At 38.9% G+C, this 108,246-nt stretch overlaps 11 protein-coding genes, 1 pseudogene and 1 gene segment (V, D, J or C); all 13 read left to right on the top strand.

Annotated features, from left to right (window-relative positions):
• Positions 1-3,466: 3,466 nt before the first annotated feature.
• LOC121890050 lies at positions 3,467-5,149 on the top strand (annotated as a pseudogene).
• Positions 5,150-9,240: 4,091 nt separating this feature from the next.
• LOC121890045 lies at positions 9,241-11,065 on the top strand. Its single transcript, XM_042402300.1, has 5 exons — positions 9,241-9,404; positions 9,515-10,207; positions 10,338-10,454; positions 10,534-10,577; positions 10,711-11,065. The coding sequence occupies exons 1-5, from the start codon at positions 9,347-9,349 to the stop codon at positions 10,822-10,824; spliced, it is 1,026 nt and encodes a 341-aa protein (XP_042258234.1). The 5' UTR covers positions 9,241-9,346; the 3' UTR covers positions 10,825-11,065.
• Positions 11,066-15,530: 4,465 nt separating this feature from the next.
• On the top strand, positions 15,531-17,498 carry LOC121890043. The gene is made up of 5 exons (XM_042402299.1): positions 15,531-15,589; positions 15,717-16,424; positions 16,534-16,656; positions 16,744-16,787; positions 16,913-17,498. The coding sequence occupies exons 1-5, from the start codon at positions 15,535-15,537 to the stop codon at positions 17,030-17,032; spliced, it is 1,050 nt and encodes a 349-aa protein (XP_042258233.1). The 5' UTR covers positions 15,531-15,534; the 3' UTR covers positions 17,033-17,498.
• A 3,295-nt stretch (positions 17,499-20,793) lies between these two features.
• LOC121890036 lies at positions 20,794-22,753 on the top strand. The gene is made up of 5 exons (XM_042402292.1): positions 20,794-20,853; positions 20,978-21,679; positions 21,813-21,929; positions 22,009-22,052; positions 22,185-22,753. Exons 1-5 carry the CDS (start codon positions 20,799-20,801, stop codon positions 22,296-22,298), a joined length of 1,032 nt encoding a protein of 343 aa, XP_042258226.1. The 5' UTR covers positions 20,794-20,798; the 3' UTR covers positions 22,299-22,753.
• Positions 22,754-26,543: 3,790 nt separating this feature from the next.
• Positions 26,544-28,608, top strand: LOC121890038. Its single transcript, XM_042402294.1, has 5 exons — positions 26,544-26,907; positions 27,035-27,742; positions 27,852-27,974; positions 28,062-28,105; positions 28,231-28,608. Exons 1-5 carry the CDS (start codon positions 26,853-26,855, stop codon positions 28,348-28,350), a joined length of 1,050 nt encoding a protein of 349 aa, XP_042258228.1. The 5' UTR covers positions 26,544-26,852; the 3' UTR covers positions 28,351-28,608.
• A 3,206-nt stretch (positions 28,609-31,814) lies between these two features.
• Positions 31,815-34,170, top strand: LOC121890039. The gene is made up of 5 exons (XM_042402295.1): positions 31,815-32,027; positions 32,149-32,853; positions 32,977-33,102; positions 33,186-33,229; positions 33,353-34,170. The coding sequence occupies exons 1-5, from the start codon at positions 31,973-31,975 to the stop codon at positions 33,470-33,472; spliced, it is 1,050 nt and encodes a 349-aa protein (XP_042258229.1). The 5' UTR covers positions 31,815-31,972; the 3' UTR covers positions 33,473-34,170.
• Positions 34,171-37,331: 3,161 nt separating this feature from the next.
• On the top strand, positions 37,332-39,279 carry LOC121890032 (immunoglobulin kappa light chain-like). The gene is made up of 5 exons (XM_042402287.1): positions 37,332-37,599; positions 37,725-38,432; positions 38,551-38,670; positions 38,750-38,793; positions 38,926-39,279. Exons 1-5 carry the CDS (start codon positions 37,545-37,547, stop codon positions 39,037-39,039), a joined length of 1,041 nt encoding a protein of 346 aa, XP_042258221.1. The 5' UTR covers positions 37,332-37,544; the 3' UTR covers positions 39,040-39,279.
• A 6,674-nt stretch (positions 39,280-45,953) lies between these two features.
• LOC121890023 lies at positions 45,954-47,897 on the top strand. The segment is given in 5 exon segments: positions 45,954-46,006; positions 46,123-46,468; positions 46,585-46,710; positions 46,797-46,840; positions 46,967-47,897. Coding segments are annotated over 5 exon segments (681 nt in total).
• Positions 47,898-51,389: 3,492 nt separating this feature from the next.
• Positions 51,390-55,460, top strand: LOC121890048. Its single transcript, XM_042402304.1, has 5 exons — positions 51,390-51,444; positions 51,570-52,277; positions 52,396-52,518; positions 54,973-54,977; positions 55,341-55,460. Exons 1-5 carry the CDS (start codon positions 51,390-51,392, stop codon positions 55,458-55,460), a joined length of 1,011 nt encoding a protein of 336 aa, XP_042258238.1.
• A 4,610-nt stretch (positions 55,461-60,070) lies between these two features.
• On the top strand, positions 60,071-62,521 carry LOC121890041 (immunoglobulin kappa light chain-like). Its single transcript, XM_042402297.1, has 5 exons — positions 60,071-60,291; positions 60,434-61,120; positions 61,895-62,014; positions 62,095-62,132; positions 62,402-62,521. The coding sequence occupies exons 1-5, from the start codon at positions 60,237-60,239 to the stop codon at positions 62,519-62,521; spliced, it is 1,020 nt and encodes a 339-aa protein (XP_042258231.1). The 5' UTR covers positions 60,071-60,236.
• Positions 62,522-72,110: 9,589 nt separating this feature from the next.
• LOC121890055 lies at positions 72,111-74,126 on the top strand. The gene is made up of 7 exons (XM_042402314.1): positions 72,111-72,135; positions 72,392-72,563; positions 72,717-73,058; positions 73,241-73,285; positions 73,380-73,490; positions 73,639-73,673; positions 73,792-74,126. Exons 2-7 carry the CDS (start codon positions 72,518-72,520, stop codon positions 73,942-73,944), a joined length of 732 nt encoding a protein of 243 aa, XP_042258248.1. The 5' UTR covers positions 72,111-72,135; positions 72,392-72,517; the 3' UTR covers positions 73,945-74,126.
• A 5,771-nt stretch (positions 74,127-79,897) lies between these two features.
• On the top strand, positions 79,898-100,851 carry LOC121890060. Of its 2 annotated transcripts, none has more exons than XR_006093675.1 (6): positions 79,898-80,429; positions 80,570-80,911; positions 81,046-81,319; positions 81,490-81,521; positions 81,673-82,347; positions 100,614-100,851. XR_006093675.1 is itself a non-coding variant. In XM_042402320.1 (6 exons), exons 1-6 carry the CDS (start codon positions 80,384-80,386, stop codon positions 81,772-81,774), a joined length of 684 nt encoding a protein of 227 aa, XP_042258254.1. In that variant the 5' UTR covers positions 79,898-80,383; the 3' UTR covers positions 81,775-82,306. The 2 variants fall into 2 exon arrangements, 1 of the variants encoding a protein (XP_042258254.1); XM_042402320.1 differs by lacking the exon at positions 100,614-100,851 and having other exon boundaries at positions 81,046-81,090; positions 81,203-81,319; positions 81,673-82,306.
• LOC121890059 lies at positions 86,908-89,206 on the top strand. The gene is made up of 6 exons (XM_042402319.1): positions 86,908-87,378; positions 87,532-87,873; positions 88,066-88,110; positions 88,240-88,359; positions 88,544-88,575; positions 88,989-89,206. The coding sequence occupies exons 1-6, from the start codon at positions 87,333-87,335 to the stop codon at positions 89,088-89,090; spliced, it is 687 nt and encodes a 228-aa protein (XP_042258253.1). The 5' UTR covers positions 86,908-87,332; the 3' UTR covers positions 89,091-89,206.
• Positions 100,852-108,246: the final 7,395 nt, after the last annotated feature.

Genomic DNA, 108,246 nt, shown 5'->3' with positions numbered 1-108,246 from the left:
AAAAAAGTTTGACTTCCGCATATAAAATGACCTGAATCTTCCGGGATCATTGGGCCCATAGAGCAAGTGCACTAGTGGCTTTTGCTGGCCGAGCCGGCTACTTCCGGTTTAGCCCTCCGGCTAACTTGAATGGGGATAAAACAATTCAATCGTGCGGCTCTTTTGGGCTTTCGAAATATAATCAGACCGAATGAATCAAATTCTGATAGTGAGATGAGTCATTTCGCGGGGGTTGCGATGCTCAAAAAAATGTATCCGCTGATTTACAGACGTCTCTTTCATAATGTAAGTCTATGGAAAAAAGTCTTTTTGGGCCCAATAGCGCCAGGTGACATTGTAATTACATGGTTTGGCCGCTATGTCAAATTGGCCTCACAGCCCTGCGCTGTTCCTGGGGGCTTGGTTTCTCAGTGACATATTAATAAAGAAGACAAAGAATGTAACGGCATTTAAACGAGTTAGAAGTCAGAGCTGGCAGCCACAAAAGCAAAAGAAATCTTTCTCACATCTAACCCTGCAGCTCTTTAACTATCTAGCTGTCTGTTCCTGCAGATATCAGCTGGTAAAATCTTGTTTTAAAACATTAAACCACAGTGTAACCGGAGCCATTACTGAACCTGTCTGACCGCAGCTCTGCTGTACAGTGGACAGGTTCAGTTTCGGCAGAGCTGCTCTGTGGAAAAGGTTCAGCTGACAGACAGGGCAGACAGTTTTGTCGGAGCTCTGTTTACACCTCGATTTAACATTTTAAAGCAAGATTTTACCAGTTGATAACCGCAGGAACAGACAGCAGGAGAGCTGAAGAGCTGCAGGACAAGATACAAAGAGAATTTCTGTTGTTTTTGTGGCTGCCAGCAGCTCTTCCTCCTGCAGACAGTCGCAAATGGAGAGACCCCCTCCAGCCGGACAGCACTACTGTAGCTGTTGTTAGCTTCTGAAGCTAAAACTGTTTCTCTCAATTAGCATATGTTTGAAAATAAGCCGGGGGCTGGGGGAGGTGGGTGTTATCATTCTACCATTTATATAAATTTCATGACGTAAAGAACTCCAAAATGGTCAAGCCATTGGTTTGTGGACTCCCATTTTGAAGCCTCAAGTTTGCATTTTGACGATCATCATCTTTGACCTTTGGAGTCAGAAGTGACCATATTTGGATGAGAGGGTGGAGCTGACCCTAACGCTAGGTGTTAGGTGCTAGCTGCTAGCTGCTAGCTTGGTTAGCCAGCAGCTCTTCCTCCTGCAGACAGTCGCAAATGGAGAGACCCCCTCCAGCCGGACAGCACTACTGTAGCTGTTGTTAGCTTCTGAAGCTAAAACTGTTTCTCTCAATCAGCATATGTTTGAAAATAAGCCGGGGGCTGGGGGAGGTGGGTGGTATCATTCTACCATTTATATAAATTTCATGACGTAAAGAACTCCAAAATGGTCAAGCATGTCAGCATTGGCCATGCCTTTTCAGGGCTGATTTTAAACAGCAGATGACAGGTTGAGCCATTTTCAACCCATGAAATGCCAATTTTTATAAATTTGGTGTCAATGTCAATATGAACACCAGCATTGATGTGTTTCATTACAGTTCACTTATATAATTTAGTTCACAGCTCAAAAAACACGTTTTAGTGTGCAGGACCTCTTTAAGAGTACTAGTCAGAATACCATAGACTGTAAAAAATGATGGACATAGCCACCGTGACATCACCCATTGGTTTGTGGACTCCCATTTTGAAGCCTCAAGTTTGCATTTTGACGATCACCATCTTTGACCTTTGGAGTCAGAAGTGACCATATTTGGATGAGAGGGTGGAGCTGACCCTAACGCTAGGTGTTAGGTGCTAGCTGCTAGCTTGGTTAGCACAATGTATTTAAGTCTATGGTTAACTGTTATAATGCTAATGCAATACTAAACATCCGACTCCTTAGGGGGTCTTTTAGTACAACCAAACGCTGAACAGGAGTTTTTTTTTTTTGGCAACCAAAATGTTAGTTAACTTTGATGAACAGACAACACACTGAAATAGCGATGGCTATAGCTAAGCCTAGGCTATACTCTGTTTATCTGGGGTTACGCTTTGGTTTCGTTACCTAAACAACGTTGTCACCATGGTAGCTACTTGCCTGTGACGGCACCCACCTTTCACACAACGTGGCCACACCCTTAATTATGCATAATTTAAAGCCTCGATCAAATTTAAACAGGTGAATTATATAAAAAATTCACCTCCCTTACAGTTGTCATGAACAGGGAAACAGAGACCAAAACAGTGTTTTTTACCAGGCTGTAAACATGTTTATTTTTGCTGCAAAGTTGGGCATTTTAACATGGAGGTCTATGGGGATTGACTCTCTTTTGGATCCAGCCTCAAGTGGCCATTCAAAGGTGCTGCAGTTTTCGGTACTTCCACCTTGGCTTCATTTTTCAATCTTGGAGGTTGCCGCTGCAGAATACATTTTATTAGGAATATAACTTAGAATAGTATTGACAACAGAAGTGATTGAATCCCTTTTTTTTTCAAAGGCATTTTGCAACATCAGATTGAATTGCTGTACCAGACATATAGTAGCATATGAGAACATAAAAACATTTTTAAAAAAAAATATTTACCTGAAATACAACAATACAATAGAATACAACAATGCCTTGAAACAGATAGAGAAAACTGTGAAAGAAAATGTTAAAAATTGTAATACACAGCCTAACTTTTGCTCCAAAACACAGAAGCCTAGTCCATTTTTATGCAAACCATTTTTCCTCCTCCAAACTCCAGCAGGTAATGGTCAGCATCAGATCTGTATGATCCTCCAGGAAACCACAGTCTGTAGATTCAGACAGTTCATGGTAAAGACATTGCTAATAAAAACAAACTGTCAGTCTCACATTTTGTTCCATAGTTCAGCTTGATCATAAACGGCTGTTTTCGCATTTCTTCCTCAAGTAGTGTAAAGTTATGGCAGGTAGCACAGCATGAAGGACAGTAGTAGAAAGGCATTGAGTAGTAATTTTTTTGCAAATATTTTATTTTTTTTGTAGTGTTGACCAGAATCATATCTTTAGCTCACATTAGGTAATAAGTCAGAGCCTCTGTAGTCTTTTTAAGGCTCCAGCTATGATTGTTTAAGCGGTTGTTTAAAAAGAATTTTCAGCTGAAGTTTTCCTGGATGTTTTGTGACATTTCCAGTGGTTGTAACGTAGGTGCTTTTGACCGTCATCATCATCTGTGAATCCAGTTCCACATAACAGACTGTAAAAAACCTTTTACACTACAATCACATTATTTTTGTCACAACTAGGGGGAACACATTTATTTGTCCTTCCTCACCATTTCTGGGTTTCAGTGACTCTCTCATGATGTACTGGATCTCCACACTAATGCAGACACAGCCGAATCATTGTCTCATAAAAATGAGATTGCATAGAGCCTGAATCAACATTGTGATCTTATTTTCATTAATCATGCAGCCAATCATATCTTGTATGTATATTGTAGAAAAATGTCTCTAAAATACAGCACAGAGTGCGTGTTGATTCTCCAGATTACAGCTTTAAAAAAGTATCAAGTATGGATGAATTGCTCAAATTAATTTTTGTTACCTGTTTATTATCAAATATTGAGCATAAATGGACTCCACTGTGTTTTATTACTGCTGTGTTTATATTGGATATTTATTGGTAATTTATTTTTCAGTGATTTCAAATCAAATCAAAGATGAGGAGCCTTTATCTTCCTCATATATCTCTCACCATCACAATCATAGGTGGCAGTGAACATGTGACCCTGTTTCCTATACAGTGTCACTTCAGATTGGCCAATCAAAAGCAGTCTTGTCTATGAGGAGTGGAGAAAAGTAAATGATCTTTTCATTTCACACGGCAAGTTGAACACGATGACATCTCCAGTGTTTGCTTTCTATCTCACATGTCTGTTCTTGGGGAAAATGGGTGAGTTGTGGTTTTGTGATTCCAGCTTTTATCTGTTAGAGAGGTTGGTTTTCAAATATTTACTGATTACGTTGAATTCTCATCACATGTAATACTTTTTTTGTCTCTTATTTCACTTCAGCTCAGATAACTCATCTGAAATTCTCCTCATCTGTTCGTCAAGACAGTGGTTTTATATCAGCTAATGTTGGTGATGAGAAGACTTTGCAATGTTTCTATGAAGGTGATGTTGCAGCAAGGCTTTATTGGTATAAGCAAACTCTGGGACAGAAACCAAGAATCATCTCTACCTTCTATAAATATGAGGTAATCAGCACGTTTCATGATGAATTCAACAACAATCCTCGCTTCACACTGGATACTGAAAAGTGTAAAAATCTTGAAGATCACAAATTTGCACATTTCAGACTCAGCTACTTACTACTGCGTTAGTAGCTATTTAAACACGTTAGAATTTTTGGAGGGCACTACTCTCAGTGTAAAGGGTTCAGGTTTAAACATCCAAGCTTCGGTCCATCAGTCGGCATCTGAGAGCATCCGGCCAGGAGGCTCTGTGACTCTGAACTGTACAGTACACACTGGGACCTGTGATGATGGAGAACACAGTGTTTACTGGTTCAAAGACTCTGAAGAATCTCAACCAGGAATCATTTACACACATGGAGGCAGGAATGATCAGTGTGAGAGGAACAGCAACACACAAACACACACCTGTGTCTACAACTTGCCAATGAAGAGTCTGAATCTTTCTCATGCTGGGACCTACTACTGTGCTGTCGCCTCATGTGGACAGATACTGTTTGGAGACAGGACCAAGCTGGACTTTGAGCGTAAGTAACTTTTTAGGAGACGTTGTCCCATTTGATACAGTCTTACTTCCTTATTAAGCTTAGGATAAAAACTGAAAACATGCTGAAAGCTCTGTTTCTGGTGTCTGACTCTCTGTAGATGAGGTGGACTCTCTTGTCTTGGTGTATTTCTTGAGTGGAGCTTTGGCGTTCACCACCATCCTCAGTGTTTTATGGCTTTCTCGGTGTACAAGATGAAGAAGAGAAACAGCTGCCAGTCAGGTACAAGCAAATGATTCTGCTTGTTAACAGCTCGTATTCACTGAATTTGGCTTTTGAATAAAAGAGCATTTTCTGTTTCACTATCAGAGCCTCAACATGGATTTGCAGCCCCGTCCACAGCAGATGCAGAGGTGAATGCAGTTTCAATTAACTGTTGAATTGCCATTTAACCACCTTTTATTAGCACAACAATGAATTGTGTTGTTACATTGTTTTAATTTACTTTTATATATTTTGGTAACAGGGTTACCAAGACGCAGACAACCTCCATTATGCTGCTTTAAATGCTAACGTGGCAAACAGATCAAGAACAGCGAGGAACAACACCAAGAATGAATGTGTGTACTCCAGTGTAAAGATGTAGAACTTATGAAAAATGATAAAGTTTCTTAGAATCTTGTTTATCATGTATTGTTGTCTTAGATAAAGGTCTTGTGATAAATATGTGCCTTGTGATCTGCAGTCAAAAGATGAGATTCTCTGTGTTTTGGTAGGGTTTAGTAATTGAGAAATTCAGGACTCTCTACTCTCTTTGTTGCTTGTCCGTGTGCTTTAAGTTTATCTACAGGATGTCTCTGCTGTTTCCTTAAAAAACATGTATCTTAAATCATATTCATATGTTATATATATTGTTAAAAATCATATTCTTTCTGTGATTATACAAGTACATTTAGAGGGCCAGATTCATTTATGCTGTACAACAAGCTACTGTTTGGTTATGAGGAACATGACGGGAAAAAATGGTATTATTTGTCTTTTATGAGTTTTAACCTGATTAACTGCATTGTGCTTTTCCATGAATGTTTTGTGTCAGTAATGATGAAATAAATCTAACCATGGAACACTTGAGACAATGTTTGTGTTATGTTTAAGCTCTGGTAGTGGTACCTCTGGCTCGTGGTGCTTTGTGTACTGGATAAAGCATGTGGCTGATCTCACTCGTCTCTGGCCAGGTGCAGATACCAACACACATTCTCTCCACTGTGCTGGATGGACAAAGTAGTCTTAATAATTGATGACAGCTCTCTTCTAATACAACTGCTGTTGTGGTTGCTGAAAATTGTTTAGGATAAACTGAATGAATGTTCATTAAACATAAAAGCTAAGTGGCTCAATGATGGAGGAATCTAGTGTAATGTTACCCAGTGTAAGTATTTATTGAATGTTAACTAATGTCAGAACCCAAGTACAACTGAAACCATACATGAAACATTCAGTGAGACATGTAACACATAATACAAGTTCAACTAAAGTGAATAAAGCATTAAAATTAAAGCATGAAAAGATTTTACTACTCCTGGTTCCCAAAGAAGCAGAAAAAGGCTCTTACCACACAGTGACAAAGGTCAAAATCTCAACAAATTAGTAAAAATGTAATTTAAAATTCTCATGCTGTTGTTTTTTAATAGCCAATGTATTGTAACGTTTGGCCCCATTGACTGCAGTACAATATATTAGTCATCTGGCAGACACTTTTTTCAAGCACACTTTAGATTTTCCCATACATGTACATTGCAAGCAACTTGGATTTCAGTGTCTTAAGGAGCACCTGTCACCAGCTTCTACCAATTGAGCTACAGGCGACACTAATATAATGTTTTTGTCAAATACAACTTTAGTTGGTCACTTTGTCTTTCTGTTTTTGATCATATTTATTGCCAGCTGTTTGCACTCAACATTTTGGTTTCAAAGTAAAACAGTACAGGAAGATTTTCAACTGACTTTATGTCCAAGTTTGATGATCTGACTGATGAGCTGAGACAGCACCTGGGAAAGGCCAAGATATCCCAACAATTGGCGTCCTTTCTTAAAACACGAGGCCCTACAACTTCATTCTACTAATAATGTGGTTACAGTAAAGTCTGTCTGAATTCCAGTCACTCTGAGACCTGTTGACCCTTATCTCTAAATCAATCATTGTTCACCAGATTATAACTTGGGAAGAGAGTCAGTTGTTTCGTTGCATATGGAAAAACTGCTCAAAATTATAAAAAATAGGATGAATTTTATGTATTTCACAGGCTGCTAGCAGATTGTCACACCTACATGTTTTCTGCTTTCTATCTGACATGTCTGTTCATGGGGGAAATGGGTGAGTTTTCTGTGACTCTAAATTGTATCTTTTGGAGTGTATGCCTCTCATCATTTTATATCATTTGCTTGTTCATTCTCTTCACCAGCTTGCCCAGTTTGTTGGCACCACAAATTCCTATGTGACCTTCCCAGCACACCACAGCAAAGAAGATAACACTGGCCACTACAGACCGGTAGAACATCCATAGCAGCCTAGTGAGCTTCCTCAGAAAGAACAGCCTACTGTGTCCTTTTCTGTAGAGGGCCTCCGTGTTGTCAGACCTTCCAATTTGTTGTTGAGTTGTACCCCTAGGAACTTATAGGTGTAGAGGGTGAAAAAAACAGTGACAGTACAGTTCCATGGGGTATGCCAGTGTTGCTCATCACCACACGTGACAAGCAGCCTTGTAGCCTGACATACTGCACCCTGTTGGTGAGGTTGTCTGTAATCCAGGCCATGAGGTCCTGTTCCACCTGCATCACAAAAAACTTTCTCAGCCAGCCGAAGATGCTGAATGCTGTTGAAAGCATTGGAGAAGTCAAAGAACGTGATCCTCCCAGTGATTTGTGGCTTTTCCACGTATTTATAAACTCTGTGCAGCAGGTAAATGACGGCATTGTCTACATTGATGTCAGCCTGGTACGCAAACTGCAGCGGATCCAGGCAGTCATGCACCAGGGGCCTGAGGTGCTGTAGAACCAGCCTCTGAAAGGTCTTCATGAGTAAAAGGTTGTGGTAAAGTAGGCATATTAATCATTACTATGTAAGAAAATTAAACAGAATATATAACACATGAGGCTGTAGTAAATAAATTACAGATTCAAGCAATTGTTCTCATACATACAGTACATAGAAGTGAACGGGTTGCAAAGGGTCAAAACACTCACTGCGAAGACACATCTGAGTTCTTCCTACTTCATAAACCAGATAGGTAGTGGACAAACAGGTTGTTGGCTGTGTGTGGTTGAAATAACCATGTCGTAGAACAGGGTGGAGTAAGCAAGTGTTGCTCCCTGAACCTAAAGAAAAAACACAGAAACACAAAGAAAAGAAATGAAGCAGTCATCACTCTGAGAGCTGTTGACCTCTACACTCTACACTACAAATATTCTTTTTGCTTTTATATCCTTCACTTCAAGGACCACAGAAATGGTCATAGCTGTCGCAAGGACTGTGCAAGTGGTGCGACTGTACGGGGTCTTGTGCCTTTTTAGGGCCTCGCAATACAGTTATTTTTTTAACCTAACATACTTCAAAGAAAATTTTCTGTCTGTTCAGTGAAAATAAATGTCACATGAAAAATAATCTATGCGATTAGGCTTTTCCCAGACAGGCGAGACCTGCATCCAGAGCAAGTCTATATAACGGACTAGCTAATCAGGCTCATACTGCTCTCTGAACATATTTTACACAAATGCAGGAGTTGGATGACATGTTTGGATTCCTTTTTAATCTGATGAAATGTGTGAAATGGAAGATACTGATCTCAAAAGGCACTGACTCAGTAACTCACTGAGCACATCTGAATCTCCATACATAAACCCACAGGACGTGTCATGTCCAAGAATAATTAGGGGGGAAATGTATTCAATTATTTTCTATGTACGTTTGACCTTTAATTTATTGTCCAAATCTGTCTTTTTGCAGCAGTACAGGTGACAGGTGTAGTCATGTGTTCCCTGGTCTCAGCACGGGAAGAATATTGTCAAGTATGAAGAAACTGCACAAAATATTAGTGATAGGGTTTATTAATTACTTGTTTATTGATATCTACATCTGGCATCTTATGGTAGTTATTTATAATCACGTCTTCCTAATAAAGTTCAGTTCACTGCCAGAGGCTGAGCGTGACTGAACTCCACTATATGTTTTTATTAATGTTACATTATCTTGAAACCAAACAATGGTTAATTAATCAATATATTATCTCCTTATGACTGAAACCAAGTAGACCATGGATAATAAACTAATTTTATTAAACAAAGTCCTGTCAGTTAGATCAGTATGAATACATGTGTAGTATGTGGTCATAAATTTCAGTGATTTTAAAGCTAATGTAGAGATGAGGAATCTGTACTGTATGTAGTTCATGTAGCTCTCACCGTGTCTCAAACTTGAAACTAAAGGTGACAGTCAACATGTGATCATGTTTCCTAAACAGGACACACAGTGTCACTTCTGGTTGACCAATCAAACGCAGTCTTGTCTCTTAAGAGTGAAGAAAAGACCAAGATTCTTTTCATTTAGCCTGACAGTTTGAACACGATGAGATCTGCAGAGTTTGTTTTCTTTCTGACATGTCTGTTATTGGGACAGAAAATGGGTGAGTGGTGTTTTTATGAATCCAGTTTGTGTCTTTTAAAATGTGCAGTCATTCCTCCTTTAATTATGTGTTTATAATGTGAATTTTCTTTGTCTTTCATTTTACTTCAGCTCAGATGACTGATGTGAAATTCTCCTCATCGGTTCGTCAAGAGAGAAGTTTTGTATCTGTTAATACTGGGGACAACTTGACTTTGCAATGTTTCTATGACGGTGTTGTTGCAAGGCTTTACTGGTATAAGCAAACTCTGGGACAGAAACCAAGAATCATCTCTACCTACTACAAGTATGAAAGTAATGGCACTTTTCATGATGAATTGAAGAACAATCCACGTTTTGCATTGGATACTGAAACTGGTAAAAATCACTTGAAGATCACAAATTTGCGCATCTCAGACTCAGCTACTTACTACTGCGCAAGCAGCTACTCATCCAAGTTTGAATTTGCAGAAGGAACTATTGTCAATGTAAAGGCTTCAGGTTTGAACATCCAAGCTTTGGTCCATCAGTCGGCATCTGAGAGCTCTGTGACTCTGAACTGTACAGTACACACTGGGTCCTGTAATGATGGAAATCACAGTGTTTACTGGTTCAAAAACTCTGAAGAATCTCAACCAGGAATCATTTACACACATGGAGGCAGGAATGATCAGTGTGAGAGGAACAGCAACACACAAACACACACCTGTGTCTACAACTTGCCAATGAAGAGTCTGAATCTTTCTCATGCTGGGACCTACTACTGTGCTGTCGCCTCATGTGGACAGATACTGTTTGGAAACGGGACCAAGCTGGACGTTGAGCGTAAGTAACTTTCTAGCAGACATTGTTTCATCTGATCAATACATGATTACTCCATAATCAAAATTAACATCATAATAGAGATAAATCTGAGAGCTGTGTAATATCTCTTTATGTCTCTCTGCAAATGAAGTAGACTCTCCTGTCGTGGTGTATTTCTTGAGCGGAGCTTTGGTGTTCATCACCATCCTCAGTGTTTTACTGGCTTTCTCAGTGTACAAGATGAAGAGAAACAGCTTCCAATCTACAGGTAACTGTTTATATCTGGCAGCTTGTATTCATTGAACATGACTTTTTAATGAAAAACTTTTTCTGCGTTTCACAACCAGAGTCTCAAGCAAGAATTTCAGCTCCCTCTACAGTCAATGCAAAGGTGAATAATAACTGTATTCATTAATTCTTGAATAGCAGCCATTATCCTTTTTTTAACATTCAGTGCAACAACAACTTTGTTTTTTGGACATTGTTTTAGAATAATATCATAATAATTAATACTTTGTTACCAGGGTTACAAAGCTGCAGAAAACCTGTATTACGCTGCTTTAAGTGTGAATCTGACCAACAGACGAAGAAGACAGAACCAAACCTGGAGTGAATGTGTGTACTACAGCGTAAAGTAGTAGAACTGGACATGTTTCATTTGTACTTTGTGCATAAGACATTATGTTGTAGAATCTCTTTGAAGGTGTAACATGGATTTAGTTGTAAGTTTGAAAGAAATATGTTTTATAGTTTCTTAATTCTCTTGCTATGCTGTAGTATTTTTAGAATATTCTGTTTTTTGTGTGGTCTGAATCAGAATATCTGCACAATGTTACTTTGTTTTGTGCAAATAAACTGTGTATCTAAGTTCATATTTAGTACATACTGTATGAATATAATGATTTTTGTGTCTTAACCAGAGAATGTAAAAGGTTGGTATGATCAATGCTGTAGAAATTACTTGTGGGCTTTTAGGATCAAGATTGTGTTGAACTTTTGTGTTTTATCCTCATTGTTTTTTAACCAACTCATGTATGTGTTTCTGAATTGTGTGTACATTTTATATTAATAATCAAATAAACATCATCTAACTTTAACCATGAGACAATATGTGTGTGCATCTGTTCAATCCTTGATAAGAGTAACTTGTGTTTCTTCATGCAAGAGTGAAGGTGTTGTTGCAGCAGCGGCACCATGTTTATCATAAAAAGCATGTGTTTGATCTCAACCACCCCACTGAGTGGGTGAGTGATGAAACTTAATTGTTCTGGTACCAAAAATAAAATGGCACAGGAAGACTCTATTAGTTTACAATATTACTGTTTATGTGAAAATGAGAGTTGCAGTTGTGCCTTTATTAAAGACTTTCTAATTCATAGTAACAAATAGACATGACACCTTTGATATTTTACATCTATCTGAAGTATTTGATAACCGATATTATTCCAGAAGGAAATTAGTTGGCAGTGTGGGCACAAAATTAATTATGCATGATAACGACATACATGACAGACAGCCGACACCAGTAACAACATGCTGTGTATGTGACAGGTTTTCTGACACAACTAAGTCCTGTACTACGAAGCAGTCCACTGGAAATAAAGTGTCATCATTCCTACAGGATCCCGACACGGACAAAAGTCCTGAGTTACAATAAAGTGACAAGTAGAAAAAACTAATATATATTTTTATAGATCAGTGGAAACATTTTATTGTTCTAGACTTTCAACATTTGGGTCAGATAGATCTCATCAGTCATTAACTACTTTTACACTCTTTGCTTCATTAGCAGAAACAGTTTGACCTTACTTTAAAGTTTTTTTTTTATGACATATTCAGAATGGTTTCTGCATCATCCAACTAAAAAGCAAAAAATACTCACTCTATACTTAAGCCATTTATATTAATTCCTACATGTATTTTAAGCCTTAGCCTACTTTTAATATTTGGAAATTTCTAGTGTTTCTACATCTTCTTATTCTGTTGTATGTTTACAGGCTTGTTTACGTTTCAAAAATATGACTTTTTTCTGTTCCTAAAACAGAAGTTTTCCTCCGTGTGTACTTGATATCATTGTTTCATCTCACACTGTATGAAGTACTTCATTCATAGTTCTGATGATGTCACTTGTAATTAACAACCCCCCCTCTTTCACATGAATGTGCTTGTAGCTGGATAGGAAAACCCAGAGTTGACTGAGCAGGTTGATAACCAGCTTCATAGTACTGGTTATCTGGACGGCCAATGTTAGGCTCAGTGAAGCCAGCTAATGAAAAGATAACCTGGGTATGTTGAACTTGCTTTGTAGTACAGGCCCCAGAAATGGACCCAAATGCAAAACTCACAGACAGTCCAGGGTTTCCAAAAATCAGAGTCTTTGCTGAGTAGGCAGGTTTGGTACACAGGCAGACAGTCAGTGGAGGCAAACAAAACACAAAGGGCAAGGCAGAGACTTGATCAGATCAAAAGTCAAAAAACATAAAGAGGCTATCACTAGGAATACAAAGACTGGAACGCTTGCAACAAACGGCTAAGACGAACTGGCACAGGGAGCAGGGAGCACACAGACTAAATACACAAGGAGAGGGAGGGTAATTAGACACATTTGGATGACATTAGGGGATAATGATGATGACAGGAGCAGAAAACACACAAGGGCAGGAAGTGGATCAGAAACGAGAGGAGAGTTAGACACCAAAGTAAAACAGGAAATGCAGAACTGAATGATGGGGAAAAACAGAAACATGACCTTAAGACAGGATGAGACATGACAGTATGGTGTCGTAGCAATACAGCAATAAGCAGAATCATACTACACAGTATCAACCTGCAGTGCTTCTACTGTAGAAGTGCAGCAATCTAATATTAGAAACTTTTGTTAGCATAAGTGCAATAATGCAATACAGCACGAAAAAATACACAATTAAATACATATCAGCCTATCTATGTTGCTGACATGAGTACTGAGATTTTATGTGCAAAACTAATATGGGCAAGAGTGAGTGTGAGCACCTGCCACCCAGTGCTGTAACTCATGTTACACAACACTGCATGTGTGATATATGAGTTCAATGCTCTGATCAAATTTACACTCATTCCATTATCAGACAACAGAAACAGAAAATGTGTGATGACAGAGAGCAGGAGGGAGTCTTTTCCTCTCTGTCTAGTTTTGCTATACATGTGTGTAGACACAAGTTAGAAACAAATAAAACACATCAATAAAAATTTAATTTTAATTCAACAGCCAATAAATACAGGCATTTGTATAGATTCACAAGTGAATGTCACCCTTCAGAGAGCTGCTCCAGCAAAAGTAAAACTGCTGCGTTAAGATGGCGGAGCAGGAAAGGAGTGGTGTGTAAGCCGGCAACCAAGACGCAGTCTTATGTTATACAGCTTGATCCTGTGTAAACTGGATGTTAATCCAAAAACCACTTAAACTTCCCAACACAGTAGAGACTTTATCAGGTCACATTTAAGGACTACCAATAGTATTTAAGCAGTGTTTCCCTTACAATTGTACAGGCCTGGCGGGCTGCAAGGCCATCAAGAACCCCCGCCAGGCCAAAGAAAAATATTTTTTTGATGCCAAAAATAACACCAAATATCAATTCATTCAGAAATCAGTAGCATTTGGGAGCCTCTGTGCACCACTGTTCCGAATCATGAGTCAACCTCTGTGTCACTGCCTGGGAAAGTCTTGGTAGCGTAGCTCCTTTTAAGGAATAGGGCAGTGCGTAATGTGTCCCCGTAGCGAGGGTGTGGTTGTGCGAGTTGAGCGAGCAGCAGAAAAGTGATGGTGAATGCCAGCAGACCAGAGGAAAAGGTTATCAGTAAGTTGTCAGTCTGGCAGTAAATGTACAGTACAGCAATGGGTTAGCCTAACCTGAAGACACTAAACAGAGAAATAGAGAACAGCAAAATTTGTAGTGCTGAGTCTCCTGAGTTTTGCTTAGCGCATCTGTAGACATTTCAAATAAATAACTTAAAAACATTTAAAGGTTCTATATGTAGAACTGTGAAGCAATTTACATGTATGAGTGCTTTTTTATTGCCAATGAGTGAACGGGTAGTAATGTTACAATGTAAAATGAGACCTTCCCCGACTTTCTTGGTTGTCTGCAGCATCCTCTGGACTGATTTTTATGTGAAGGACATGGGCCGGAAAGGAAGTGACATTTTTGCACGCTCCCAAGTGCCTTGCCTCTCTCCCGCTATCGTTAACAAACAACCAGCATAACGACAAAACACAACAAAAATGGTGCTATCCCACTAGAAACACCCTGCAGATATTAGTGCTCCAGCTACTACACCCCCGCAGTGACAAGTCGTCCACTCCTGAGCACACACAGCTAAAACATTATTTCCTCAACACAGTAGGAGAAAACAAGCTCCAGAGCGACAGCAGAACATAGCTTACCCCCTTTTATTTTTCCTGCTGGTAGTCGAAAGGTCCGCAACCTATTGCTGCCTGGTCACAGCTTACTGAGCCCACTGGTGTTGGTTAAAAAAAATTGGTGGTTTGTGGGTTGAGTCAGGTTCAGGTGATACAGGTGTTAACACATATTTCGTATTTTAGCTGAAGTTTTTCCTGGCTGTTTTCTGACATTTCCAGTGGTGGTAATGTAGGTGCTTTTGACCAACATCTTCATCTGTGAATCCAGTTCCACACAACAGACTAAAACCTTTGACACTACAAGCAAAGCATTTTTTGTCACAACTAGGGGGACACATCTATTTGTCCTTTCTCACCATTTCTGGGTTTCAGTGACTCTAACACATTTTTGTCGCTCTGTGCCTCTCTCATGATGTACTGGATCTCCACGAAATGCAGACACAGCCGAATCATTGTCTCATAAAAATGAGATTGCATAGAGCCTGAATCAACATTGTGATCTTATTTTGATTAATCGTGCAGCCCATCATATCTTGTATGCATATTGAAGAAAATTGTCTCTTAAATACAGCACAGAGTGCAGTGTTGTTTCTCCAGATTACAGCTTTAAAAAAGTATCAAGTATGGATGAATTGCTCAAAATTAGTTTTTGTTAGCTGTTTAATAAAAAATATTGAGCATAAATGGACTCCACTATGTCTTATTACAGCTGTGTTTATATTGGATATTTCTTGGTTGTTTATTTTTTAGTGATTTCAAATCAAATCAAAGATGAGGAGCCTTTATCTTCCTCATATATCTCTCACCATTACAATCATAGGTGGCAGTGAACATGTGATCCTGTTTCCTATACAGTGTCACTTCAGATTGGCCAATCAAAAGCAGTCTTGACTATGAGGAGTGGAGAAAAGTAAATGATCTTTTCATTTCACACGGCAAGTTGAACACAATGACATCTCCAGTGTTTGCTTTCTATCTCACATGTCTGTTCTTGGGGAAAATGGGTGAGTTGCGTGTTTGTGATTCCAACTTTTATCTGTTAGTGGTTGGTTTTCAAATATTAACTGATTACGTTGAATTCTATCACATTCAATTAACTATACATTTACTTTGTCTCTTATTTCACTTCAGCTCAGATGACTCATCTGAAATTCTCCTCATCTGTTCGTCAAGACAGTGGTTTTATATCAGCTAATGTTGGTGATGAGACGACTTTGCAATGTTTCTATGGAGGTGAAGTTGCAAGGCTTTACTGGTATAAACAAACTCTGGGACAGAAAATTAAGCTAATCTCAACCTTCTATAAATATGAGGTAATCAGCACGTTTCATGATGAATTCAAGAACAATCCTCGCTTCGCACTGGATACTGAAAACAATAAAAATCACTTGAAGATCACAGATTTGCACATTTCAGACTCAGCTACTTACTACTGCGTTAGTAGCTATTTTAACACGTTAGAATTTTTGGAGGGCACTACTCTCAATGTAAAGGGTTCAGGTTTGAACATCCAAGCTTCGGTCCATCAGTCGGCATCTGAGAGCATCCAGCCAGGAGGCTCTGTGACTCTGAACTGTATAGTACACACTGGGACCTGTGATGATGGAGAACACAGTGTTTACTGGTTCAAAAACTCTGAAGCATCTCATCCAGGAATCATTTACACACATGGAGGCAGGAATGATCAGTGTGAGAGGAACAGCAACACACAAACACACACCTGTGTCTATAACTTGCCAATGAAGAGTTTGGATCTTTCTCATACTGGGACCTACTACTGTGCTGTCGTCTCATGTGGACAGATAGTGTTTGGAGACGGGACCAAGCTGGACATTGAATGTAAGTAACTTTTTAGGAGACGTTGTCCTATTTGATACAGTCTTAGTTCCTCATCAAGCTTAGGATAAAAACATGCTCTAAGCTCTGTTTCTGGTGTGATTCTCTGTAGATGAGGTGGACTCTCTTGTCTTGGTGTATTTCTTGAGTGGAGCTTTGGCGTTCACCACCATCCTCAGTGTTTTATTGGCTTTCTCAGTGTACAAGATGAACAAGAGAAACAGCTGCCAGTCAGGTACAGGAAAATGATTCTGCTTGTTAACAGCTTGTATTCACTGAATTTGGCTTTTGAATAAAAGAGCATTTTCTGTTTCACAATTAGAGCCTAAACATGGATTTGCAGCTCCGTCCACGGCAGATACAGAGGTGAATACAGTTTCAATTAACAGTTGAATTGCCATTTAACCACCTTTTATTAGCAGAACAATTAATTGTGTTGTGGACATTGTTTTAATCACAGTGTGATTTACTTTTATATATTTTGTTAGCAGGGTAACCAAGACGCAGACAACCTCCATTATGCTGCATTAAATGCTAATGTGGCAAACAGATCAAGAAGAGCGAGGAACAACACCAAGAATGAATGTGTGTACTCCAGTGTAAGGATGTAGAACTTGTGAGGTTTCTTAGAATCTCCTTCATTATGTATTGTAGTCTTAGATAAAGGTCTTGAGATAAATATGTGCCTCATGATCTGCAGTCAAAAGATGAGATTCTCTGTGTTTTAGTACGGTTTAGTAATTTGCACATTCAGGACTGTACTCTCTGTGTTGCTTGTCAGTGTGCTTTAAAGGACGTCTACAGGATGTCTCTGCTTTTAATTTGTTTTCTTTAAATAAAATATATATCTTTAATTCTAAAATCATATACTTTCTGTGATTATACAAGAACATTTAGAAGACCAGATTCATTTATGCTGTATAACGTAATAAGTTACTGTTTGGATATGAGGAACATGAAGGGAAAAAATGCTATTATTTGTTTGAATGGGTTTTAACCTGATCATGTGCATTGTGCATTTCCATGAATATTTTGTGTCAGTAATGATGAAATAAATGTAATTATGGAACACTTTGACCTTGAGACAATGTTTGTGTTCACGTTCAGAGCATCTGACCACTTATGGTGGTTGTATGATAGCAGAGTTGGGTGTGTCAGGTTTTAAAACTATATGTTGATGGTCAATAGATCACAACAGCCTTTAAATCTGTGTTGAAATTAGTTATATTTTAAATGTGAACTATTGCTGATATGAAGCATCCATATTTGTTTACTTTATATTATACTGGAGGTTTCAGAGAAATCCAAGTGGATGGAATCATTTTTAAATACGAGGACACTTCACTCTGTGTAATGATCTCATGATCTCTCTTTCATCCAGCTGCTCTGTGCTGTGTAAAGTCTCGTGCTCGACTGAAAACGGCCCTTTTAAGTCTTGAGCAAAGGTCGCCTTCTGAGTTGTGCATTAAAATAGTCCTTGATTTGAGATAATGTAGGTTAAAATGATCTGCTTTAGAAGTTATAATTATTCATTCCTGCTACATCAGCTAGTGGTGCTCATAGCTACCACTTGAACCTGTGTGTAAAATAAACAGGTGGGATTGGAATTAGATTGTGAGGCCATTTCATTCATCCAAACTGTTAGTACTTTGTTGCAGCTGTTCGACTTTGAAGATTGCCTTGTGAGTATTGAGAATAGCAACCCTCAGGTTTAACATTGTTTAACCAGGTTTGATTATCCAAATCAGATTGTGATGTGTTGTAAATCTATTTCATTTATATAAATTGTTTGTCCTTGTTTGACCTTGAAGGTGGCCTTCTAATAATCATTTCCTGTCCTCATCCACCCGATTATATACTGTTCTGTTCTTGATGCATTCCTGGTTTTCATAGCATCCTCCTATTCTAGACTAGTGCAGGTGGCTGTTTCTTGATTTAGATTAGGTGGTGTAGAAATGTAGGATATTTGTTTTCAATAACATTTTTTTCTGGGGGAAGACCCCCAGACCCCCTTGCCAATTATGTATCTTTCCAAGTTTGCTCCCCTATTTTTAAACATAACCAGGCACCCATGGTCATTACTGCATATATTATTCTTCGTCATGGTGATCTCTGTTTCTCTGTTTAAAGTCTCATATTCTAATTCTCTATTTTCTCCCTTTTCATTGCTGCATTGTCACAGAGACATCAGCCCAGAACAACAGGGCCTCTGGGCCAAAGTCTCTAAACTGTGAATCTCAACTTTGTTTATTATTTTTCAGCTGACAAAACCCACCATGGAGCCAGTCAGGATTCACCTTAAATTGTCCCGATTGTTTTTTCGACTAGCCATGGCATGCTAACATTTGTCATGCCTCGGCCATGTAGACAGCAGTATATTATATTACAGTCATTTGTATGACAGATCTGTCCAACTTGCCTTAAATTTTGGCACACACATACATTGGCTAGACTGGCTTCCCAAGAAAAACGATAAAATACATCATAATGTCAGTCGCTCAAAAACAACATATAGTTATGGTTGCGTGACAGATCCCATCTAGTGGCCGTAGTAATTATGACCTGGAGCAGTGGTGCAGGCCAGATGACATATTTAAAAGCTGATAGATTTCTGGATTCAGAGGAGGAGGGGTGGATGGAGGCATTAACCCAACACTGGACTTTTCCACAGGAGACCGTTTTTCATTTCCCATTTCCAACCAAGAGTCAGGACAGTTTTTTAAAAACCTTAACTACAATTATTGCCTAACCTTAACCCCATAGTTATTATTGTAGTCATGACAATGAAGGTCACCTAACATTAAGGAAGTAGTAGTAACTTTAACCTACACCAAATATTTGTCTAACCTTAATAAAATGATCATTTTAACCCAAACCATGATGATTACCTAAATCTAACCAAGTGGTTTAAATACCTAAATGTAACCAGACCTTAACCACAGTGTTGTCTCATCATAAAACATTATTATTCTTTAACAGTGATTTGTAAAGGTTTTGAAAAGCACAGACAAATGATGTTCTGCTGATTACTGCTGATTTGGGTGTGAGATTAGAAAATGCTCCTATGTGGCGTGCATGGTCAGATGAGGTATTTAGTTGTTTCATTTGAAGGACTTGTTGACATTGGCTGAAGCAACCTTGTGATTAAAGGCAAACCCGCTTTACCAAGTGAGCTACAGCCAACCCCAATAGAAAGTTTCTGTCGACTGCAACTGTAGTTGGTCATGTGATCTTTCCATTTTGGATAATAATTCTGCCAGCTGTATGCGCTTTTCATTTTTGTACCAAAGTCAAATGGAAGACGAAGGTTTTCTTTTGACTATCAGCACTCTATGTGCTCTCTCTTCCATGTTTGACCTGACCAATTGAACTAAGACAGCATCAATGAAAAGCCAAGCTGTCCCTACAGTTGGCATCCTTTCAAGAAATCTGGTGCTCTACTAATTCACTGTGTTAGGTTTACAGTCAGATCTATCTGCCTTACAGTCATTACTCTGAGACCTGCTGAACTTTACTCCCATGCTTTACAACAGGCTATGTGGTTTTCAGCAAGATGTAAAGGTGTTTGCACTCTCCGTACAATAAATGCGTCTTTATGGTGCTCAAAGCACTGAATACATTAATTTAAAAGGAAGTATTCAATTGTTTCTGTGTAAATTTGACCTTTAATGTATTGTCAAAATGAGTCTCTTTACAGCAGCCCGAATTATAGTCTTCATTCTCTGGGATACAGCTTTGAAAGAGAGTCAATTATATCGTCGCCATGGATGAATTTTTATCACCTGTCTTTTGTGTTAGTTGTGTTTTCTTTTACCTTCTATTTGTCAATTGTTATACAACAAGGCAAATTCATTGTATGTGCAAACCTACTTGAAAAAAAACCTGTTTCTGATTCTGAATCACACTGAGTCATAAAAATAGGTTGCATTTTTCTTGTTAAATGATAAAGTTGATCATCTGGGAAATGATCTTTTCCATGTTATATATCTGTATTTGACAGATACTGTAGTTAGCAAAGTATCATGCCTGCCTGTTAATCTGCTCAACATGAGCACGTTCATTTTGAGCAGAAATGGGCTCCATTATATCTTTATATACTATTATGTTACTAGTGTACATACTGTATAGAAACATCATTGATTTTTTGTCATTCAAAATCTAACGCCAACATTAGGAACCATTATGTTCTTGATACACCTCTCACCACGTGATTCTATTTAAAGAACAAAATAACAGTGTAGGTGTCAGTGAACATGTGATCATGTTTCCTAAAAAGGACATTCAATGTGACTTGTTTGGCCAATCAAATGCAGTCTTGTCTCTAAAGAGAGGAGAAGTATCAAGATTCTTTTCATTCAACACAGCAATTTGAACACGATGACATCTCTAAACTTTGTTTTGTATCTGGCATGTCTTATCTTGGGAAAAATGAGTGAGTAGTGTTTTGTGACAAGAACTTGTACAAATGTTTCAAATATTTCTTTATGTACTGATTATGCTGAATTGTATCTTTTGAAATTAATTCTTCATTTGCTTTTTCTTTTATTTCACATTAGCTCAAGCAATTGATCAGAAATCTTCCTCATCTCATCAAGAAAGTAGTTTTGTATCAGCAAATGTTGGTGAAAGTTTGATTTTACAATGTTTCTATGATCCTGATGCTACAACAAGACTTTACTGGTACAAGCAAACTCTCGGACAGAAACCAAGGCTCATGTCTACCTTATTTGTGTTTAATAAAAATGGCACATTTCTTCATGAATTCAAGGACAATCCTCGCTTCACACTGGATACTAAAAGTGGTAAAAATCACTTGATGATCTCAGATCTACGCATTTCAGACTCAGCTACTTACTACTGCGCAAGAAGGTCTTCATTAATGATTGAATTTGAGGAGGGTACTGTTGTCAGTGTAAAGGGTTCAGGTTTGAACATCCAAGCTTTGGTCCATCAGTCGGCATCTGAGAGCATCCAGCCAGGAGACTCTGTGACTCTGAACTGTACAGTACACACTGGGACCTGTGATGATGGAGAACACAGTGTTTACTGGTTCAAAAACTCTCAAGAATCTCATCCAGGAATCATTTACACACATGGAGGCAGGAATGATCAGTGTGAGAGGAACAACACACAAACACACACCTGTGTCTACAACTTGCCAATGAAGAGTCTGAATCCTTCTTATGCAGGGACTGAATGTGCTGTCGCCTCATGTGGATGGATACTGTTTGGAAACGAGACTAAGCTGGACGTTGAGCGTAAGTAACTTTCTAGCAGACATTGTTTCATCTGATCAATACATGATTACTCCATAATCAAACTAAACGTCATAATAGAGATAAATCTGAGAGCTGTGTAATATCTCTTTATGTCTCTCTGCAAATGAGGTAGACTCTCCTGTCTTGGTGCATTTCTTGAGTGGAGCTTTGGCGTTCACCACCATCCTCAGTGTTTTATCGGCTTTCTCAGTGTGCATGATGAACATGATCAACAGCTTCAAATCTGCAGGTAACTGTTTATATCTGACAGCTTGTATTCACTGAACATGGCTTTTGAATAAAAAACTTTTTCTGCGTTTCACAACCAGAGTCTCAAGCAAGAATTTCAGCTCCCTCTACAGTCAATGCAAAGGTGAATAATAACTGTATTCATTAATTCTTGAATAGCAGCCATTATCCTTTTTTAACATTCAGTGCAACAACAACTTTTTTTTTTGGACATTGTTTTAGAATAATATCATAATAATTAATACTTCGTTACCAGGGTTACAAAGCTGCAGAAAACCTGTATTATGCTGCTTTAAGTGTGAATCTGACCAACAGACGAAGAAGACAGAACCAAACCTGGAGTGAATGTGTGTACTACAGCGTAAAGTAGTAGAACTGGACATGTTTCATTTGTACTTTGTGCATAAGACATTATATTTTAGAATCTCTTTGAAGGTGTAACATGGATTTAGTTCTAAGTTTGAAAGAAATATGTTTTATAGCTTCTTAAATCTCTTGCTCTGCTTTGGTATTTTTAGAATACTCTATTTTTTGTCAGTGTGGTCTGAATCAGAATATCTGCACAACTTTGTTTCTGGCAAATAAACCATGTATCCATGTTCATATTTAGTACATACTGTATGAATATAATGATTTTTGTGTCTTAACCAGTGAATGTAAAAGGTTGGTATGATCAATGCTGTAGAAGTTACTTGTGGGCTTTTAGGATCAAGATTGTGTTGAACTTTTGTGTTTTATCCTCATTGTTTTTTAACCAAATCATGTATGTGTTCTTGGACTGTGTGTACATTTTATATTAATAATCAAATAAACATCATCTAACTTTAACCATGAGACAATATGTGTGTGCGTCTGTTCAATCCTTGATAACGGTTACTTGTGTTTCTTCATGCAAGAGTGAAGGTGTTGTTGCAGCAGCGGCACCATGTTTATCATAAAAAGCATGTGTTTGATCTCAACCACCCCACTGAGTGGGTGAGTGATGAAACTTAATTGTTCTGGTACCAAAAATAAAATGGCACAGGAAGACTCTATTAGTTTACAATATTACTGTTTATGTGAAAATGAGAGTTGCAGTTGTGCCTTTATTAAAGACTTTCTAATTCATAGTAACAAATAGACATGACACCTTTGATATTTTACATCTATCTGAAGTATTTGATAACCGATATTATTCCAGAAGGAAATTAGTTGGCAGTGTGGGCACAAAATTAATTATACATGATAACGACATACACGACAGACAGCCGACACCAGTAACAACATGCTGTGTATATGACAGGTTTTCTGACACAACTAAGTCCTGTACTACGAAGCAGTCCACTGGAAATAAAGAGTCATCATTCCTACAGGATCCGGACATGGACAAAAGTCCTGAGTTACAATAAAGTGACAAGTAGAAAAAACTAATATATATTTTTATAGATCAGTGGAAACATTTTATTGTTCTAGACTTTCAACACTTGGGTCTGATAGACCTCATCAGTCATTAACTACTTTTACACTCTTTGCTTCATTAGCAGAAACAGTTTGACATTACTTTGAAGTTTTTTTTTATGACATTCAGAATGGTTTCTTCATCATCCAACTAAAAAGCAAAACATACTCACTCTATACTTAAGCCATTTATATTAATATATGTATTTTAAGCCTTAGCCTACTTTTAATATTTGGAAATTTCTAGTGTTTCTACATCTTCTTATTCTGTTGTATGTTTACAGGCTTGTTTACATTTCACTTCGTCGAATATGACTTTTTTCTGTTCCTAAAACAGAAGTTTTCCTCCGTGTGTACTTGATATCACTGTTTCATCTCACACTGTATGAAGTACTTCATTCATAGTTCTGATGATGTCACTTGTAATTAACAACCCCCCCTCTTTCACATGAATGTGCTTGTAGCTGGATAGGAAAACCCAGAGTTGACTGAGCAGGTTGATAACCAGCTTCATAGTACTGGTTATCTGGACGGCCAATGTTAGGCTCAGTGAAGCCAGCTAATGAAAAGATAACCTGGGTATGTTGAACTTGCTTCGTAGTACAGGCCCAAGGAATGGACCCAAATGCAAAACTCACAGACAGTCCAGGGTTTCCAAAAATCAGAGTCTTTGCTGAGTAGGCAGGTTTGGTACACAGGCAGACAGTCAGTGGAGGCAAACAAAACACAAAGGGCAAGGCAGAGACTTGATCAGATCAAAAGTCAAAAAACATAAAGAGGCTATCACTAGGAATACAAAGGCTGGAACGCTTGCAACAAACGGCTAAGACGAACTGGCACAGGGAGCAGGGAACACACAGACTAAATACACAAGGAGAGGGAGGGTAATTAGACACAGGTGGATGACATTAAGGGATAATGATGATGACAGGAGCGGGAAACACACAAGGGCAGGAAGTGGATCAGAAACGAGAGGAGAGTTAGACACCAAAGTAAAACAGGAAATGCAGAACTGAATGATGGGAAAAACAGAAACATGACCTTAAGACAGGATGAGACATGACAGTATGGTGTCGTAGCAATACAGCAATAAGCAGAATCATACTACACAGTATCAACCTGCAGTGGGCAAGAGTGAGTGTGAGCACCTGCCACCCAGTGCTGTAACTCATGTTACACAACACTGCATGTGTGTTATATGAGTTCAATGCTCTGATCAAATTCACACTCATTCCATTATCAGACAACAGAAACAGAAAATGTGTGATGACAGAGAGCAGGAGGGAGTCTTTTCCTCTCTGTCTAGTTTTGCTGTACATGTGTGTAGACACAAGTTAGAAACAAATAAAACACATCAATAAAAATTGAAATTTAATTCAACAGCCAATAAATACAGGAATTTGTATAGATTCACAAGTGAATGTCACCCTTCAGAGAGCTGCTCCAGCAAAAGTAAACCTGCTGCGTTAAGATGGCGGAGCAGGAAAGGAGCGGCGTGTAAGCGGCAACCAAGACGCAGTCTTATGTTATACAGCCTCATCCTGTGTAAACTGGATGTTAATCCAAAAACCACTTAAACTTCCCAACACAGTAGAGACTTTATCAGGTCACATTTAATGACAATGCAAATACTACCAATAGTACTTCAGCAGTGTTTCCCCTACAATTGTACAGGCCTGGCAGGCTGCAAGGCCATCAAGAACCCCCGCCAGGCCAAAGAAAAATATTTTTTTGATGCCAAAAATAACACCAAATATCAATTCATTCAGAAATCAGTAGCATTTGGGAGCCTCTGTGCACCACTGTTCCGAATCATGAGTCAACCTCTGTGTCACTGCCAGGGAAAGTCTTGGTAGCATAGCTCCTTTTAAAGAATAGGGCAGTGCGTAATGTGTGTCTGTAGCGAGGGTGTGGTTGTGCTAGTTGAGCGAGCAGCAGAAAAGTGACAGTGAATGCCAGTAGACCAGAGGAAAAGGTTATCAGTAAGTTGTCAGTCTGGCAGTAAATGTACAGTACAGCAATGGGTTAGCCTAACCTGAAGACACTAAACAGAGAAATAGAGAACGGCAAAATTTGTAGTGCTGAGTCTCCTGAGTTTTGCTTAGCGCATCTGTAGACATTTCAAATAAATAATTTAAAAACATTTAAAGGTTCTATATGTAGAATTGTGAAGCAATTTACATGTATGAGTGCTTTTTTATTGCCAATGAGTGAACGGGTAGTAATGTTACAATGTAAAATGAGACCTTCCCCGACTTTCTTGGTTGTCTGCAGCATCCTCTGGACTGATTTTTATGTGACGGACATGGGCCGGAAAGGAAGTGACATTTTTGCACGCTCCCAAGTGCCTTGCCTCTCTCCCACTATCGTTAACAAACGACCAGCATAACGATAAAACACAACAAAAATGGTGCTATCCCACTAGAAACACCCTGCAGATATTAGCGCTCCAGCTACTACACCCCCGCAGTGACAAGTCGTCCACTCCTGAGCACACACAGCTAAAACATTATTTCCTCAACACAGTAGGAGAAAACAAGCTCCAGAGCGACAGCAGAACATAGCTTACCCCCTTTTATTTTTCCTGCTGGTAGTCGAAAGGTCCGCAGCCTATTGCTGCCTGGTCACAGCTTACTGAGCCCACTGGTGTTAGTTAAAAAAAATTGGTGGTTTGTGGGTTGAGTCAGGTTCAGGTGATTAATTAACACATATTTCGTATTTTAGCTGAAGTTTTTCCTGGCTGTTTTCTGACATTTCCAGTGGTGGTAACGTAACTTTTGACCAACATCTTCATCTGTGAATCCAGTTCCACACAACAGACTAAAACCTTTGACACTACAAGCAAAGCATTTTTTGTCACAACTAGGGGGACACATCTATTTGTCCTTTCTCACCATTTCTGGGTTTCAGTGACTCTAACACATTTTTGTCGCTCTGTGCCTCTCTCATGATGTACTAGATCTCCACGAAATGCAGACACAGCCGAATCATTGTCTCATAAAAATGAGATTGCATAGAGCCTGAATCAACATTGTGATCTTATTTTGATTAATCGTGCAGCCAATCATATCTTGTATGCATATTGAAGAAAATTGTCTCTTAAATACAGCACAGAGTGCAGTGTTGTTTCTCCAGATTACAGCTTCAAAAAAGTATCAAGTATGGATGAATTGCTCAAAATTAGTTTTTGTTAGCTGTTTAATAAAAAATATTGAGCATAAATGGACTCCACTGTGTCTTATTACTGCTGTGTTTATATTGGATATTTCTTGGTTGTTTATTTTTTAGTGATTTCAAATCAAATCAAAGATGAGGAGCCTTTATCTTCCTCATATATCTCTCACCATTACAATCATAGGTGGCAGTGAACATGTGATCATGTTTCCTATACAGTGTCACTTCAGATTGGCCAATCAAAAGCAGTCTTGTCTATGAGGAGTGGAGAAAAGTAAATGATCTTTTCATTTCACACGGCAAGTTGAACACAATGACATCTCCAGTATTTGCTTTCTATCTCACATGTCTGTTCTTGGGGAAAATGGGTGAGTTGCGTGTTTGTGATTCCAACTTTTATCTGTTAGTGGTTGGTTTTCAAATATTAACTGATTACGTTGAATTCTATCACATTCAATTAACTATACATTTACTTTGTCTCTTATTTAACTTCAGCTCAGATGACTCATCTGAAATTCTCCTCATCTGTTCGTCAAGACAGTGGTTTTATATCAGCTAATGTTGGTGATGAGACGACTTTGCAATGTTTCTATGGAGGTGAAGTTGCAAGGCTTTACTGGTATAAACAAACTCTGGGACAGAAAATTAAGCTAATCTCAACCTTCTATAAATATGAGGTAATCAGCACGTTTCATGATGAATTCAAGAACAATCCTCGCTTCGCACTGGATACTGAAAACAATAAAAATCACTTGAAGATCACAGATTTGCACATTTCAGACTCAGCTACTTACTACTGTGTTAGTAGCTATTTTAACACGTTAGAATTTTTGGAGGGCACTACTCTCAATGTAAAGGGTTCAGGTTTGAACATCCAAGCTTTGGTCCATCAGTCGGCATCTGAGAGCATCCAGCCAGGAGGCTCTGTGACTCTGAACTGTATAGTACACACTGGGACCTGTGATGATGGAGAACACAGTGTTTACTGGTTTAAAAACTCTGAAGAATCTCATCCAGGAATCATTTACACACATGGAGGCAGGAATGATCAGTGTGAGAGGAACAGCAACACACAAACACACACCTGTGTCTATAACTTGCCAATGACGAGTCTGAATCTTTCTCATGCTGGGACCTACTACTGTGCTGTCGCCTCATGTGGACAGATACTGTTTGGGAACGGGACCAAGCTGGACATTGGGTGTAAGTAACTTTTTAGGAGACGTTGTCCTATTTGATACAGTCTTAGTTCCTCATCAAGCTTAGGATAAAAACATGCTCTAAGCTCTGTTTCTGGTGTGACTCTCTGTAGATGAGGTGGACTCTCTTGTCTTGGTGTATTTCTTGAGTGGAGCTTTGGCGTTCACCACCATCCTCAGTGTTTTATTGGCTTTCTCAGTGTACAAGATGAACAAGAGAAACAGCTGCCAGTCAGGTACAGGCAAATGATTCTGCTTGTTAACAGCTTGTATTCACTGAATTTGGCTTTTGAATAAAAGAGCATTTTCTGTTTCACAATTAGAGCCTCAACATGGATTTGCAGCTCCGTCCACGGCAGATGCAGAGGTGAATACAGTTTCAATTAACAGTTGAATTGCCATTTAACCACCTCTTATTAGCAGAACAATTAATCGTGTTGTGGACATTGTTTTAATCACAGTGTGATTTACTTTTATATATTTTGTTAGCAGGGTAACCAAGATGCAGACAACCTCCATTATGCTGCATTAAATGCTAATGTGGCAAACAGATCAAGAAGAGCGAGGAACAACACCAAGAATGAATGTGTGTACTCCAGTGTAAAGATGTAGAACTTGTGAGGTTTCTTAGAATCTCCTTTATTATGTATTGTAGTCTTAGATAAAGGTCTTGAGATAAATATGTGCCTCATGATCTGCAGTCAAAAGATGAGATTCTCTGTGTTTTAGTACGGTTTAGTAATTTGCACATTCAGGACTGTACTCTCTGTGTTGCTTGTCAGTGTGCTTTAAAGGACGTCTACAGGATGTCTCTGCTTTTAATTTGTTTTCTTTAAATAAAATATATATCTTTAATTCTAAAATCATATACTTTCTGTGATTATACAAGAACATTTAGAAGACCAGATTCATTTATGGTGTATAACAAGTTACTGTTTGGATATGAGGAACATGAAGGGAAAAAATGCTATTATTTGTTTGAATGGGTTTTAACCTGATTATGTGCATTGTGCATTTCCATGAATATTTTGTGTCAGTAATGATGAAATAAATGTAATTATGGTACACTTTGACCTTGAGACAATGTTTGTGTTCACGTTCAGAGCATCTGACCACTTATGGTGGTTGTATGATAGCAGAGTTGGGTGTGTCAGGTTTTAAAAATATATGTTGATGGTCAATAGATCACAACAGCCTTTAAATCTGTGTTGAAATCAGTTATATCTTAAATGTGAACTATTGCTGATATGAGGCATCCATATTTGTTTACTTTATATTATAGTGGATGGAATCATTTTTAAATACGAGGACACTTCACTCTGTGTAATGAGCTCATGATCTCTCTTTCATCCAGCTGCTCTGTGCTGTGTAAAGTCTCGTGCTCGACTGAAAACGGCCCTTTTAAGTCTTGAGCAAAGGTCACCTTCTGAGTTGTGCATTAAAATAGTCCTTGATTTGAGATAATGTAGGTTAAAATGATCTGCTTTAGAAGTTATAATTATTCATTCCTGCTACATCAGCTGTTAGACTTTGAAGATTGCCTTGTGAGTATTGAGAATAGCAACCCTCAGGTTTAACATTGTTTAACCAGGTTTGATTATCCAAATCATATTGTGATGTGTTGTAAATCTATTTCATTTATATAAATTGTTTGTCCTTGTTTGACCTTGAAGGTGGCCTTCTAATAATCATTTCCTGTCCTCATCCACCCAATTATATACTGTTCTGTTCTTGATGCATTCCTGGTTTTCATAGCATCCTCCTATTCTAGACTAGTGCAGGTGGCTGTTTCTTGATTTAGATTAGGTGGTGTAGAAATGTAGGATATTTGTTTTCAATAACAAATTTTTCTGGGGGAGGACCCCCAGACCCCCTTGCTAATTATGTATCTTTCCAAGTTTGCTCCCCTATTTTTAAACATAACCATGCACCCATGGTCATTACTGCATATATTATTCTTCGTCATGGTGATCTCTGTTTCTCTGTTTAAAGTCTCATATTCTAATTCTCTATTTTCTCCCTTTTCATTGCTGCATTGTCACAGAGACATCAGCCCAGAACAACAGGGCCTCTGGGCCAAAGTCTCTAAACTGTGAATCTCAACTTTGTTTATAATTTTTCAGCTGACCAAACCCACCATGGAGCCAGTTAGGATTCACCTTAAATTGTCCCGATTGTTTTTTCGACTAGCCATGGCATGCTAACATTTGTCATGCCTCGGCCATGTAGACAGCAGTATATTATATTACAGTCATTTGTATGACAGATCTGTCCAACTTGCCTTAGATTTTGGCACACACATACATTGGCTAGACTGGCTTCCCAAGAAAAACGATAAAATACATCATAATGTCAGTCGCTCAAAAACAACATATAGTTATGGTTGCATGACAGATCCCATCTAGTGGCCGTAGTAATTATGACCTGGAGCAGTGGTGCAGGCCAGATGACATATTTAAAAGCTGATAGATTTCTGGATTCAGAGGAGGAGGGGTGGATGGAGGCATTAACCCAACACTGGACTTTTCCACAGGAGACCGTTGTTCATTTCCCATTTCCAACCAAGAGTCAGGACAGTTTTTTAAAAACCTTAACTACGATTATCCCCTAACCTTAACCCATAGTTATTATTGTAGTCATGACAATGAAGGTCACCTAACATTAAGGAAGTAGTAGTAACTTTAACCTACACCAAATATTTGTCTAACCTTAATAAAATGATCATTTTAACCCAAACCATGATGATTACCTAAATCTAACCAAGTGGTTTAAATACCTAAATGTAACCAGACCTTAACCACAGTGTTGTCTCATCATAAAACATTATTATTCTTTAACAGTGATTTGTAAAGGTTTTGAAAAGCACAGACAAATGATGTTCTGCTGATTACTGCTGATTTGGGTGTGAGATTAGAAAATGCTCCTATGTGGCGTGCATGGTCAGATGAGGTATTTAGTTGTTTCATTTGAAGGACTTGTTGACATTGGCTGAAGCAACCTTGTGATTAAAGGCAAACCCGCTTTACCAAGTGAGCTACAGCCAACCCCAATAGAAAGTTTCTGTCGACTGCAACTGTAGTTGGTCATGTGATCTTTCCATTTTGGATAATAATTCTGCCAGCTGTATGTGCTTTTCATTTTTGTACCAAAGTCAAATGGAAGACGAAGGTTTTCTTTTGACTATCAGCACTCTATGTGCTCTCTCTTCCATGTTTGACCTGATCAATTGAACTAAGACAGCATCAATGAAAAGCCAAGTTGTCCCTACAGTTGGCATCCTTTCAAGAAATCTGGTGCTCTACTAATTCACTGTGTTAAGTTTACAGTCAGATCTATCTGCCTTACAGTCATTACTCTGAGACCTGCTGAACTTTACTCCCATGCTTTACAACAAGCTATGTGGTTTTCAGCAAGATGTAAAGGTGTTTGCACTCTCCGTACAATAAATGTGTCTTTATGGTGCTCAAAGCACTGAATACATTAATTTAAAAGGAAGTATTCAATTGTTTCTGTGTAAATTTGACCTTTAATGTACTGTCAAAATGAGTCTATTTACCGCAGCCCGAATTATAGTCTTCATTCTCTGGGATACAGCTTTGAAAGAGAGTCAATTATATCGTCACCATGGATGAATTTTTATTTATATATTTTTATCACCTGTCTTTTGTGTTAGTTGTGTTTTCTTTTACCTTCTATTTGTCAATTGTTATACAACAAGACAAATTCATTGTATGTGTATCTGTTTCTGATTCTGAATCACACCAAGTCATAAAAATAGGTTGCATTTTTCTTGTTAAATGATAAAGTTGATCATCTGGGAAATGATCTTTTCCATGTTATATATCTGTATTTGACAGATACTGTAGTTAGCAAAGTATCATGCCTGCCTGTTAATCTGCTCAACATGACCACGTTCATTTTGAGCAGAAATGGGCTCCATTATATCTTTATATACTATTATGTTACTAGTGTGCATACTGTATAGAAACATCATTGATTTTTTGTCATTCAAAATCTAACGCCAACATTAGGAACCATTATGTTCTTGATACACCTCTCACCACTTGATTCTATTTAAAGAACAAAATAACAGTGTAGGTGTCAGTGAACATGTGATCGTGTTTCCTAAAAAGGACATTCAATGTGACTTGTTTGGCCAATCAAATGCAGCCTTGTCTCTAAAGAGAGGAGAAGTATCAAGATTCTTTTCATTCAACACGGCAATTTGAACACGATGACATCTCTAAACTTTGTTTTGTATCTGGCATGTCTTATCTTGGGAAAAATGGGTGAGTAGTGTTTGACAAGAACTTGTACAAATGTTTCAAATATTTCTTTATGTACTGATTATGCTGAATTGTATCTTTTGAAATTAATTCTTCATTTGCTTTGTCTTTTATTTCACATCAGCTCAAGCAACTGATCAGAAATCTTCCTCATCTCATCAAGAAAGTAGTTTTGTATCAGCAAATGTTGGTGAAAGTTTGACTTTACAATGTTTCTATGATCCTGATGCTACAACAAGACTTTACTGGTACAAGCAAACTCTCGGGCAGAAACCAAGGCTCATGTCTACCTTATTTGTGTTTAATAAAAATGGCACATTTCTTCATGAATTCAAGGACAATCCACACTTCACACTGGATACTAAACGTGGTAAAAATCACTTGATGATCTCAGATTTACGCATTTCAGACTCAGCCACTTACTACTGCGCAAGAAGGTCTTCATTAATGATTGAATTTGAGGAGGGTACTGTTGTCAGTGTAAAGGGTTCAGGTTTGAACATCCAAGCTTTGGTCCATCAGTCGGCATCTGAGAGCATCCAGCCAGGAGGCTCTGTGACTCTGAACTGTACAGTACACACTGGGACCTGTGATGATGGAGAACACAGTGTTTACTGGTTCAAAAACTCTGAAGAATCTCATCCAGGAATCATTTACACACATGGAGGCAGGAATGATCAGTGTGAGAGGAACAACAACACACAAACACACACCTGTGTCTACAACTTGCCAATGAAGAATCTGAATCCTTCTTATGTTGGGACCGAATGTGCTGTCGCCTCATGTGGATGGATACTGTTTGGAAACGGGACCAAGCTGGACGCTGGCAGTAAGTAACTTTTTCTAACAAAGGTTGTCCTTTTTTTTTTTATAAGTGCATAGCTCCATATTTAAACTCAGAATAACACAGCTAAAAGCTTTCTACTGTCTTCTGGTGTCTGGCTCTCTGCAGATGAGGTGGATTCTCTTGTCTTGGTGTATTTCTTGAGTGGAGTTTTGACATTCACCACCATCCTGGTTATTTTACTGGCTTTCTCAGTGTACAAGATGAAGAAGAGAAACGGCTGCCAGTGTAAAGGTATGATAACTGCTATTCTTTGTTGACAGTGTGTATTAACTGAACATGGCATTATAGTAAGCTCACTGTTTAATCTTTCTCAGAGTCTCAGGCGAGATTTTCAGCTCCCTCCACATCAGATGCAGAGGTATGTTCTTTTTGTCTTTTTAGATAAACTATTGTATTATTATTAAAACATTTTTAAGCACATTTGTATCTATACTTATTTTTCTCAAATATTGTGATTTACTGATTTATATTTTATGATCAGGGTCACCATAATGAAGAAAACATCCATTACGCAGCTTTAAAGGAGCACAAGATCAACAGATCTAGAAGACAGAGGAACAACACCGAGGCTGAATGCGTGTACTCAAGAGTAAAGCAGTAGAACTGTACATGTTTTATATTTGTTGCAGTGTAATAAGATATGCCTTTATTAGTGTTTCTAGCAAACTCATAAGACACTGAGATCATGTTATCAGTATATTTTTCTTGTGACCATAGAATGGAGCAGCCATAATTCCCAGAGATGAGTTGATTCAACCAGTTATTTGAGAAAGTATGTTGGTGATGGATTGAAGTAATAATATATTTATGTCAAATTAAAACGTTTTTAATGTTCTATCCACAACTCAAGTCAAATTTTAGCAAATCAGCATTTTCACAAGATGGGCTTCAGAACAAGTGTATGTGAGACAGAACTGCATGAATGTACATTGGCTGATCTCAAGCAAAATTATGTGACAGGCTGGATTTACTGTTGTTAATGTTAAATTATGCTATTTTTAACTTTTTTCACTGGGGCAGAAAAAGGTTGAAGTTGAAACAAATCAACACAGAATGGAAAAGACAGTAAAAGTTTTGCTTATTTCACTTGAGAGATATCTGTTTGAGCTGTTTTGTCTTCGCTCCTCTCAGTAGTTTACTGTGGGCGGGGCTTGGTGGAAATAAGGTGATGTCACGTATTTCTGTCCCAATCAGACTTTTGCTAAATTTGAATCAGAATCTGACGTCAGTTGTTGGGTTGTTGGGTTATTTTGCCAAGCCACTGTCAATCACATCTGTGCAAACCAAACCCACACAGTCCTGATGAAGCAGATTAGCTGAGTTTTGAGTGTTAATTTTTTTTGAAAGAAGTGTAATAACTTGCACAAATTCTGTGAAGTAGTAATAAATGTGGATGATATATAAGCAAAACATTCTGCCTTTGAGCCATATATCATACTCACTATGTTTAATAGAGATATTCCTCTGGTGTTTCTTGAGGTGGTGTCATGAGCTGAGAAGAGACGAGGCTCACCCTCCCATATACAGTACCAGTCAAAAATTTGGACACACCTTCCCATTCCCTTGAATGAGATAATGTGTCCAAACATTTCACTGGTACTGTATGCTTTGGTAATTTTAAAGCTAATGCCATTGCTGACAAAGTTGAAGAGTCATTAAGTTGCTCATATACTCCTGACCTTGTAAATCCTCTCTGAATACCATAAGTAGCTCTGAACATGTGATCATGTTTCCAAAGTAAGACATTAGGTGTCACTTCTGATTGGCCAATCAAACACAGTGCTGTCTGTGAAGAAGAAAAAATTCAGTGATGCTATATGACAAGTTTCTGTGACACTTTGAACATCAGCATGTGCACGTACACGTACATGTGTGTAAACCCACAAACCACAAATGTTATCTGCCAATGTGATGAGAAAATGTAAAGTGACAAGGATGGGTCATTCTTGTATGTTATGATAAAAAAAAAAAAAAACATAAACCAATGATGTAGGCTTAGTTTCAAACAATGGGCCTCATTCATAAACAGTGCATATGCACAAATCTGTGCTTGAACTGTGCGTACAAACGTTTTAAACACAAATTTGGGATTCATAAATATGTTCTTACCTGAATTTATTCTTGCTCTGCAAACAAATTTAGAACTGCCTTAGACCATGCATACACACAAATCATAAATGTCCCACAGTTTTAATAACGATCAAGTCTATATGTATTCAATGTAAACAATATATTAGAACCACAATTATTTAAAAAATGTTTGGACCTAAATATACAACATTTAAAAGTGTGAAATTACCAATAATACACAACTTATTTACTAATTATAAAAGTAATAGCTAAGACATTGTAATCTATAAATCATCATCACAAATGTTATGAAATTATTAATAGATTAAAACTGTCCTGATCCCACTTTCGGATGACTTCGCTTTAGCTGATATATCAGAATTTCCATATTGAATGTGACAGCAATTAATTTCCTCCATCAGATTTGGCCGTGATATATGCAGCTTGTTAACCAGCAGCCTTTTCAGTGTCCTCACAGCCTGACAGTTCAGTAGTGGCACATGGAGGGATGCTCTGCATTGTCACTGCATCACGGCCTATTGCGGTGAGAGACGAAATGCAATGCACACCTGGTGCAGCAGTAGAGATTTATTTAGATTAATTCCACAGATCTACACAGTTACCAACTTTTTATTTTGTTACAGACGTACTGAGTGGTAGTGGTGCAACAGGTATGCAGGCTGTATACAGGATTCACAATCAGGCTCCAAACGGCTTATTACACAGCTACTTAATAAGGAAATCAATAATCTGATACAAAATATTGATTTAAAAATTATTTTAGTGCTTCTGCTAAAAAAATTGTCCATTAGATTCTACGGTTGGAACTGCGTGCATAGTAACATTAATATCTATGAAAGCTCTGTAGCCTTCTGAAGATCATGACGTTTCTGTCATTCATCTCTACATTTTCTTCTCTCTGGGGTTTTGCAGTTTACACACCTGGAAACACAACTGTTACTAATGTTACAACTGGTAACAATATTACTCTTATCACTACTGCTTATCATTTAAGTTAGTGTGTAGTGATGCACAACTAAGAGAGGCGCTCACCAGATCTGCTGCCATTGCCTGGACTGGACGACAGGATCTCGCTAAACTTTTCCCTTTCTGTAATGGTTGGAGCCCCGTAGCTCTTCAGGCTGCCGTCACATCTGTGCCCAGTCACAGACATTATCGCTAACGTTTTTTTGCCACAAGGTGTCGCGAATGAGCTGTAGTTGGTAAATTTTACCAGACTTCTTTCTGTGGATTGATATGATTGGACATTGTCCTCCAGAGTCTATGAACAGAACTGCGTCCTTAGCAACAGTCTGTATTTCATAGCAGCGGTTTGCTATTCAGAAATGACAGACCGTAAAATGCCGTAATTGACCAATCAGAATCAGGGGTATTTAACAAAGCCGTGTAATAATTACTGATAGTGGGCACATGCCTGTCAATTTAGAATGATTCTGATTCACTAACATGCACACGCTGGTAAGAACAAAATTGGCCAGTGCACACGTGTCATGAACCCAACGATAATTTTGTGTGCAAACTTGTTTTGTGCACAAAGTAAGAATATTTCTACGCACATATTAGTGAATGAGGCCCAATGTGTTGTATGAAAGAAGTAAAATTACAACAACAGTTTTACGTTGATCTGTGGTTTCCAAGTAAGGGAGCCTCAGATCGTTTTCAGAGAGGTCTAGCAGGACGACTTGACATTTGCTCCAGATAAGAGAAAACAAAGGTGCTCAGAAAGACATTGCAGAGGCCAGGAGGTCTGCTACAACATATTTGCCTTGAGATTGATACATTTTTTTAAGTAAATCAGGTTTTGATTACTCAGAACTTTAAAGTTATAATCCTTAAGATTTTAATTCTGGTTGATTTAGCAAAACCCATGCTTACTGGTAGAAAGAGCAAGTTCAGTTTAATACTGCAGGATTGTGGGCCAGCAAACACTCCTTCAGCTGCTACGTGGTCAGAAGTACAAAATAGGAGCAACTGGTGCATCTGTTAACAGAGCAGCCAAACAAACCATCGTTTTAATAAAGCAAGTGAAAAATTTGAATTTTCCATCAAACCATGAGCAGCCGTGATGTGATTTCATACTGTACACAGCGCAAGTACTTTTCTACATGACAGCAGGGCACAGTGAGAAGAAAGTTACCTTGCTAAGGAGGTGTGCAGCCTGTCACCTGCAACTCTTCATCTAACTCACTGTGGTTGCTCCTTCTTGTTCCACCACAACCTACAATATTGCTACCAAAAAAGTCTTGTGTTTTAGATGCATTTTTGATGAACAAACGATGTCAGGTTAACCTCAGGATAGGAAATAGAATAGAGAAACAAAATAATAAAAAAATAAATAAAAAATAAAATGCCATTATGGGTAAGTACACTTAATGCCACGTTAATGAGCCATTATGTTCTTCATATACCTCTCACCAAGTGAGTCTTCTCAAGAATGAAATTTGACAGTACAGATGACAGTGAACATGTGATCATGTTTCCTATACAGTGTCACTTCAGGTTGGCCAATCAAACGCAGTCTTGTCTATGAGGAGTGGAGAAAAGTAAATGATCTTTTCATTTCACACGGCAAGTTGAACACGATGACATCTCCAGTGTTTGCTTTCTATCTCACATGTCTGTTCTTGGTGGAAATGGGTGAGTTGCGTGTTTGTGATTCCAACTTTTATCTGTTAGTGGTTGGTTTTCAAATATTTACTGATTATGTTGAATTCTATCACATTTAATTAACTATACTTTTTTTATCTGTTTTTTCACTTCAGCTCAGATGACTGATCTGAAATTCTCCTCATCTGTTCATCAAGACAGTGGTTTTATATCAGCTAATGTTGGTGATGAGGTGACTTTGCAATGTTCCTATGAAGGTGCTGTTTCAAGGCTTTACTGGTATAAGCAAATTCTAGGGCAGAAACCAAGGCTCATCTCCACCTTCTACAACTACGAAAGTAATGGCACTTTTCATAATGAATTACAGAACAATCCACGTTTCACATTGGATAATGAAAACAAGAAAAATCACTTGAAGATCACAGATTTGCACATCTCAGACTCAGCTACTTACTACTGCATAAGTAGCTATTCATACTCGTATGAATTTTTAGAGAGCATTATTGTCAATGTAAAGGGTTCAGGTTTGAACATTGAAGCTTCGGTCCATCAGTCGGCATCTGAGAGCATCCAGCCAGGAGTCTCTGTGACTCTGAACTGTATAGTACACACTGGGACCTGTGATGATGGAAAACACAGTGTTTACTGGTTCAAAAACTCTCAAGAATCTCATCCAGGAATCATTTACACACATGGAGGCAGGAATGATCAGTGTGAGAGGAACAGCAACACACAAACACACACCTGTGTCTACAACTTGCCAATGAAGAGTCTGGATCTTTCACATAATGGGACGTACTACTGTGCTGTCGCCTCATGTGGACAGATACTATTTGGAAACGGGACAACGTTGGACATTGAGAGTAAGTAATTTTTTAGGAGACATTGTCCCATTTGATACAGTCTTACTTCCTCATTAAGCTTAGGATAAAAACTGAAAACATGCTGAAAGCTCTGTTTCTGGTGTCTGACTCTCTGCAGATGAGGTGGACTCTCTTGTCTTGGTGTATTTCTTGAGTGGAGCTTTGGTGTTCACCACCATCCTCAGTGTTTTATTGGCTTTCTACAAGATGAGCAAGAGCAATAGCTGCCAATCTGCAGGTAACTGTTTATATCTGAAAGCTTGTATTCACTGAACATGACTTTTGAATAAAAAACTTTTTCTGTGTTTCACAACCAGAGTCTCAGGCAAGAATTTCAGCTCCCTCTACAGTCAATGCGAAGGTGAATAATAACTGTATTCATTAATTCTTGAATTACAGCTAATATCCTTTTTTAACATTCAGGACAACAATGCATTTCTTTTTAGGACATTGTTTTAGAATAATATCATACTGATATATACTTTGTTACCAGGGTTACAAAGATGCAGACAACCTGTATTATGCTGCTTTAAGTGTGAACCTGACCAACAGACGAAGAAGACAGAACCAAACCTGGAGTGAATGTGTGTACTACAGCGTAAAGTAGTAGAACTGGACATGTTTCATTTGTACTTTGTGCATAAGACATTATATTGTAGAATCTCTTTGAAGGTGTAACATGGATTTAGTTTTTAAATTTGAAAGAAAGTGTTTTATAGCTTCTTAAATCTCTTGCTCTGCTTTGGTATTTTTAGGATATTCTATTTTTTGTGTGGTCTGAATCAGAATATCTGCACAATGTTACTTTGTTTTTTGCAAATAAACTGTGTATCTAAGTTCATATTTAGTACATACTGTATGAATATTATGATTTTTTGTGTCTTAACCAGTGAATGTAAAAGGTTGGTTTGATCAATGCTGTAGAAGTTACTTGTGGGCTTTTAGGATCAAGATTGTGTTGAACTTTTGTGTTTTATCCTCATTGTTTTTTAACCAACTCATGTATGTGTTTCTGAATTGTGTGTACATTTTATATTAATAATCAAATAAACATCATCTAACTTTAACCATGAGACAATATGTGTGTGTGTGTGTTCAATCCTTGATAAGAGTAACTTGTGTTTCTTCATGCAAGAGTCAAGGTGTTGTTGCAGCAATGGCACCATGTTTATCATAAAAAGCATGTGTTTGATCTCAACCACCCCACTGAGTGGGTGAGTGATGAAACTTAATTGTTCTGGTACCAAAAATAAAATGGCACAGGAAGACTCTATTAGTTTACAATATTACTGTTTATGTGAAAATGAGAGTTGCAGTTGTGCCTTTATTAAAGACTTTCTAATTCATAGTAACAAATAGACATGATACCTTTGATATTTTACATCTATCTGAAGTATTTGATTAATGATATTATCACAGAAGGAAATTAGTTGGCAGTGTGGGCACAAAATTGAATATACATGATAACGACATACACATGACAGACAGCTGACACCAGTAACAACAGCTCCGTCCACAGCAGATGCAGAGGTGAATGCAGTTTCAATTAACTGTTGAACTGCCATTTAATCACTTTTTTATATACTGCTGTGAGCAGGCCACACGAGAGAGCTTCCGCAGCAGCCATGAGGGGAAAGACGGCAGAAAAGGGGAATTTCTAGTTTTGTTAACCTGGGTCCATGGGTGGAGTTCACACTTGGGTGTAAACAACCACAGACTCTGGGGAAATTGACTTTCTTGAGGACTCCCTTTGTTTCTTAGAGTCTTGAAACGTGTGGTCGGCTGGTGAGACCCAACAAATATGTCGTAATGTTAGTCACTCAAAAACAACATATAGTTATGTTTGAGTGACAGATGCCATCTAGTGGCCGTAGTAATTATAACCCGGAGTAGTGGCACAGGTCAGATGATGTATTTAAAAGCTGACAGATTCCCACATTCAGAGGAGGAGGGGTCAATGAGGGCATTAACCCATCATTGGACTTTGCCACAGGAGACCATTGTTCATTTCCCGTTTCCAACCGTGAGTCAGGACAGTTTTTTAAAAACCTTAACTACGATTATCCCCTAACCTTAACCCCATAGTTATTATTGTAGTCATTACAATGAAGGTCACCTAACATTAAGGAAGTAGTAGTAACTCGAATCCACACCACATATTTGTCTAACCTTAACAAAATGAATACTTTAACCCAAACCATGATGTTTCCCTAAACCTAACCAAGTGGTTTTAGTACCTAAATGTAACCAGACCTTAACCACAGTGTAACCTCATCATAATTCATCATAATTTTTTAACAAATCATTTGCAATGGTTTTAAAAAGCACAGACTAATGATGATGTCCTCCCGATTACTGCTGATAGGGGTGTGAGATTAGAAAATGCTCCTATGTGGCTTGCATGGTCAAACAACGTATTTAGTTGTTTAATTTGGAGGACTTGTTGACATTGGCTGAAGCAACCTTGTGATTAAAGGCAAACCCGCTTTACCAAGTGAGCTACAGCCACCACAAATAGAAAGTTTCTGTCGACTGCAACTGTAGTTGGTCATGTGTTCTTTCCACTTTGGATAATATTTCTTCCAGCTGTATGTGCTTTTCATTTTTGTACCAAAGTCAAATGGAAGACGAAGGTTTTCTTTTGACTATCAGCACTCTATGTGCTCTCTCTTCCATGTTTGACCTGACCGATTGAGCTAAGACAGCATCAATGAAAAGCCAAGCTGTCCCACCAGTTGGCATCCTTTCAAGAATCCTGGTGCTCTAGTAGTTCACTATTACTGTTCAGGTTTAGAGTCAGATCTATCGGCCTTACAGTCATTACAACGAGACCTGCTGAACTTTACCCCCATGCTTTACAGCAGGCTATGTGATTTTCAGGAAGATGTAGAGGTATTTGCACTCTTACATACAATAGATGCTTTTTTGTGGTGCTCAAAGCACTGAATAGATTAATTTAAAAGGAAGTATTCAATTGTTTCTGTGTAAGTTTGACCTTTAATTTATTGTCAAAATGCGTCTCTTTACAGCAGCCCCATTTACAGTCTCTCTTCTATTTATATATTTATATCACCTGTCTTTTGTGGTGGTTGTGTTCTGTCTCACACAGGCTCTGCCCTCTACTGGACTCTATGGGTAATACTCCTCTCCAATCACACGCATGCAACCGCTCACTGAAATTTGCATGTACAGAGGCGGCCAATCAGGATGCACCTACTGATTACATGCATCCTGCGCCCTATATAAGCAGCGTCTCGCTACTGTTCACCACCCTCTTCAGTGACAGGGAATCAGCTCACTGATCTCTCTTCTCCAGGGAGAGGGAGACATCTGGCAGTGCGTTGAAACATCCGGAAGGAGCCACTCCGCTGGCTGGGCAGTGAGCAGAAAGCTGCAGCCTCTGCAGGACAGGACAGAGACACGCTTAATTATTTTGAGAAAATAGTCCAGCAGGGCACACAGCTGGCTGCAATATCACGGTGAAAAGGAGGGCATGCAGGCAGGGCAGAGCACCGTCAGCCCCCCCTGCTTCAACCACCTTGATGGAGACTCCGCAGCAATGGCCCTCCTGCGACCGCGGAGTGGGCCATGGGATATTGCGGCAGAGTTCACGGCCCCCTCCTACCTCTGTTCAAGCTCATGTCCAGCGTGTGTCTGTGCGCATAATGCTAAAAACAGTGATTGTGCCAAAATTGTTGAAAATGTTCTGATAAAAACAAATTACATTTTCCAAAGAGCACTATCCTCCACCCTGCCCTCTCCATCCTCTCCAGCCTTCTGTGATGCTGGGATGATAAAAGCTCAGCCTGCTTCATCCAACCGATCACAGAGTCTATGTAATACAGAAAGCATTTGCTCTGCCCGTGCCCCTGCTTCTCTTCTCTGTATCAGAGAAGCAGATGTTGGAGGCTTTGTTCAGCTGCATATGGTGTGAGCCAAAAAAAAAAAAAAGCCCAGTGCTGAGCGCATTCAAGTGCTATATTTGGCGCGATGTGATGCGCAAAACACACATCCTGCCTCCCGTTTGTGTCTGTTGTACTGGCCGGTCCAAAAAAAACCAGCACCGCCTCCCTGGGAAACGGTGACGCGGTGAGTGGAGTCATATCCACACACACAGGAACAATGCCCCGCACACTGACCATGAGTTCACGCCATCCTGCTCAGGAACGGCGTACACAGCGCTCCACTCAGGGTTACATTAGTGTGGCCGATGGCATTACTTCCTCATTAGACAATAACGCCACGGGCCCACTCATGCACAGTGGAGAGGAGACTCCTCCCTCGTTTCTTCTGTGAGAAATGCAGAGAGTGATGGATGCACAGGAAGTTCCTCTGTTTCGCCTTCCAGGGGATAACCTACGAGTACAACAAGTTTGGCTACTCGCTGGCTCCCTGCACGTTCAGCAAATGTGTGGATGTGGCCAGTAGGAGGACCTGCACTACTGAGGGGCCCCACAGCATTTGTTGGCAGGGACACCCCTAGGCCGAGTGACCTCCTACATCGTGGTGTTCACAGTTGCGTCCCTGATGGGCACCTGATGGACACATCGACCTCCTTGAACTTCAGGTGGTGCTCCTGGTTCGCCAACACTTCCTGACTCTGGTTCAGACATGCGTTGGTGAGAACAGACAACCACACCACAGCTGCCTACATCAACAGGCAGGGTAGAGGCTGGTCCGCAACCCTGTTGAAGATAGCAGAGTACCTATTGGGGTGGGCCTCAGAACACCTTCTGTCTCTGAGAGCCTACCACATTCCAGGGCAGGTGACCTCATGTTGAGGGGCAGCCCTCTGCCAGATGAGTGGGTGCTGCACCCCGAGGTGGTGCAGCAGATTTGGAACCGGTTTGGGAAAGCAGAAGTGGACCTGTTCACCAGTTGAAACAACACCCACTGCCCACTGTGGTTCTTTCTGACATTGCACGACGATCCACCCTTGGGGGTGAATGCGTTTGCACACGTGCCATGGCCAAGAAGGCTGCTTTACACCCTTCCCCCTCTCTGTCTCATTCCCCCCTTGCTGGAGAGAATGAGACAAGAGCAGTTATCGGTCAACCTGATAGCCCCAGACTGCCATTCGGTGCCGTGGTATGCAGAGATGACTCAGATATTGGCGGCCCAGCCCTTGTCCATTCCCCACGTGTGGGGGGCTTTGTCCCAGGAGGTGGGCTCGATTGGCGCGCTGCCCACATAAGGCCAACCTCTCTGGGCTTGGCTTCTGAGAGGGATAGGTTGATGAGGGCTGGACTGTCTGCACAGGTCATGCAGACTATCCAAGTGGCAAGAGCAGGACACTCCATTTATGCCACAAGGCAAAATTGTTGGGATTCCAATGCTGGTGCGAGGAGAGGAGGTTGGACCCCCTGACATGTGCAGTGGGAGAGGTCCTCTCCTTTCTACAATATCTGGTGGATAAGGGGCTGTCTCATGCCACTGTTAAAGTGTATGCAGCAGCCATTTCCTCCTGTTCTGGAGGGATTGGCGACAGACCTGTCTTCACCCACCCCCTCGTGAAGCGTTTCCTGCAAGGGGTCAGGATACAACGGCAGGTGGGAACTGCTGGTGGTCCTTGAGGCTCTAGTGAGTCCTCTTTAAAAGGTGTTGTCATTCAAGACAGCTTTGCGCTGACTTCAGCTAAGAGAGTGAGCGAGTTGGTCACCCTGTGGGTTCACCCCGGCTGTTTGCTGCTTCGTGGTGACCACAGTGGTGTTACTCTCAGACTGAACCCCACTTTGTTCCTCCCCCTTTGTTCCTAAGAACATAGGAACTATTCATATAGAGGCGTTTTGTCCTCTGCCCATGGGGATGCTAGGGAGGCATAACTGCACCTCTTGTGCCCAGTACGTGCATTGGCATGTTATGTTGAAAGCATGGCCGCCTTTCTGTGCACTGACCAGCGGTTTGTGTACTATAGAGAGGGAGTGGCTTGTAAAGCGCTATCCAAGAAGTGCCTGGCTAGTTGGCTAGTTGCCCCCCATGGGAAATTATACACCAGCATTCTCCCGTGATCCAAGATGACTGGTGAAATAGGGTATGCAGGGTGTTTGGTATATGACCTATGACCCCTGCAAGATTAGGCCATTTTTTTCACCCAGCTCTGGTCCATGTTAGCTGGACTGGGTTGGACCCCCTATTGCTCCACTAAGTGGCTGGGATTATAAAGTAGTAGGTTGGCCACGGCAACTAGCCTGTGGCTGGCCAGACTCAGTGAGGCAGTCTGAGGATATGACATAGCAGGGTGTACATTCATCAAGCGCCTACTGTACCCATAGAGTCCAGTAGAGGGCGGAGCCTGTGTGAGATAGAACAAAGGTTATGATATTGTTCTATAAGCACAGGTGGAGCCCTCCACCGATGGATCCTGCTGATCGGATGGTGAGTGGCAGTGAGACGTATAGGGTGCGGGATGCACATAATAGGTAGGTGCATCCTGATTGGCTGGTTACGTACATGCAAATTTCAGTAAGTGATTGTGTGTGTGTGATTAGAGAGGAGTCTTACCCATACAATCCAGTAGAGGAGTAGAGGGCTCTGCCTGTGCTTACAGGACTAAGGTTACAATATCGTAACCTTTGTTTCCTTTTACTTTCTATTTTTTGATTGTTATGCATCAGAACAGCAAATTCGTTGTATGTGTAAACCTACTTGAAAATAAACCTGTTTCTGATTCTGAATCACACCAAGTCATAAAAATAGGTTGCATTTTTCTTGTTAAATGATGACTACATTTGGTAAATGATCTTTTCCATGTTATATATCTGTATTTGACTGATACTGTAGTTAGCAAAGTATCATGTCTGCCTGTTAATCTGCTCAACATGATGAGTATGTTCATTTTGAGCAGAAATGGGCTACATTATATCTTTATATAATATTACGTTACTAGTGTGCATACTGTATATAAACATCATTGATTTTTTGTAATTCAAAATCTGAAGCTAACATTAGGAACCATTATGTTCTTGATACACCTCTCACCATGTGAGTTTAAAAAAAACAAAATAACAGTGTAGGTGTCAGTGAACATGTGATCATGTTTCCTAAAAAGGACATTCAATGTGACTTGTTTGGCCAATCAAATGCAGCCTTGTCTCTAAAGAGAGGAGAAGTATCAAGATTCTTTTCATTCAACACGGCAATTTGAACACAATGACATCTCTAAACTTTGTTTTGTATCTGGCATGTCTTATCTTGGGAAAATTGGGTGAGTAGTGTTTTGTGAAACAAACTTGTACAAATGTTTCAAATATTTCTTTATGTACTGCTTATGCTGAATTGTATCTTTTGAAATTAATTCTTCATTTGCTTTGTCTTTTATTTCACATCAGCTCAAGCAATTGATCAGAAATCTTCCTCATCTCATCAAGAAAGTAGTTTTGTATCAGCAAATGTTGGTGAAAGTTTGACTTTACAATGTTTCTATAAACCTGATGCTACAACAAGACTTTACTGGTACAAGCAAACTCTCGGACAGAAACCAAGGCTCATGTCTACCTTATTTGTGTTTAATAGAAATAGCACTTTTCATAATGAATTCAAGAACAATCCACGCTTCACACTGGATACTAAAAGTGGTAAAAATCACTTGATGATCTCAGATTTACGCATTTCAGACTCAGCTACTTACTACTGCGCAAGAAGGTTTTCATTAATGATTGAATTTGTAGATGGTACTGTTGTCAATGTAAAGGGTTCAGGTTTGAACATCCAAGCTTTGGTCCATCAGTCGGCATCTGAGAGCATCCAGCCAGGAGGCTCTGTGACTCTGAACTGTACAGTACACACTGGGACCTGTGATGACGGAGAACACAGTGTTTACTGGTTCAAAAACTCTCAAGAATCTCATCCAGGAATCATTTACACACATGGAGGCAGGAATGATCAGTGTGAGAGGAACAGCAACACACAAACACACACCTGTGTCTACAACTTGCCAATGACGAGTCTGAATCTTTCTCATGCTGGGACCTACTACTGTGCTGTCGCCTCATGTGGACAGATACTGTTTGGAAACGGGACCAAGCTGGACGTTGAGCGTAAGTAACTTTTTCTAACAAAGTTTGTCCTTTTTTTAATAAGTGCATAACTCCGTATTTAAACTAAAAAGCAGCTAAAAGCTTTCTACTGTCTCCTTTTGTCTGGCTCTCTGCAGATGAGGTGGATTCTCTTGTCTTGGTGTATTTCTTGAGTGGAGCTTTGACATTCACCGCCATCCTGGTTGTTTTACTGGCTTTCTCAGTGTGTGTGATCAACAAAAAAAACAGCTGCCAGTGTAAAGGTATGATAACTGCTATTTTTTGTAGTTGACAGTCTGTATTCACTGAACATGGCATTATAGTAAGCTCACTGTTTAATCTTTCTCAGAGTCTCAGGCGAGATTTTCAGCTCCCTCCACATCAGATGCAGAGGTATGTTCTTTTTGTCTTTTAGATAAACCATTATATTACCATTCAAACATTTTTAAGCACAACTATTTGCATTTATTTTTATTCTTATCAAATATTGTGATTTACTGTTTTATATTTTATGATCAGGGTCACCAAAATGAAGAAAACATCCATTACGCAGCATTAAGGAAGCACAAGGTCAACAGATCTAGAAGACAGAGGAACAACACCGAGACTGAATGCGTGTACTCAAGAGTAAAGCAGTAGAACTGTACATGTTTTATATTTGTTGCAGTGTAATAAGATATGCCTTTATTAGTGTTATCAGTATATTTTTCTTGTGACTATAGAAAGGAGCAGCCATAATTCCCAGAGATGAGTTGATTCAACCAGTTATTTGAGAATGTATGTTGGTGATGGATTGAAGTAATAATATATTTATGTCAAAATAAAAAGTTTTTAATGTTCTATCCGCAACCCAAGTCAAATTGTAGCAAATCAGCAAGCTAAGGACATTTTTACAAGATGGGCTTCAGAACAAGTGTATGTGAGACAGAACTGCATGAATGTACATTGGCTGATCTCAAGCAAAATTATGTGACAGGCTGGATTTACTGTTGTTAATGTTAAATTATGCTATTTATAATTTTTTTCACTGGGGCAGAAAAAGGTTGAAGTTGAAACAAATCAACACAGAATGGAAAAGACAGTAAAAGTTTTGCTTATTTCTCTTGAGAGATATCTGTTTGAGCTGTTTTGTCTGCGCTCCTCTTAGTAGTTTACTGTGGGCGGGGCTTGGTGGGAATAAGGTGATGTCACATATTTCTGTCCCAATCAGACTTTTGCTAAATTTGAATCAGAATCTGACGTCAGTTGTTGGGTTGTTGGGTTATTTTGCCAAGCCACTGTCAATCACATCTGTGCAAACCACACCCACACAGTCCTGATGAAGCAGATTAGCTGTGTTTTGAATGTTTAACTCTTAATAAAGAAAAAGCAAGAACGTTATCTTTTTAACTTTAACTTGAATGATTTTTTTAAAGAAGTGTAATAACTTGCACAAATTCTGTGAAGTAGTAATAAATGTGGATGATATATAAGCAAAACATTCTGCCTTTGAGCCATATATCATACTCACTATGTTTAATAGAGATATTCCTCTGTTTCTTGAGGTGGTGTCATGAGCTGAGAAGAGATGAGGCTCACCTCCCAGTTTCTGTAGCTTATCAGAAAGACAAAATGAACCAAAAGAATGAGATGAGAATAGTGTTACACTAATGAGGATGTTTGTGGTCATATACAGTAAAATTTGGACACACCTTCCCATTCCCTTGAATGAGATAATTTGTCCAAACGTTTGACTGGTACTGTATGCTTTGGTCATTTTAAAGCTAATGCCATTGCTGACAAAACTGAAGAGCCATTAAGTTGCTCATATACTCCTGACCTTGTAAATCCTCTCTTAATACCATAACTGGCTCTGAACATATGATCATGATTCCAAAGTAAGACATTAGGTGTCACTTCTGATTGGCCAATCAAACACAATGTTGTTTGTGAAGAGGAAGAAATTCAATGATGCTATATGACAAACTTCTTGGACACTTTGAACATCAGCATGTGCATGTACACTGAGTGGTAGTAGTGCAACAGGTGTGCAGGCTGTATACAGGATTCACAATCAGGCTCCAAACGGTTGTGCCAATGACATCTTAATCAGCCAAATCTGCCTTTTCTGGCTTCTACTTCTGAAACTATTGTTTGCATTTCACAAGCAGTAAAGTCTCTACATTTTTACTCACTGCACTGCTGCACCGCTTCAACAGAGCTTTCCAGGTACTATGCTAAGTAAGGGATAATGTACAGCGAGCAGGTCATTATTGTGAAGTAAACCCTGACAGGGTTCGTGTCGGGGTCTTGAATCACCCTGAAGGCTTGTTACACAACTATTTACTAAAGAAATCAATAATCTAACACAAAATATTGGTTTAAAAATAATTATTAATTTAAAAATGATTTTATTGCTTCCACTAAAAAAAATAGTCCATTATATTCTACGGTTGGAACTGCGTGCATAGTAACATTACTATCTATGAAAACTCTGTAGCCTTCTTAAGATCATGACGTTTCTGTCATTCATCTCTACATTTCCTTCTTTCCGGGGCTTTGTAGTTGACGTACCTGGAAACACACGTGTTACTAATGTTACAACTGGTAACAATATTACTCTTATCACTACTGCAGGACAGGATCTTGCTAAACTTTTCCCTTTCTGTAATGGTTGGAGCCCCGTAGCTCTTCAGGCTGCCGTCACATCTGTGCCCAGTCACAGACATTATCGCTAACGTTTTTTTGCCACAAGGTGTCGCGAATGAGCTGTAGTTGGTAAATTTTACCAGACTTCTTTCTGCGGATTGATATGATTGGACATGGTCCTCCAGAGTCTATGAACAGAACTGCATCCTTAGCAACAGTCTGTATTTCATAGCAGCGGTTTGCTATTCAGAAATAACAGACCGTAAAATGCTGTAATTGACCAATCAGAATCAGGAGTATTTAACAAAGCTGTGTAATAATTACCGATAGTGGGCACATGCCTGTCAATTCAGAATGATTCTGATTCACTAACATGCGCACAGTGGTAAGAATAAAATTGGCCAGTGCACACATGTCATGAACCCAGATGGTAATTTTGTGTGCAAACTTGTTTTGTGCACAAAGTAAGAATATTTCTACGCACATATTAGTGAATGAGGCCCAACGTGTTGTATGAAAGAAGTAAAATTACAACAACAGTTTTACGTTGATCTGTGGTTTCCAAGTAAGGGAGCCTCAGATCGTTTTCAGAGAGGTCTAGCAGGACGACTTGACATTTGCTCCAGATAAGAGAAAACAAAGGTGCTCAGAAAGACATTGCAGAGGCCAGGAGGTCTGCTACAACATCTTTGCCTTGAGATTGATTCATTTTTTAAGTAAATCGGGTGTTGATTACTCAGAACTTAAAGGTAATAATCCTTAAGATTTTAATTCTGGTTGATTTTGAAAAACCCATACTTACTGGTAGAAAGAGCAAGTTCAGTTTAATACTGCAGGATTGTGGGCCAGCAAACGCTCCTTCAGCTACTACGTGGTCAGAAGTACAAAATAAGAGCAACTGGTGCATCTGTTAACAGAGCAGCCAAACAAACCATCGTTTTAATAAAGCAAGTGAAAAATTTGAATTTTCCATCAAACCATGAGCAGCCATGATGTGATTTCATGCTGTACACAGCGCAAGTACTTTTCTACATGACAGCAGGGCACAGTGAAAAGAAAGTTACCTTGCTAAGGAGGTGTGCAGCCTGTCACCTGCAACTCTTTATCTAACTCACTGTGGTTGCTCCTTCTTGTTCCACCACAACCTACAATATTTAGAACTTATCTGCTAACAAAAATATCCAAGTCTTGTATTGTAGACACATTTTTGATGAACAACTGATGTCAGGTTAAAGTTGATGACAAATACATTACGTGTCCTGGGACTGCAGAATATTAAAAACCACACAGCGTTTGGCCAGCTTAATACTTCTATTATGAACTAGCAGCCACAAGAGATGTCAGATTTGCATCAGCGGTAACTTCACACAGCTCAGATATAACATTAGCACGATGAACAGTAAAGAGTTAGGCTAATCTCTATGAGATCAAATTACAAACAGTTACTCTGGATTACACATTGTGTAATTTTCTTTGAATCCCTCATAATATGTAGGAGGTCATCTGATAGAGATAAACTTTATTGATCTCCAGGGGGAAACTCAGATGTGCAGCGGGCACCTCAGAATAGGAAATAGAATAGAGAAACAAAATAATACACAATGAAATAAAAAAATAGAATGCCATTATGGGTAAGTAGATGAGCAGAGCAGAAAATACAACTATATGACCTGAAATTCAGTGGTATTGAACTAATGGAACAATATTGAACACAGGGAATGTCAGTAGCAATGAAACTACTATATAGTGAGGTAATTATGAAGAATGCAAATACATCACATGACTATTGCAGCAAGAATGTTGACCATAATCAAAATGGGGTTTGTTTCATGAAAACATTAAGGATTATAACTTTAAAGGATTAAAGAGGAGATTAATAAGTAGCCACTAGTAGCCCACTGCATCACTGAGCCACCTATTGGATGACGAGCATTTCCAAGCACCAAAAGCCTTTTATTCTTATCTTCATGCTTTTGTAAGCCTTTTCTGTATTTTTAAAGAAACATGAACAAAATATGTTGAGTGAATATGGTCTATTAGTGAGATCAGTATTATATGAGTGAGGATGTCTGTGGTAATTTATATTTTAGTGATTTTATACTTAATGCCATGTTAATGAGCCATTATGTTCTTCATATACCTCTCACCAAGTGAGTCTTCTCAAGAATGAAATTTGACAGTACAGATGACAGTGAACATGTGATCATGTTTCCTATACAGTGTCACTTCAGGTTGGCCAATCAAACGCAGTCTTGTCTATGAGGAGTGGAGAAAAGTAAATGATCTTTTCATTTCACACGGCAAGTTGAACACGATGACATCTCAAGTGTTTGCTTTCTATCTCACATGTCTGTTCTTGGTGGAAATGGGTGAGTTGCGTGTTTGTGATTCCAACTTTTATCTGTTAGTGGTTCGTTTTCAAATATTTACTGATTATGCTGAATTCTATCACATTTAATTAACTATACGTTTTTTATCTGTTTTTTCACTTCAGCTCAGATGACTGATGTGAAATTCTCCTCATCTGTTCGTCAAGACAGTGGTTTTATATCAGCTAATGTTGGTGATGAGGTGACTTTGCAATGTTTCTATGAAGGTGTTGTTTCAAGGCTTTACTGGTATAAGCAAATTCTGGGGCAGAAACCAAGGCTCATCTCCACCTTCTACAACTACGAAAGTAATGGCACTTTTCATAATGAATTGAAGAACAATCCACGTTTCACACTGGATAATGAAAACAAGAAAAATCACTTGAAGATCACAGATTTGCACATCTCAGACTCAGCTACTTACTACTGCATAAGTAGCTATTCATACTCGTATGAATTTTTAGAGAGCATTATTGTCAATGTAAAGGGTTCAGGTTTGAACATTGAAGCTTCGGTCCATCAGTCGGCATCTGAGAGCATCCAGCCAGGAGTCTCTGTGACTCTGAACTGTACAGTACACACTGGGACCTGTGATGACGGAGAACACAGTGTTTACTGGTTCAAAAACTCTGAAGAATCTCATCCAGGAATCATTTACACACATGGAGGCAGGAATGATCAGTGTAAGAGGAACAGCAACACACAAACACACACCTGTGTCTACAACTTGCCAATGAAGAGTCTGGATCTTTCACATAATGGGACGTACTACTGTGCTGTCGCCTCATGTGGACAGATACTATTTGGAAATGGGACAACGTTGGACATTGAGTGTAAGTAACTTTTTAGGAGACATTGTCCCATTTGATACAGTCTTACTCCCTCATTAAGCTTGGGATGAAAACTGAAAACATGTTGAAAGCTCTGTTCCTGGTGTCTGACTTTCTGTAGATGAGGTGGACTCTCTTGTCTTGGTATATTTCTTGAGTGGAGCTTTGGCGTTCACCACCATCCTCAGTGTTTTATTGGCTTTCTCAGTGTACAAGATGAACAAGAGAAACAGCTGCCAGTCAGGTACAGGCAAATGATACCACTTGTTTATGACAACTTGTATTAATTGAATTTGGCTTTTGAATAAAAGAGTATTTTTTGTTTCATGATCAGAGCCTCAACATGGATTTGCAGCTCCGTCCACAGCAGGTGCAGAGGTGAATGCAGTTTTGAAGTATTATACTGCCATTTAACCACCTTTTTATATCACAGCAATTAATTGTGTTGTGGACATTGTTTTAATCACAGTGTGATTTACTTTTATATATTTTGTTAGCAGGGTAACCAAGACGCAGACAACCTCCATTATGCTGCTTTAAATGCTAATGTGGCAAACAGATCAAGAAGAGTGAGGAACAACACCAAGAATGAATGTGTGTACTCCAGTGTAAAGATGTAGAACTTGTGAGGAAAGTTTCTTAGAATCTTGATAATCATGTATTGTAGTCTTAGATAAAGGTCTTGAGATAAATATTTGCTTTCATGATCTGTAGTCAAAAGATAAGATTTTCTGCATTTTGGTAGAGTTCAGTAATAATTAGCCCATTCAGGACTCTCTACTCTTTTTGTTGCTTGTCAGTGTGGTTTAAAGAACATCTACAGGATGTCTCTGCTGTTACATTGCTTTCTTTTAATAAAACATATATCTTTGATTCTAAAATCATATTCTTTCTGTGATTATACAAGAACATTTAGAAGGCCAGATTCATTTATGCTGTATAACAAGTTACTGTTTGGATATGAAGAACATGAGGGGAAAAAGTGGTATTTGTTTATCCTGAATGGGTTTTAACATGATTATGTGCACTGTGCATTTCGATGAACATTTTGTCAGCAATGATGAAATAAATGTAATTATGGAACAATTTGACCTTGAGACAATGTTTATGTTTGTGTTCAGAGCATCTGACCACTTACGGTGGTTATATGATGGCAGATTTGCGTGTGTAAGTGTTAAAAATATATGTGGATGGTCAATAGAGCACTATAAATTTTAAATCTGTGTTGAAATGAATTATATCTTGAATGTGAACTATGAGTGATATGAGGCATCCATATGTGTTATGTGTACTTTATATTTTATTGGAGGTTTCAGAGAAATTTGATTCTCCTAGCAGTAGTTACGACTCGCATGTTGATGTGAACTGTATTTATTAGTCTAAATATAAAGTTAGTTAGCATTAAAGTTTAAAGCATAAATGTCTTCCCAGGCCATCATCTTCTGCACTTCATACTCCTCTCCTTCTTCTGGCCTCCATCTTGGAGTCGTCATTACCATCCGTGCTTGTGAAATGGAGCAAGTGGAGCGAATTCATCCCCATTATTCAATTAGGGGAAGCAAAGTAATGCTTTTGCGACCCCACTTTTTGTCTTTTTAAAAATAAACTTATCATCATACAGTCCTTGCAATCAGGTGATTATATTTAAGCAGCTTATATCAATGATCATTTTACTATTTTCAGCAACTGATAAAAACAAGTTACAAAAAAAATGTTGATTGATTAGAGACAGACAGACAGAGTGGTGTGTTTCCTCACAGTATGAAAGTGTCTGAATTAATAAACAGCCAAATGTTCAGTGGTGGAAAGTGACTTATTTAGACTTCTACAGACTACTTTTCTTTAGTTTAAGCTTTAGTCAGACTTGGATGGAATTATTTTATTTTATTTATACAGTTATGCATAAAAATAGTCCTCGCTTTGAGATAGTGTAGGTTCAAATGATCTGCTTTTGAGGTTATGATTAATCATTTCCTGTATAACATTACAGCTACATCAGCTAGTGGTGCTATTGAGAATCACTGTGAGGCCATTTCATTCATCTAAACTGTTTGTACTTTGTTGTAATTGTTAGACTTGAAAGATTACCTTGTGAGTATTGAGAATAGCAAAAATGGGAAAAATGGGTGAGTGGTGTTTTGTAACAAGAGCTTGTACAAATGTTTCAAATATTTCTTTATGTGCTGATTATGCTGAATTCTATCACTTAAAATGAATTATTTATTTTTCTCTGTCTTTTATTTCACATCAGCTCAAGCAACTGATGAGACATCTTCCTCATCTCATCAAGAAAGTAGTTTTGTATCAGCAAATGTTGGTGAAAGTTTGACTTTACAATGTTTCTATTAACCTGATGCTACAACAAGACTTTACTGGTATAAGCAGTGGATGCTGAAAGTGTTAAAAATCACTTAATGATCTCAGATTTACGCATTTCAGACTCAGCTAATTACTACCACGCAAGAAGGTTTGCATTACTCATTCTACACCTTCCAATGAAGAGTGTGAATCTTTCTTATGCTGGGACCTACTACTGTGCTGTCGCCTCATGTGGACAGATACTGTTTGGAGACGGGACCACGTTGGAATTTGGCTGTAAGTAACTTTCTAACCAGAGATTTGTGATGGTTATCTTCTAATCAAACTTAAGAAAAAAAGCTCAAAGCTGTAATGTATCTTGACGTCTGGCTCCCTACAGATGAGGTGGACTGTCTTGTCTCGGTGAATTTCAGGCGTGGGGTTGCAGCGTTCACCACCATCCTGAATGTTTTTACTGGCACTCTTAATGTGTGTGATGAACAAGAGAAACCGCTCTCCTTGTGCAGGTAACTGGTGCTGTTTTTATCTTTAATGTGTATTCACTGAACATGACACAATATTAAGAAGGTTTAAATTCTGTTTTTTTAGATTTTCATACAGGAATTTCAGCAGCCTCAAAAAGAAATGTAAAGGTATTCTCTTTTAGACTATTGAATTACTATTCAAATATACAGCTGTTGCACAACACTTTTTTGTGTGCATAAATGGTTGTGTACCACATTGTGATATACTGTTTCTCATGTCCAGGGTTACCAAGATGGAGATAACCTCCATTACATTGCTTTGATGGAGATCAAGATCAACAGATCAAGAAGCCAGACGAATGACACCTGGAGTGAATGTGTGTTCTTTAGTGTAAAGCAGTAGAGCTGGACATGTTTTATCTGTGTCTATGTTTAGACTTTAAAAGGGTCATTTTGCTTTCCCTAAAACAGCAGTTTTGTAAATATGATTTTACTTCATTTGTGTTCAATGTAAAGTTTTATCTTACCAATAAACTCTTTAAACAAGAGACAAAACATGAAGTGCAATGATTTACATTATCTCTGTGCCAACAGACTGCAATAAACTTACATCTTTGTTTCTGGTGCTGAAAATAAATTCACAGTGTAATTCACAGTGGAGATGACATACTGCCTGATGACAATGATGACATTGTTTATTAAAACTAAACTTTTATCATTGTCATTACAGAAACAACAGATTTATCAGTACTTGTAGCAAACATGGTGATTTACACCTCTTCTAATTTAAGCTGCTCAGTTGTTTCCTGTTAAAGGGGCCTCACATTGTTCACAGAAAGGGTCTGTGAGGAAGTGACATTTGATTCAGACTAGAGAAAAACTGGTCTGTTCTGGGTCAGAAAGAGACTACAAACTGAAAAACTCTTGTTGGCTTATGACGTCAAAGCTTGCTGTCTCAGCTGCCAATCACGCTCTGCAAGGTGAGGATGAGGAGCCAATCAGACCTGACAGATGTGGCGGAATGTAGGACAAGTGTTGATAAATCTGGTAAGTCTGCTGTTCCTTCAGTAGGCTGAAGCTGACAAGATGATGATGTACTCTTTAAATGTTTTCCTGCTCTGCTCTTTGTGTAAGTAACAAAAATCCACTTGTGGAATCTTTTCATGAGAGTCTTCACACACAGAGCTGATGATATTCTGTTTATTTCAGGTGTGGTGCAGTTAAGTGAAATCTCTCAGCCTGTTTCTTTCCAGACAGTGAAGCTCGGAGACTCAGCTACTATTGAATGTCACATAAAGAGTGAAATGAAAAAAAGAGTGTGGTACAAACTGACTACAGAGAAGAGACTGCAGCTTGTGACAGCATTTGATTCTCACTACTATTGTAATGTCTTTGCTGATGAATTTCGTCACCATTATTCATTTAAATTTAACAGCATCAGCAGTAATCTGAGCATATCTGCAACAAAGTGGGAAGATGTTGGCACATACTACTGTGGAGTGATGAATTTAAATGATGTTCAGTTTGGACCAGGAACCTTTTTGATGCTGAAATGTCGGAGGAAAGATCCCACAGGTATTTCAGACGAGATTGTACTGATCAGCTGTATATCTGCAGCGGAATCAGATCCACATTGTGTTACATTCGGCTGTAACTGGAATTGACAGTAGTTATCTTTGTTTCTTTAGAGGCTAATGATGGATCTTCTGAAGGCAATCAGGTAAGAGCACTAACAGAGAAATATGTTAGCTTCATATAACTTTTCTGTTTGATTTGCACGACATCTTTCTGAGTCTTCATTTTTGGAAATTTTGTTTCTAACAGGCTAGTCAAGCAGTTATATATGCATCTGTGTGTTCGGCACCCAGAAGCCTCTCCTCCAGGCAAGCTAGAGTGAAATACAGTGGAGACTCTGTAGTTTATTCTGACATCAGGTACTGACAACAGAATCAAGAAGTTTCATCTGGAGAAGGCGGACAAATCAGAGAGAATGAAGACTAAAGAGAGCCTGAAATAATGAAATAACTGTTAATTGCAGGCCTGGTTCGGTTATCAGCACTTGGGTCTTGCATGAATCCAGTGCCTGCTGCATTAAGGCCACAAACATTCTCCACACAGGTATATAAACAAATTGCCAGGCCCAGCCGCCACAAACATGCAACCCTGGTGAACATACTCTAGATGCAGGAGGTGATCCATCTCAGTTGTCAAGGAGGCCATATAGGCTGGTTAAAGCTAATCAGAGCATTTCCATGACCACAGTAGTAAACAAACAAACACTGAAGAAAGAAAAAGCACAGAAAATGTGATGTGCTAAGTTTGAATAGCTCACAGATTGTTTTGAGTGGGAGAGGTCTGCTTTCTCTTGTTGTTTCATGCTATAGCGACTCTAGCTGCAACACTCAAACTGCAGCTTATGCAAGCATTTTGTTACTCCAGAACGCAACAACAAGAAGCAAGCATGAAATCAATCTTGTGTAGTTCAAAACTTTGCATTCATGTACTTGCATGGAGCATGTTTCAAGTCCAAGGCTGCTAATACGACTCAGTGACTGTCACTACAAAAGTCAAAAGTCAGTGGAAGACAGAATGAAACTAAATTACCTTTGAACAATGAATTTTGAAAACCTCAACATCAAAAACAGTGTTGTTGTCACTCAGAATAATCCATGGACCTCACTGTGAGCACTTTTCATAGGGACTATTTCTTTGGTATAAAGTTGTTCCAATAAAAAGGTCAGCGAGTTATATGGATTATCAGAAGTCATTCTGGCCCTTTAATATGCAGCAGTAGGCAAAACAAAATAAAAGCTAATGATTATGACAGCAGGAAAAAAGTTTGTGGTGATGCATGATTAACATTAGTTAGTTACAACGTCACAATGCTCATCCACAAATAACTAAAAGAATAATATTCAGCATTTTGCATTGCAGAGGGAAAAAAGAGAGCACGGCTTCTCTCTGTCATTTCCGCTAGAAGCTGTAAGCCTCACAAAATACATGAAACAGAAAAGGCAAAATGTACAACACAAACTAGTCTATGGCAAACTACCCCCTGTTAAAGGAAGCTGTGATGTGCAGTATTAGATACAGACACAGTACACAAAGCATGCTAAAAAATCCCCTCTGACCTATTAATAGATTCTTCTGACCAGAAACATAAGTGCAGGTAGCATCAAACTAGCCAGCTCTCTGCATTTCACTCTTGTTTTGACTCTTGTGACTAAGGCGTGAACTACTGTGAAGACGTTTCCACTGGTGGAAACATAACCCCTCGCTTGAACACAGGAAGACTGGCCTGTGGTCTCTAAACCACAGCGTATACAAGCTGAGACAAATGGCAAGAGTAAAAAGCCATTTTGAAAGGCAACTGGCTGAAATGAGGGTCATGTTTCAAATGCAGATAACATGCTGCAACACAAAAGGACCGAATGATTAACATTTTAAAAGTGAGAGTAGAGTATCATCTTATGTTAACTAAAGTTCTCCTCAGAGTGAAGCTTTCTCTAATTGACCATGACAACACCTAACACTTATTGTTTTAGTTCCTAGTATGTATTATAAAGTGTGGAACAACTCAGCTATTATATTGTCTCCAGGTTCAGTAAGTGGTAGGATATAGAGCAGCACCTTCAGAGAGTTCACACAGAAAAAACACTCAAGTGTTACATCAACAGTCATCTGTCAACAAATCAGCATGGTCTCTTTGCAGGGTTTTCTAATCATTAGGTCAAAACAGTTTGGGTTGAACATCATGTGGCTTTATGTACTGTTGACAGTTCTGTTATTGATCACAAATTGGACAAATTTATTTTTGTGTATTTTTTTAATCTTAGTAGTTGTTTTTCATTTGACTGAGTCATGTGTACATATACAGTTAACCCTGGTGTGTAACATAGCTTGAAGATGGAGTTCTTATAGTGGTCAGCAGAGTTAAGATGTTGAATGTGACCTTGAAGTCTTTTATTTGTTACCGAAATGTATGACACTTAAGTTTACTTTCTTGGTATCTTGGACTATTTTGAACAGTGATGTCAGCGATTAATTGGTTATTGGTTAATTTCCATTAATAAATTAATAGAAATTAAGAATATATTCACCAACAATGCAGAAGACTACAGACGTGCAGTGTAACTGTCAGAAAAGATACTGAAGATTTGTTGCAGTACCCAGTTGCACCACTCCGTGGTGCCTCTTACTGTTGAATAAGATGGAGTTACAGGTGTGTTTTCTGACCGCCTGTAAGGACCCCACACAGTATAAAAATCCCCAAATTATTATATATAAAACCATTAAGACTGAAGTCAGTTGTGGATAAGCTGTTTTATATTCATTCAATATTTTTACAGACTGTTTACTGTTGAAGGCCCTTTTGATAAAGGAAAAATGGGTTATATTTGTTTTTGTTTGATGTGTCCAACAGATCTGGTCTTATTTAATCTATGTCCTCTAATGAAGCCTGGAAGTCCTGCGACATACTTATAGTGACAGACAGATGGGCACTTCGCATTTTAAATGAAAACATTGTTTATTTCATTTATAATTCAAGAAACTTGGTGTTTACCGACCCTGTTCTTCAAATTCCTAATTCACTACTGATTTTGCAGTGATTATAGGCCACAACAGTGGTTTAAAATGATTTTATTGCGGAAAAATGTACACTGTATTTCATAAATTGTTAATGATTAACCAACTATTGATTTTTAATGTGGCTGAATAACCATTAAGGAAATTGCTCAAAATTCTCATCCGACTTTGGAAGAAAACCATTAATATTATCTTGAAAATTATCCCCGATATGCTTGTCAGGTAGTCATTTAACATCAATGCTAAGCAGTTACAACTAGCTTGTGTTGCCCACCAGCCGGTCAGTCAGTCAACATATTTCTGCAAGCTGTAAATCCTGATTCGCCTTGTTCACTGACTTCACTGTATGATGTTATGTATAAACTACACAAGTCATTTCTTTATCAGTGATTCTTTGTAAATCTAATTAGAGGCTGAAGAGTCATGTTGTTGCTGATAAAGCTCTTCTCAAGGACCAAAATTATCAGGGCAAGGGGCACTGAGCACTCTTTCCAAATTAGGACCTCTGATTGGCCAATCAAACACAGTCATCTCTCTGAAGAGCAGAGAACGTACAGAGATTCAATTCATTCATCACAGCATTTGAAGCACGATGACGCCTCCATACTTTGCTTTGTTTTTCACATGTCTGTTTGTGGTGAATTCAGGTAAGTTGTGATTTGCCTTTTTGCTTTAATGTGTAACCATATGATTGTAACATGTTTTTATGCATTTTGCAATACAGTTCACTACAACATACTGGCATTAAATGACTTGTGCATTTCCTTTGTCTCTTCACTTTCTCCTCAGCTCATATGACATCTTTAAAACAACCATCTATACGTTTTGAATCAGCTAATGTTGGGGAACGTGTGACTTTGCAATGCTTTTGTCGAGATAATGTTGCAATGATGCTTTACTGGTACAAGCAAACTCCGGCACAGAAACCAAAGCTGGTGACTACGTTCTACAGGCATAACAAAGTTAACACTTTTCATGATGAATTCAAGGACAATCCACGTTTCTCATTGGATACTGAAAACAATACCCATCACTTGATGATCTCAGGTTTGCGCATTTCAGACTCAGCTACTTACTACTGCGTCAGTAGCAATTTATATGACTTTGAATTTGTAGAGGGCACTGCTCTCAATGTAAAGGGTTCAGGTTTGAACATCCAAGCTTTGGTCCATCAGTCGGCATCTGAGAGCATCCAGCCAGTGACTCTGAACTGTACAGTACACACTGGGACCTGTGATGATGGAGAACACAGTGTTTACTGGTTCAAAAACTCTGAAGAATCTCATCCAGGAATCATTTACACACATGGAGGCAGGAATGATCAGTGTGAGAGGAACAACAACACACAAACACACACCTGTGTCTACAACTTGCCAATGAAGAGTCTGAATCTTTCTCATGCTGGGACCTACTACTGTGCTGTCGCCTCATGTGGACAGATACTATTTGGAAATAAGACCAAGCTGGACTTTGAGTGTAAGTAACAATCAAGCAGAGGTCGTCTCATTTGTTAAATAGAGAGAACTCCTTAAAGAATAGGTCCAGATTTTCTATCTTAATACAATACTCACATGCCAGTAAGAATGAATGGTTGCTATAATCATTCCTTCTGTCTTTACCAACCATGAAGCAACTGCTTCCTAAAGCAACACCACTGTAAGAGATGGAGAATAATTCAACAGTTTTTGTTGTGAAAAATATGCTTTCCAAAATTCAGCTGCAGTTAATATGAGGCTTTAACATTTAAAATTTAAACCAAATCAAGTTGGTATCTTCATCTTGGCAGTTCAATACAGGTTTATCACTGGCAACAAATATACATTTGACTGCCAAGAAGTATCCCTTCACCACAGCTAAGCAAGGAATGCTTTTTGTGGTGATACAATCACAAAAAAAGACTAACGCTGGAAGATAAACGGGTTGAGGAGCAACAACTCTTTACACTGACATGTGAGTATTGCATATGGAAGTTAAACACTTGTTTTGACGAACTCAGACTGCTGAGCGCCTCATATTAGCTTCACCTGAACTTAAGAATGAATTTTTACACAGGTCAAAGAACTGTGGATTTGGCCCCCATAACTTACACTGAAATCTTTTTGTGGCCTGTATGGAGAGGTGGACTATTTACAACCCTTTTATTGTGCATACTATATGGGCATGTCAGTTCTGTTTTAAGGTAGACTTGAAAAGCTCAAGACCATTATGATATACATGAGAAAAAAGCTAAAAGCTCTGTAATGTCTACAGATGAGGTGGACCTTCTTCCCTTGGTGCATTTCTTGAGCGGAGCTTTGGCATTCACCACAGTCCTGGTTGTTTTACTGGCTCTCACAGTGTGCATAATGAAGAGAAACTGCCAATGTACAGGTACTTGTAATATTAATGAAGTACTGAGGACACATTTCATTTGAATAAAACTGACTTTTTATTTTGTTTGTCACAACCAGACTCAACATTTTCAGCGACGTCTACTCCTAATGCAGAGGTAAGCACCATGTTCTATTGAACAATTAAGAATTTTTAACAGCACAGCAACATCTTTATTTTTATTTTCCTGTTGGCCTTTGTTGCAGCTGTTGGTCAGTTTTGGTTGTTAGTAGTTTTAATTGATTGTTTAATGTTATGTTCTGTTAATTAGTGCACACAAATTATTTATTTGAGCGCATGAATTAGTTTGTTTCACCATGACAGGTCCTTACACATGCATGTGCTATATGTTATATTATAGTAATTAACCATATATTTTGTTAACAGTTAGGTCAAGATGCAGAAAACCTTCATTATGCTGCTATAAGGGATCACAAGGCCAAAAGATCAAGAAGACAGCAGGACAACACCTGGAGTGAATGTGTGTACTCCACTGTAAAGCAGTAGAGCGAACATGTTTCATCTGTACTTTGATTCTGTGTACAAAGACAACTGTTTATCAGGGTAATGTGAGTTCTCCTGAAACACAAACACTTCTGTCAAAATGATTTCATTTACATTTGATCAAATACTTTGAAAGCTTGCCTTGCAATGACTTCTGTCAGAAGGTTTCTTTGAAGTGATGAGTGGCGAAACTTACATCTTGCCTTACAACTTGCTAATTTCCACTATCACTGTACTCTTCTTTGCCAAATTTAAAAGAAGTGCACTCACACCTCTCTATAGGACCTTTCACTCTCTTTGTTTTCATGTGTAGTACTGTCGTTTCAAGCAGGATGTCCTCATTTTGGTGCCAAAAACCTATGTAGCTCCACCTCCACCCCAAGACTTTCAGTAGATCATAGGAAACTATTTTTGCCAACCTCTCAGCCATCAACCTCTATCTTAAGAAGCCTAAATTCATTGATGTTCTACAACACAGTGTGCTTTTGTGCATCTCTGAGTCACCGCACACACCTTGGTATGTAGCACTGTGGTTAGCAAGATCTGAACTCAAGTTTATAGGTTGATTGAACAAAGTGAGCATGTTCCTGAGGTACTCTCACTGCTTTACTCATCTAGTTTTTGACAGGAAGAAAGAGGTGAGAGCATCTAAAACAAAAAAGAAACTAACTAAACTAAACTAACTAAGAAGGAGATAAAAAAAAAAAAAAGCACATCACCACCACCATCAGCCTCCCTTATTTTTTATTAATGTTTTCAATATCAAATTAATGTTATTGGTAGAATGAAATCATCTTAACACAATCTCAAGTAATTTCAGTGTTGAAATTATGTGTTTTTTGTTGACTGAAGGCGTTCTCAAATTTACTGGTTTTGACCTGGATATCATTACAAAAAAGAAGTTATATGGAGAATTAAATAAATTGACTAATGAATAATAATATTCAGTGCAACTGGGTTGAAAAGTTGTTTTCAATATTTTTGACCGTAAATTTCAAGTGTTTTATATAATTGTTTAAAATGTTGTTTTGTTTGTGTAGTTGCTTTTCTTTTGTAGAGATTAAATTCATTGTAAATTCAAGTGACACTGACAAAAATAATGACATTGTATGAAGAGACAAATGATGAAAGAGCTTTGTCAAAGTTACTTTTATTCAAAATTGTAACAGCCAAATAAAAAATGTGTGCATCTACTTTTGGTCTGTATTCTCTACATTAAGGACTTCACCAACTCTTACTGATATAAGCCAAGAGACACAAAGTTAGAAAGAGCAGGAGGATCCCAGTTCTAATGATGGACAGCCAGACTAAGATTCTAATCTGTGCCACTGGGTCTTCAACATCGTCTTTGATGAGCAGCTCGCTTCCACTTCCAAACAGTATCTCCCCACAGGAGGCCACAGCACAGTAGTAAGTTCCAGCATCAGAGGAGCTCAGGTTCGTTTTCTGAAAATGATAGACACAGCTCTGTGATGGAGACTGTGCTGTGGAGATGTGTTTAGACTGATCCATGTGGGTGCGAAGGATTCCTTGGCGAGATCCGTGTCTGAACCAGTAAACTCTGCGCTCTCCATCACAGGTTCCAGTTTGTACTGTGCAGTTGAAGGTCACAGAGCTGCCTGGCTGGACGGTCTCAGATGATGGTCCCCGGACAATTTCCTTGAGATTGGCTTCTAAATCCACAGAGAATTAACTGTCAGAGAATTACTTGGAAAAAAAAGGTACTTTCCTGTATCTGGGTTTTGGAGATATACAGTATATTCACGGCCCTTAATGTTTTTTCTTTTTTTTGAAAATCTGGGAATTTGTACACTGTTATTTTGGGCATTGAAAAGTAGGTTTCTGGGTTTTTTTTTAAATCCAGTTATTTTTCTGTGAAAATTTTGTAAAAATAGCCTCCCAGCTAGCCCCGGCTCTCCATTTGGATCCAACCGGGGCACCGAGCCCCGGTTTGTTATTAAGGTTAAAGTGGGAAGAAGCAGCGGGTCTGACGGGCAGCTGAGTGAAGTGGAGCCTGCGGAGGAAGCACCGGGACCGCGGGGATGTAATTGTCCGTGGAGGTGCTGCCATGTTCGGCTGCATAGGAAACCCCTCGGCTGACAGGATGTACCACTCTGAAAAAACTTTTTCTTCTTCTTTTTGGTTTATATCAGCGGTTGGCAACCAGCATATGAGGTGCATTACCGCCCCCTTCTGCTTCAGACTGTGGACCAAAGATTAAATCCTACACATTAATCCTGTCTAATAAACTCAAAGAAAACTACTGCTCCACCCACTTGGCAGGTTTTAATTTTTTTAATGCTGAGCTCCTGAATCCAGTCTTCCCAATTTCTTCCCTCATATACTGTCTTTCTTGATCATTAGTACAATCTATGATTGCATGTGTAATAGTCTACTCAGCCAGGTGGAAAAAAATATGTTCATATATTGGCACTGGCAATCGGCAAAATGAGAGTCAAAAAGTAATTGTGTTAAATATTCGTGATCTCAATATTGACCAAATTAATTGTGATTATGATTTTTGCCATAATATCTTATTTTGTGGCCTTATTTATTTTGTGTAGTTTTGATATTTATTTTAGTGTACTGGCAGTTGTCATGGTCCTCCTCTTAATAATGTGCTCTGAAGTGCACTTTGTGCATGTAAATATATGTTTAAAAAAAAAGATGACATACATGTGTTTTTTCGAAGGATATTTTTGAAAAAATAAATTTGCTCAGTTTGAATTCTATAAAAGTGGGTCACGACTTAATGACCATGGGAAAATATGGGTCCCAGAGTGAGACCAGTTGAGAACCTCTGGGCTAAATAATAGGGGACCTAACACTGTCCCTTGTGGAACACCCATTGTGCACTTCATGTTACGGGACAGTGCTCTAGATGAGAAGTTAAATTTAGAGAGTTTCTATATTAAAACATCATGATTGACTGTGTTGAATGCTTTACGCAGATCTAAAAATACAGCACCAACTACTCCTACTTTATCAAGTCTTGATTTAATTTGCGCTATTAAGTGCAAGGTAGCAGTTTTGGTGGAATGACTTGTTCTAAAGCCAAATTGCATACAATGTAGACCAAAGCTGCTTGTATTAAGAAATGTTGTCAGTTGTTCAATGACAACTTTATCAGCAACCTTTGAGAGTACTGGCAGTATACTTATTGGTCTGTAGTTACTGGCTTCAAGGTGGACTCCAGATTTAAAAATAGGTGTGACACATTTCCAGTCATCAGGGAAGGAGCTGTGTTTAAAAGACAAGTTAATTAAATGAGCAATAGGGGTAGTTAAAATATCTTTGTGTGATTTAACAAACATGGTGTCAAATTGGACAGCAACTCTACTTTTGGAGCTTTTTAAGGAGCTGATTTTGTTTACTTGTAACTCACTAGTCTCCACCAGCTCGAAAACCTGGCCTGTAGCATCTATAAGGACAATATCTAGTTTCATTTTCATAATTTTGTTTCCTAACTCATATACAGACGCAAGAAAAAAATGATTAAAGATAGAAGCAACAGTAAGATGATCTTCAATTAACTCTCCCTGTGCTCCTAAAAATTTTGGGTCCCTCCTTGTGAGATTATCAGTGTTTTTCCAGATCAATTTACTGTTGCCTTTTGCCTCATTCAATATATTGAGATAAAAACAAGATTTAGCTTCTCTTAGCTCTTGGATAATTTTGTTCCTTAAACCTTAATAAATCAGCATGTCAGTGTCTCTTCTAGTTTTAATTACCTTCCTTAGCGCAGCATCTCTAGATTTCATTAGTTTTCACAAATTTTTCATTAGACCACAGTAAATTGTTTTTATTTTTAGATTTTATCTGTATCCTCACATTAAATCTTTCCCTCACAGAGTTGATTCTGTGAATAAAAGTATCACAGTCATAGTCTAGATCATCAGAGGACAGTACATCATCCCAGTTCAAGCTGTTAATTTCACTGACAAATTCTTCTTGCTTAGCTCTGGGTATACACTGAAAGATCACTGTCTTAGGCCCTGTTTATACCTGGTATTAACATCCGTCTCAGGTGATCCGATCACAAGTGGACAGCTTTAAGTACAGGTGTAAACGCACCCAAGACGCATTGAGGATGGACTGAGATCCGATCACTCAGACCACATTCGGAGGTGGTCTGGGCCGCATGTAGCCACATTCTTTTAGTAGCATACGCAAATGCATCCTGGGCCACATTGAAGGACCGCCTACTCAACTGACGTCCTCTATTTTCCGGCAGACTAGACACAGGACCCTCCGTCCAAAGCTGTTCAACTTGTTTGATAACAGGATAAACAAATTATTTTGTTTTTCGATATGGATTAAAAACGTAATAAACCTCCCTTTTTTCTTGTTTTTCTCATTCCCCTAACCGGTTTCCCTCTTCAAATCGACAGTTAGAATAGAAATTAAACCATTAATTTTTCGCTTGACTGTCTAACTAAATATTTCAGAAGCTAAACGTAGCTGGATAGTTTCCTCTGTCCTGTCAAATTGATAACTACAGTTTTTAGTTTTGCTGCGCTGCTCGACATAATGAACTCAGGATGGCTGCTTTACTCCAAACAGTTTCACTGTATGAACCTGGACTGTGTGTGCAACAGCTGACCTATTGGATGTGCAGATAAACACAGAACAGTAATTAATGTTAGATCCTGACTGACCCTGTCGGCGTGTCGGAGATTTAAATAATCTATGAAGTTATGCTGCTGTATCTTATGCTTAAATATGCACAGTGTCTCTGAATGGAGAGATGCAGCTGCGGGGAGATCGCTGCATCTCTCTCTCTCCCGACGCGGAATTTTTATTTATATCCTGAATATTTATCCTGTTATCAAAGAAGTTGAACACAGCTTTGGATGAATAACGAACAAATTTGGTCTTTGAAAACAGAAATGATGTCCATGTTTATTTGCATATAGAGCGGGGAAGTGAGATCGGATCACACGTGGTCACTCAGGACGCATGTGGAGACGCATGTTAATGCCAGGTGTAAACAGGGCCTTAGTTGCCGTGGTCCTAAATCTATTTTTAGTCAGTTTTCTCGCACATAGGGTTAGGTTATGATCTGATAAGCCGGTGATTAATCCTAGGCAGAAGGCAGAGGATTACATTATCTCTGCCTGACAAGCCCGGGCTGCTCTCCTGCTCCTGTCACTGTCTCAGACTCAGCCTGATTGACCTGCTGCTGGGTGTGCAGCACTATCTTCTTTTTTATATTTTATGGTGGGTGGCAACCAGCGTTAAGGTGCATCACTGCCACCTACTAAGCTGGAGTGTGAACCAGTTATCTACCCCCACAAACAAACACAGCAAACCAGCAGCTTTCTCTGGCATGTGTAGGAAATTCCTATTTTCCACTCGCCAGAGTGACGAGTGGATAATTTAGAAATACAGTCAGAGAAATCACATGGCGTGCTCTAAAAAGAGGACAGTAGACAGCAAAAACAGAGCTTTTAATCAAGAATGGACAGACTCTTACATGTTCCTTCTTCCCACGGGCAGATCGTATGGATGAGTGAAATAAATGATAAATTATATGACGGAGCATATGTATTTTATACAGAGCAGCTTTTCTATCCTTCATGGTACACACACATACACACAAGGGGAGAGAAGAAATCACGTGGCGTGCTCAAAAAAAGAGAAGATTAGACAGTGAAAACTGCAAACAGCTTTTCATCAAGAATGGACAGACTCTTACATGTTGATTCTTCCCACAGTCCAAAACCACAATGGTGCAGTTGCTCAAAACATGAATGAGCACCAATGAATGAGCGGGAATCATTGTCTCGTACAAGATCATCAGCGAGTGACTCAAGTCGAGACAGCCTGGCAGCTACTCACTGAACGAGATCAAATGAACTGTTCTCTCGAACTAGGACGTATGAGTGAACGAGAAGCGATTTAATTGGACTTAAGTCGAGACAGACGGCAGGTTAAATTGAACGAGACAGAATGAACTGCTGTTCTCTCAAACTAGGAGGTCTGCTACCTGCCCCTAAAAAGACCGACAGATCGTTGGTCAGTGTCACATCACATTTCTGTAACATCATATTGAGCTTATATAGCCTACTTACATACAAGTGGGATTGTGAATCAATGCATTTAAATTAATATTTTATCTTTATTAATGTAAATTTATACATGATGACTGGTAATGCACTGAAGAGAAATTTTGTGAGGCAGGCAGCACTAGCTTTTGAATGTGCTTGAACTATAACTGAGTATTTTGCAAAAACTATCAAAACTCGAAAGGTTTGATACATTTATATGTATCAACTCAAATGAACCGATACTGTGAAAAGAATCGGTCCACCCATTACTATCTGCAGCTCGTGCAAAGTTCTTGCGAGGTTTTTGAGTAAGTTTGAGATTTAGATTTTGTTTTAGACGTAGGGATGTATGAATAGGTAATGTAAACACAGACCACAACAGTAAATTACTCAAGTGAAATTAAACTAACAACTATGTATTTCGTTCCCAATGGATTTCAGTGCCATTACATTCAAGATTACTGTTCTGTGTTAACATTATAATGTCAGCTTTTGCATAAACTTGTGTAACTTGCTGTTATTCAGTGAAAGAGTGTCAACTGACTCTTAGCATTACATTTCCTGACAACTCTCAATCTGAAGAGGGCTTTTTTATAACGAAGGTTACAATATTGTAACCCTAGTTCTATGAGCACAAGCGGAGGGTTAGGGTCTACTGGACTCTATGGGTAATACTCCTGTCCGATCACACGCATGAAATCACTCACTGAAATTTGCATGCACATAGCTGGCCAATCAGGACGCGCCTACCGATTACGTGTGTCCCACACACTATATAAGCAGTGTCTCGCTGACGCTTTACCATCCAACACCACTTCAGAGGATGGCGTGGGAGTGGCAGGGTCCATTGGTAGGGTGCTGCCTGTGCTTATAGAAATAGGATTATAATATTGTAATGTTTGTTCTATCTCACACAGGCTCCACCCTCTACTGGACTCTATGGACACAGTAGGAGGAGCCTGATGAATGTGCGCCATATCATCAGACTGCCGCAACTGTATAATCCCAGCTGCTTAGTGGAGCAGTAGTGGGCCCAACCCAGTACAGTTAACATGGAGCAGAGCTGGGTGAAAAAAATGGTCTAACCTCACATGGGTCTTAGGTCATATGCAAAACACCCTGCACACCCCATTTCCTGAGTTACCTTAGATCACGGAGAATGCAGGTGTATAATTGCCCAGGAGGGGGTCAGGTGAACCACAGCTGACACACACCACCCTTTTCATAAGTCCTGAGTCACACCTGCAAGCATGGACCTTGAAAAGGAGCCTGTCATGTCCATAGAACTTCATGAATGGACAAGGCGTAGACCAGGACGCCGCCATGCATATGTCCTCGACACTCACCTCACCGAACAAGGCCATAGAGGCTGCCATGCTATGTGTTGAATTTGCTTGGACCTTACCTTACCCACCTGCCTGTAGGCTTGGGAGATGCACTCATAAAGCCAACTAGCTAGGCAATTCTTGGGTAGGGCTTTACCAGCCACTCCCTCTCCATAGCCAAAAGGGAGCTGTGCGTTCAACATAACATGCCAAGCCCCCCACACCTGGGGAATGGAGCAGGGCTGAGCCGCCAACATCTGACTCCAACCTCTGTTTTGAGAATCAAGTCAAAAATGTTGTGAAGTTGTGTTCTACCAGTTGAAGTTCATCTTCAAAATTAGGTCATTTTTATCTTTTGCCGATCTTCAAAAAACTATACTTTCGACTCGACTACTGCAACACACTTTATTCAGGTATCAGACAGGGCTCCCTTCACCGTCTCCAGCTGGTCCAAAATGCTGCTGCTCGTCTCATTACTGGGACAAAAAGGTATGAGCACATCACCCCTGTGCTTGCCTCCCTACAATGGCTCCCAGTTAGCCTTCTATTCGTATTGATTTTAAAATTTTATTACTTAACTTTAAGGCATTAAACAGCCTTGCTCCCAGTTACATATCTGCACTACTGAACTGATATGTGCCCCCTCGGCCCTTAAGATCCGCAGATGGAGCCCTGTTGGTCATTCCCAGGTCAGAGCTTGTGACAAAGGATGATCGGGCTTTTGCTGTCAGAGCCCCCACTCTCTAGAACTCTTTGCCCACTGAACTCAGACACACTAGGTCTCTAGCTTCTTTTTAAAACTCATCTTAAAACTTTTTTCTTTGTGAAAGCTTTTGGAAATGTTTGATATGTTTTAATTACTGTTTTTACACCTATTAATTGATGTTATTTTATCTTATTTTTAATCATTATTTTACTCCTGTGCATTCCATTGTCCTATTATTACTATCATTGTGCATTCTCTATTGTTACTATGTACTTCTGCCTTTACCTATGTGTTCCTCTTTTCTTATTTTATCTGCCTTGTTGGTTTCATTCTCTTTTGTAAAGCACTCTGTAACATTGTTTAGAAAAGTGCTATATAAATAAAATTTATTATTATTACTATTATTATTATTATTATTATTGTTATCCTAGTCATCTCTGCATACTACAGTGCCAAACGGCGGTCCAGGGGCTTTCAGGATGACCAACAACCACTCTTGTCTCACTCTCTCCAGCAGCAGGGGAATGAGACAAAGAGGAGGAAAGGCGTAATGCAGCTTCTTGGCCATGGCGCGTGTGCATAGGCATCCACCCCCAAAGGTCAATCGTTGTGCGGCAGGCAGTGGGTGTTATTTTGACTGGCGAACAGGTCCACTTCTACTCTACCAAACCAGTTCCAAATCTGCTGCGCACTCTCCTTCGTGCACCTCGTCTCCTCTCTGATTTAAAGAAGGGGCGAGTGGCAAATGTCAGCTCAGCTGCGTCTTCTCTTCTTCAAGCCTCTTGAAGTGCTGAGTGACAGAGGAGAGGGATCCGAAGAGACCGTCCGGCACTATGGGAAATCTACCATGAAGGAGGCGTGCAGCTGTGTATTTGTGTGCCCAGCCCGAATATTTTTTTAAATATTCCAGCGTGTCTCTGTCCTGCGCCAGTGGAGGCTGCAGCTTTCTCACTGCTGCCCAACCAGCCAAGTGTAGGTAAGTAGGAGGGTTGCAATGGTCTCTTCCAGGGGGGGCACACCAGGACAGCCTGTCTCCATGTGACCCTGCACTGTCAAGAAGGATACCAGTCCCGCCACCGGTGACTTCGTTCTCAGCAGCTCCTTCCAGGACGCTTTGGCGAAATGCCAGATGTCTGGTAGAGGAGGCGAAACGAAGGCAGGCTGATCAGGATGAGCCAGGCCATAAAATCCTTCACAGTTGACCAGCTTGGGTGGAATGGGGGGTGGGCAAAGGAAGCACCACACGCTCCACCGCCATAGCCATAACTTTCAGGAAATCCTGGGGAACAGACATGGGCGGCGGATTTCAGAAGGTCAGTGAAGTCGCTGAGACAGATGAGAGGCTGTCGTCATCATCCATTGGAGAAGCCGCTTGGAGTGTCTCAGCTGAGGCATCTGACAGCGGTGGCCGTGGCGGCAGAGAGCCAGATGGAGCGGTGATTTCATCTTCACTGTAGAGATCTATCTCAAGCTCCAGCTCAGTCTAGTTGCAGCGGAGTGAGACATCATATTGTCGATGTGCTGCCACTGCTTCTGGTGAGTGTGAGCGATTGTGTGCATGTGATATGAGAGGAGGATTACCCATAGAGTTCAGCAGACAGTGGAGCCTGTGTGAGATTATGTGTTAATCTTCTGATGAAATTTGATTTTCTTATTCAATATATCTTTGTTCACTATATTGTATGTAATTTGGGTTGAATATTATTCATTATTAAATAACATTGTCTGAAAAATAACTTTGTCTTGTTCTCACTGAGGCCAAACATCTGCGTTTATATTCTTTTCCTGAAAGCATTAATGTAGTCAGTTTGCGCAACAGGATAAGAAACAAAAAAACATCCTTCCTCTTTGTGTTGAGAGCAACCTTCCTGGGTCACACATCTAGAACAGACATTGCAGAGCTTCAGTCATACGCACCATGAAGACCTTTACCTTGATAACTGCTTTAAGTCTCTGCAGCATTAGTGAGTATTGGCTTTGAATTAGTCTCAACTTCATTACAAATGTTGTTATTCTATGTTTAGCCGACACGACTGAAACTTATATACTCACTGTTAAATTCATTAAGAGGTATCGTTTATCTTCCTGTAACAACTTGTCTCTGCTGTGTGTTTCAGGCTGGATCTCTGTCTCAGTGTCTGAGTCTCAGGTTGTGGAGGTTCAGTCTGGTGAAGAAGTCACACTGCAGTGCATCAATAGATTAATATATGGCTCTGTGGCTTTCTGGTTCAGACTTGTTAACAGAACCAAGATCAACTGTATCTCTGTTATGATCAGGTCTGGCAGCGAAGCTGAACTCTGCGATGGCTTTCAGAAGGGAAAATTTGAAATGAGCTCCAACATCTCTACTGTCTCTCTGAACATCAAACAAGTGGATTCATCAGACTCTGGACTGTATTTCTGTGGATTCTACACAAGTGGACGTCCAGTTTTCACTGTGATATATTTAAATGTTGCAGGTAAGATCAATGTCTTGTATTTTGTTTGGTCATTTATGTTTATATTGTTAATATATTTCATAATTATTATCTAATATCTACATATGCAACAAAGTGACAGTTTAAACATTACCAAACAATGACTGTGATGCAAATCTCTCAAAACAAAATCAAGACTAAATGTATCTTCATTTCATTAAAAGGCAGTGATGATGGATCACATGATAACATGGACCACTCATCTAAAAGTAAGATTTGCAGATGTAGAAATGCAGACTTTTTTCTTCCATTTCAAGTCACTTCTGGTAGTAATTTAGTCTGACTTAATGATCTTTCTTGTAGAAGAGTGTGATGGAATAACAAAGTTGACGAGTGTGATCCTGGCTGGTCTGACTGTTTTCCTTGTAATGGTCATCATTGGTCAGATGGTTAAAGTCAGGAAACTTAAGACAGGTACTTTATGAGAATTACTCAAACTAAACACTTATGGAAATGTTCAATAGTGTCAGTATGATGAAAAAATAGAACATTTCTTGTAGCCAAGATGTGATGACAGCAAACTTTCTATTAACTGATCAGATGTATTGTCTCTGTCACTCAGCTGCGACTGAAGGGCAGAATTCACTTGTGAACAAGGTAAATCCACTTTTGTGTTTGATCATTTCAAAGGTTGTAGAATCATCACAAGTCAATAGTGTTTTTCTCACAAACTCAGCTATTTGACATGTAGAACTGCATGTACTTTTATTTACAGAATCTGGACTCTGATCAGCTGAAGGACACAGCACTGACTTTGTATTCAACAACAATAAGAAGCAGGAGGCCTGCATCACAGAGAGAAGTGGACACTCATGTTATTTATGCTGCCTGCAGACAGACAAGAAGAAACAACAACAGCTCAGAGTGAAACTAATGCTTCATTAATCTGCTGGTGGAGTATTGTGAGGGTAGCGATACACACCATCAACTTATCCAAAAATGATGTCAAATCATCTAAACAAGTTTGATTCATACAAAATTGTGTTGTGTGTTGTTGAGTTAAGCACCTGATGAAAATCATTTTTAATTCTTTAATGTATTGTTTGTGTGTGTTTTGTTATTTGTGCAAATAAATAAAGTGAGCTAAATGTTTTCATTCTCATCTCTCTCAAAGTCTCTTTCTTGATTATTTTATCTGCCTCAGATAGAGATCTGACAGCAAAACAATATGATTGGTGTTTGATGGAGGAGGAGCCAGTAAGGACATTGATGACTGTCCACATTCTCTTATAGAGAGAGTTAGATGCAACAGTGGAGGAGTACACATAATATCACAGTGTAGTCAGAGCACAACTGACCTGAAAGTCAAGAGACCTGTTCAGTCAAAACTGTGTATTTAACTGTGTATTTAACTGTGTAGTTAACTGTGTAGTTAACTGTGTGACTTTCTGCTGTCAAGTAGACTAAATGATCAGCTTCTACAGAACATTTATAAAAACCTTTTTGCAAAACTTACAACCATCAAAGTGAAAACTGGATATTTAAACTGATGTTGATGTACTAAATGTCTGAATTCAAATATGCATTTTGAAAGGTCGTATTTCTAAATATAATTATATGTGGCTCCCACCTGCCCCTTGTTGCACTTTACACTGTGGTGACAAACAGCCCTGTCTGTATTAGTGACATATCTGTATATGTATCTTAACACTTCTGACAAACTTGCACCACTGTTTTATCTTCACATGATCTATAAGCAACTTGTGACACAGTTTGACACTGACAGCCTCATGTGAAAACATTCACTCTGCTCCAGACTGTACATCAGTGTTTCTCTCTACTTGGGCAGCCTGTCCAGATAGATTAAGACCTGCCAAGGTACAGAAAATACAAATTCCATTTTTTTTTTAAATTTTCAATCAATCAATGCACACAGGTCCCCTCAAGATCCCGACCATGTGACCCCCCCCCCCCTCAAGTTTTCTGGATGACATCCTTTGCAGCAGCAACACTGTGTCAGCTTTACCATCCTCCAGGAATACCATGTGGAGGACCTGGTTAAACACTCGTCCCTCTTTTTCCAGGTATCCGAAATCAAGTTCTGCTTATTGGCATCTGATTTTTTTAATTCACCTTGCAACAGTTCCCACATTCATACCTGAAATGCATGTCAAGCTGTCGGCTTATGGAGACATCATTTTTAAAACTTTGAAGTATCCACAAAAAAGTAGCTTGTTTTGAGTGTGTGTGAAGATCAGTGATTCCATTACATACTCATACATACGTATTGACAGCAGTACATCACTTAGCTGAGCCTCACTGTTGAGGTTCTAGAGGAGGACAGCTGATCATCTGGACATAGAGATGTAGATGTTTCCAGTATAGCTGCCTACATGACATCCAGTGGTGTTCAGTCTGCCTCTGGTCTATACACATTATTGACATATTGTGAGGTTTTACTAGTATTGAGTCAGACAAAGATCAGTTGACAGCTGACACAGAACAAATCCAACAACATTCTTGATGAATGTTTTAACCAGAGCACATTACACTGATGTGGTACATTTTTCATTAATGAGTAGTTTCAAATCTCTTACAAGTAATGTAAAGGATTCATTTTTTAAATTCAGCATTGACGACAGTTACTAATCCCAGTGATGCTCTTTTTACTCCTACATAGGAAGGTGGGATTGCTGTCTTACAAAGAATTGGATGGAGGATCAACATAATGTCTGTGTGCATTCAGTTGAGAGTGCTCTAGGTGTATATTGTGTCTCCTTAGCTGGCTAGCTCTTGCTATATTTGGGTATCACCAGGGTTTTGTTCAGATTTGGTAGTGTGTGTGTGTGTGTGTGTGTGTGTGTGAGCGCGCTGGGGCTCACTGTTGTGAATCTCTACAATGTGTGTGCTAGCTGCTTGTCAAAAGGCAACATTATGCTTTTTTCTCTCATTTTTATAATGTTAAGATGTCAGATGTTTGTTAAACATGGTCAAAGGTCCAAAACTTGAGGTGAATGTGTGAAAAAATGCTCCCTGAAAGTCAACATCCAGGGCTTCAGCCTGCTCTGAATGCCATCAGACTTGACATCAGATTGTTCACACATGCCCACAAACAACCATCCATTTTGTAGCCTTTGTTGCTAAGGTTGTCCCATGTGTTGTCTGCATTCTTCACTTGCATATTTCAGATCAGAATCAGTCTCTGACATGTACAGATGTATTTGAGAAGTTTCCATCTCAAGTGAAGAGGAAAAAGAAGCAGATCCTACTACTACGGTTTTTTTTACGTAGCCTCCAGAGCTGCCGGAAGTCGGCTGAGACACAGCTTCCGAGAGTTGGCCAATCAGAACAGAGTAGGCTAACTGGGAGGGGGACTTTAAAGAGACAGGACCTAAAATGACCTGTTTCAGACAGAGGCTGAACTGAGGAGCTGCATAAAGAGCCAGTATGAGATAAAGAGTTTGTTGAACTGTAGATCATGCACAGATATTCCAGTAGAGCCCCAGAACATAAATATAGACCTGGAAATGTGCACAATATGTCCCCTATGAACCAAAATGTCTCATTTCCTTCTTTTTCTTGTTAAACACAAAAAGATGTGACATGTAGAGTTGTTGGAAAGCACCTTTGACAGAGCTGGGTTGACTCACAGAAATTAATGTAACAGTTCATATAAGTCATTTCTTTCTACTGTTGAGTAGGTACAAAAGTAATGTGATTATTATTTCAATGACTAATAAGTAATGAGTCATTGATATTTTTCAAGAAACATGTTGGCAGCTGCATTGAGGAAGACTGAGTACAGATCACAGCTGTCACGAAGTGAGTGAAGCAGGTTGACCCAAATACAGAAGAAGGCAGGATCAGATACAGAAATTTATAGAATAACTCAAAACACACAGGAGACACTGAGACACAGGAAGAAGGAACACTGACCAGAAACACAGACAACTTGACAAAGACTGAACTGAAAACTGGACTTTAAATACACAGGGTCTGATTACAAACTGAACACAGGTGAGTGAAACAAGACACAGGTGAAACACATGAGGCAATCAACAAAGTGGGAAAACATAGGAGGTAAAGGTAATAAAACACAAGGAGAAAACATTTCAAAATAAAAACAGGAACTAAAGCAATCAGACAACAATGAACAGGTGACACAACACAAGGACAGACTGCGAGCTGATAGACTGAGTAAGACACTAGGAGCAGGGCAGGGCTAACGAGGGTAATGCAGGGCAGGTGAGAGGAGGATGAACATGAACACAGGAGGAGTGAAGGAACACACAAGGGAAACACAGAGAAAACCAAATTCCAGAACACATGACACAATCCGACCGAAAGTCAAATAATAAACAAGCTCAATCAAATGACTACAGGGGTGTGTAGCCTGGCTTATTTCCATAATTAATTTCAATTATTTAAGTGAGAGTTCCGTTCCACCACTGCGGCTTATATCAGTCCCAGCTCAGTAACCATGGTAACTTGGTCAGAAGAACTAGCCTGCTCCGTGGCAGGCTAGCAGTCAAGCTTAATTCAGCTGCATGTCAAAGAATGTCCGACAGACGGAAACAGACTCTCAAAAGACGGTCCCATCAAGTGTCTTTTCGCACTCACATCACTTGTCCGTGCTCGTAAACATAAAATAGAAGAACTCTGAGGGACTTTTACAAAAAATACTAAAGTAAATCCCCATTTTATTCATGGCCACTTCTGTGTTGGAGTGAACCCTTTTATTTAAAAGCTTAGCATTTATAATTTAAGAAATAAAAGTGTGCCAGCGTTTATTTTTAAGTTAGTTATTTATTCATTCACTCATTTTGTTCAAGCTGTGAAGAGAAAAAGAAAATTAAATAAAGTCCAAACCATGTCCTCCTGCTGTGTTTAAATGTATACAGTGGTAACCGCTTATAGTGATCACAGTTACAGTGATCAGCTGTTTATATGGATCAAAAAGCTCTGAGACAGAATCATTCCTATACAAAACTTTACTCCCATGATAAGCAGCTGCTGCTGCGTGCACACTGAAATCATTACAGAGACAGAAAGTCATTTTCTCTCAATGACAAACATAGTATCCTCGAAGCTTATGACAATTAAAGGGAAATTTAAGCAAAATTCACAGCTATCTTCGCCTGTTCTGCCGCCGGGGAAAAGAAGGAACTTATTACCTGCAAAAGTCAGAACCTGCTGCTTCAAAAATGTGCACACTGTGTTTGAAACAGCTGTACTGGTAACTTTATATTCATGTAGGCTAATAAATATACAAATGTCAATTAGATGGTATTGTTTATGACAAATAAAGAAAAAGAAATGGTTATAATAATCATCTGCTTATAGTGATAAATGTCCTAGACAGTAAGGCTGTAGTCTGCTGGTTGATTAGTTGGTTGATATGCTCTCGTCCGACTAAATTCTCATTGGTCGAATAATCTCTGTGTTATTTTCATGAGGAGAAAAGTGCTACATCAACAGCTTTCCAGGAGTAATCCATTATTTCCTGTGGCGGGAGGGACAGACTAACAAATTACCTGTGAAAACAGGGGTGTATTCAAAACACCCCCATTGTTTTCACAACTTTGAACTTGCTCAACCTAATAGAGAAGACTGGGTCTAACTGTACTCAACGTTTACTGAACGTGCTGAACGTTTACTGAATCTGTGTTTCACCATAATGACACAACGAGAACCCCCGCCAAAAAAAAATTAATATTTGATATCTGACAGCGTTTGGGAGTCTCTGAGCAGCGCTGTTCCGGTACGTGAGTCAACCTCTGTGTTGTTGCCTGGGAAACGATTGGTAGCATGGCTCCATTAAGGAGTATGTTTGCGTAGCGAGTGGGAGAGAGCGAGGGGCAGAGAAGTGACGGTGGATGCGAGCGGAGCAGAGGAAAAGGTTAGTAGTAAGTTGTCAGTCTGGCAGTAAATGTAAAGTACAGACTACAGTGTGTCGTTTAATAAATGCTAAAAAGTCACATCTGTTGTTTCCCCAAATGCTGGAAAAGTGAAGGGGGTTAGCTCCAAAGTTAACAACAATGGGCTAGCTAACCTGAGGACACAAAACAGAGAAATACAGAACAGAGCAATGCGTGGCTGCCAAGTTTACTGTGCACTCTGTCCCGTTACTAGACTTAGCATTGACTAGACATGGCTAAGCTGCATTAGTGGAATGACTTGAGCCTCAAGTGAAAGTTGACGTTAATTCTAGCCAGGCTTTTTCAAGTAAGCGTAGTTTTCTTTAACTGCGTTGATGGAACACCCCTCTGGCAACATAAGTGTAACACAGGAAAACCCAAAAGAACAAAAACACAGAGTCCAAACACAACAGAAAGTCCTGGCAGGATGTGACAGCAGTGAAGATGGTCAGGAGCTGCACCTGCTGTATCTCTGCTGTGTCTTCAACATGTACAGTGTTTCCCACAGGCCTGTGTTTTACCTGTGGTGGTGGGTGGCGTGCTGTGTGACGGTGCAGCATGTGACGGCGCAGTGTGCGATGGGCAGGTTCAGAAATAAACTAGTCAAACAAAGGTTTATGAATTATTATTGAGGCTCAGCTTCGTGATCTACTGCTGTGAATATGTATGAGTATGTAATGGAAACACAGATCTTCACACCCACTCACTAAAGCATGTTGTGGGAAAACAAGCTATTTTTTGTAGATAGATAAAATTTTTAAGTAAATGACAACACATGACCAGCGTCTGTATTGTAAACCATTCAAGTCAACTGTCTGCAGCTGTAAACATAAAGAAAACTGGAAGTTCCTCACTTACAAAAAGTAAGAATGTTAATTAAAGCTTCTGATGCAGACACAACAAAACAAAAGTGGTTGATGAAACCTGCATCTTTCATTCATCAGATGATTTTAAATTCCACTTGTCTTTATGTTGTTTCTATCTGGGCCTGTTTGTTTCCTCAATGTATCTGATGAACAACTAGACATAAAGCACTTTGTTCTACACATGAAGACTATTATCTCATATTCTGCAGCTTGCACGCTGGTGTTCAGAGTGACCAGGAACTCTTTAAAATGTTACATCTGCTGACACTTCTCGTGGCCATTTTTATGGCAGAGATTAATCCAGGCCATGTGAGTATTTAGTATAAGAAAATAACATGTGACTGTCTATCTCTATTCTTTAACTTTGGTTTGAACACTATGCAGCTAAAATAATCTTTAGGATAACCATCTTGTATCCGTTCAGACGATCATTTGGCATCAACACTCGTTTTACAGAAAGCATTCATGTGGACAGTTTACGCAACTGTATGAGCAAGAAAAAATGGCCCCACCTCTTAAGTTGAAAGCACCCTTCCTGGAGCAGTTTGATTACACACATTGCTGAGCTACAATCATACGCACCATGATGAACCTTACCTTGATAACAGCTTTCATTCTCTGCAGCATCAGTAAGTACTGCCACTACATTTCTCTCAACTTCATTGCTGCCAGAATTTAATGGTTTTTGCTCATTATTCAATTTATTAATAGGTTTTGTTTTTCTTCCTATAACAACTAAATCTCTTGTTGTCTCTGCTGTGTGTTTCAGGCTGGATCTCTGTCTCAGTTTCTGAGTCTCACACTGTGGACGTCCAGCCTGGTGAAAACGTCACACTGCAGTGCACCAACATTTACAAAGTTCAAGCAATAACATCCTGGTTCAGACTGGTCAACAGAGCCAAAGCCAGCTGTATCTCAACTATGATCAACTCTAAAACTGTTAAATACTGTGATGGATTTAAAAATGGAAAATTTCAAATGAGCTCCAACATTTCCACAACCTCTCTCAACATTAAGGAAGTGGATTTATCTGACTCAGGGGTTTATTTCTGTGGATTTTTACTCAGAAGTGGACAGACAGTTTTAAGTGTCATACATTTAAATGTCGAAGGTAAGATGTTATGAAATTTATATTCTTCTCTTATGTCTTTCTATATGTGGCTATTTAATTATTGTCAGAACAAGATATTGATGCACATTTTTAAAACAAAATAAAAATAAAATGTATCTTCATTTCATTAAAAGGCAGTGATGATGAATCATATGATGACATTGACAGAAAGTCTAAACGTAAGAGTCTCTTATAGATTTCATTGTGCAAAATTCATTTGTCCATTTTAATGTTCGTCATTTTTAGCTAGAAAAGGAGAAACAGTCTGATTAAAGATCTTTCTTGTGGCAGAGTCGGATGCAACAACAAAGCTGATGGGTGTGATCTTGGTGATCTTGGGCAGTCTGTTTGTTCTCCACACTACGGTCATCATTGGTCTGGTTGTTAAAAACAGAAAACTTCAGAGAGGTAATCTCTTGTATTTGGTTTATAGTTTTTTTTCACAAATTCTTTAAAGTTGTGTGAATATTTTGGAAGAATACTAAATTTCATGTTTGCCAAAAACGGAATAACAGTAAAGTTTTAGAATAATGACGGTCAATTAACTGATTAGATACATTGTCTCTTTCATTTGGCAGCTAATGAAGAAAAGAATCGACAACAGAGTGAGGTGAATCATGTTTTATCATTTACTTTACAAGTAAAGTTTGATCATTTACCTGTATTTGTTTTATAATTTAAGATCATGTCCAGCCATAGTTTTGTTTTTCTCTTCATTTCCACTTGTTAAGGTGACTGACTGTAAATACTTTTATTTACAGAATCTGGGCTCTGATGACCTGAACTATGCAGCAGTAACTTTCTGTCCAAAAGCAAAAAGAAGAGCAGTGGAGCCAAATGTTGTGTATGCTGCCACCAGATAGACTCAAGAAACAAGAAAAGCTATTCAGATGGGAACTGATGCTTTTTCATGTGAATCTGCACTTGTGTTTTTATGTGTTTTTGTGTGTTTGGTGGACAGGAGACCATCACTTTGGCAGAAAAAAAGATGCATAACAGTTGCATCTTCTTTCTAGTGCTGAGTTTTATTCCATATCACTCTTGTAAAGATGTTATTACAGTACATCAATACAGAAACTTAAGCTTTAAATGTTGACTTAATATAGACTGTATGCACAGTACATACAGTATGTCAGTGTGTCTATAGTGGTACGTGGAAGAAAATAGTCTACAGCTAACATCCAGGTGTGTTTTTTAGCATGTAACATGTATTTATGCTCTCAGTCGTCCATCCTGCCACTTTCAAGTGTAACAAACAGAACTGTCTGTGTCAGCCTAAAAGAGACATCTCAACCACAGCAAGAATGGCCTTCAGCTCTGTACTATTTTCTCCAGTGTGTTACTTTCACAATGTAGCAACAACCACAAAACACACCAAATAAAACTGCTACTACATTTTGTTTTTTCTGACTTCTGAAGAACTGTGTTGGTAAAAGGTGCATTGTGACATTGTGACATTGTGCTGCAGCACAAATGAAAAAACAGAGATTGCAGTGTGAGATACAGTATGTGACTCCCACTCTCTGATTTACAGTATTTGGGCTCAGATGAGCTGAACTCTTCAGTGCTGAGGTTCCTTCCAAAAACAATAAGAAGCAGGAGGCCAGCAGCAGAGAGAGAGGAGGAAACTCATGTTGTTTATGCTGCCACTAGATAGACTCAGGAAGCAACTGGAACTGCAGCTCCGATGCTTTATCATATTATTCTGTGGTTGTTCTCAGATGAAGGTGGTGAATACAAGCAACCACAAAAATAGAAACTAGTTTGTATTTTCATGCTTGTGTTTTTCTTTTTCTTTTCTAAGCCAAAGTCTTTGTCTTTCTTATTTCATCTGTCTACAATCTTAATGTGACAATTAAAAGAGCAGAAAGGACACTGATGACTGTCAAACTTAGTTACAGAGAGAGTACGATAGGGAGGGTTTGGGTGACACATCACTTGTTTGACAGGAAGTACAGCACAGTGTGGTCTCAAGTGAACATCATGGGTCATGAAACTAAATTTGTTTAACCTCTTGATCTCTACTGATGTAGAAACAATCTTAACAAGACTATATTTTCCTCTATTTGGCTCAATATATTATTATTTCTACACTTTAGAAATTTCTCCATTATATACTGACACGGTGAATAAGTATAGTAGCTGTGTTTGCATTCATATGCAGACATGCAACAAGTCTTGTGCACCCTCCCCCTGTCATTTTCCATTGTGGTAAAAGTGTGAACCAGCCAAAACAAAGCCAACAAATGACCAACTTTCAATTCCTTTTTCTCATCTTTCTGTTGGTATTTGAGCAATAATGCACCTTCTGATACACAACAACAGTAGAACCTGCAGGAATGAAGCATAACTACTATACTGAGAGATCATTACTGAATAGAAATACATTGAATGGTTATTGGAGAAAACAATAGTATTATAACTTTAATGTGACTGAATTACAAGATTTATCCTACTTGTTTGGAAGAAAGACATTTTAAAAAAAACTTTAATTATGCACAGATTTAAGGATGATACCTGACAAACTCAGCTACAGCATCTAAGATACAACACATGACTGTGTGAACTCTTATGTACAAAATATGAGCTCAGATGACCTGAACTATGTAGCCCATCCAAAAACAAAAGAAAGAAAATTGCAGGTCTGCATCAGAGAGAGAGCTGGAGCTGAATGTTGTGTTTGCTGCTGCCACCAGATTCAGGAAGCTACTGGATGGTTGAGATCGCTTTGTTTAGAATCAAATTTTAATTATGTTCTGGTTGAGTTTTGATTCTCTCGTGCTTCTTTCTCTCTTGCTCTCAGTCTCAGTGTCTTTTTATCTTGTTTGTCTTCATCTTATTCTTCAGACAGAAAAAAGAAAAAAGGTGAGAACTAGTGCTGCCAGCAAATAAACTCAGAGAGGAACTGATGCTTTATCACAGTAACCTGATGTGTGTTTGTGTGTGGGCAGTGGGTGGAAGGACTCACTGTGAAAAAATGATCAATAAATTAAAAGTTTGCATTTTATTTCTTGTGTTTCTTTCAATCCTTCTCTGTTGAAGTCTTTCTTATTCTGTCTGCCTCTGATCCTAATCTGAGAGAAACGAGAGCATATTAGATGTTTGATGGAGGTGGAGCCAGAAAAGGACACTGATGACTGTCAAATCTCCTTATAGGGAGAGTCAGATGGTCTGCAAGAAGGGAGGAGTGAGTGAGGTAAACGTCACTTGTTTGACAGGAAGTACAGCACAGTGTGGTCTCAAGTGAACATCATGGGTCATGAAACTAAATTCATTTAACCTCTTGATCTCTACTAATGTACAAACAATCTCAACAAGACTATATTTTCCTCTATTTGGCTCAATATATTATTATTTCTACATTTTAGAAATGTCTCCATTATGTACTGACACAGTGAATAAGTATAGTAACTGTGCAGACATGCAACAAGTCTTGTGCACCCTGCCCCTGTCATTTTCCATTGTGGTAAAAGTGTGAACCAGTCAAAACAAAACCACAGCAAGACTGGCCTTTAGCTCTCTGCTGTAAAACCACATGCAATTAAAACTGTTCGTCTTTCACACAACTTGTTTTCTTCTTAACGTGAAGATATTTTGGTGATGTATCTGTTGAGATGTAATCAGTTAAAATACCATCAAGTGTAAATCCATCTCATCTCAAACCATCTTTACAGACCACAGTAACTGAACTATTAAGTACAACATTGAGAGAGCTATTTACTGTCACATGTTGCTGGAAAGTGCTGAATTTACTGACAGTACCTGAAGACAATGAAGTAGAATCAACTAGAATTAATTAGTGAGTGAAAACAGTATTGTTGTTATAGAGAAAATCTCACAGGAACAGAACTGATTTGACCAAGACAACAGGTAAACAAGGAGGACATTTTGAGTATGCATTACAACACCAGCTGCAAAATTAAACCACAGTAGATCAGCAAACAAGACATTTTACTAAAATGTGATACAATTATAAAGGCAAACAGAGGAAATTAGGAATAGATTCATGTCTTTATAAGTTTGTGTCAAATAAAGGCCTGGTTGTCTCTGAAGTTGAGAATTTAGAGTCTTAATATTGCAACAATTACTGAGTTTCTTACCCCTTCATGTATTTGGATAATATGCTTGTTGGCTGTCTTACCAAAAGTGAATAAAAAGATCAGTTTTAAATGAACCTGTGTTCAGTGTAGATTTTGGTACAAAGCAGGGGGATACAGGTCAAAACAAGATGTGTTACCTCAGAAAAACACTGTTCTCAGCACCACAACTTCAACCCAAAATATCAACTATGTGGTCAGTGGCTGACAAGATAAACAGACATAATCAAACCTCCTTCCTGGAGCTCAGTGATTTTAAGATCCATTGTTGTGTAGATGATCAAATGCACAATGATGAGCTTTACTATGATCACAGCTTTACTTCTCTGCAGCCTCAGTAAGTACTGACATTGAATTACCCTCAAAATGTTCTCCATGGCTAACTTATGTTTCCTTTAATAACCAGCAGGAAAAATGAATTGACTTAATACAGTTGATTAGAGGAACTGTTGTCTGTCTGTTGCTTAACAGCCGGGATTTAAATCTCATTTTGTTTCTGCTGTGTGTTTCAGGCTGGATCTCGGTCTCAGCCTCTGAGTTTCAGACTGTGGAGGTCCAGCTTGGTGAAGAAGACTCTCTGCTGTGCTCCAACTTTTCCACTTCTTCCTCTCTGGTTTATTCTGGTTTAGACTGATCAACAGAACCAAGCCCCATTGTATTTCCTCTCTGTACAATTATATTGAGCCTGCTTCTTTCTGTAATGGGGTTCAAAATGGAACATTTGAAATGACCAACATGATCCAACATCTCTACTTTGTTTCTCAAAATCAAGCTCATGAATTTATCTTTTCCTAAAACAAACAATGTATAAACTCATACAAATGTAATCATCACTTATGACCCACTAGAAGTGCGTGTTGGTGTATGTATCTGCTGAGACCCTGCCCTCTGCCTGTATTTACTTATATTGCAGTCGGGACACTGTTGGGCATCAGCCTTTGGGCAGTGGCTGTGATAACAGCATGCAGAGTTTGAGGTCAGGACTCTATAAAAACGTAGTGACCAGGTTACATAACTGTGTTTCTTTATGTGCTTCATTTTCTCCTGCTTCTCTGTGTCTCTCCTCTGCTGTCTGTTTGAGTGGCACACACATGCAGAGCAGAGAGGCCACAACAGAAAGGATGAAGCTGCACTTCGGCTTGTTAATGATGAGTTTTGTTGCCTCTTTGTCCTTTCACTTGTCAAAAAAGACTGGTTTTCAGCCATAACCACAAACATCCAAGTCTAGTTAAAAGTTACCAGTATATATCAACTCCTGACAATATTTCACTACTCCACTCATTACTTTATACAAACTGACTAATTGACCTTCACAGTTTCTTTCAGACTTGTTGAAATATACAAACTCATATTTACACAACCAGATATGAAGCATGTACTTTGTGAAATTTAGATGAAAGCACTCGACAATAACGGGTCCTGAAAAATGTTCTCAGGATTTTCTTGCTCCCAATCTTTTTTATTGTTTATTGTTAAATTAATAAACAATTAATGTTGAATGAGAATATTTAAAAAAAAAAAAGAACAATGATAAGTGCACTCAAGGTTTGTATTCAGCTCTGAGAAGAAATCAGAGATAACAACAACATGGAGAGCATGTCAGCACTCACTGTTTAGTCTTGGAGCAGCTATAATGTGTAATGATATAATAGAAAAAACACAAACAGCAAGAAACTGGATATTGAGGTAAATATCTCAGTGTTTCCCCAATATTCATTCAGCAGTGGCACACTGCCGTAGTGTAGCTCTGTTTAGGAATAGGGCAGTGTGTAATGTGTGTGTGTGTGTGTGTGGTGAGTGTGTAAATGAGCGTGTGTACTTGAGCGAGTGCAGAGAGAGAGAGGCAGAAAAGTGACGGTGAATGCGAGCGGAGCAGATGAAAAGGTTAGCAGTAACTTGTCAGTCTGGCAGTAAATAAATAAATGCTGCAGCTTCTCAAGACAAAGAAAAGACTCGTCTTCCAAATCGTTGTCGTGGAAATGTGTCTTCTGAGTTTTTCATCAGCCATCACAACCCTTCACCCCCCACCGCCCCAAAGCAATCAACCTAGGGGAAACACTCTTATTCAATATATCTTTGTTCACTATATTGTATGTAATTTGGCTTGAAGATTATTTATTATTAAATCACATTGTCTGAAAAATAACTTTGTCTCGTTCTCATTGAGGCAAACATCTGCATCAAGATGCTTTTCCTGAAAGCATTAATGTCAGTTTGAGGAACAGGACAAGCAACAAGAAAACAGCCCGCCTCTTTATGTTGAGATCAACCTTCCTGGGTCACACATCAAGTACGGACATTGCAGAGCTTCAGTCATACACACCATGAGGACCTTTACCTTGATAACTGCTTTAAGTCTCTGCAGCATTAGTGAGTATTGGCTTTGAATTAGTCTCAACTTCATTACAAATGTTGTTATTCTATGTTTAGCCGACACGATTGAAACTTATATACTCACTGTTAAATTCATTAAGAGGTATCGTTTATCTTCCTGTAACAACTTGTCTCTGCTGTGTGTTTCAGGCTGGATCTCTGTCTCAGTGTCTGAGTCTCGGGTTGTGGAGGTCCAGTCTGGCCAAGAAGTCACACTGCAGTGTCCCGATAGATTAAAAAATAGCATTGTGGCTTTCTGGTTGAGACTTGTCAACAGAACCAAGATCAACTGTATCTCTGTTATGATCAAATCTGGCAGCGAAGCTGAACTCTGCGATGGCTTTCAGAAGGGAAAATTTGAAATGAGCTCCAACATCTCTACTGTCTCTCTGAACATCAAACAAGTGGATTCATCAGACTCTGGAATGTATTTCTGTGGATTCTACACAAGTGGACGTCCAGTTTTCACTGTGATATATTTAAATGTTGCAGGTAAGATTAATGTCTTGTATTTTGTTTGGTACCAACTATTTGGTCATTTATGTTTATATTGTCAATATGTTTCATAATTATTATCTAATATCTACATATGCAACAAAGTGACAGTTTAAACATTACCAAACAATGATTGTGAAATCTGTCAAAACAAAATCAAGACTAAATGTATCTTCATTTCATTAAAAGGCAGTGATGATGGATCACATGATGACGTGGATGACACATCTAAAAGTAAGATTTGCAGATGTAGAAATGCAGATTATCAAACATTTGAAAATGAAACAGTTCTGCTTGATTTGTTTTTTCATCTCAAGTCACTTCTGGTAGTAATTTAGTCTGATTTAATGATCTTTCTTGTAGAATGTGAGTGTGAGTCTGATGGAATAACAAAATTGACGAGTGTGATCCTGGCTGGTCTGACTGTTTTCCTTGCAATGGTCATCATTGGTCTGCTGGTTAAAATCAGGAAACTTAAGACAGGTACTTTTTCAAAGTTACTGTTTCTGTCTTATAATTGGTTTTGTTGCTACTGGACATTCTCTTCAAGTGTTGACAATATGGAGGAAATATATGAAACGTCTTGCTTGAAAAATGTAATAACAGCAATATTTTAGAACAATGACTGTCAAATAACTGATCAGATGTAATTGTCTCTGTCACTTAGCTGAAGAAGAGCAGAATCCACAACCAAGTGAGGTGAATCCTACTTTTACATTTACTTTGATATATTGTATGACAGCCAGACCTATTAGCTGAAATGATCTTGTTGCAGTATCACAGTTTATGTTGGCTGATGAGTAAGAAATAAGCAAAATCGGCAAGAAATAAAAGTGCCGAAGATATGTGTCATTTAGAAACAGTGTCTTCTTTACATAATATGTCCATCAGAGAGCATGAACAAGTTTATTTTTCAACTGTAAAATGTTTTCCTTCATTCACATCTTCACTAAATGTCACAATCCTTTAAAAAAAATCAAGGCATCATTGTGTTCATGACAATTGGCCAAATATCAATATTGGTATCGGCCTCAAAGAACCAGTATCTAAATTGTATTTTATTTCAATCTTATCATTTCACCACATTAAGACTGTAAATACTCTTTTTACAGAATCAGGTCTCTGATGAGCTGAACTACGCTGCAGTCACATTTCAACCAAAAGCAAAAAGAAAGGTGGTGGAGCCAAATGTAGTGTATGCTGCCACCAGATAGACTCAGGAAACAACTGGAAATGATGCTTCATCATATTAATCCGCTTTGGGGCTTTTGTGTGTTGTTGTTGCTGAGAGGAATAACATCTCTTGCCAACAAAAAAATCTCATTTTGCAATAAAGATCATTTTCAATCACTATCCTATTGCAGAGCTTTAATTCTCAGCATTTTCTTTCTCACAGTCAAAGTTTATTTTGTAAAAACATATGATTTGTGTTTGATGGAGGAGGAGCCAGTGAGGACACTGATTATTGTCCAGATTCTCTTATAGTGTTATATTGAGGTCGGATGAGTGAGTGAGGTGCACATGACTTCTTTGACAGGAAGAGACAGCTCAGTGTGGTCTGAGCACCACTGAGGTGAGAACCATGTGGCCTGTTAGATCAAAGCTTTCTAAAAACAAATTTAGAGAAAAGTCAGAGTCTCTAAAGTTGTATAGAGGTTTTGGAAACACATACAGTTCAACAATGTCAAAACTGAATATTTTGCTGTGATATTTTACCATGTGAGTGATAAGTGGAGATGTAATAAAATAGCATCATGTGAGCTGTAAATCAGCCTTCAACTGTGTCACTGCTCCCCTTGTCATGAGTCACATTTCACACTTGAAACACAGATCTTCATCTGAAAGCATATGAATAGCGTTTAACGGAGAAGGAGCCACGTTTCTAACCCTGTAACATGCTCTATGGGTTTAACTTCTCACGCTAGCATATACATCCACTGACATTCAGTTTTAAGAGGAAAATTCTTCTCAGAACTACTGTAAAAACTCATTGTGAAGTAGTTATGGATGACTTCATGTCTTGGGTCACACTTTGGCCAGAGTCCAAGATATCTGCCAGCATGCCAGCACTACAAGGTCCTGTTTTTCCGAACCATTCAATACAGGTTAATGGGAAAGATATCTGTGATGCTTATAGAATACAGTGGTAATGTCTTACTCCACAATCATGGCTTAACTTTAGCACTCTTGGATCGGTAGATTCAATTGATGAGATCTCCAACCCTCTTGAGAATCTGGATCTTTACCTGTCGAATGCTTCTACAACCTGCGAGCCATTTGCAGATTTGTTTTAAAGGGTTGATTGAAGCTAGTTGTGCCAGGCAACTTGTTCGACTCTATTGTGAAAGATACTTTTATGTGTCAGTAGCATTCAAACAAGGGACATTTAATCATTTTACATTCCAGGGCTTCGGTTTCTTTTTCAAACTGGGTCCACAGGACACTGGAACTATTGAGACAACAGGAAATGAGAAAGTTCTTCAATCTGTTCTTCTCATCATCAGGGTCTGGTCCAGGAAATAAGACATGCATAACAGCTACTGTCCGGCATGGACACGATGTACCCTGGCTCAAAGAGCTGCTTTTAGTTTTAACACTCTAAGTTCAGAGGATCAGACACAGGAATCTGCAGGTCATCCTGATATCCCCCAGTTGCAACTGTGTTGTGGTTCAGTTAAATGCCTTACTACTAGTAGCCTCACCCCTGGTCAGTCCATATAAATAGGATACAAAAGTACAGGAACTAGCACTATCAAAGCATGGTCCAGCTTGAGCCAGCTACTCATGGCATAGGACCTAAAAGGGTCAAAATACTGAGTCTAGGTCTAGACCCTGGCATAGTACAGGCAATTCAGGGTGCAAAGAAGTCCTCCACCACCACAGTCTATAAGGCTAATTAGCTCATTTTCAGAGCGGTGGGCCCACAATGGTAGCATGAACTTCCAGCACATGGAGAAGAACAGCCTACCTGTGGTTGAAAGGACTGGCAAACTTTCAACCTGGTAGGAAACAGACCTTAAACCATCAGTCTCAGTTCAGGGATGCCCTGCTGTGAATACTGTATGTATGAATATGTTGGTAACAGATCTTTTACTGTCACTTATGTAAGCATGCCATACTGCACTAGTGGAAAACAGTTACTATTTTTGCATAGAAGTAAAAATCTGAAAAACAATCAAAGGAGTTAAGCGTTAGTTAAGGCAGGCATGGAAGTAAGTTATAGTCACATGTCTCATTTCTGTCCAATCATACATGTCCATGATCTATTCCATCCACTTACGCTGTCCTTATAAATTCGGAGGTGCTCATTCATTCAGCTTGCCATAATGCTCACTATGCTCCTCACTCCTGCATTACCACCTGACTGTAATTCATCTCACTCTACCTCTCCAGCCTCCTCCTGTATTAGCATCCAGCTGTTGTGAACATGAATGTTCAATCATACATGTTCTTCAATCATTGTGTATGTAAAGCTCTGCCGGGGGCTTGTGAGCTCAGGGTCAGTCTGTGTCAACTTGCTCAGATTATTCCAGAGCATCACATAGGCAGAGCTTCGCTGTCAATTGAAAATGCATGTCTTGTTGAAATAAATGGTTAAAGTTGCAATTCACGACAGTTAGCCACTAGATGTCGCACTATAGAATCAACATCCCAGACCAAAACAAACGTGTTTTGTTTACTCAATAAAATTGGGGGAAAAAAGAAAGCCAACAACTCACAAAACTCAGATCTGAACTGAAACTGTCAAACTAGGCGGTGCTGATCAAATATGGATCAAGATTCTGTTACTGCATTGCCTATTTCTCACCTCAAATGTTTTCAGAAACATGTTTTAGTGTACTGTTTACCTGTAATTTGAGAAAGTTTGTGATGTGTCCGCCATCTTAGAAACGGACACAGAGGGATTCACATGCACTAACATGCATCAACATGCACATGGGGCTGGTGTGGCTACCAAAATAAAGAACAGAGAAGCTCAGCCAACAACACACACAGAGGGAGTGTAACTTCAATCACTGCTCAGGTAGCCATTACTCCACTATATCCTTACATAGAAAATAGTTGTTTGCTGACATCCAGTGAGGCTAAATGTCATTTATTGCACCTTTAAATCTGACCTGAGTGTCCTAACTGAACTGAGTGTACAATGATGGAAATCAACAGGAGACCACAAGCGTTTGAGACCACCTCTGTACTGAGACAAAAACATCCTTTGTTGTGCAGGTAAAGCTCCATTTAGTTCTAATATATGGGGGTATATAATCACTGCTTCTACACAAATGTCTGCAACTGCAACGTCTGATATGACCAACATATTGTATAACATAGTCTGAAGAATAACTTGAGGGTAACATTCTGCATCAACACTTTTCCTGAAAGCATTTATGATGTCAGTTTGAGCAATAAGACAAGTAACTAAAAAAAGAAAAAACACCCCGCCTCTTTATGTTGAGAGCAGCCTTACTGGAGCACAGTTCAGTTGCGGACAGTTCAGTGTAACAGTCATACGCAAGATGCACTATCCACTAATTACAAAATATACCCAAATTAATTACTTATGTTCCTTTTCTTTTATAGAAAAAAATATTTTGTTTTCTCTGCTTTTTGTTTAAGATTTATTATCCGTCAAACTTTCTCTAATTAAAAATCTCTTCTTGTCTCTATGTGTTTCAAGGTGGATCTCTGTCTCAGTGTCTAAGTGTCAAATTCCTTTTTTTTTTTCCCCCCAATCAGTGCACACAGCCCCCCTCAAGGTCCTGACGATGTGACCCCCCCTCAAGTTTTCTGGATGACATCCTTTGCAGCAGCAACAACTGTGTCAGCTTTACCATCCTCCAGGGATACCATGTGGAGGAACTGGTTAAACACTCATCGCTCTTTTTCCAGGTATCTGAAATAAAGTTCTGCTTATTGGCATATGATTTTTTTAAAATTCACCTTTCAACAGTTCCCACGTTCATACCTGATATATATGTCAAACTGTCGGCTTATGGAGACTTTTTTTTTTTTTAATTAAAAAAAACCCCCAAAGAATAGCTTGTTTTGACATGACATGCTTTAGTGAGTGTGTGTGAAGATCAGTGATTCCATTACATACTCATACATATTCACAGCAGTACATCACTTAGCTGAGCCTCACTGTTGAGGTTCTAGAGGAGGATGACTGATCATCTGGACATTGTGGATGTTTCCAGTGTAGCTGCATACATGACATCCAGAGGTGTTCAGTCTGCCTCTGGCCTATACTCATTATTTTATTCTGAAAGTCAACATTCAGGGCTTCAGCCTGCTCTGAATGCTTCATTTGCAATGTTACCTTTACTTCCTCCTCGTGATGACAGTGATTGTTCGCACATGCCCACAAACAACCATCCATTTTGTAGCCTTTGTTCCCAAGGTTGTTGCTAAGGTTGCTCAAATTGTGTTGTTTGTGTTGTCCACCAACATATTTCGGATTAGAATCAGGCTTAAACATGTACAGATGTATCTGAAAAGTTTCCATTTCAAGTGAAGAAGAAAAAGAAGCAGATCCTACTCCTACTCCTACTCCTACTACTACTACTTCTTGTTTACGTAGCCTCCAGAGTCCCCAGATGTCAGCTTAGACGCAGCTTCCAAGAGTTGGCCAATCAGAACAGAGTGGGCTAATCAGGAGGGGAGCCTTAAAGAGACAGGGGCTAAAATGACCTGTTTCAAACAGAGGCTGAACTGAGGGGCTGCATAAAGAGCCAGTATAAGATAAAAAGTTCAAACTGTAGATCATGCACAGATATTCCAGTAGAGCCCCAGAATATAAATATAGACCTGGAAATGTGCACAAAATGTCCCCTTCAAACCAAAATGTCTCATTTCTGCTTTTGCTCATTCAATACAAAAAGATGTGGCATGTAGAGTTGTTGGAAAGCACCTTTGACAGAGCTGGGTTGACTCACAGAAATTAATGTAACAGTTCATATAAGTCATTTCTTTTTACTGTTGAGTAGGTACAAAAGTAATGTGATTATTATTTCAATGACAAATAAGTAATGAGTCATTGATATTTTTCAAGAAACATGTTGGCAGCTGCATTGAGGAAGACTGAGTACAGATCACAGCTGTCACGAAGTGAGTGGAGCAGGTTGACCCAAATACAGAAGAAGGCAGGATCAGATACAGAAATTTATAGAATAACTCAAAACACACAGGAGACACTGAGACACAGGAAGAAGGAACACTGACCAGAAACACAGACAACTTGACAAAGACTGAACTGAAAACTGGACTTTAAATACACAGGGTCTGATTACAAACTGAACACAGGTGAGTGAAACAACACACAGGTGAAACACATGAGGCAATCAACAAAGGTGAGAAAACACAGGAAATAAAGGTAACAAAACAAAAACAAGGAGAAAATATTTCAAAATAAAACAGGAACTAAAGTAATCAGACAACAAGGAACAGGTGACACAACACAAGGGCAGATTGCGAGCTGATAGGGTGCATCCCAAGTCTCTTAAATTGCATCCACGTTTCCCTCACTTGCGTCTTTTCCTTGTGTCTTAGTCCCTCCCATTGTGGATGCAAGAAGAGACACAAGGAAACCAAGCGAGGAGACAGGAAACGAGGAAATTTGTTTTAAGAGACATGAGACGTCCTCTCCTCTGAAGCGTCATGTGAAGTGACATCCATTTCTGATGACAGCAACAGCTGATCACAGATGGATCAGCTGTCAGTCGGCTTTAACAGCTGTAGAAACTTCTGATGGAGTTTGTGTCTGTACACATGTGCACTGTGCTAATACTAATAAAGGTTCACAGTTATCACCGCTAGAGCAGCTGTTTCCTCTTTGCAGCCTGTTACCTGTTTAACAATCACCTAAATAAAAACCTGCATTCTGCATTTATACTGTGTCCTGCCCACGTTTCTTCATAAGTGGCATGTTCTTATATTCAGTTGGAGATGCTGAAAACCTGAATAAAGGCACTATTTGCCACTCTATCAGAAATGTGTATTTGGCATTAAAATCATTGGCACATATCTTCATCGCCTTCCCTGGCCACAGAAGAATTTGCTACATTAAAGAGGAATTCTACAAGATTACCGGTAACATCAATTACAGAACAAAAAAGCGTTAACATTAGAACAGTCACTGTAAGATACTCATTATTTTGTGTTACAGCTTTCCCTAATGTCATTGGTGCACTGGACTGCACTCAGATCCACATTAAACATCCCTCAGGGGCACATGAAGGAGATTTTGTAAACAGAAAATCCTTTCACATTATCAATGTTCAGGTAAGAATGACTTATGGTTACTGTCAACTACATATATTAATTATGTGTATTTAATTACCTTAATAGGCTACATCTTATTGTTTCAGATGATCTGTGATGCTGACTGCGTAATCAGTAATTTAGAGGCAAAGTGGCCTGGCTCAGTTCATGACTCCCAAGTCTTTCAGGCCAGTACGGTTTACCAGCGACTATGACAAGGTGAGCCACACACATTTTATTGATAAGCACCTTGAACCTTGAACATAATAAATGTGTCAAAAGTTTTACTCCATTTATGTTCTTGTAACGATTATATTTTGTATTCTATTGCATGTTGCTGGGAGACAGGGGTTATGCTTGTCAGCCATTCCTGCTCACTCCCCTTGCAGACCCTCAAACAGTGGCACAGCAAGCAAATAATCTTGCCCATGTGAGAACAAGGACCCAAATTGAGATGGCATTTGGCCTTCTAATGTCACGTTTTCAGTGTCTTCACCACCTGAGGGTCACCCCAGACCCAGAGTGGCATTACAGATTGACTAGGACAATGCTGCAATATTTCCAGACCATGTTAATGGCAGACTGGTCAGAGACCAATACATTGTTAATTATTTCAGTTGACTGATTCTCTTTTTGATGAAGCCTATCCCTTACTACTTACAGGATAGTGTATGTCACTCTTCCCTGTGTACATATATTTTATTTGGCATTGGTAACACACAGTTTCTGGTTGTTAGGTTTCATAATTTTACAATCTTCCCAAATTAGTCTCACTTCACTGGACCAATAACTATATAGTATACTGTACATTCACGAAACAGGGAGGACACCACAATGTGTTTTGACCTTTTTATTTTGCAGTCATCACTTGTCTGTTTGGAGCTTGGGAGAGAGAACAACAATTATTAATACATTGTGTTCCAGTCATGCTTAAAGTGTGCATTGAAATCACTTACTTCTCTTTCTAGTTTCAGGATATCCAGGTCCAGTTTCCTTCGTTCAATTTCCATGTCAAGGTCCATATCCTGCAGTTTTTTCTTGTGGACTTAAATCTTCACATCTGCCAGCTCTATTAGTCTCTCTAGGTGTTTGGTGTATAGACATCTGACAGTTTGTGAATTCTGTAAAAGGCTTATCAATTAGCACAGCAGGAATTGTGCATAATGTGGATTTCCTTTAGGCGATACTCACTATGTTGCCAGGCTGACTATCAGGCTGTACAGTATCTGGGTCCTGTTACAAATGTGATATTTTCTAACAGCACCACATCACTGACTTCTTATCCATTATGGACCAAGTATTTCCACAAGACTGACATGATACCTCAAGAGTCCAGTGACACGGTGTCCTTGTCATATGCGGCAGAAGTGCCTTCCCCCTGTCAATAGAACTTGTATTGACCTAGTGTTGACAAGATGTGCCAAGCCTATGCCTTTAATGAATAATACTCACCAGATTATCATCTGGTAGCTCCAGAAGAGTGACAGTGTTGCCAGATGCTGCAAGACAAGCCAAAGTCAGACAGTCCACATAACACCATATAAATGGTTGATTGTGTTCCATGTGCAGTACTGGAATAATGTACTTTGTATAAAGAGGGCAAGTGCCAGACACTTGAGCCTTTTTCTTAACTGCTAAAATCAGTGCAGTCAATAAAATATGTGAGCAGGCACCTTCTAAGTAATTTATACACCTGATTTGTACATGCTGATCATTTCTGTACATCAGCAATCAAGGCACTTACCAGCCTGCAAAATGTTCTTTTTATTCTTTTAATGTTGACGTGTTGCCAAGTCCTCTTTTGTCCAGTCATAATTGTTCTGTATGAACATTTAGAGATTTTATATATATATAGAAATAGATAGATAGAGAGAGTTGCACATATGGTTGTAGTACATATCCTTGCATTATGGTTTGTAATTAGTCTTCATTAACTTCCACTGCTCACTTTTAAGGCAAAGTGTACAACTGTTAATTTGTGAAAATGACAATCCCTTGAATTGTAATTATGACCGTTTCAGTGGAGCAGCGGTTAATAAGTGTATTTTTGGACTACTTACGCATTCAGTCGGTCCACTATTGTCTGCCAGGCTTTTTCTCTCTGTTTAATTACAGCGGCCGTATTGCCTTTTTTTTACATATATGTTTCACCTCCTCATAAGTTTCCATTATAAGCTGTTGCTCACTTGGTGAGAAGTATGCAGCACGCATCTTCTCCATTTCTGCATCAGTAACTCTATGATCGACCTTGTGGTCTGTTTAAGGAAGCCGTGAACATGCACTTATCTGAATTACTTAACATAGTCGCACCTCCTCATCCTGGCTTTGCAAATGTGCAACAGATTAAGCCTGAATGCACTGATTAGACTAGGTCAAGCCTCACTTTTTCAATTAGGGCAACATAAGTGTAACACAGAAAACCCAAAAGAACAAAAACACAGAGTCCAAACACAACAGAAAGTCCTGGCAGGATGTGACAACAGTGAAGATGGACAGGAGCTGCACCTGCTGTATCTCTGCTGTGATCTGTCATGTCTTCAACATGTACAGTGTTTCCCACAGGTTGAGAATTTACTTGTGGTGGTGGGTGGCGTGGTGTGTGACGGTGCAGCATATGACGGCGCAGTGTACGATGGGCGGGTTCAGAAATAAACTAGTCAAACAAAGGTTTATGAATTATTATTGAGGCTCAGCTTCGTGATCTACTGCTGTAAATATGTATGAGTATGTAATGGAATCACAGATCTTCACACCCACTCACTAAAGCATGTTGTGGGAAAACACAACATGCTAGATAGATAAAATTTTTAAGTAAGTAAATGACAACACATGACCAGCATCTATATTGTAAACCATTCAAGTCAACTGTCTGCAGCTGTAAACATAAAGAAAACTGGAAGTACCTCATTTACAAAAAGTAAGAATGTTAATTAAAGCTTCTGATGCAGACACAACAAAACAAAAGTGGTTGATAAAACCTGCATCTTTCATTCATCAGATGATTTTAAATTCCACTTGTCTTTATGTTGTTTCTATTTGGGCCTGTTTGTTTCCTCAATGTATCTGATGAGCAACTAGACATAAAGCACTTTGTTCTACACATGAAGACTATTATCTCATATTCTGCAGCTTGCACTCTGGTGTTCAGAATGACCAGGAAATATTACATTTCCTGACACTTCTCAGATGTCTGACGTGGCCATTTTTATGGCAGAGATTAATCCAGGCCATGTGAGTATTTAATATAAGAGAATAACATGTGACTGTCTATCATTCTTTAACTTTGGTTTGAACACTATGCAGCTAAAATAACCTTCAGGATAACCATCTCGTATCCGTTCAGACGATCATTTGGCATCAACACTCGTTTTACAGAAAGCATTCATGTGGACAGTTTACGCAACAGTATGAGCAAGAAAAAATAGCCCCACCTCTTAAGTTGAGAACACCCTTCCTGGAGCACAGTTTGATTACACACATTGCTGAGCTACAATCATACGCACCATGATGAACCTTACCTTGATAACAGCTTTCATTCTCTGCAGCATCAGTAAGTACTGCCACTACATTTCTCTCAACTTCATTGCTGCCAGAATTGAAACTTTTTTGCTCATTATTCAATTTATTAAGAGGTTTTGTTTTTCTTCCTATAACAACTAAATCTCTTGTTTTCTCTGCTGTGTGTTTCAGGCTGGATCTCTGTCTCACTTTCTGAGTCTCACACTGTGGAGGTCCAGCCTGGTGAAGAAGTCACACTGCAGTGCACCAACATTTCCAACATTCCATCAAAGACAACCTGGTTCAGACTGGTCAACAAAACCAAAGCCAGCTGTATCTCAACTATGATCAGCTCTAAAAAGGTTAAATACTGTGATGGATTTAAAAATGGAAAATTTCAAATGAGCTCCAACATTTCCACAGTCTCCCTCAACATTAAGGAAGTGGATTTATCTGACTCAGGGGTTTATTTCTGTGGATTTTCTTCAGCAACAGACAGATGCTTTTAAGTGTCATACATTTAAATGTTGAAGGTAAGATGTTATGAAATTTATATTCTTCTCTTATGTCTTTCTATATGTGGCTATTTAATTATTGTCAAAACAAGATATTGATGCACATTTTTAAAGCAAAATAAAAATAAAATGTATCTTCATTTCATTAAAAGGCAGTGATGATGAATCATATGATGACATTGGCAGAAAGTCTAAACGTAAGAGTCTCTTATAGATTTCATTGTGCAAAATTCATTTGTCCATTTTAATGTTCGTCATTTTTAGCTAGAAAAGGAGAAACAGTCTGATTAAAGATCTTTCTTGTGGCAGAGTCTGATGCAACAACAAAGCTGATGGGTGTGATCTTGGTGATCTTGGGCAGTCTGTTTGTTCTCCACACTACGGTCATCATTGGTCTGGTTGTTAAAAACAGAAAACTTCAGAGAGGTAATGTTTCTATCTTGTATTTGGTTCATAGTTTTTTTCACAAATTCTTTAAAGTTGTGTGAATATTTTGGAAGACTACTAAATTTTATGTTTGCCAAAAACGGAATAACAGTAAAGTTTTAGAATAATGACGGTCAATTAACTGATTAGATACATTGTCTCTTTCATTTGGCAGCTAATGAAGAAAAGAATCGACAACAGAGTGAGGTGAATCATGTTTTATCATTTACTTTACAAGTAAAGTTTGATCATTTACTTGTATTTGTTTTATAATTTAAGATCATGTCCAGCCATTGTTTTGTTTTTCTCTTCATTTCCACTTGTTAAGGTGACTGACTGTAAATACTTTTATTTACAGAATCTGGGCTCTGATGACCTGAACTATGCAGCAGTGACTTTCTGTCCAAAAGCAAAAAGAAGAGCGGTGGAGCCAAATGTTGTGTATGCTGCCACCAGATAGACTCAAGAAACAAGAAAAGCTGTTCAGAGGGGAACTGATGCTTTTTCATGTGAATCTGCACTTGTGTTTTTATGTGTTTTTGTGTGTTTGGTGGACAGGAGACCATTACTTTGGCAGAAAAAAAGATGCATAACAGTTGCATCTTCTTTCTAGTGCTGAGTTTTATTTCATATCGCTCTTGTAAAGATGTTATTACAGTACATCAATACAGAAACTTAAGCTTTAAATGTTGACTTAATATAGACTGTATGCACAGTACATACAGTATGTCGGTGTGTCTATAGTGGTACGTGGAAGAAAATACAAAGATAGTCTACAGCTAACATCCAGGTGTGTTTTTTAGCATGTAACATGTATTTATGCTCTCAGTCGTCCATCCTGCCACTTTCAAGTGTAACAAACAGTACTGTCTGTGTCAGCCTAAAAGAGACATCTCAACCACAGCAAGAATGGCCTTCAGCTCTGTACTATTTTCTCCAGTATGTTACTTTCACAATGTAGCAACAACCACAAAACACACCAAATAAAACTGCTACTACATTTTGTTTTTTCTAACTTCTGAAGAACTGTGTTGGTAAAAGGTGCAGCACTTGAAGACATTGAAAAAACAGAGATTGCAGTGTGAGATACAGTATGTGACTCCAATTCTCTGATTTACAGTATTTGGGCTCAGATGAGCTGAACTCTTCAGTGCTGAGGTTCCTTCCAAAAACAATAAGAAGCAGGAGGCCAGCAGCAGAGAGAGAGGAGGAAACTCATGTTGTTTATGCTGCCACTAGATAGACTCAGGAAGCAACTGGAACTGCAGCTCTGATGCTTTATCATATTATTCTCTGGTTGTTCTCAGATGTAGGTGGTGAATACAAGCAACCACAAAATCATCTGTCTACAATCTTAATGTGACAATTAAAAGAGCAGAAAGGACACTGATGACTGTCAAACTTAGTTACAGAGAGAGTACGATAGGGAGGGTGGGTGACACATCACTTGTTTGACAGGAAGAGACAGCACAGTGTGGTCTCAAGTGAACATCATGGGTCATGAAACTAAATTCGTTTAACCTCTTGATCTCTACTAATGTAGAAACAATCTCAACAAGACTATATTTTACTCTATTTGGCTCAATATATTATTATTTCTACACTTTAGAAATTTCTCCATTATATATTGACACAGTGAATAAGTATAGTAGCTGTGTTTGCATTCATATGCAGACATGCAACAAGTCTTGTGCACCCTCCCCCTGTCATTTTCCATTATGGTAAAAGTGTGAACCAGCCAAAACAAAGCCAACAAATGACCAACTGTCAATTCCTTTTTCTTATCTTTCTGTTGGCATTTGAGCAATAATGCACCTTCTGATACACAACAACAGTAGAAGCTGCAGGAATGAAGCATAACTACTATACTGAGAGATCATTACTGAATAGAAATACATTGAATGGTTATTGGAGAAAACAATAGTATTATAACTTTAATGTGACTGAATTACAAGATTTATCCTACTTGTTTGGAAGAAAGACATTTTAAAAAAACTTTAATTATGCACATATTTAAGGATGATACCTGACAAACTCAGCTACAGCATCTAAGATACAACACATGACTGTGTGAACTCTTATGTACAAAATATGAGCTCAGCTGACCTGAACTATGTAGCCCATCCAAAAACAAAAGAAAGAAAATTGCAGGTCTGCATCAGAGAGAGAGCTGGAGCTGAATGTTGTGTTTGCTGCTGCCACCAGATTCAGGAAGCTACTGGATGGTTGAGATCGCTTTGTTTAGAATCAAATTTTAATTATGTTCTGGTTGAGTTTTGATTCTCTCGTGCTTCTTTCTCTCTTGCTCTCAGTCTCAGTGTCTTTTTATCTTGTTTGTCTTCATCTTATTCTTCAGACAGAAAAAGAAAAAAGGTGAGAGCTAGTGCTGCCAGCAAATAAACTCAGAGAGGAACTGATGCTTTATCACAGTAACCTGATGTGTGTTTGTGTGTGGGCAGTGGGTGGAAGGACTCACTGTGAAAAAATGATCAATAAATTAAAAGTTTGCATTTTATTTCTTGTGTTTCTTTCAATCCTTCTCTGTTGAAGTCTTTCTTATTCTGTCTGCCTCTGATCCTAATCTGAGAGAAACGAGAGCATATTAGATGTTTGATGGAGGTGGAGCCAGAAAAGGACACTGATGACTGTCAAATCTCCTTATAGGGAGAGTCAGATGGTCTGCAAGAAGGGAGGAGTGAGTGAGGTAAACGTCACTTGTTTGACAGGAAGTACAGCACAGTGTGGTCTCAAGTGAACATCATGGGTCATGAAACTAAATTCATTTAACCTCTTGATCTCTACTAATGTAGAAACAATCTCAACAAGACTATATTTTACTCTATTTGGCTCAATATATTATTATTTCTACATTTTAGAAATGTCTCCATTATGTACTGACACAGTGAATAAGTATAGTAACTGTGCAGACATGTAACAAGTCTTGTGCACCCTGCCCCTGTCATTTTCCATTGTGGTAAAAGTGTGAACCAGTCAAAACAAAACCACAGCAAGACTGGCCTTTAGCTCTCTGCTGTAAAACCACATGCAATTAAAACTGTTCCTCTTTCACACAACTTGTTTTCTTCTTAACATGAAGATATTTTGGTGATGTATCTGTTGAGATGTAATCAGTTAAAATACCATCAAGTGTAAATCCATCTCATCTCAAACCGTCACGTTCTTTACAGACCACAGTAACTGAACTATTAAATACAACATTGAGAGAGCTATTTACTGTCACATGTTGCTGGAAAGTGCTGAATTTACTGACAGTACCTGAAGACAATGAAGTAGAATCAACTAGAATTAATCAGTGAGTGAAAACAGTATTGTTGTTATAGAGAAAATCTCACAGGAACAGAATTGATTTGACCAAGACAACAGGTAAACAAGGAGGACATTTTGAGTATGCATTACAACACCAGCTGCAAAATTAAACCACAGTAGATCAGCAAACAAGACATTTTACTAAAATGTGATACAATTATAAAGGCAAACAGAGGAAATTAGGAATAGATTCATGTCCTTATAAGTTTGTGTAAAATAAAGGCCTGGTTGTCTCTGAAGTTGAGAATTTAGAGTCTTAATATTGCAACAATTACTGAGTTTCTTACTCCTTCATGTATTTGGATAATATGCTTGTTGGCTGTCTTACCAAAAGTTAATAAAAAGATCAGAAATGAACCTGTGCTCAGTGTAGAGTTTGGTACAAAGCAGGGGGATACAGGTCAAAACAAGATGCGTTACCTCAGAAAAACACTGTTCTCAGCACCACAACTTCAACCCAAAATATCAACATCTCTCCTTGCTCTCTATCATGTGAATGAAACTGTTACCTGCCACCTATCCTCCCACATTCACACCATGTGCACTAAAACAAGCACTAAAATACTAGTACACCTCAGCGTCAATTAAGTTGTGATGTCGCTGCTTGTGCTGATCTTTGTGCTGCCACAAAAGTAGAGGACTATTTTGTGAGTGGGTACTATGTGGTCAGTGGCTGACAAGATAAACAGACATAATCAAACCTCCTTCCCGGAGCTAAGATGATCCATTGATGTGTGTGTAAATGATCAAACACACAATGATGAGCTTTACTATGATTACAGCTTTACTTCTCTGCAGTCTCAGTAAGTACTGACATTGAATTACTCTCAAAATGTTCTCCATGTCTATCGATACTCAAGTGCACGGTTGTGGTGTTAATCCCATTGAACACTACTGGAAAAAACACAACATCCAAGCACAACATTCATCCAATCATCAAGTATGACAGTGCCATCATGCTGAATTTACTGACAGTAACTGAAGACAAGGGAGTAGAATGAACTGGAATTAATTAGTGAGTTAATTAGTTTATTGCTTAAGAACGTAACCGCCGTGAAACAATCAGAAAGTAACGTTTTATCTCTGATTCACGGCTTTGTTCTCACTACCGCCGCTCCTTCACTTCATTTGCTCTCTGCCTTGCTTGACCACTGCTGCTCTCTCTCTGTCAATCGTTGAGCCGGGGAGGAGGAGCCAACTTTGAATACTCTGTTTACAAACACCAACCAACAAATCCTGCATAGTATGCTTTTAAACTTATGAATGATGTAAAGTGTAATTTAGCTGCTGACAGATATGTGAAACCGACATGTGGCCTATTTAAACAATCAAACAGCCAAATTATGATTATGATGAAATACTGTCTAAAAATTGTGAATAACATCTGAAGAATGTTGCCATAATCATCTTTAAAGACAGTGGTTCACCTCATGACAACATGAAAGATCAGCTAAAACTTTCTTCCTGCATCTCATTAAAATGTACATCTTCTTGTTAATGACGAGTTTTGTTGCCTCTTTATTTTTACCTTCACTTGTCAAAAATCTTTTTTATTATTATCTATTGTCTTGTCCTTTGGACACTGATGACTACACAGAGTATAGGGAGAGTTGAAGTATTTCACAGTGGAAACAGCACAGTGTGGTCTGAACACATCATGATGCTTCTGAACTCACAAATCTGTGAGAAAGTCTAAAAAGAAAAAGTGAACACTGGCCTCGTTGCTTTGGTCGTGAGGATAAAACACAATCTGCAGCTGTATTTGTACAGATGTTTTGGAGAAACAAAGTGTAGAAATAACCATCAGACAACAAACAGCAACAGTAAAGTCTAAACCACAGGGAGACTGGTTTTCAGCCATAACCACAAAAACCAAAGGCCTTGCTGTTTTTAAAGTAATTATTATTCAAGTAAAGTAATAAGTAATTACTATTGTGCAACAAATGTTCCCAAAACATTTAGGTCATCACATTCCTATGACATTAATCCCATTGGAAAGCACTGGAATAAACACAACATCCAAGCACAACATTCATCCACTCATCAAGTATGACAGTGGAACACTACAGGTTTGTAGCTAAATCACAGTCACAATGTGTGGCAGCTGGTTTAAGGGCCACAAGCTTTTATTATGATCCTGTCTTAATGAGAGCAAATATTCTCATCAGTCGGCAATAATGTCCTAACCTGACGTACCACATGGTTTGTTACACAGAACCACCTTAGAAGTCGTCCTTGGAAACTGTTTGGAAAAGGGCAGGCACTTTCTAACCATACTTGGCAGGTGATTGGATGAACCAACTATCACCGTCTATCAGCATCTTACCTTGCGAGGCAGCTGGATCTGCAAGATCCCAAGATCATGCGAAGATCCTCATAGGATGCTGATTAGTCTGAACTACTGTTGGCTCAGACACAAGCGTATAACTTGAAGCCTGACAAGATGGATTCTTGCTTGATCTCAGGGTCTCATGAATCCAGCTGCCTCACAAGGTAAATAATGTTAATAAATAACAATGTAATGTAAAAAATATTAGGATGCTACTTCATAACAATGATCCTTATCCATCTTTACTAGCTGGCTGAGTTTGAGTTTGAGATTTGGATTTTGTTATAGACATAGAGATGTATGAATGTCATGTAAACACAGATCACAACAGTACTTTATTCAAGTGAAATGAAACTAACAACAATGTATTTCTTTCCCAATGGATTTCAGTGCAACTACATTTAAGATCACTGTTCTGTGTTAACATTATAATGTCGACTTTTATATAAACTTGTGTAACTTGCTGTTATTCAGTCAAAGAGTGTTGACTGACTCTTAGCGTTACATTTCCTGACAACTCTCAATAATCTGATGAGGACCTTTTTATAAGTGAGATTATGTGTTATGTGAATCTCCTGTTTCAGATATGAAGATGAAATCAGATTTTTTTACAGTGTTTCTACTATGTTCATGAGCGCCACTGCTAAAATTTCACGCAATCATAAATATCAATGGTCTACTAATGATTTTCACTCACACACTTTGCGAGCATAACATCCTACGTTACCATGGAATTGTTTTGAGTCATCCTCCCTCTCCTCATTCATCAACGGACATCTATGTGAAAGGTGTGTTATGAGAGTAGTGTAGCTGCTTTAAGGAAAAGGGCAGCGCATAATGTGGCAGCATAGTGAATGTGTAGTTGAGCGAGTGGCAGAAAAGCGATGGTGAATGTGAGCACAGCAGAGGAAAAGTTTAGCAGTATTACTGAAGGGGGTTAGCCCCGGAGTTAGCAACAGTGAGTTAGCCTAACCTGGCCAGGCTCACTTAAGGTGGACTGACCCTTAAGGTGGACCAGCTATTCTCATTTTAGTGTCAATCTCAACTGCTCTTACACAGAGAACAGAGAAATGTCTGGCTGCTGAGTGTCGCCCGAGTTTTTCATCAGCCACCCAAAGCCCCTCAACCCCAACACTGCCCCAAAGCAATCAACCTAGGAGGAACACTGTCTTATTCAATATATCTTTCTTCACTATATTGTGTGTAATTTAGGTTGAAGATTATTTATTTTTAAATAAAATTGTATGAAAAATAACTGTCTTGTTCTAACTGAGGCCAAACATCTGTGTCAATATGCGTTTCCTGAGAGCATTAATGTCAGTTTGAGGAACAGGACAAGAAACAAGAAAACAGCCCGCCTCTTTATGTTGAGAGCAACCTTCCTGGGTCACACATCAAGTACGGACATTGCAGAGCTTTGTCATACGCACCATGAAGACCTTTACCTTGATAACAGCTTTAAGTCTCTGGTTGGTTGGCTGTCAATTACCAAATGTTACCTAGGGTTCAAAGCTTTGTCTTGACCATGAAAACAGCAGTTGAGAAAACAATCTCACCCACACTATTAATCAATGTTAGCTTAAAGTCCTCCCCAAAAAAATAGAAATTTAAAATTCAACATGACAACTGGGAGAAATCTACTGATGAAAATCATGCTATATAAGTCCCAGAAAATGGGCCTTAGGATGAGAATGTTTGCTCAACCAAATATTAGTTTTTGGAGATTTACTTATTTTCTTATTTTCTTTACCATTATAAACATCTATAAACTGGGCTGAACATTAAGCTAACACAAATCCCAAATTTGAATCAGGGGGTTTTTCAATATGATTCAGAAACATATAACATCCTCAACGTCCCCACTAGACAACAATATAAAAGAAAAAACAGGTGGCACAGGTCACAAAAGGTGAACTAGTCATTGAAATGTGGCTATTGTAGCCATGTTTAAAGGATTACAGAAAAAACTTACTTATATGAATGTTTAAATTGGGTAGCTGTCTTGGAGCTTTCTCGCCATCAATTGTTGTTTAGCATCACCGTGTGAAATCAAGGGGCATCATATAGCTTGCATGTACTATATACTAGCATTACTGCCCTCTGCAGTTAGCAGGAATGTGTGTGGCATCCTACCTTTGTCCTTATCTATATGCTAACAGAGCATGACATACAAACAACAGAAACCATGTCATCCATGTCCAAAGCACACCGATTTGTTTACCACATGTGTTTGAAAGGAAGAGACAGCACAGTGTGGTCTGAACACAACTGAGGTGAACATCGTGAGTCTGTTAAGCAAGTTTTGCAAGAATAAAATCTGAAACGGAGCAATGGATACTGACTTACTTTCTTCTGCCAAGCAGACCAAATGGAGAAGCCTTTGAAAAACACAGAGTAACTGTTTTTTAACAGTGATATCAACGTATTAGGGGTGGCTGAAAAAACATATTCACTTAAGAATCACGATTCTTATCTTCAACGTTTCTGAATCGACTCACAAATCTCAAAAATCTATTTTGAGATTCCCTTCTGGGTTGAAGGTTAAAAATTATTATTGTGCAATAAGTAGGCAGATCTCACACAAAGATCTGGCATCAGCTTGTCTCAACAAACAAAGAGCAAACCTAATCTATTAGAGTTTCTGAAGGAACAACGTATCAGTTTCTGAATGGTCAATGTATCAGCTAATATGATTACAGCCAATGGCACACAGCCACGAGATATACATCTGCATGCACATGTATGTTACATGAGAGTCATATTTCCCCAAGGCTCCGGAAACCAAGGCCCCCAAGCCAGGATCTGACCTCTGACCCCTTAAATGGTTTTGCTTATGCTAAAACCCTTATTTCCTTATTTAGACCTAATCCAGGATGGGAGAGAGAAGTAGGCCTCCTCAAGAATAACAAGAGAACATTCCCCTTTTCCAATTCAAAGTAACAGGACAAAAAAGTACTGGTCTGCCTTCCACAATTCCTTATTAAAATGATAATCCAATCATTTGGTCTTTTATTACTT

Source organism: Thunnus maccoyii, chromosome 22, assembly GCF_910596095.1.
Source record: "Thunnus maccoyii chromosome 22, fThuMac1.1, whole genome shotgun sequence".
Lineage (NCBI taxonomy): Eukaryota > Metazoa > Chordata > Actinopteri > Scombriformes > Scombridae > Thunnus > Thunnus maccoyii.
Note: the sequence above shows the minus strand (reverse complement) of the source record. Positions and strands in the feature narration are given on the sequence as shown.

Excerpts from the sequence above, each read along its gene's own strand:
- LOC121890032 (XM_042402287.1), top strand. The coding sequence starts at position 37,545 with ATGACATCTCCAGTGTTTGCTTTCTATCTCACATGTCTGTTCTTGGTG. Across the intron at positions 37,600-37,724 it reads TCTGTTCTTGGTGGAAATGG|CTCAGATGACTGATCTGAAA; the intron begins GTGAGTTGCGTG and ends TTTTCACTTCAG. Across the intron at positions 38,433-38,550 it reads GACAACGTTGGACATTGAGA|ATGAGGTGGACTCTCTTGTC; the intron begins GTAAGTAATTTT and ends GACTCTCTGCAG.
- LOC121890055 (XM_042402314.1), top strand. The coding sequence starts at position 72,518 with ATGAAGACCTTTACCTTGATAACTGCTTTAAGTCTCTGCAGCATTA. Across the intron at positions 73,059-73,240 it reads GATATATTTAAATGTTGCAG|GCAGTGATGATGGATCACAT; the intron begins GTAAGATCAATG and ends TTTCATTAAAAG. Across the intron at positions 73,674-73,791 it reads AGAATTCACTTGTGAACAAG|AATCTGGACTCTGATCAGCT; the intron begins GTAAATCCACTT and ends TTTTATTTACAG.
- LOC121890039 (XM_042402295.1), top strand. The coding sequence starts at position 31,973 with ATGACATCTCTAAACTTTGTTTTGTATCTGGCATGTCTTATCTTGGGA. Across the intron at positions 33,103-33,185 it reads AAACGGCTGCCAGTGTAAAG|AGTCTCAGGCGAGATTTTCA; the intron begins GTATGATAACTG and ends AATCTTTCTCAG. Across the intron at positions 33,230-33,352 it reads CCTCCACATCAGATGCAGAG|GGTCACCATAATGAAGAAAA; the intron begins GTATGTTCTTTT and ends TTTTATGATCAG.
- LOC121890045 (XM_042402300.1), top strand. The coding sequence starts at position 9,347 with ATGAGATCTGCAGAGTTTGTTTTCTTTCTGACATGTCTGTTATTGGGA. Across the intron at positions 10,455-10,533 it reads AAACAGCTTCCAATCTACAG|AGTCTCAAGCAAGAATTTCA; the intron begins GTAACTGTTTAT and ends TTTCACAACCAG. Across the intron at positions 10,578-10,710 it reads CCTCTACAGTCAATGCAAAG|GGTTACAAAGCTGCAGAAAA; the intron begins GTGAATAATAAC and ends CTTTGTTACCAG.
- LOC121890060 (XM_042402320.1), top strand. The coding sequence starts at position 80,384 with ATGATGAACCTTACCTTGATAACAGCTTTCATTCTCTGCAGCATCA. Across the intron at positions 80,430-80,569 it reads TTTCATTCTCTGCAGCATCA|GCTGGATCTCTGTCTCAGTT; the intron begins GTAAGTACTGCC and ends TGTGTGTTTCAG. Across the intron at positions 80,912-81,045 it reads CATACATTTAAATGTCGAAG|GCAGTGATGATGAATCATAT; the intron begins GTAAGATGTTAT and ends TTTCATTAAAAG.
- LOC121890059 (XM_042402319.1), top strand. The coding sequence starts at position 87,333 with ATGAGGACCTTTACCTTGATAACTGCTTTAAGTCTCTGCAGCATTA. Across the intron at positions 87,379-87,531 it reads TTTAAGTCTCTGCAGCATTA|GCTGGATCTCTGTCTCAGTG; the intron begins GTGAGTATTGGC and ends TGTGTGTTTCAG. Across the intron at positions 88,576-88,988 it reads AGAATCCACAACCAAGTGAG|AATCAGGTCTCTGATGAGCT; the intron begins GTGAATCCTACT and ends CTCTTTTTACAG.
- LOC121890038 (XM_042402294.1), top strand. The coding sequence starts at position 26,853 with ATGACATCTCCAGTATTTGCTTTCTATCTCACATGTCTGTTCTTGGGG. Across the intron at positions 26,908-27,034 it reads TCTGTTCTTGGGGAAAATGG|CTCAGATGACTCATCTGAAA; the intron begins GTGAGTTGCGTG and ends ATTTAACTTCAG. Across the intron at positions 28,106-28,230 it reads CGTCCACGGCAGATGCAGAG|GGTAACCAAGATGCAGACAA; the intron begins GTGAATACAGTT and ends TTTTGTTAGCAG.
- LOC121890048 (XM_042402304.1), top strand. The coding sequence starts at position 51,390 with ATGACATCTCAAGTGTTTGCTTTCTATCTCACATGTCTGTTCTTGGTG. Across the intron at positions 51,445-51,569 it reads TCTGTTCTTGGTGGAAATGG|CTCAGATGACTGATGTGAAA; the intron begins GTGAGTTGCGTG and ends TTTTCACTTCAG. Across the intron at positions 52,278-52,395 it reads GACAACGTTGGACATTGAGT|ATGAGGTGGACTCTCTTGTC; the intron begins GTAAGTAACTTT and ends GACTTTCTGTAG.
- LOC121890041 (XM_042402297.1), top strand. The coding sequence starts at position 60,237 with ATGACGCCTCCATACTTTGCTTTGTTTTTCACATGTCTGTTTGTGGTG. Across the intron at positions 61,121-61,894 it reads GACCAAGCTGGACTTTGAGT|ATGAGGTGGACCTTCTTCCC; the intron begins GTAAGTAACAAT and ends TAATGTCTACAG. Across the intron at positions 62,133-62,401 it reads CGTCTACTCCTAATGCAGAG|TTAGGTCAAGATGCAGAAAA; the intron begins GTAAGCACCATG and ends TTTTGTTAACAG.
- LOC121890036 (XM_042402292.1), top strand. The coding sequence starts at position 20,799 with ATGACATCTCTAAACTTTGTTTTGTATCTGGCATGTCTTATCTTGGGA. Across the intron at positions 21,930-22,008 it reads CAACAGCTTCAAATCTGCAG|AGTCTCAAGCAAGAATTTCA; the intron begins GTAACTGTTTAT and ends TTTCACAACCAG. Across the intron at positions 22,053-22,184 it reads CCTCTACAGTCAATGCAAAG|GGTTACAAAGCTGCAGAAAA; the intron begins GTGAATAATAAC and ends CTTCGTTACCAG.
- LOC121890043 (XM_042402299.1), top strand. The coding sequence starts at position 15,535 with ATGACATCTCCAGTGTTTGCTTTCTATCTCACATGTCTGTTCTTGGGG. Across the intron at positions 16,657-16,743 it reads GAGAAACAGCTGCCAGTCAG|AGCCTAAACATGGATTTGCA; the intron begins GTACAGGAAAAT and ends TTTCACAATTAG. Across the intron at positions 16,788-16,912 it reads CGTCCACGGCAGATACAGAG|GGTAACCAAGACGCAGACAA; the intron begins GTGAATACAGTT and ends TTTTGTTAGCAG.